Below are 121896 nucleotides of genomic sequence, written 5' to 3'. Positions count from 1 at the left end.
GTAATGATTTCAGATAACAGAGGCTGGAAAACCTTCGCATCATATTCTAAAAATATTATCGCACTAAATTACCTTGCAAAAGTATTAATAGCCTCAGAACTTTTTCACATTTTACATGTTGCAAAAGTCAATCGGATTACAAACAAATATGAAAACGTGTGATGTTCATTTTTGTCTGTTTTGACTCAGAGTGAGCCGAATATGAATTCCCTTTTAGTTTTTCCCTTCCATCCTCTTTAAAATGTCAATAAAACACACTGAAGTCTGTAATTGGAGAGTGACAAAATGTAAAAAAGTCAAAGGGTGTAAATACTTTTGCCCCGTACACTTTTCGAACACAGAATAAAACAGCCCAGACACATCCCAGCTGAGGATTTAGTCATTTATTTACAGCGTTATTCTTTGCCTTAATTCAGTACAGAATGACGTGAAGTCTTAGCATAAAAAGTGCGGTCAAAGCAGGCCGTCATTTTCAAACACGATGCATCAGAGAATCCTAATCATTTTATTTCCTTTGTCTTTTACAAATACAAAGCCACATACGCGTGTAAAGCATACCTTCCCCGTTCCCCCAATGGGCAAATTAATCCCCCCAGACACGCATAGAAAAGAAGCATGATCCTGCAGTTTTCTCTCACCACATTTACAAAATCTGTCTAAACGGAGTCGGGAAGGCAAGCTCTCATGGAATCTCGCAGAGATAGATCTATGGCTAAAACATAAAAAATAAAAATAATAATAAAAAATATATAGACATGGAATGTGGAGCATTTGTACAGTTATAATGCGTCAGACGATATGATAAAAGTAGATAACTTCTTTTGAAATCTCTATCTCATCAGTACAATTAAAGACACCTTAGGTCCGGCTTATTATTGCAATGGCTTCCACTTTAAAGTTCATGGGTTGTTGTCACATGTAGTCTCCTCGTCGATCTGCTGCAGCACGCCTGGATCACATGGATGTTGGCTGGCCAACTAAAAACAAAAAAGGAACATCAAAATTTAATTTAAAAGAAAAGTGAAAGTCGCGTGAGCCGGATCGATTTCTTACTTTTGACTCGCATGTAGCAGGTGTTACAGAAGAGTTGCTTGTTTCGTATTCTGACTTCGGCCCCGGCCTCCGAGCCGCCGAGGTCGGACTTGCAGTCGATGCACTGCGTGGGTTTAGAGAGAGAGAGGGGAGAGGTAAAAAGCCGCGGAGGCTGTGGTGAGGACAGACGGACGGAAGGCCGTATTCATTCAAACACAAATGATTAGAGTAGTCACAGCACATGCATCATGATAGAAAGTAACGACACAGGTGCAGGAGATCAGATCTGATTGAAGGTCAAAGTCCCCGGATAAGTAGAGAGCTAAAAAGTTTGAGCTGCTGGGAAGAAATCAGGACATCCTCCCCACCCGCAAGTTAGTAGAACTAGGAAAAACAAGTTCAGATCGACCGAGTTAGTCTGTGAAGATCAGCAAAGGCGTGCAGACGACACTCTCCGCCGTGGCGAAAGGAGAACCCGGCTCTCACCTTGAAACAGCCCAAATGATAACAGAGCCCGAGGGACTCGATGATCATGGCTGCTCCCTTTCCCAGCGGGGTGTCACAGAACGTGCAGGTTTTCCTGCCACTCACTGACCTGGGTTACAGAATCCACAGCTGTGATTTTAGAGCCGACGCACACATGCGACGAGGCATGTGTGACTGCATGCACACGCAAAACATACCGGTATACATTTACACGGAGGTCCTGCACAATTTTTTTCAGTAGGGCTGGACGATGCAGACCTAAAGTTTTATCACGACATTTTGTGGTAACAATAAAAGTGATTATAAGAACTATTTGTTACTCCTTATTTAGGTGATTTTATGGCTGTGACTGCATGACTGAACAATCACAGGCCAATAGTCACAAAAATAACTGTAACTTGTATTACTATAGTACCCACATTAAGTGCATTTAGTCACATTTTAAAATTGATTAGTATTTATTGTTACTAAAGAGTTCAAATAAAGAACTGGGGTTCAAATTTCAAATTTCTCCAGTATTTCAGAGAAAACAGCGATCCTCACAGTTTTGGGTGATTTTAAACACCATTAATTGGAGTTTATTGTGACAACAATGAGTCTAAATTCTTATCTTGGAAAAATTGCATCACAATAAATGATAAATATATGTGACCAAGACTGCCCTGTTGATTGTCTTTGTGCCTGGCTGTAGATCCAGAACCATCTTTTTAAAGAACTAGAGAAATTAATTCAGCTGTAAGATAATCTTTTACAGTGCTGGTCAGAAGTTCATTTTCACCTATTAGCATTTATGTTCAAGTATTAATTAGCTAGCTGTTGATAAGAGGTGAAGCTGGTGGATCTGGGGGTGAAACTCATTCTTCAACGTCACAGCCACTTTGTGGAATGGAACCGTACCTCAGCATAATGCTGCCACCAACATACTTCACTTTGTACAGGGTTCTTAAGATTAGAAAACCTCACTTCGACTCCTCCAAATATTCAACTTACCGTGGCCAAATAAGTCAAACCATAAAACTTTTCCCCAGAAGATACTTGGCTCCCCCATGCAGACCTGACTTCCCCGAGCAGACTTAACAAATAACCAGAAATACATCAAGGAGAAAGATCCAGAATGCCCTTAGCAACCACTCCTCACCTCATAGATACAAACATACAACCCAGTACAGCAGTAGTCAGATAGAAGCCGGTTCCTGGGGGCCTTAGGAACCCGGTGCGTTTGGTTTTTACCTGTTCCGTTGCTGATAGGCGTCAGGTGCGGGCTCTGGAGAGGTGACTGGTGACGGAGTGGAAGGGGAGAGGGACGGACGGGACCAAGGGGCCGAGTAAGTTCCTGCCCCACCGCGGAGGGAACCCGCAGAGAAGGAGGGGGGCAGGGTGGAGGAGACCGGCCGGCGGGGCCCCGACGCGCCGGTGTAAAAAGAAGAGCTGCCAGAGTAGCCAGAATACGGCCGAGAGTAGTTTGAGGCAAAAGAGCTGCTTCTGGGAGTCCAGGATGAACGCCGAGAGTCGTAGGAGGAGTCCAAGTTGTCAAGAGATTCCCCTCTGTAAAGCCAACCCACACCACACAACCCCTCCGTTAAAAGATGTTAGTTGAAGAAGTAAAAACCATCTGACTACCAACCGCTTTCCGTTCTTCTAACAAAATGCGCCGAATCAGTGTCGGTGTGGTAGCCAGATCGTTAGAGGTTTCCGCTTTAGGACCCAGGGCCGTTAGTAACAGTACAGAACCAACCGGTAACCGGGACATAAGAGGTGTCTACCTGCGCATAGGCGGCACGTCGCCGTCCCTGTTGACGGCCGTGTTGGCGGCGCGCTGGCGGATCCAGCTGCTGTCCGTCAGGAGCGGCGTCTTCTTCTTCATCTCATTCAGGATCTGCTGGCGCTCCAGCTCGGCCTGCGACAGCGGCTGCTGACTCTTCCCGTCAGGAGCTGTGCTTCCCACCGCTGCACCCAGAGAGGAGAGGTAAACAGTGTAATTATGCTTGGTGAAAAGAACATTTTTTTTATTAGACTACATATTTTTTTTAAATATGAGCTTGCTATCTAACATATTGCAGTAGTGCGCACCAAAGATGTTTGGCAAAAGTATTTGTACCCCTTGAAGGTTTGTATATTTTGTCATGTTACAACCATAAGCTTTGTCTCTCTTTCATAGAGACAAAGTGGTGCAAAACGGTGAGGTGGAAAGAAAATATTGCACCTCGTTTTTCATTTCTATTATTGCTGTGTAACGACATGCCAGAACTACCTTTCTGTGCAATGGCATTTTTTTTGGCCTGAATATCTCCACCAACTTTGTACAGATACTGATTTTCTTTGCTCAATCATCTTTAAGAAATAGATCAACTAAGCTAGATCAGATGGAGAGCATCTGTAAAAAAACCCCCCAAAAAACTCCCCCAAAAATGTTAAAGTGCTTCCAGTGATTTTCAATTTGAGAAAGGTCTTGTTGACTTTGACAGGGCCGTTCTCACACACAAATATGCTTTGAACTAGAGCGTTTTATGTGGATGTGGTTGTGAATTTGATCTGTTTTTGTCCTGGTAGCCTGAGAGACAAGTCCTCTGGCTGCCGTAGCAAGCCTACATAGAGCAGGACAGGGTTCACACACACACACACACACACACACAACAGCCCTACGTGGAGCCGTTCAGAAAACAACCTGATGAAGAAACAAATGAGCCAAACTGACCTCTCCTCTGAGGCTTGTCGTCATCATCCAGCTGGGGAGACGACTGGGATTTTGTCCTGTCAAACAAAAGGTTAATATTATAATTAGTGAGAAATGATTAACTTTAAATTACTTTAAACTTTAAATAGTCAATAAAAAAAGCTATGGGAGACTTACAATTCCTGTAAATAAATTCTCCTACTATTTTGACAATAAAACATGTCAAATGTTTGAACTTCATGTTTTGTTTTCTGAAGGCAGACACTTTATTAGCATTTTTATATATCCCAAACCTTCATTTAAACAATTTTTGAAAATTTGGAAAGTTGAAGTGGAAAGTAGCCAACTCCAGAGAAAAAAAGATTTAATTTTTTATTTCCCCTTTCAATTGAAGATCCAACACTTTTCAGCTGACTATAATTAAAAGGCGTCTAATTATAAACTTACACTTAGAACTTTATCTTTACATCATCATCATAGGGAAAAATGTCATACCGATTTTAGGCTTTTAATGGTCCACTTGGCCCGTTTTTTAAAGGTGGAATTAACAAATGACATTTGTTTTAGACAAAAATTAGGTGCACAAGTTTGAATTCAGGGTTTTCTTCTCCATTCACCACACGGTCAAAGTTGTAGTACAACATCCCCATTCATTTGTGGTTCAGAGTTCTACATAAAACTAGGTTTTTGAAGCCATTAACATGCTTCTAGATGGATATCTTTCCTCTCTTCCAGGCAAAGCTGGTAGAGTTTATTTCAACCAAACTTTCCAGTTCATAGAGGACTTGGGTCTTGATGGTTTGGATATTTCCTGAACATCTTAACTAGCTTGTGTCAAATAGTAAAGACCATGGAGCAACTGGACATAGAAACACATCAAACCAGGTTTTGGAATAGAAAATAAGGAAAGCGAAGTTATGGAAAACCCCAAATCTATTGGAAATGTATGACCTGTGATTCAAAGTAGGTGTCATTGAGGTCCAACATGCTATGGGAATTTTTTTATTTTTTTTATTTCAATATTATTTATTTCACATGATATCAAACTTTTTGGTTGTGTAATATACTCAGAGGCGTGCAGCATGTATATCTCTAAACAGGAGAGACACGTTTGAATTTTAAACAAGAACCGATCCTGAGCTCCCCACAAAAACATAAAACAACAAAAAAAGTTTAAGATCTCGACAATCAATGTGACATTTTCTGTGTCAACATTACTCGTTTTAGTTCCCCTCCGATTCAAATGTGCAGACTAATCTGTCCATTTTTGGACAATTTTCCTAAAGAGTTTTGACTGTTAAATACAATAACTGCTAAGAGATTGGATGGGCGAACAGAACAAAGGATGAAAAGATGGTCAGACATGTGGGTGGATTGGCTGATGGATGAATAAACAGATATATGGACGTATGCACAGATGTTTGGACGACTAAATGGACAGCAGAAAAGCTGCGTGGTATGGATGGATCCTGTAATACTTCACGAAAACATCAGTGTTAGTAGCCTACGGAGCAAACAGCCATGACATGAAGCATTGTAAAAGCTGCGAGGATGGGCTAATGGCAGCAGGAACACTGACCTGTCAGTAAAGGACAGTGGTGGGTGAGCACTGTCAAAGTCGTGGGAGGCAGAGGCCCTTTGGTGAGCAGCAGTGTGCAGACAGGTGGGATGATGGAAGCAGGGGGGGAGTAGAGTAAAGCACAGCAAATGCATTAGTTGCAGCTATGTTAATGCACAGGCAACAAAGCGCATCAAGTGACACGAGGACGTGTGTGTGTGTGTGTGTGTTAGGAGCAGCAGCACCACGGCACTGACCATCTCTGCTGCTCGAAGGCTTTCTGCCTGCGCTGCTGCTCCGCCGCCTCCTCCTGCTGCCTCCGCTTCTTCTCCCACTCCTCCTCTCTCTTCTGCTCCTCCTCCCTCTTTCTTAGCTCCTCCTCTCTCGTCCTTTGCATTCTCAGTTCCACCTCCCTTTTTTCCCTCTCCTCCTCCGCCTGCATTTCTCTTCTCTTCCTCTCCTCCTGGAGTCGCTGGAGCTCCCGCTCCTCCTCTTCCCTCCTCCTCCTCTCCTCCGCCTGCCGCTGGCGCTCCTGCTCCACCTTCCTCTGCCTCTCCTCCTCTTCCCACAGAGCGGGCTGTTGGAGAGAAGACGGGGGCGAGTGTGGGCTGACACCATGGCTGTTCACCTGGAGAAACATTAAAACGCACAACGGCCTTCAGCAGCCTCATTCCTCACCGACATCAGGAGGAGCCACTTGTCAAATAATCTCTGCCAATTCCCTAATATTAAACAACAATAAGAATATTTTTAAGAGTAAAAATATTAGCAATATTACGGGCATCCACATGACTAATCCTTGTTCTCACCTTACTTTTGGAACACCCTTTTATCGGAAATTGTTCCGCTTTCATAAAAGTCAAATACAAGATTGTGAGACCACGTAATGGCTTTATAATTACAGGATTTCTGCTCACTAAAGCTTTTTGGATACATTTAGACAAATTTGCACTGTGACTCATGACTAACTGCCACCCTTTCAGAACAATCCAGACAATATTTCAGGCAGCAGTCCATAACTCATGAGAACAGAAATAACTTTCATTACCTGGTGGCCCACGCTTGTGACAATCTCCTGCTGAGCCTTGAGCCACTCCTCCTGCAGCTTCTCCTGATCACGCTTGTATTTTTCCTGATGGGTAGAAAGCGTTTTTACCTTTTATTGTTTGGTTTTTGTCAAAGCAGCATGCAGAAATGCACCTTATCTTGCAAAAAAGCTTGAATCTCTTGAACTTTTACACATTTAAAAGACAATTACAACCAAAAAGTTAAATATATTTCATGCATATATTCATTCCTAGTCTTTGACCTCTTGAAAGTTACTCTGATCCGTTCCTTTGTCTTTTCTGTTTGTTCCCTAGTGCTCTGTAACAAACCTCTGAGCTGTCTTGTAATGGGATCATAACACCCACACGTGGACTCTACTCACTACTTTGGTGACTTCTGAAGGTAATTTCATTTAGAAGGATCAGAGTAAATAGGTTTGAATACATTTGCACCCCCAATTTTTCAGATTGTTATTTAGAAAATAAAACAACAACAAAAAAAATTATTTCCTTCTAATGTGTGGGTCTGTCACATTAAAACACACAGAGTTAGTGGTTGTAAAATGTGAAAACGTCACAGTGGTGTGAATACGTTTACAAGACAGCCTGCTAGGAGGTTTGTGGATATGGAGGTCATCCATATCTCATGTAATCGTTCAGAGAATCCTGATCTGAAGAACCTATGACCACCTTGGCAGGATGAGTCCCGGCTCATCTTGAAATCAGGTCGTTTCTCAAACAGGGATGAAGACTACTGAAACAAGAAACCCTCTGAGATTTATCAGGAAATCCTGTCTCAAAAAATGTGATTCTTCTCGCTTCATAGAGGCTCTAATTATCGTGGATGTGTAACACATTCTTCTGGGTTCTAGAATGCCTTCTTGTTTTCAACACAGACTATTAATAATTTAGGTTTAATTTTTGCTCTATGTTTCTTCATTAATTACAATGAGTACCTGAAACATTTTTAATTCTAACAAAGAAAAAAAGATAAAAGTTATGAACTTATTATTATATATATTTTTTCTCATATGGACATACTTGTGTCTTTAACAAAGTTGATGATGGTGATGATTTATTTCAGTTCATACTGTGATATAGTTATATTAATATGCTTCCTACAAACCTGTAGGAGGAGCTCTTGTTCCTTCTGCCATTTCTCTTGTCTCTTGCGCTCTTCTTCTGGGTTCCACGACCAGCGGCTGGAGGAAGTTGGAGTGATTGCAGGAACAGGGATCTGGAGGTCACCAGAAAAAAGAAAAAAACGTCACTATTCTATATGTTTAATAGTGATGGGTGTGTTCACTAGATTTTTTTCAGCTTGGAAAATTTAAATTCAAATGTCTCTAACAGAAAGTAGGTTCTTAAACCTTGACTTCTGCAAATCTGTCTCTATTTGAAGTCTTAAAGGACAGTTTAACTTTCCCATGTAATAGATATACTCCGATTTATTGGAGATTTAGCCTTTTTCCTGAAAGTCTAAATCTCCATGCTACAAAATAAGCCAATCTTAGCGGTGTAAAAAAGAAAAGAAAGAGTTTGATTTCCAAAAGCCGAAAGGTAACATGAATTTCATTCAGTTAGAGGGAAAAAGAATTTGGTTGACATGATGTTTTTTTTCTGCAGCAAAGGAAATCTGAAAATTAAAGCAATCAGACGTTACAGCAATGAGTGCAATCAGGAGCGGCAGCGACCCATTTTTAGTGTAGCTGCAGAGGGATTGCTAGGACCACACTGCACTGTAGGACGGCAGCTCCAGCTGTTGGCACTGACTTTTTAAGATGTACTTCCAAGTGTGATGGAAAAACATTCACATGCTTTGAACATTTTCACAACGTCTCGTGTTGCAATCAGAAAATTTGAAAGACTCTATGAACGATTTCTATTTTTAATAAGAAACCAACACAAAGTGGCGCATAATTGTAAAATGCAGTTTGAATACTGCAAATCCATATTTTGGTGTCTATGTGTCTACCGGCTTTTACCTTTTCAAACTGGCTCCATTCAAAAACATCGACACTAATTAAGCGACCCTGTCTCTTTGAGTTGAGTATCCTTGAGAATAGTGTGTCTACGCTTCATGGACACAGATCAACAGTGTCTGCTTCCACAGATGTTGTCATGGTAATCGAATAACACAACACAGATAAGAGAAGATTCCCCTCTGATGCACTGACGCTACTCACATCTGGCATCGCAGACTCCGATCCTCCTGGGAACGAAATAACACTGAGTCAGTACGAGAGGCATGTTCGGGCGGAGCGACGCAGCAGCACATGTACACAGACAAGTTAACCCTGAGGCCTGAGAATATGGCAATATGGCTCGTTATCACTCCAGATCAATTGAAAAGTGTTGACGTGTGTTTTAAAATTAAAATTCAAAGCAAAACAGTAATTCATGTTTTCACCAAGCCTCAGGGAACCGTCGGTCAATTTCCACTTATTAGGATTCATCTGGTCTCTTCGTGGCAGATCACAAACTTATTGACATTTGCGAGGAAAATCAATAAACGGATTGCAAAAACATGATCAAAGAAGCTTAAATCAGCGATATGCATGCAGCAGCAACAACAACAACAGGAGGAGCAGCAGACAGGCAGCGTGAAAGGCAGACAGATGCTTCGATACGTGCATGTCAGGAATACCTAAAACTCCATGAAGAGCGGAGCAATGCGCTAATCAGTGTAATACCACAAATGCAAGAGGATTCAAGGGGTGTGCTTTTGTGGTTGGTACGTTGGGATGCTGACATGCTGCAGATCTTTAGGAGCAGCGCGCACTGCTTCACAATGTAGCTTACGTATCAATTTGGATAAGAATGTTACTAAACTGCTCAGGTTTCAGCAGGATGTCAAAATCCCAAGTTGTACCGAGCAAGGGTGAGGACTTCACTGCACACAATGAACCCTGTTTACCACAGAGGAAGACCAGCGCACTGACACTGGGCCCTGAGCCACCTGAGGGAGGGAAGGGGCACAGCACAAGGGTTAAGCTTTGACACCAGACAAGAAAAAGGGGGAAAAAAAAAATAAAGAAAAGGAAACTTGGGAGCAGGGTCCCATTTTTATCAACAGAACGAAAGTCTGAGACGGACAGGGAGACATGCAGCTCCACCGACTTGGAATTCGGACAGATAAAAAGCGCAAAGAAATCGGCCATCAGAATACACAGAGGCCAGAGTCAGCACTAGGAACCACATTCACCCTTTTCAGTCGCTTCTTCGCTTTGATTTTTACCTTGTTCAAAAAACTCTGATCTCCGTTTTAAGTTTTTCAAAGATATTGGTTCTGATTCTATGTGAGAAACGGAAAACAGGGTTAGGTGAGACACAGCAGAAGAGAGAAATTAGTTTAACCTGAGAAGAGTGCACTTACAAACGCACAGATTTGTTGGTACCTTCTGTAAAGGGTAATTTCATACTGAATAATCTGGAAAATCTTCTGTTTGGGTGTGTTCATTTAATAGGGGAAAAACTGAACAAACTGCATTTAAAAAAAGTTGCAGATAACACAATTATTGGCAACTAAAAATGAATAAATTAAGACTGAAACATAAATGAGCACCTCATTCTCACTGTTAAATATAGAGGAGGATCTGTGATGCTGTGTACATATTTCTATTTCAAAGGATGAAAAACACCAGGAGCGCAAGAAGTTTGGTGTTTTTTGCTGAAAAAGTGAAGCTTTACCCCTAATGTGTCTTTCTAAAGAATAACAATCTGAATGACACGGCCAAATCTAACCTGACTCAATTATAATCCTTTTACCTTATCCATTAGGAAAGGACCCAAGACTCTAAAATGGTCTAGAAAAACATACTGGGTAAACAGGAATGGTCAAAGGTCTGTCAGGCACACAAACTAAAGGTAACATTTTCCCATCTTTTTGCAGAAGGACTTTGTGGAACCGCAAGAATAAGTGAACCTATTTAAAGGCTTTTTTACGTATCTTTACAAGGCTTACCAACAAATTTGTCCGTTCTATTTCCTACACACGGTCATAAATTACATCTCTGTTTAAGGTTTGCTTATTTTGCACATCTTTGCTATGGTCAGAAATAATCTCAGAGATCAGTTCCATAACCTTTCCAACTTTTAGCACCGCTCTTTACCTTTGTTCCTCATGGTCACTGGTTGGTCTTGGAAGTCCCCATTAACTCTGCTTGAAGCCACGTCCTGCAGGGAAAGGCATAAGGTCATCACTTAATGAAGGAAAATACCAGAAAAACACTGGAAATGCTAAGAAAGTTTCAGCTCAACTGATCCTAATAGGTGACCAGCCGGTTGGAAATTCAAAAATCATAATTCTTTTGATTCAATGAACGCACCATAGCTAAGTGTTAACAAATTGCTCATTGTTGGCTATTTTCAGAATCAGAGAGGACAGAAATGTAACAAGTTGAAAAGATTTTTTTTTACAACATATTGAGGCAAAATTTAGGTTACGAGAGAGACGGACAGAGCAAGAATTTCAACAGATAACAATAAGACTTAAAAGATCATCACAGTTGCTCTGTTTTAGCGTCTTAAGCTTTTGGCTTTCTGTAAAAAAATATGCTGGATGTGAAAACTGCCAATCTATGCACACAGAGACCGGATTTCATAGTTGGTAAAGCTAACTCTTATGCTAAAGAGATCTTAAAATGCAAACCGATCATTTTGTCTTTATTTATGTCTGTGGTCATGTGACATCTACCCTGACCATGACTGACCAATCAGCTGGAAGGCTAGAGAAAACGTTACGAATTTGGTTAATTATAGTTTTGACAATGAAATCGGTTGCGGCAAAAGCTAGCACTGGCCAAATTGCCAGATTGAAGACTGGCAGTAAAACTCCGATCATTGCATTCGTTGATAACACTGGAATAAAAACGGCTTAAATTCACGTCAACCGAGTAGATATCGCCACTTACCACCAGAGGAAGAGTGGGGGGCTGTTTAGCCAGCACCGATTCTGTGACGCTACCGGAAGTGAAATCCAGGCTGGAGTTGGCGGTCTTTGTCTCAGGGGGACCTAGAAGTGTCGGATGATCCGTACTGGTCAGATTGATGGTCTTATGGCTTTTAAAAGGCAGGGAAGGTTGATCTCTGTCCCAGTCTGCATGCAGTAAATGCAATGGCAAAAAAAAAAAAAAAAAAAGTAGACGGTGTGCTTGAAGATAAACACATGATCTGTGCATGTAAGTGTATGCGAGTCCGTGAATCTGTCAATGTGAACCCCGGACATCCGGAGGCAGAATGTACACACACATACACACCACCACTGTAAAGCAGGGGACCAAGAGGTGCCGTTATGGTGTTATTTTAGATAACAGCAGGGGGCGACAGAGAAACCACCTTCCCCAGCCGTGCAGCCCAAAGAAGTCACAAGCTCAAACTGATTTATTAATAGGCTTTTACTAAATAAATTGGCTTTGCTAAACTATTCAACAAATCATTTATGTTAGTTTCAGTGACTGTGTAGTTTAGTTTCTTTCTGAGGTCACACTAATATGAGTGAAAGACTGCAAAGACAAACAGTACAGGGTTAGCTCTCCAAAGGGAAATGTTTTATACGTACTAAAAAAAAGGGCAGCAAAGAGAACAATGATCAGGGAAAAAAGACGGAACATGAACATTTTTAACCAGCCAATTAAAAAAAAGGGAGGGAAAGAAAATAAAGCACAGAGGTGAGAACACACCCAGCCCTCCCTCAGCAGGTCCTTCGTCATTTAGCTGTCATGATATCATTCATGGGTGACTTCACAATAGTTTACGGACCAATTTAAAGTGTCAAAACTGTTTAGCGACGCCCAGAGCTTAAGCAGCATTGTCAGTCCAGGAGAGTAACCCTTGAACCTTTCCTTCGTGTTCAGCCTCTTTGCTCTCACAGCAATCAAACACACACACACACACAGCAGAGATGACTCACTGTGCTGGCCGTGACGGCGCACATCCATGACCAGGGTGCCCTTCTGCAGAGCCTCCTCCAAGCTGGACTTCCACTGCGCGTAACTCATTTGTGCCACCTGGAGCCCGTTCACCGTCAGCACTTCGTCCCTGACCTGCAACTGGCACATCTCGGCCGAGCTACCTGAAAGTTAAAGGGAGAACAGGCTTATTAGAAGAAGGAACATTTTCAGTATCGATATCAGAGCAGTCCCCAGCTTTTCCAGGGTTTCTGCTCATATTCAAACATCAGTAGACAAAAGAAGCATCTTCAACTATGACAACTGAACAGTAGAAGCAAAGCACACAGTTAAAATACCCAGTAGAAATGAGCAAACTCCACATTTTTGTTTGCGGTGGTCGAACATAGGGGGCTTTTACCAACACTCCGAAACAACCAGTTAGCAGGTACTGTAGATAGCGTCTTACACACGTGTCCATGGCAAGTGCTGCTATGGACACTTGTCCTTTCTACATGCAGATTTCTTTTTACAATCTTCTTCATAGTGTGTGGCGGCAACATAAACTCCTACCCAGTTTAAAACATTTGTCTGACTGTGGGGATGAGTAAGTTGAGTGACAGACTGAGTTATCAGGACCAAAATGGGATGTTCTCTTTCCCTGTTTGAGAAATGACTGAGAGAAATGTACCTGACGAAACCAGAACATTAATTTTGTTAAAAGCAAATATTTCCTAACACTGACATTTTTTTCCCCAACTGAACAGATACGTATTAGGTCTGTTACCTGATTTTCTTTTTTATCTTTTTTTTCCAAACAAACAGCAACAAACTCATGTACATCGCTAAAGGTGATTCTTTTAAACAGAAAAAATAGAAGAAGAAGAAAATGTAGGTGAAAACTTAAAAAAAGCTATGTGCATAAACCGAATTAAGTCTTGCATAAAGAATAATTTGGGGCAGGTTTCATGAATTGATGTGAGATGTCGGTATAGCTTAAAATACACGGCCTACTGTTCTTGTGATGATGGGGAGCTGCAGCAGAAAAGAGAGGCTCAGACCCAGCAGATCTGACCCAGATAGACGCTGCCCTACATAAGGTTCTGGCAATCACAACTGCAGTGGACTCGAAAACTTGCTAATGGCTAACAGGCAGAGCTTAAAGGTGAGATGAAACAGAACCGAAGCACCAGTGTTCAGTATTACCACATGTTACTGTGAATGACATGCAAACACTGCATGGGTGACTTTTCATGTTGAAGGTTCAGGTCCGAGCTCAGCTGTGTTTGATTACCTGGTTGGATGGACGTGACCCGAGCTCCCGTTGAGTCCCAGGCAGCCTGGAAGCCAAAGTCTCGGCTGCTGTTGGGTTTCTGGTTCAGGCTGATTCGCATCTCACAGAAATCCTCCTGGAAATCACACGACAGCAGGTGAGTAATATGAATATGCACTATCTTTCAGATTATGTCTATTTCTTTATTTTTTTATTTGGCCAGCAAAGCTTCTGAAATAATATTTTGTTGCTCCATCTTAGTCAGCAACCACTGTTGATTTTAGTTTAATTGAATTTTTATTATAAAACAAATAAACATATCTGATGTTGCCAGAAGAAGAAATCCCAGTACCTTGCTGGTTTCTTTGCTAGGAGCAGGACTGACTGAGACTTCACTCTCGACAGGAGACAGGAGAGAACTGATGCTCTGAGTCAAGGACAGGCCCTTCGCTGTGGCGTTCTCCTCTTCCTTTTCCTCCTCCTCTTCCTCGTCATTGCTGCTGTGTGCAGAACTGGACTGAGCCTCGTCCTCTGAGGTCATGTACTGGTGATACCGGCTCGGCACTGACGCCTTCTTAGAAACATCGACGTTGCCATTGACACCCTTGTGGGATTCGTCCATCTGTCGAGGATTAACATAAAGAGTCAGAGCGACCTTCCACAAATAAATGTAAAAAAAAAAAAATTGGACTGGTTATATTTCAAAACCTCCTGTGTAATTTTGTCCTATTACTTAATGTGATTTATCTTTTTAATCTAGTTTTATTCTATATTTGAACAGTATTTTTAAAACAATTTTAAAGTGTACAAAAAGTACTCAGATGGGCCTCCTTTGGCATGACGGCATGGAAGCAATAAGCAAATACGGTAGTGGCTGCATCATGCTGTGGGGATCCTTGCCTTCATCAGAGACAGCATCAATCAATGAACTTTTTATTGTATAGCACATTCCACTATACACTCCACTTCAAAGTGCTTTACGTCATAGAAACACAAAAATACAAAGTCACAGATTGATCTGTAACTCTAGCTGATCAAAGTTGAAGATAGCTAGAGCTACACAGATGGAAGTCCAGGCAGGAAAAGACTTGAGGCTGAGACGGACAATAACCTGAAAGCTATGGCCAGAGCAGCGATGGCCGAGGTGGGAAGGAATCACAGATTGCTCTAAAATCCGTCTTCACCTCATCTGCATTGTTGGGTCACGTCTCCCTCATCTTCCTAGCACACCCCGAGCACGTTTTGCTGTTTTATCATCGCTGCTGCTTGCACTTCTATTACCACAAGACTTTTTTCTTCCACTCAACTTTTCATTAATTACTCTCAGCATGACTATAAACATTCGTCTTTTTCCAAAACCTATTTTCACACGCAACAGAACATTTGTCAGAGAAACTCAATTTTGTGTTCTCATTATTTGTAAGCCAGAATCATCAAAATGAGCAGAACTAAGCCCTCTTTGTGTAATGAATCTGTGTAACAGGTAATCTACTCAGCACAGTACTCATTTATTGAGATGCACCTCTATGTGCCTGGTATACGGTTTGCTGTACTTACTGTGTGGGCTCTGGAAAGAGAGGAGATGCGGGACGGCTGGGTCCCAAAGGGCCTCGGAGCGACGACCGAGGTTAGCCGCGCGCTATCCGATCTCTGGTAGCTCCTGGGGAGAGAGGCGGAAACCCGAGACACGGTGGGAGGCTTGGGTTCCATCGAGCTCAACTGTGGTTGTCTGTCCAGAGAGCTGGAGGAGGGGGCCTCCACCACAGTCGGTGCTCCCAACAATGAGGGCCTTGGCTTGAGCTCCTTCTGGGTGGAGGCGAAGGAGGAGTGGGTGGGTACGTCCCTCGTAGTTTTCTCTGTGTATTTTATGGCCTCGCGTTCCTCCACTGGACTCTTCTGGTAGGATGCAGGTGCTGTAGACTGGTTGGTGGTGGTGTTGGTAGTGGTGGTGGTGTTGGTAGTGGTGGTGGTGGTGGGGGAGTTTTTGGCTGCAGGACCGTCCACGGGTTCCTGCGGAGTGGGAGGCGAAGGCGGTCTGCGAGTACGTGGGGAAGCAGTGGGGGGCTCCTTGACTTTCGGAGAGGGCTTGGAGGGTTCTGGGGAATACGAGGGAACGTCGATGGTGTAGCTTCTGGCTGGAAGTGATCGGGTCGGTGCGCGAATTGCGGGTTTCTCAAATACGTTGTCGTCGTCGTCCAAGTAGGAGAGAGACGACAGGCGGCTGCCGATGCTGTTCCTTTTTTTAGTGTCTCTGCAGGTGGAAGGGAGGAGGGAAAAGGTGAGGGTAGTGAGTGGGAAGGGGGGCAACATTAAAGATAAGGAGGTGGGCATGATGCAAAGAAATGAGGTATAATAAACTGATTCTTATTCACACACCGAAGACAATCATGCAGTTTCTCTTCAACAACATAGAAAAACATTTTCGCCTTTTATTACCTTAGCAAAGTATCCCCCCTCTGAGGGTAAAAAGAAGAACAAACTTATTAAGTACCACAGCCATCCTGATGCACTACACTTGGACCATCTCAGCTGCCTGATCAGGTGTGCTTATTTTTCTCCTTTTTGCTCACCTCTCCTCTTGGATCTCCTTGAAGGTCTTGGACCTGCCGTCGCTGCCGTACGTGGTCTGCTCTATCTTCTCCCGCTCCTCCTTCTTCTTCACTATATCAGAGTTCACGCTCCGGCGCCGGTTTTTCCATTTGCTCAGGTCCTGCGGAGAAAAGATATCCAAGTTCACCTAATGCGTTGCATCTTTAGCACATTAAAGCTTGGGTTTGGATTAAAGCGACAGGCTGTCGTGGACAGCTAGGGGTGTGATGGAGAAGTTGGGGAAGAAAGAAAAAAAAGAAACAGAGCTGCATTTGAAGGTGTTCTATTTGTGAGCCTGAAGCTCCTCCCGACTCACTTCCCCTGTGGTTTGGGGACTGTGTGACCTAAATGCTGCTTCAGGACTCCATTACTTCGCTGTGACATCAATTAGACAGCAGGCAGGTACAACAGTGAGTACCGAAGGACATCTATCATGTAATAGGCATTTTATTACTCATTAAGTAAGTGACAAAACAGGTACATAATTGCCGTTTGTCATCACTTTCAAGAAAACTTTGTTCTTTTGTCAAACTGAAGTAATTGTCTATGTCGCAACCTCCCCATCATTATTACATCATAACGATTTCATATTGAATCTGTTGTTGGAGTTGTTCTTGCCAGCATGGACATTTGCCGATGAGAACAGTCATTAGCCAGAGGGCAGCACCGCACCAACCAGTTCCTGTCTCTCTGACTTCAATCCAAACGGCTCTGATTTCAGCCGACAGCTGCGAGTCTAATCTCACAGATCATGTGCTCGTCTTTCACTTCAGCATTATCTCTGCCAGAAGCAAACATCTTTCTTCTCTGTCTTGATTATGCAGAAAACTTATGGGAAAGATGGCCGTAGGCATGTACTAGACAGTGCCCTTTTCAAATTCTGTCACATTATAATTACTAGCTTCAGCGTATTTTATTGAAGCTAGTAATTGGGGGAGTGGGATGAAAATGATTTAAAAGAAAAAAAAAATCTGAAGTTCACCGTACATCAGTTTTAAATCCCTTTCACTTGGATAACCCTAAGTAAAGTCCAGTGCAACCAGTTGCCCAGGGAACTCATATAATCAAATACAGCTAAAGTGAAACTACTTTCCATTGACGATTAAATTGTGCAAATTGGAAATATAAAAATAAATGGTTACACAGAAGCATGGTTGTAATGTGACAAAGAATGTGGAAAACTTTTGCAAGGCACAGATAATGTGCAAGATACTCATATCAAATATACTCACATCTTGCCACTTATCCTCACTCTCTTTAATCTGTTCGCGGTACTTCTGAAGCTCTTCGAAGCGATTCTGCCGGATGATTGAGGGGTCCACCTGGATGTCGCTTGTCGATTTGCTCCTGAGGGACAAAAAAAGTGGAGGAAATTGTTAAAAAAACGAGTCACCTCTTTTGCATTGCTAATGTCCAAAAAACCCCCCAAAAAACTTACTTCATAAGTTTCAATTAAAAATATTTTACGCATGCATCGTCTCTTACCATACAGCCATATCTGCAAATACTGGAAATCATGTTAGACTTTCATGTTAAGGAGTTAGTATGCACACCACGAAGACCAGCCAGGAAAAAATAAAACAGGTTATAAAAAAATTAGTGGGTTAATAAACTTTACGACTGTCATCCCCACCATCATGCAACAAAAGAAAAAGTCTCCAAAGGCTCACAGTTGACAAAAAAAAACTCCCTTCAAAGATGTCATACAAAGATTTCAGACCTCTAACCAGTCATAATGGTCACACTGCAGTTTTTTTTTATTATTTAATTTTAAGAAAGAGCTTTCTGCAGCCTCTCATCCCCACCCTGGACTTGCCCCGGTGTTTAATATAAACGTAAAAAGTTAGCAGCAAACAACAGTGAGAACAGCAGATCAAAAGGCAGGGTGCGACTGGAGAGAGGTCCGAGCAAATCCAAAACATGCCACATTTCTGGGCGCCCACGTCAACTCACCCATCAGAACTTTCTTGCGTTTGCTGCTGTCTGGGGGAACCAGAGAGAATCACACACAACAAAAGTCACATTTCTGTAGGTTGGTTTTTTTTTTTTCCCCCACAGTGAGACTGACAGTACTTGGGTCAAGAGCTCGAGGCCAGGTGGAGACTCTTATTAAAACTCATTTGTATTTAAACCAGACACAAACATGAATCCGCTCGCAAAAGTCTAAAATTTGCAGCTGCCTGCCCGCAGAAGGTAAAGAGTGAAATAGCTGACTTGACAGTATGAATTATATGGGCAGTTGCCCAGGGAAGCATTAAAAAAGGGAGGCATGGGAACACCGGGTAAAACATATTACTTATCTGTCAAGTCTGCTATGAAAGTTTTCTATTGCAATGGATTGCTTTTTCTGTATGTTAAATAGATGAACCCTCATTCTGCTGAGAAAACAAAACAAAAAAACAGGCTAACCAGTGTTGTTTGTGCAGCGCTCTATGGAATATTTAATCACAAGCTATAATCTCAGATAATTTCCTTCATTTTAAAAGGCTTTAGTGGAGTGGAGAAAGCTTCCTAAGCTCCATTCATACAAGAACCAAAATTGACTCTACTGTATGGAGCTTTTTACTTAATAGAGGTGTGTTTGGATTTCCCTCTAAGCAACACATCCTCTCAACAGACTCCATGATGCAAACGTAACTTCACGCATGGCTGCAAAGTAAATCCAGATGGGCTTGACTCAGCTTAAATGGTTGCATTGTGTGCCCAGCCTGTGGTGAAAACCTTTGAGTCCTGCTCACCAAAAGAGCGTGCATGTCGCATGTACTTTCAGAGCCGTGGGGAATTTCTCCACCCGCCAATAAATGTTGGCGCACATTAAACTGCCTGACGTGTTGCAGTCGGGGGTGCTGTATTTAGTGTCTGCCCTGTCTTGCTGCTGCAATGCGAGTTTCGCATGTTGGCGTGAAGATCTTTTCAGCTGAAGAGGCGGCACTGAACTCGGGTCAGATTCATGGTTTGGGGATAAATTCAACTGGCTCCAAAGCAAAGTCATGTAGTCGTTTCTTTTATTTTATTAAGCAGAAATATATAGATTTACAATTTACAGGCAAATTCAGACTTTCAAGAAAACAAACTAAAGATGAAAATATATGGGACCAGTTTGCTCATGAAATCCTTTCCGGTCAAGAAGTTTGGGGTTTTTGTTCACACCCACACGCAGGAGCAGTATGTTCATTGCACAACCGGGGAGTTCACGCTGAAGGAAAACAACATGCACCTCTGAACCGTAACCCTCTTCAAATAATAAAGTATTAATTCTAAAAATAAGAGGAAACAAAATTGAAACTACTCATGGACAAGGGAGACAAATATTTTAAAAAATATTCCATCATATCATTGCTTTGGTTTAAAACCCTTTTAACAAGATGCCATTACTCCACACTGCTGGTCAGCTGGCTGAAAGAGGACTGCGCTAACAAGATGCATCTGTCAGTGTAAATATTTTCAACCCCAAAAGCCACAAAGTCAGTCTCTCATGATATTCTAAAACTACAGGTAAGCTATGAGCAGCTTACTGTCAAAAACATATTATCAGCAAAAAAAGTGATAATTTTTGCCATTCCAAATATAATAAAGCTAGTAACACAAATACCTTTTCAATAATGTGATAAAGTCTTTAATATCCAATAATAAACTGCTATATTGCCATTAACAAAAAAAACCAAAACGTTTTCACCTCTTTGGTTCAGAATTAAAAACTCATTTTAAATGTAATCACTGCAGTGGATAGTCATATAATGCATAAAAAGCCCTGTGTTTCTTGGAACTACAACAATAAAGTAATAACTTAATCAACTGAATTATTGACAAAATGTTGTTATCCTGAAAGACCTAAACCTTTCTTACATTATTGGAAAAATACTGCATTATTCCCTATGAGCTGATTGCCAAACTAATTAAACAGCTGATATAAGTTAGATCCATTCCTGCTACTCTATAACGACAAACACGCATACAATTCTGGGCAATAAGCACAAATTACTATTAACTTGAAAAAAAAATTAGCTAAATGTAGTTGGTATACATTACTGTATTTTTGCTTAAGTCAGTGTGTCAAAAGAAAAATGCAAGAGCATATTATTGGATTATGACCAATATTAATTACTACAGCAATAACATGGTGGAATTTAACCAGTTAGATTATTTTGTGTCTTTTCGTTTCAACTTTCTTGTACAAATACCGTCAGACTGCATTTTCACTCAAAGTCACCAAACAGTGACAACGTGATATCAGCCCATGCCAAGAACTAAATACATTTTATACAGCAAATGTCATTATATCTCCTTCTATGTGGCTTGTAGCAACATGTTGTAAAGTGACCCAGTGAAATAAAAGAAGCAGCTTTTCATTTTAAACAAGAACACGACTGGATAAAAGTTCAACCTCCGACTGATTCCACATCCATCAAAACTCATGTATCATCTGACACAGGGGTAGTAAATGGTACACAGATCAGAAGTTTTACATCAATCTGCTTCTACACCTTCAGAGCCACTAGTCTCTCCAACAAAAGCTTCCTCTTGTATCTTAGCTGAGAGGCTTCTCTGATTGCCTGCCACCTCTGCAGGTCGCCTTCGCTACAGGAGGAAGGTACGGAGGGAGTCATGCGACCGGCCAACGGGCCTCTCGGCTGACTATAATCGGAACAATCTCGCAGCTTCCGAACCAGCATGTCATCCTTTTCTGGCTGGAGCTCATTCTCAGCTTTATCCTGCTCAGCTGCGGTCGCTTCCTGAGTCAGAGGGCAGGGGGCGCAGAGGAGTCTGGCTTTGAGATCAGCTGGCAGGGCCCAGGGCTCCGGGACGTGCATGGGGGCGTAGTTGTCTGGGGCCCCTGAAAGTGCTCGCTGCCTCTGAGTTTTCTCCCTGCGATAAACAACATCGTCCTGCTCAATGTCTGGAAAATCATCTTCCTCTGCGTCTCCGTGAAGGTGTTGCCGTGTGACTATATTGAGCTGCGGCTCAGACGAGTGGAGTCTGCGCTTGGCGGGGAGCCGAGTCTTGAACGCGGCCAAGTCCGCGTTGGACTGAAACGACAGGGTCCGCCTGGCGAACATGTCATCGTTCTCCAGGTCCGGGTCAATGCTTTCATAGTCAATGGGGTCCGGTGGCTCTCTGGGGTCTTCGCGCCCCAGAAGCGGCCACTTCTCACATTTGACCAGTCTGGGACCTGAGGTGGGGTCCACGGGGGCAAACATCAGAGGAGGGATCTCTAAAAGAGGGGGCTCTATCTTGGGGAGTTGTGGGGGAGGGTGTGCTTGGACATGAGGACTGCAGGGTGAGCAGAAGGAGAGAAAAGGATAGAAAGATGATGAGCGCATGCATGGGACCTGGATCGAGGTGCAGGAAAAGGTGGAAAGGGGACATTTGACTCAAACAGATGCTGATCAAAAGAGGTTTTTACTAGGAAATGTACACAACTGCGAAATAATACCAATGCAAGTTGATTGCAAAACTGGGTAGAAGCTATAATAAATTTAAAATACAACTATAACTCAGCCTACTTCCAAAAAAAGGGAAGCAAACTCCTTGTTAGAGCTTGTTAATGCAACCCCAGCAGCTCAACTATTAGTCGATTAGAAAGCAGCTTAAATCAATCCAGCCCCATATGGAGTAGTGTTCCTTTAAAATGCGATGCTTTAAAGCGAACTCGCATCGTCACAGTCGTGCAGCTGTATCGACCTTTTCCTGACAACAAGGGTGGTTTGAGCTGGGGTCTCGTGTTTGTGGGAGTGGGAGGGGGAGGTTGCAGAAGAAGGGGGAGCAGAAGAGAACCAAGGACCAATGCCGCCCTCTGAGTCGTCGGACGAAGAGCCGGACCTCTGACGGCTACAGCCGAGAAGAGCAGGAAGAGAGAGGGACAGAGGAGATTAGAACAGAGCAGAGGGCGTCCAATCACAGGATAAAAGTAGGACTCATAGGAGTCGGGAAGTTGTACTGCAAAGAAATGTGTTAAATAAATAAGAATTATTTTGTATTAGCATGCAGTTAGTAAGAGAAAACTAAGCAAGAAGAAAACAAACAGCAATATGACTTACACCTTGCTGAAGTCTTCATACCCCTTGAACTTTATCACTTTTTATCCCATCCCACACCATGATATTACCACCACCATCATTCACTGTGGAGATGGTGTTTTTATTGGTGTGTGCTACAGTTAGAAGGAGAGGAACACAGATGTTGCACTTCGGGGTCCTGCACCAATGCTACTCAATGGTATATGTGTCAAACTCAATGACTGCGGCCCATCAGGTCCACAGTCATTTGTGATATTATTTCATCAGTCAAATCAAAACAGTTTTTATCTGTTTTTACAGTCCATCACTCCCAGCTCTTTGAGGAGCTTCACGATCTTGATATGTCCCAAAGTTCGAAATGAGTTTGACACCCCTGCTGTGTACTGATTAGGTGGTTTAATTAGATTTTATTTAGGTGTGTCAGAGTAAAGTGGGCCAAACGTAAACCCAAGCACACACAAACTAAAAGTTTACGGTTGTATAGACAGAAGGTGGAAAAAGTTCAAGAAGTATGAATACTCTTGCAAAGCATTGGGTAAGCTGAGGTGTAGCTAACATGTTACTATTCCCTGTTGCATTTTGGTCCCCAGTAATGCCACACACACCGTCACCCCCTCACGCACCTGAAGCCTTGCATCTCCTTGTACCAGGGCCTCCTCTGAGAGCCCAGTTTGATCTTCTGTATATGAATGTCTTCTTCGGGCGTCCAGAACTTTGGTAAGAACTTGTTATAAGATACGCTGCTCGCCCGCTGAGGTTTGGTGCCTATCTTACGGGCATAGAGATCGTCCTGGACAGGATCGGCATAGCCCACCTCATCATCATCGTCCTCTTCAGAATCATCGCACATATACCTGAACAGGCTGTCAGAGCACACGCCCCGCCGGTGGTCCACCCTCACGTAGCTGCGGTCGAGGGACTGCGTTTTCCTGCTTCTGCTGCTCAAAGGAGACAGCCAACCACAAGTGCCAAATTAAAAAAATCACTCGTTGCAGGAACCAAGCTCACAAAAGTCACGCAAAAAAAAGCACAGCAGCCTCAAACCAAATGATGTAAGGATTAGGAAACCCAAGCAAGCTCAAGGCAAACTGAGAAACCAATTTTAGGCCCTATGCCAAAAAAAAAACAGCAAAAAAAAAAAAATCAAATTCCAACTCAAAGCCCAAAATCTTTTTTAGGAGGAACAAACATGGTTTTACTGCAGCTTGAATCTGTCAATCACTCAAAAAAATCCATCAAACTAAAGTGTTTGAAGCCGTGTTAGAGGCAGAATACGTTGGGTAAAGATGTTGCTCATGGCTGCAATAAACCATGCAAACTGAGAGGAAGAGGAGCACTGGGTTTTATCTCTCATCACACAGGCACATCCACACTGCATCTTCACGTTCTCTGACCTGTCGCAGGTCACGTTTGGCTGAGTGGGGGAAACAGTAACCTTAGGCCAGGGGCCGCCTTTACCCCAACCCCCTTGTCCCCTTGCTGAGGGGCTGACAGGCACGGCAAAGTTGGTGGGAGGAGCAGGGGAGGGACTGTGGAATCGTCTGCTTGCCAGATCGTCCAGGACGAGATCGGGGTCCGGTCGGTCTGGGTCCGAGTCACTTCCGCTCTCTGAGCCGTATTCCCAGCGGGGATGAGCTGATGGTAAGGCGCTCTGGGGGACATGGCTGCCGCCATAACCAGGAGCGGAAATCCTTTCATGACTAGGATCGCCATCCCACAGCATAAAAATTAAAAACACATGCAACCATGCTAACACTCTTGTGAACTTTTGGCAACTAAACAAGCCAAATATTTCACCAACATGAACTAAATAAGGAACAGCACCTTTAAGTGGATAAATAATGTACCTGGTGAGTGTGGCTTCATCTTCTGCAAAGCTGGAGCTGGCCCAGCTACGCCGGCTGTCCTCGTTGCGCTCAGCCCGTTTCTTCCTCAGCGGAGCCGGCACGTAGCCCGACTGCTTGTCTTTAGTGGGCAGGAACTGGTTAAACTGGGCGCTGGCTTTAGGCGTGATGACTAGTGACCTGCGGTAGCTGAGGCTGTTCTTGTTGTCAGCCATCCTGAAGATGGAGTCTGCCTCGGTGTCGCTGCAACAACCTGGACCGAGAACCAGGACGGGATCAAGAACCGGTGCGAGACAGAAGGAGGGAAAAGAGAAGGAGACAAACAAAGCCAGGATGTAGAAAAGAGTGAGGTTTGTGTGTGTGTTTTGGAGTGACTTTGGAGGAGTAACTGAGGGGTGCAGGGTGGGGAACAGAGGCCTTTTCATTTACAAGCTGCTGTGGACGGCTGTGGAATGTCTCACTGTCCCCAGTTACACAAAAGAACTGCTGGGTAGCACAAACGTCCATTACCAGAGAATCCGTGTCAAAGTTTATTACTTTGATATTCTACAATAAAAATTTAAAAAAACTTTCACAAGCCTACCACTAGATGGCAATAGACGTTTGTTTTCACAAATGGGAGCCAGCTTTCCAAGACAGTGGGTCTTCCCAGTTCACAAATATTTGAATGTTCAGACAGATGAAATGGATTTGAAATATTGTGGCAAACACACAAGATAAGAAGGTCTAGACCAGGGGTTCTTTTGCTTTTAAGAAAATAAATATTACCTCACGAAATAAGGGGAGTTCCAAGTTGTATGTAATCCAAACCTTTTAAAAACAGTACAAGAGCTGCAGCAAGCAAGAAAGAGAGAAACAACAAAAAAAGAGAGAGAAAGAGTAAGAAAGGAAGAGCGAAGCAAACAAACACAAATAAAGAAATAAAGAAGAAATGCCCTCTGAAGTGAGAATTGAAACAGTCAAAGACAGATTTTGGTAATAGGTAAACCAATTCAACCTAAAAATCCAACATGGCCGATAATTGTTCAAGCTGCTTCAGTTTTTACTTTTGGTAGCTTATTTCTTAATGAACAAACAAAACAAAATAAAAAACCTCTATGTCCCAAGATTTTTCTTTAGTGCTTGAATGGAAACATTGCAGAAGGATGCATTGCAGTTTATTGTGAACACTAAGGAAAGACAAGGCAGGGTAATTTTATTTATATAGCACAGTTTCAGCAACAAGGCAGTTCAAAGTTCTGCAGTAACTAGCCAATGAACGGTCAATGAGAACAACAGTTACTGGTTTCATCCAGAGGAACAAAAGACACAAGACAAGTAGACACCAGCACTTGTTTGTGGTTCATTTTCTTGGAGTTTTTATTTTTAAATATTCTCAACTGCACTTCCTCTGTGAGAACTGCTTTTTTGAAACAAATATCAAAGTGCACAAAGCACTGTGGTCACACCATATTTTTATTTTTTATTTTTCCCCCACCAGGGGGTCCTTTTTGTGGGCTTTAGTGTCCCTTTTATCATAGTAGGCTGACAGGAAAGGAGGAAGGAGAGGGGGAAGACATGCGACAAATGTCGTCGGGTCTGGGAATCGAACCCGCGACGGCTGCGTCGAAGACTGAAGGCCTCCAAACGTGGGGCGCGCTAACCTCTACGCCACCGGAGCACACCCCGTCACACCATATTTTCGTCTGTTTGGGGTGTATTCACTCTATGCTAGTACTATTTAACTTATAAATAGTTCACGGTCAGAGTACCACAAGTGGTATTTGGACCACAGTTTGGGAGGTATGGATCTAGAGACTCAGTGATTACCTCGACTATTTAGAGTGAAAGTCAGATTTAAAAAGCAAAATCCAGTCAATTTAGTGGACGAACGACACAAAGGTAAGGGAAAGTGGTTTAAATCATCTACTGTACCCTCACTGCTGCCTTTCAGAGTGGCGTCAGATGAGATGCTGTGGGGTCTCGAGCCCAGCGAGTCCAAACTGTCCAACGAGTCGTCCCTCCTGTGTCCTCCTCCTCCGCCTCCACCTCCTCTCAGAGAATAGATCTCCTCTCGCTCAGAGTACCAACTGTCTCCAAAACCACTGTCTCGAACGCTGGAGCCCTTCTGACTGTTTGATTCCTGCAGAGCCTTTCATACATACATAAACACACTGAGTCAGTCACACATTTGATGATAATAGGGTGCCAGTTATAATATTTAGCTTCTCTGTTACAGTCCATCGGGAACCCTGGTTCATCTGATTAAAATTTTGAACCATTCAAGAGGCTTCCAGTACAGACAATCTAAGTGTATTGTGGAGTTTAGTAGGTAGACGTTTCAAAGTTAGGTATTTGGCCTTTGGCTAACATCTGCAATCTCAAATCAAATCAACATCCAGACAACAAAAACTTGGTAACAATGTGGACTTCAAATAGGACTATGACACCAAACATACATCAAAATTGTTGTCGGAACAGATAAAGAGGACTAACGTTAAGTTTTGCCGTTGACCGAAAGGGTACTGAATGAGAACGAAGCCTCTGCTATCAACTCAAGTTCCAACTCAACTAAAATTGGCAGTTGTCCTCATGGACAAAGGGTTCGTGGCTAAAGAAGACAAAGCTTGATCTGTATGGACTCAATGACATAAACGACCGCAAATCGACATTTAAACTGGCTTGAACTACTAAAGCAGGCTAACACTAACCTTCTCTTCCCAAAGAGCTAACCTAAAGCCCCTGAAAACTAATGTACCCTGTTTAATAGCCCAGTCAGTGGCAGGAAACCATCTGCTTTAAATTAACTCTTCATTAAATAGAAAGAGTGGTAAAATATCAAGCTAAAAAAGGAAAAGAAGAAACATCAACACGAATTAAAAGCTTCAGAAGTACTTAAACCAAAAATGACTGTATGCAAACAGACAGATATAATGTGGGTGCTTAATACCTTTTTTATGCCTAAACACACAGTCAGTAACACATCTACATGACACTGGGCCACTTCTAATATTTAGCTCCTTTGTGTGTGTAAAGGGGCGGAGGTGTGCGAGATCTCCCAGGTAGATCTTAAAGTCTGGGTTGACTTGGTTACTGTAAACATACAATGAGTTATAATGGGTGACGGATGGGGAAATCTACATCGAAAAGCATCATTATTTCTTCCTCCCTGCCATCTCTGTCAAAACAAACTTCATCCCCACACCCTTAATGACTGTGTTTACTACAAGACGAGAACGTCACCGCACACAAACACATAAAAGCCTCTTTAAACACGAGGGCACCAAACAAGCCAAAACGTGTCAGACGATTTCAAGAGAAAGACGGTTTTCTGATCTGTAATCCTCCGAATCCTGCCAGACAATACAGGTCGACAAATTAAACCCAGGCAAACCTCGAGAGCCACTGAACTCGGATTAATGTGGCTAAATGTACAAAATGTGCCCTGACTAACTCCTATTACCAAAAATCCCTGGAGTGAACTGGATTACAGAGGGCTCAGCACACAAGCTATAAATCCACGCGAAACACAAGGTGCCAAGTTCAACACTGGCACAGGCAGAACGGGAGGGATGGAATGCCTCTCTCAGGAAAAGAAGTGGCTATTTTAACATGTGAACTATGCGTGCCGCGTTGTAAACACGACGAAAATAGCTGAGTCAAGGGATCAGGTCACTTATGACTTAACCCAATGCTGGTTTCACCGCCCACCAGAGCGCGGCCCCCTCGGGCCGTCTGTGGCCGTCCTCACGCATAGTCCACATACCAGGGAGGATACACAAATGTACTGAGCAGTGACTGTAAAAGAGGATTTCAATATACGCTGACAACAAAGCTTTAAACAGGTCATAGAGCCCAGAGGTATAATTACACCTTCAAAAAGGAATTCACCTTGTATAGTGCAGTGCCTAATAATCCCTCGAAGGCCTTGAAATTTAGGTAAGGTCCATCATAGAAACGATCACTCTGAGCTCTCCTACCCAGCCAGTAAATGGTGATTAAAACCTGGAGACAAAAAAAAAAAAAAAAAAAGACAGTAAATAAAAAATGGCAGAAAGCAAAATTTAATTGCCATCAGAGAATATACCGCTCTGGAAAAAAATTAAGAGACCACTTAAAACGATCAGTTTCTCCAATTTTACTTTTTACAGGTAAATGTTTGAGTAAGATGAACATTGTTCTTTTGCTCTACGAACTACTGACAACATGTCTCTGAAATTCCAAGTAAAAATTTTGTATTTATTTGTAGAGAATGGGAAATTGTCAAATACTTTCAGACTTCAAATGATGCAAAGAAAACCAGTTCATATTCATTTAGAAACAACAATACTAAAGTTTTAACTCGGGAGTGTTCAGAAATTAATATTTGGCGTTATGACCATGAGGTTTTCAATGGGATTCAGTGCAATGGTCTCTTATTTTTTTTCCATAGATGAATATTTATCAAGCAATTGCACCACTTTCACCCCCTAGTGGTGATTGATTTATGCTGTGCTAAGGTAGGTGATTGTTCTGGTCTGATTTCTAGGCTCATTTAGAAAACAGCACATCATAAAGCCATACAGCTAAGTATACAGTTTCTCCAACAAATAAGTACACATCAACAGCCTCCTACATTTAATGGGATTCTCAGTGACGTGTAAGATTAAACCCCAAGTGAGGTCTTCTGTGACATTTGAGGACAAATTCAAAATACACATAGACAAAATTGACATAGGGAGATTTTGCAACTTAGCTCAAAACATTTTGACAAACATCCATCAAAACAGATTCATGAAACACATCTTTATAGTGTTTCCACTATTGTCTCGTATCTGTGTTTATATAGGATGTGGGAAATCGTTGCAGTTGTTAAATATGCACATTTTTACTTTTTTAGATAATCAGACCTCCTGCTGAGCTGTCTTTTCGTATTAATATACTGCACTTTATTTAATTTTGCTTTGAATTTTCTTCTTGTTTTGGATTTTCTTTTGTATTGTGGAACACAAATGCATACCAGAGATTTTGGTAAACAATAAGCATTCATATCTTGTCCAATCATGCATAAAATTATTTCCAATTGTTTATTTATTTATTTTGGCAACTTGTAATTGCAGATGCAGAAAAAAAAAATCAGCTGGTGACCAAAAGTTTCAGCTTGACCGGGCCTGAACAGTAACTGCTTTGTCAGAAATAAAGGAATAAAATATTTTTTCCCTTCAGTAAACATTAAGCCCTTCCAGGTCATGCAGACAGTCTCTCTTCAGTGTGGGTGTTGTGACTGAAGAAAGAATTCTCAAAGTTAACCTTACCAAAGTTAGCTTGTTAGCATGAACAAAATACTCCAATGTTGATTGTTTTCATGCTTTTGAGCTTTAGGGATTTGTCTGTCATGCTGTTTGGCAGATTTGAAAAATATTAGCAGATTTTTTGAAGATTGAAATCAGCATCAACACTCTTTAGGGAGTATGCTTTTGTTTACAGTTGGTAAATGCTAACCAAGCTAATTGTTTATGACTTAAAAAGTCAGCTCTTTAATCATTTCATTTATTTGCCTTTCAAAATAGTAACAAAAACATTGTTGTTGTTGTTTTGTTTTTTTTGCAGTGATTCCTTACCACTGCTACAAACAAATAATCAATCATGCATTGAGTCAGGAAGTCTAGGAAAAATACTTTGAACACTGATAAACAGAGAATGAGAATCAGCTAAAACACTTATCTTCAGGTCAAAGCTTTACTGGAGGTCAAAAATCTGTTCAGTCCACATCTACCTTAACTTGTCCAAGAACAGTGGATAAAAATGGGTTTTTAAATATCTTCCTTTTGCCTTTTGTTCTTTCAACTATTTGAATGAATGAAACTGTTATTTTGAACATAAGAGCTAAAATTTTAGCTACCAAATAGAAAAGTAAGCAGGTGAACAAAAACATCCTAATGATGTGTTGTAATATTTAATGCAAAATGTGCTAAATGTAAAATAGAACTACAACTATGACTTATCCAAAAGAGAGCAGAAGAAATCAAATGCTTATTAGGCACATGCCCGTTTAATCTAATCTTATATAGACTATGTACCATAAGACACAGTGTTTACCATTTACTTACATTTCAATCTATCCCTTGTCAGGCATGTTATGGTTCTAGTATAAACCTTCTTTGTTGATTGTTCTAGTATGATTTGTGCGGTGAGGTAAAATGGGCAGCACCTTTGCATTACTAGAAATGCTTTTCTGTGTTTTACACAGCAGAAGAGGCAGTTGAACCTTATTGTTGTGGAAATGACAATTGCATTTAAAAACTGTATTCTATTGCAATTATTTGTATTTATGTAATTAACCGTGTAAGAGGAAGGATCATTGGCGTTAGTATTCGGTTTTACTTGGCACTCCATTTAATTAATAGACTCTGTCTCTATTGGTCAGCATTTTTCACAGAGTTATTTATTAACAAGCAGTGATTCTGTGTTCTCTATCATTTGTAAAACATATCAAATATAACAGAAGAAATGAACGAGGAGTGATATGCGTTAGAAACCATAATTTCATGTTGTCACTGACAGGACCGTACCTGAAATAAATCAAGCTCTACCTTTTATAATTACCTAATAATTCACAGACTGACAAGATGATTTATGAGAAGACAACTCACATTTTGCAGCCTCCTGTTTGTCTCTTGATGCCTGTGTGGGAAAAGAGCAGAAAGGAGAGATGTTTGTGTAAAACTGCAAATGACAATAAAAGAACAGAGGGCATCACTGTGAGCTTTATGTAAGCTGGGCAGTGAAAGAGCTGGAAGCAGAGAGCACAATCCTGCCTCCTGTCAGCCCTCCGTACAACAACACGCAGAGGCAGAGAGAAAAACAAACATCATTTCTGATATGGAAAAAAAAAATCAATAACATCAAAGCACACCAGAAACTGATCTTTTTTTTAAGCTTTCGAATATGTAGAACAAACAATAAGCTACTCGAAACATTTGTTTAACTTTAGAGAGGGATTCTTGATTGTCATTTTTATGGGAATAAAACTAAACATGGTAACATGATATAAAGCGCAGCCCTGCTGTGGGAGAATGAACTCTCTGAAGAATTAGCTGAGCTCTTTCTCTCTTTTCGTGGCTCAGAAGTCTGGCCTGACTGTCAGTAAATCACCTAAAAGGGAAAAATTTGAGTTCCTGTGGAGACGAAAACAAAACCCACAGTGTCATCCTGGAAGCCCTGTATAACTCTCACCTTTGTGCGTTTCATGTCTGCCTGTCACTTAAGGTGACAGATGGGTCGGTATTGCTGCTGATCACTGAAGAGTGATCAGCAGCAGCAACAGATGCAACAATGAGAAATGATTTACAGCCTTGCTTCCATCTCTGCTGCGACCAACACATTCCTGATTTAATGCAGTTGTGCTGATAATAGCTAATAAGCAGACTATGTGCCTTAGAGGCCATAATGACAAAGTAATGTAAAATTCAAATAACACCCTCAAGTATGTCGAGTGATAAATGCTTGCTATTATGATTCAACCCCTGCCAAAAAATAAATAAATACTTCCTGATTATTAATATTTTTGGAATCATCGCCGTAATGTTTACAGTAGGTGTTTCAACAACAGGCAGCTTCATATTCAACTTCTGAGCTGAAAAGGCTTCCTTTTATAACCTAATAACTAAGATTTAAAAAAATTCACATTTGTGAATATGACTTTCTCAGTTGTCTGCATCGTTGTTTCACAACCAAGAATTAGTTGTGACAAGTTTGAGTTTAAGAAAAACAACAGTCATTTTTTTAAATAAGTGCTGACAGGAATTTAAGACAAATAAATCCTCTGCTGCCCCACTAACACTGCTGAAGATCTTTAAAGTAGAAAGTACACAAAGTATTCGAAGGGACAGCCCCACCTTCAAAAATCTAACTATAAACGATCTGCACCTCATTGTAAAAATAAAAAATAAATAAATAAATAAATCAAGTTGGTAAACAGGTAAAATATGTTGGCAGGAAAGTGCTGAGAAAAAGCAGCAGAATTTAGGAAAAAATATTTTCACTAGAGTGTGTTTAGGTGTCGTGTTACAGCTAGTGGCACGAGAGTTATTTATCGTCAAACGGATAGAAAGGACAAAATTTAACACCAGCAAATTCTCAAAGCAAACAAGGTGCTGTAACCATGGGATAATAATCCCAAACACACCTTAATCTCACTCAACAACAGAGCAGAGGGCAACATGGGAGACAAAGATCACATAACTGAAAGTCTGTTTTCTGCACCCAAAGCAAAGTGAGATATGAATGCAAACACATTTACTATTATTATTATTATTATTATTATTATTATTATTATTATTATTATTATTATTATTATTATTATTATTATCATTATGTGTCATCAGTACGTTTAAATCTTTTGGAAACTGCAAGAAGGATTTCTGCTGAAACTAAGTGCAACTATTTACCATAGAATTATTGACAAAGCACAGCTATAAGTACAGACAAAAATATTTTTATATGAATGTGGGGACAATTTCACAAGTTTCTCACTAACCTAGTCCGATGGTGAACCCTGGTAGCACTCAACACACCGGCCAACAAATCTTCAACTTTGTTCCTACAATTAGCCAATAATAACTCAACATGTGCAGAGGCACTAATAAATATTTGGCATAGAGTAGATATCCAGAAGCCTTAAAAATGCCATTTGCTTATTTTTTTAAAAAGCAATAATTCATGTCAAAACTGCTACTTTTCTAGCTTCCTGCAGCAGCAAGCTGAGCAGCAGGGCAAACATCAGTTTGTCGTTAAGAAGCAGTGTTGTTTTTGTTTTATTTCTCCCTTCATAACACTACTACTGCCAACATCTGCGCCGGCGTGACAGCATTTTTCTTTGAGCGTTCTATTGTACTATAGTAAAGATTCTAATAAGTTTGTGAGCCCAAAGGTGAGCACGGCAGACATGCATTTAAAACTACCTGCTTAGGTGGTTAAACTATTTTGCTTTAACTCCACTATTAATATATGAAACTATGAGAAACTATATTAACTCATCTGCATTTGAGGATGAAGACTTTTCATGTAGAATGTATTTTTTGCCACCTGGCAAATGCAGTTAAGTATCACAGCAGCTGCCTGGACTAAATCCTGGGTCTGTGCCAGCAACACTTGGTGAGGTCGTCTCTCTAGCAAGTTGGCAGGTCGTTGGGAACTTTCTCTGTTGGCTGTAAAGTTCATTTTCTCCCTCCTCAAAACAGCTGTGTTGTGTCGGAAAGAGAAATATAGTCAAGTCGTTGAGTTTACAGCTGACTAAGCTGCTCCATGGAGCATGTAGCTCTTTGTTTGTATGACAAAAGTGGATGTTGTGTATTTACATGGATCTCTTTCCTCTTAAGTGAGTCAAACTGCTGTGATTACAGCACTGCAACCTTCAACCACTTATGGCATTTCACTGGATGGGCGACAGATCCCCTTTCCGACCAGCGTGCGTCATCTCACACGAGGAGTTTCCAACACGGTCATTTGCCACAAGTGAAAATTGAAGTGGAGGTCTTTTTTTTTTTTTTTCCAATTGGGCATTGCACAAATTTACAGGCAAAGAAAAATAAAACGGCAAAGAAAGAATAAAACAACGCTTTCTTGTGCTTTTTTTTATTTTAAACACAAAGTATTATACCTGGAAATAAAAATAGATTTAAGGTCATGCATTGGGAATAGCAGCAGCTGAGCAGAGCAGTAAACAAAAACATCTCTTTTTTTTTTTTAATCCTCGGTGCCTCAGGACTCGCACATAGATGTTAGAATCAGCTGAGTTCTCATATGATGAAGCAAAATCACTGGGAAAAATACCCATCAGGAGTCTGATACAAAAAACAGCACAGAGTGCACAACTCAAAAAAACATTTTCCATTTTATTAGGTACACTACATGCTTGGTTTGAACTTCAGCAAGTCATCTTCTCCATCCTTAGATGCCTAAACTCACTGAACAGCTTCCATGTAATTAGCTGAATCTTTATTTGTAATACCTAATAAAGTGGTGGGCTATTGGATGTTTTTCTTTTTTCAACAAATTTGTTCAAATTCATACATGTATAATGGATAAGCTTTAATGTTACTGGTAATATCTGTGACGTATTCATAATGACATGAAAAAAAGGTTTTACTGAGGACAGACACCAGAGAACATCAAAAACCAGACATAAAAAGCTGAATAATCAACATTTTGCAAGTCTTTTAAATCGTTTTCATGAGGAGTGAACGTGAGTTGTGCCAACACACAAATTAAACAAAAATGCAAAAAAGGAAGTAAAGAAACATGGGCTGCTATTCAAATTTTAGACAAATGACTTTCCTAACAGAGAGCAAAGGAAATTCTCTTTCCGATTTCCTATTTTCGCTTGTGCTGTAACACAAGTGAAAAGACATGTTAAGCTCTATAGTTGTGTGATGAGGAATATATGCAGGTGAAACCTTTTACATGGCATGAAACTGAGAGTAAACAGCAACATACCAGCAAACCTGCTCAGCTTCATCAACATCACAAAGACAAGCGAGCTACTTCCAAAAAAAAAAAAATAATAATAATAAAACCACATACCTTAGTAATGAAAATCTTTCACTCTTTCAACATCTGTCTCAACATACAAATAAGAAATGAATCAGATTTTTTTTTTTTCTTTCTCCACTTTATAAAACTCTGCTGGCATCCAAGTCAATCTCAGCAGCGCTAAAAACAAAGTTGCGCTCAGTTTAATTAGTGGAATCAGCTGTGGTTGCGACAGTGTTGGACATCATTGTGGCGTGCTTATCTGAGACACAGCAGCCTCTGTGGGCAAGGAGCAGGGTGAGGCTGGCATTTCCCTCTCCAGCCAGCTACGGAGCACAAACATAACCCTTGTGTTGGCCTGGTACAGCTGGGGTCACAACTGGCAGAGCAGCAAACTTTAAAGGTTGCTTGGTATTGCTCCTTGTTCAGTTTCACAATTGGACAAACAGTAATGGCCGTGCCTTTTACATGAAACCATGAAACTCAATGGTTTTGTGAAACATCGTCTTCTCACCATTAGCGCACAGTGAGCCACACCCTGAGTACCAACAAACTAGGCGTGACTCTCGCTCTTTCTATGCAGTCAAACTTAGCTACTAATTTTACACAGCTAAATCATGCCCACACAGGATTTGGTACAGTATATATCCACCTTAAATACATTCTGTGTGGTGAATTAAACTTTGTGAGGAAAAGCAAAGATGTTCTTTTGTGGTAGTGCAGACATTTGGTCTGCAGCCAAACAAAGCCATTACATAATGAAACCACATTGCATAGGCCCTCCTCTCCTCTGTTCTGTAAAATATGCCCTTGAAATTCCTGAATGGTAGCATAAACCTTGATGTACCTGTCCATCTTAAGTAGTTTTCTTTTCTTTTTTCTTTTTGGGAGAGCAGCAGTCACGTCTTGTCAATAATTTGCTCAATCAAACTGTGGAAAAAAACAAGACTTTGGACCTCTCTGCAGGGGGTTGATTTTCTAAGTCACTGGGGTCGATAAGCAGATGCCTGGGTTTCTTATTCAGTTAAAAATAACAGTCCAACTTATATCCAAACTATATATTCCACTAAATACACCTCTAATGACCTTGAATTGAATAGGGGACGTAAGGGACATACACAAACACGTATGAGTGAAATATTGACATTCTGGTCACTTACAGGCAGCAAAAAGAATTTCAAGTAACTTCTGACTAATTTATGCATTAATCGTACCCACAAAGAAGTTCATATGTTAGAGGTGAGAAATGGGCTTTGGTTGCATATTACCTTGATTCTTAAGGTTTTTTTTGTTTTTGTTTTTTCTCTGATTGTGAGCTTATAGCTAGTAGCTATAAGCTAGCAAGTTTGTAGCCTGATTTCTGCTGCCATTTCTTGGTAAATCAATACAGATATTCTTAATACTTTTGAAATACTTTATTAATATGAGAGTCCTTTTATTTTGTTTTCTGTTGAATAGAAACATTTCCACAGAGAGCACAGTGCTGGGGCTTGATAGCTAGTTGCTAGTGGTCAAGTCATCATAAAAACGCTTCCTTCCCTAGTTCTCATCACACTTCATAAACACAACTTTTAGTACAACATAGACGACATGTCTGACCAGCCAATGTATGTTTTTCTGAATGTTTTAAGACACGAGTAGACCGTTTTAAGTTTTGGTAAATCACCTACAGGATTAGCATACTTATCTGAGGTGTGAATTCAAAAAGTGTTATTTGTGGCTTAAAAAGCCAGGAGGCGAATATCACACTTAAGACTTCAAAATAAGTGTGTTGGGATATTTATAAGTAATGACCTCTGGTTTAATCACTTTGGTTATTTGAAAAAATTATAAACCCCCTTTTGTTTTATTTTTTATAGTTTGTTTCCACCTAAAAATATTGATTTTGCAGTGACCTTCTTCTCACCTTCCTATTTCTTTAGTCATCATTTTGCAAGAGTAGATATTTGTTAATGTGGCAACTCTGTCTTTGCACTCTTTGGTGTGGACAGTATAGAGTGGATAGATTTCAGACTCTCTTTAATGAAAACAAACACTTTTTTATTGTGGCATGACAAAGAGAAAAGCAAAAATTGACAGGCTGGGGGAACAAAATCAAGTTTAAACCAGCTATACAATTCTGATCAATGAGAACCTTTAATAACGTTATGCTGGTTGATCTCTTAGATCATCTTTATGATGTTGATGAATTGTAAGGTTTTAATATCGGCGATGAGACAAGGTCCCAGTAGCTGATGCTGTAAGCCAACCAAGAGTTCCTCAGCTGCTACAGATTTACGTATAAGTTAGAATAAAGTGCACATCTTTCTTTTTAGCACTTTCTGGTTGGCTGGTGGATTTTATATCCTCCAGTACTGAGTTAAGACATACTGGAGTAAGAAAGGGAGAGAAGATTTGAGGCAAAGCTACAGGCCAGGTCTCAACCCTCCCAGCTGAGACAATGTTTCCCAGCATTACGTAGGTATAGTCCCCCCTACATCCTGCTCCTTCTTTATTTCTCCCGGGTTTCAGTCTCATTTGTGCAGCCTATGAAGCATAATTCCCAAAATACATCTGCGAGTCAACAGGCAGTGGGTGGTGTCGAATTCCACCAAATATCTTTAAATTCAATGACTCATCTGGATTGCTGCAGTTTCCTGCGGAAATGATGAAAAGTAGCAATGCTGGTTTAGTGAATCACAGTCTCCAATGATGCATCAGATCCAGTCTGGTCACAATTTTAAACAAAGGTGTTACATTTGCTCGGCATTTTCATGACAATCTTTAATTGGTCCGAGTCTTCAAGCACAGCCACCCTTTCTTATCAGGGCATTGCTCAATCACAAGAATTTGTTTAGCTGCAATAAAATTTTGATACTGACTGAGCTGTCGAGTGATAAAGGTCTTTATCAGGACAAACGTTGCACAACACAAAGCAATGCAGCATAGCAGGAAGGTGAATACTACAGCATCTTCACAGCTCAAAGGTCAGGGAAGATATTCAATCTGCGTTTATGGCTGTCGTAACAAGAGTGTTGCATGAACTGAACTGTGTTCTCAGCACACGTTGTGTCCAGTCAATATCTGACTCCAGCTTTGCGTCACACCACAATGACATGGAAGACCAATCACCGAGAAATCAATGAGGATTGTTTTTCACTGAAACAACTCAAATTTAAAGCAATTGCATGTTTGGGAATAAACAAATTAACTAAATTAACAAAGTAACTAGTTAGTTGTTTGGGCAACAAAAAGCCAAAGATTAGAAATAAGCTTGTCCAAAGCTTTGTAGCCCTGTTTTTATCTGATTGTTAGCTGTCTAAATGATTGCATCTGTAACAATATCTGATGTAATTAAAAATGATAACAGTACAAGATGTGACTGGAATAAAAAGCTTTTCAGCTCAGTGAAGTGTGTAAGTGAGCATCTTTTAGCAGGAGTAATCTGTTCAAATGATATCAGAGGAGGCAGAAATAGATACAGAAGTATAACACTAAATGTTATTTTCTACATATGTCTGTGGTTCCTTCATCACATAAATAATAGTAAGGCTAAATGTATTATATTAAAATTATCCCAGTTTATTGATTTAGGCTTTAAACTTCAATTTACTATTTATTATAGTACATTAATGATCTTCATTCTTTGGCGAATACAAATTCTGGCTGATGTCTATAGACAATAAAGATTATCTTAAAAAGAAAGAGAAAAAGTGAAATATCCTGATGACACAGTGAGAGCAAAAAGAATAAAGAGAATCTTTCATCTTTAACCAAACAGAATAACAACAGTAGAAACAAAATCCAACAGCGCTAAGCAAAGCACCTGTCAGCCGGGGTTTAAGGGAGTGGAGGCTGGACAAACACCAGGATTCAGACAGCTGATAGAGACAACTTTCTCTCTCTCTCTCTAATTTGCCTAGACTCTGATAAGCTGCACAGCAATAAAGCCGTTGGATGCACGTCTGCAGCCTTGTTTGGCATTTTCGACTCATGTTACCTCTTTGTGCGCCGCGTCCCTTTGACTGCAGCAACGTAATTATACCTTTAGTCTCATCTATTCTCAAAAGAGTGAAAGAAAAAAGCGCTAACAAAAAGCACAAACGGGTTCAGGTTAATTTACTAAACGTGATGCTTTCCAGCAGCAACAATGTCCACAATCCTGCATGAAAGAGCAGCTAAAACCCAACCCGACTTTAAATGCCATATGCAAACAAACACAGGTGTGCTCTGAGCGACTGTACGCCAGAATAGAACGTACCAATAATCTATTAAAAGCTCGTCCACTGTGAGTGCTGACACCATTCCAATAAATCCAGCTTGTCAAAGTGATCCCCCCCCCCATCGAACTAAGAATAGATCAAGGGGGAACTCACTCAACAGAAGCAGAAGAACTTTGAGGCTGCTTATGTTTTGTCTCTATCCGCATTCGCCTACTGATATATTGGTTTGCTTCATCTGGCTGCCATTAAAAGGAAGAGAATTTTCTGCTGTCATATCGAGAGTGCTTTATAGCCAATATCCTGAGAAAATCTTATGCAACACTCAGCGCATCAAAGGGTTATCGTTACATTTACAGCCCTGATTCAGACATTTAGTGAGCTCCATATGAACACAGAGTGTAATCTGCTGTGGGCCAAGGGTGTGTCTCAATAAAACGGAAGACAGATTTGCTTATTTGGAGTCCATACTCCAGTCCATGAACAGTACATCTTATATGACAGTGCATATGTTACACGCCCAAACGCAGACTGCGCATGCTTTATTGTTTTATTAGGATGACACTTTGGAAGGAATCAAAGCAAAGAAAACGCTCCAGGAAGTGGAGCTACTTTCTCAAGGTGATAATGCCTGAAGTGAAATTGAACAGTGCAAATATGCGACCAAGTTAGGTGTGACTTATCTGACAGAAAGTACACTGGTGCCAACCGAAGGGAAACTAACTAACTTTGAATAAATCCCTCATTCAAAGGGATTCATTCCTTTGAACGCTGTTTTGAACAGCGTTGAGGACCCAGGACAAGTGTTTTTGTTGTTGCTTGCACAGCAAAATACTGTATAAACAGTCCATCTCAGCAGACAAACTGAAAGTTAGAGCAAAACTGAACTGGTTGGTCGACGTGCCTCTCTGACAGGTGGGTAACTGAAAACAAAACGATGCCTGAAACGGAAAGTTAACAGGCCCAGTGTATAACTCAAGCAACATGTTGTCTGATCAAACTGTTAAGTTAAATTGTGATATCACTCACATCAGTACACCTCTGTGTACGTCGTCCTGCCTATTAAAAGCCATTTCGTTTGAAAGAAGCACAAGCAAGCTGAAATTAGCACAGACCTTTTTCTAAATACAGCTGGAATTGCGCTTCATGGCACTTCAAAGCAAAAGGTAGTGAGTATGGTGAAAGACCATAAAGTAAAGTTTAGCCTAAAGGCTGAGGTGAGTGGGTGTAAAGCAGCGTTCACAAGATCAAAACTTACTTTACTGTCACTCTGGTGGACAAGTCTTGCAGATCCCCGGGGTGAAAGAGCTGCGCCTCCTTTAGTCCAAGCTTCCCACAAGCCTTGAGGAAGACGTTAAGGTTGTCCTGGACAGAGAACAAAGCAGGGATGATTGCTGTCCCCCGTGCTCAGATGCAGAAAATAATCACTCAAAAAACGGTGGGGGAAAGAAAAAAACAAAACAAAACACAACAACTCCCTGACAGGGAGCTGCCTACAACTGATTGCTTCCAAAGTTCAGGTCACCACAGGGAACAGAGGCTTGCAGGGAGGAGCGTGCGAGTGCAGCAAATAAGAAGTGACCCGGAGCAGAACATACACTCACACAGAGAGAGGCAGATGAAAGAGGAGGCGGGGGTTGCCTGACAGGAGCTGAGTGACAGAGGCAAAGCCACCTGTGGGATGGATTAGGGTGGGGACCAAACCAAAGCAGGAAGAATGACATCAGAGGCATGTACAAGTCCCACCCAACCTGCCATGCAAGTGCAAAAGTGACGCACGCAGCAGCACATGGGCCTTCTGCTGCTGCTTCTTCTCACACCCAGAAACTGCACCCTGTCCTCGCTGCCAAGCCTTTTTTTTAATCAAAACATACCTGAGTAGTATTTTGTAGACATTCAGTTGCTACGAAACATGAGGTTGGGTGACAGAGGCGGACAACTATTTCCCCATGGCTATTCATGACAATGTGGGAGTGGAAGAGACGGTTTGTCTTCCGACACCGTGTCAGTCACATTGCATAAAGGTTATGTCTGAGTGCAGGAGCTGCACAGATGTGAGTCAGAGGACGTCTTGTGCTAAAAATGTGCACACGTCTCATGAGTTTAAAATAAACCATTCAGTACAAAAGCACCATTGCTTTTCTGGATTCTGATTTTTTTCGTTTTTTTGCTTCGAAAGGGTTTTGATGTGATCACAACACCGGCTGGGATAATTAAGGGCTGGATGGCTCTATATTTATGTGACAAACATGCTTATTAGTAATTGGTCAAAGAAGCATCTAACCTCCCAACACTTGCATCTTAATTAATACCTAGGAAACAAGCTGAAGAGTTTACTGAGGGGCGATGGATCAGTCGGGGGTGGGAAGGAACTGTCGCCCTGAACGCATCATGGCACCGTTAAAATGTTCTCACCTCTTTTTTTTTATTTAATAACAAAAACTATTAAAACATTTGCAATATTTATAAGGCTTTAAGTTGTTAGAGCAAAAGCTGGGTGATTTTCTCAGGCTCTTACCAAACCCACCGTTTGTTGTCATTACATGCCTCTCCTGTGTATATTTCACTGACCCTAAGTTTATGACACATCACGAGAACAGCCTGTATGTCAACCACAAATAACAAAGAAGGCATGACAGTGAGCTACCCATTTGGAAAGTTTAACTCCATTAACTCTCTTTAAAATGTTTACACACCTTTCAACACCTTCAGTATTGAAAGCATGAGATAAATGTCTCAGCAGACAGACATAATTAACCTTGACTGAACTAAAACTACACGACAGCTAAATTACAAGGAAAGGGCCGGAGAAGCACAGCTTTAAACCATTTATGGTTCCAAAAGCACTTCAACTATCTAACGCAGCATTTAGGTGATTACACTGCTAAACTGGATTATATTAGTTCTATGTGTCAATAAAATGACCCCATAAGTCCCTTATATCTTAACTGAATGTATTGACAATTATAAAATCTAAATATAAACACAAATATGGAAATGGAAGCAAAAAATAAAGAAAACTTAATATTAACTAAATGTTAGATAAAAAAAGGATGTCAAAAATGTCTACTGTTTACTTTTTTATATCTTAAATAAATACAGATACAAATTTAAACAGCTATAAAAAGCAACTTAATAAATCTATCTGTTCAGCAATGAAAAGAAAATATTATTATATTATTTTTTATATTCAATCTAATATTTAATCACACCTCTACAAATTACTGTAGAACAAGTACAGCTGATGTATTTTTTATTTATACTTAAAATTAATTCATGTTGAGTAACGTCTGATTAGCAATGTGTGATTTCCTGCTTCACCATGGTATAAACAGGAAATGACAGCGGCTCTTTCTCTTAGACACTGTTGAAATTTGAAAAGCACGGCATTTAAGTATGACAGTATGTTTGTCGTACCGTCAAACATATGACAAACATATGTTTGACAGTATTCGGAGCTAATTACCTTAGCTCTGAAAAATAGCTAAGGTAATTTGCCTAAACTTGCCAATTGCTACAATCTGACTGACAATTAAAAGGCTCAGGTATGGTGGAGGACCAGAGATGTTGGGGCCTGATTCTTTTTCAAAGGCAAGCGGTATCATCAGCACCTCAAAACATTAAAAACTTGGTGGCCTCTGTAACTCAGCTCCACCTTCAGAAATCCAGCACAAACACACACGGTACTGAAAACACAACAAGGAAAATGTAACGACAGGTGGATGTTTACAACTGTGTTGCACACCCTCCATCTTTACAGACAATGCAAGTATGTGGAATATGAGGGAACCAGTCAGTGTGGTTTCGAAAGCAAAATGTTTTTTTCTTTTTTTTCTGTTCTTCCTTGATTACAGGATCTTAACTGCTTCCCTTTGTCCTTATGGACTTGCAAACAATCTGTGGTGTTTATTGACAATGGGTTGCAGCTCTTCCTGTTCCTTGTAATTCAGCCATTGTGTTGAAATGCAGCGTTGGATGACTCCTATTTAAAAAGTCAAGCGGTACCAAAATCAAAAGCAGCATCTAGACTTAAGAAAACTTGTTTTCAGATCAAATTATGCGTCTGTCATTTTTCTGGCATATGAAAAGGGGATTTGTTTGAAAAATTAAAGAAGCCTTCAAGTCAACATAATTATTCATGAATAATTATATATAAAAAGACCATACATATTAAAGCTGCAAACCATCAGATCTGTCAAACTCTTTTTACATCACATGGTCCGGTTTTCCGACTGTCTTTCTGTTTTGTCGAAAACTGTCAGTAGATAAAATAAAAACCCACCCTCTCAAAAACCAATATGCCTCCTGTGATGCCACAAAAGGAAGCAGGCATCTTATTGGAATTACATTTGAGTACATTCATAAATATGTATCCTTTGTGTTTTGTTTCCCATTTCTTTTTCACATGTTTTTAATAAAATTCTATCGCTCGACAATAGTGGGAGTTCAAGTTATATGGAAGGGTGATGTCCTTGTTAGCGTTTACCTTAGCTTTCTACGGCGACATCTATCAAGGCTCAGAGGTCACTGGAGTCAAATCGTGGTTCAAACATGTAAAGTTGAACCCAGTGCGACTGAAGTGCAACAGAATTTACGTCAAAATTGTCTCTCATCCGCCAGACTGTTTACCAACACTTTTTGTTCAGCTGGTTACTTGTGCACCAATGTAATTGACACAAGCACACAAAAAGAAGATGGAACTTATTTTTTATTTATTGTGCATTTAAAGAAACCTTTGTAACAGTGGCAGTTCATATTTCATTACCTATCCATGTGGTCTAGCCAGTGTACTGCTGAAAAAGGGTAATCTCACGGACACTCGAAAAACCCTGATTCAAGCACTTCACAACAAGGAATAAAAAGATTTGCCTCACAGGATCTCTGACTTGGCATTTTATCCCTAAATGTGCACCTTGATCTCGCTTGGTTCGTTCACCGGCTTAAGAACAAGGATTACTCTGAGATTACTCTCACACGACCTTGGAAGCAAACATAGCATGAAAAACTATGCTCAAAATATCAGGCTACACATTTCCAAATCTTGGGAAAAGAAACTAACAGGAGATGGAATACTTGACATGCTGCCACTCCTCAAACAGGGCTTTATTGAGCCAGACAGTTCCAGCAGTCCTATTCAGTCATAACATGCACCCATAGAAGATAAACACAGTAAGAAAGCATGGTCAAATGCCTGTCATTGCACAGATGATTACACACACATCTACATGTGTAAAGACACCCTGGGGCCGATCGAAACTGCCTGTTTGTCTCCTCCTTCTGGTACCTCAACTCACCAAGGGGTTGGTGTATGCAGAGGACATCCAGTACCATACCAATTACTGTGTATTTTGGGTGGGCAGAACCAGGCCCAAAGCTGGGGCTGAGATGGTCCAAACCCACAGCCTGCAGAGTACTCAGGAACAGAAATGTGCTGACAGGAAAAGAAAAATCACTTGGACACGAGTAAAACCAAGGAATAGACCCAGGTTGGGAGCCAGCATTGCTAAATATTCCCATCCCTCCTTTGGGATTTTGCTCCGCCAGAGTTTTAAGCTGGTATCAATTTGAACCATTTAAAATCCTTCAGACAGCAAAAGTAAAAGAACATATGATGATGATGGCAAATGTTCACATTTAAGTGGCAATGAGGCGCAGTTACAAATGGCTCTTCTTTGTCAGATTGGTTTTAAGTAGCAGCCAATCTGACAAAGTAGGAAATAAAAAGCCAAAAACATTCAATATAGTGGGGGACATGATGTGGAATCAAAGTGTAGAAGAAGAGGAGAAGGTGGTGGAGGATGAAGAGGATCAAGAAGGAAAGGAAAAGGAAAGTTTTTTGATTTATCCTTTCATTTTCCTTACCCTTCTTATTCTTCTTAGTCTTTCTCTGCCTTTGTCTTCTCCTGTGCAGACTATAAATGGATTTAAACTGAAAATCTGACCAAGTTGATCAATCAGAAGAGCTACTGCCCCCAGCTGACAAATCCACCCACTAAATGCAGAGGGAGAACACAATTTTCTAGTGGGAACTGTACAAATGGTTTGACATTTCTTGTCTTTTCCACTTTTGATTGGGTATTTTTGCCACATAACACAATGAGGACATTACATCCACTCTGCAAAGAGATGAATTGATCCGAATTTAACACTAACAGATGTCATGTAGGCTAAACATGTATTAAAGCTAAGCTGCTCTGTTTTATCCTTCTGAACTTTTAAATTCTGTTTTGACACATGTTGGACTTGGAAATGTTGCCAGCCTTTTGTAAATCGCCCAAATTGTTAAGGTTCTACATTATTTTCGGTGGTAGCACTTAAACTTTAGCCTAGCTCCACTTTAGCCATGTATGTTTGGAGCACTCTTCTTAATTTTGTTGAGCAAACATTATCATTACCAGCTGGTGGCTCATAAGTATAAGTATTCTGGCTTCAAATAAATGACATTTTGCAGATGTAGTTCTAGTTTTATGAATGAAGGAAAAATGCTTGTTTTGGAAAATAGCCCATTAAATCACAATAATGAAGATTGGGAGTAAGTGATCGGTGTTTCTCTACTTAAAACACAACCTAACACTTTATGCCAGGGGTCTAAAACTCCAGTTCTCAATGGCCGCTGTCCTGCAGTTTTTAGATGTGCCACAGGTAGTAAACACTGGAATGAAATGGTTTAATCACCTCCTCCTTGTGTAGATCAGTTCTCCAGAGCCTTAATGACCTAATTATTCTTTTCAGGTGGTGCAGCAGAGACACATCTAAAAGTTGCAGGACTGCGGCCCTCGAGGACTGGAGTTTGAGACCCCTGCTTTATGCCATCCTCACACTCACTGCTATTTTTAAAGACTGGAGATAGGAAGACCACTTCCTATCTCCAGTAAAGTCTCAACAACTCTCAGAGTGAGAGTTACCGGCAGTAATGTTTGTTGGGAGAGCATCCAGCCTCGCTCCATGTGGCCCGCAGTAACTGATAGCCTCAGGCCAGCCAGAAGCCTTTGGAAGGGGGAATTTATGATCAAGTGGTTTCAGGTTTGCGTCCAAGTCTCGGAAATACCACACAAATGCTGCGATGGGGCCGTACCCATTACCTCAGCAGGTGCCCAGCCTTTACGTCAACACAGCGAATGGCAAAAAAAAAGTTGATTTTGTCACAAAACACATATGACACTTTATGATTTACAGTCTGTTTTTTTAACTGATGACGTTCGTTGTCTCATGAACATGCCGAGACACACACACACACACACACACACAGACACACTGCTCGGGAGAGGGATGTCCATAATTCCTCTAGACAGCTGGACTCAATTACTCCCACTAGAGAGGGCTTTCTCAGGGATGAGTATTAGGTAGGTTTTCAAGCCTCTACTTCCCGAGAACTTGTTTGCAGGCACTCCCAAAACATCCATCTGCAGAGAGTCATGGTGGCCCAAAAACCCTAACTGGAAGATGAGCAATATGCCACATCTTCCAGTAAAGATTTAGAACTGGAAGATGTGGCATCTTAAAGAGTTAAAAAGACACACTGCTCCATCACTCAAAAAACCCAGTTTTCAAGAAAAAGATAAAACCTGACTGGACTACATTGGAGATGCACTTGATTAAATGGTAAACAGACTAAGCTCTAGCACTTTTGAATGTCTACTGACCAATTAAAACACCTTTACACTGGAGTAACATGTAGCTATCCACACTCACAAGTCCACGCACACTTATACATTATTTTTGCAGCATGAATATCAATTTGGGATTTAGTGCCTTGCGAAGATGAGGCGAATAAAAAAGATTTAATCGAACCCATAGGCCCAACCAGTCCTGAAAATTGGCCAACCTGGTGAAAACTCAAAAACTGCCCAACTACTATAGCTGCAGTTGTTTATTTCTGCCAGAGGAAATTAATTCCAACCCACCATGGAAATGTTTTGTCTAACCAAGATGGAATAACAGCCAGGACTTAGACTGTTGCAGCTACTATTTTTTTGGATTGTCTTATCCTTTTCATCTTTTCATCTCTGTCTGTCATTAAAGTGTCTGGATGTTGCCAAAATAAAGGGGACTCATCATTACCAATTTTCAGAATCAGTACCAGGCTTCCTTTATTACAAATCCTACTTTACAATAATTGTCCGACATCATTATAACACATTAGTTGAGTAAAGGATTTGCATCCTTTGAAGCAGCTCCTCATTCACCAAACTTACTGGACAACTATGAGGAAGCACATATCCAATTATCTTGATCTGTCAAACTTCATACTCCCTTTGCTTTAACTCACAACACCGAACATCAGGAGCGTTACAAACATGAAGAAATATGTGAGAAAATGGTGTGGTGTAAGCTTAGAAATGCTTTCACTGATGGCTATTTTGACATAATTTGAGAACACAATCCCAGACTAAACAAGAACAGAAGACAACTTACCAGTCCAGCAATAGGTGTAGGGAGCCTGTTGACCCTTTTGATGGTGCCAGGCTTGATCTTGTTTATCAGACTGTAAACAGAGGAAAGAGACGCAGAACATCAGGGGAAATGAGAAGGTAAGTGAAAGCACCCGCTCATTGTCGAAGCTGCCCCAGCTACGAAGGAATGAGCAGGACTTGATGCACAGTCCTGGTGGTGTTGTGTGTTTACGACCTGGTTTAATGGTGGCCACCTGGCTTCAGTTTAGTAAATCACTGGTGCCGCACCATGGTGTAAACAAAAATGGGCCCTTGTGCTTCCAAAAACATGCCCTCTACAGCAGAAGAAACCTCAAAACAAACTTGAATAACCACATTTAAAGTCGGAAAACAGCTACGGTTTTAGGTAGAGGATAATGGACTTGGACCATTTAAGCTACTTTAAAAGAAAGTTATAGAGTAAGAGTCAATATAAAAAAAAGATATATAAAAAAACCAATTGCATGCAATGACAACCTTTGTAGTAAGGCTGTTTAAGATGGTTTTTTACTCTGCTCCACAAAAAACTAAGCACAGCTAATATATTTCACAGTCTCATCTGTACTTTTATATGTTTCCAGCACAATTTACTTCAGTTATTATCCATCTTCTGCATATATGAGATCAAGTTGCACATCTCAGATCAAGAGGGGAAAGTCAAACATACATTAGTCTTTATTATCCAGCTAAGATATTTATGAGATATGCACTGAGAAATGGGCTGTTAATTGAAATAGGATGACAATTAGCTTGATGCTCCTGGATGATCAAGAAGTGACTTCCTGATCAGAAACCTGTGAGTCTGAATGTTTTCTGACAAAAGAACCCACCATGTATAAGAATAGCCAGGACTCCAAGTTAACTATTTTTGCTAACAATGAGATGCTTAGTAATGAGGCCAAAGAAACACCAGAGACACAAAAGAAGCTATTCAAAAGAATTGGTATTTTCCACCACATTTTGGGACATGTCCGTGATTAATGTGAGTCCAAGAGAGAACGCCTTTTAGCAGATAATAAGAAGGCTGAACAGAAAATAGCAACACTCCTCAGAAGTCATTCACTTGGGATGAGTTTCCAGAAAGTGAAACCCCATTTCTTCTAGTTGAGAACCGTGAGTGAAGACCAAAGGGAGCCGACTCGCTTTCTGAGTCGATTTACCCATGACTATTCCCGATAGTTGAAACATTTTTGTACATTATCTTATTTTAACCAAGTGTAACCACCAAACCTAGTTTATCTTAATCCAATTAGAATAATCAAGTATTGGTGTTTGATCATTACTTTGGAGATAAATCAATCATTCGATGTCTTCAGGATAACACAGCAGGTGGAACTGTAAAGCACAAAGAATTTGGTTAAAAAAACGCATATGTCTAAGTTTGTCTTATCTACATTTTTAGGCATGTACCAATGTATTTTAATTCAAGACAAATGTTAGCTCTCAAGTCTTCTATTAAAACGGTCCAAGTAAAAATATATTTATTAGTTATTAGTTATTTTTTCCCCAAAAATGCTAATCATACAGTCATTGCACAGTAAATATTTTGCACGGCTTCCACAACGACTAATTATAGTGAAACAACTGCATAAATGAACTTAAAAAGTAAGTTGTGGGAATATTTTTGAAAACATGCAACTAAAGAAGCCATTGTTTTAAAGAAACTGAACTCCATATAAGATGAAGCCATTTTCTGGCTGTAGGCGGATGGGATAGGCTGACAATAGACTTGCAGAAAGAGTGTGGAGTTGGGATGGGGGCCGGGGGGGCTGCACTTGGGTTCATGCTGGTCATTTAACAGCAAAACAATGGATTTTCATGAGATAAGACACACATACTTAAGGTTGAGTAGGATACAATCATGTGTGAGAGCAACACTGGACATTCCTTTCTGAGCAAGAAACTGGGATATCTGCAACACAATGGGAGCAGGAGGGCTGGGTTTGTAGGTGAAGGTGATTTAATCTGCCTTCCTCTTCCTCGTGCTGAGAAAACACGGACAGCTTGATGACTGAAAAGAAAAAGAAACGAAAAAAAAAAACTGCAGACGGTGTTGTTCGTCAGAGTCAGGCCCCAATCAGCAGAGCGAGGCGGTTCTTCTTCTTCTTCTTCTTTGAGTGGCTGCCGATAAAGGTTTGGACGACTCTGCACGGGCTGCTGCTAATTATCAGCCTCATGCTGATATGTGCAAATCCCATCGCAGTGTCCGTTAAGCAATTTGCACATATGCATGCTGCTTCATTATGCTCTGCCTTACAAATGTCCTGACTGACAGGAGTTATTGAGTTAACGCGAAAAAAAAGCAAATGTCGCAAAGACGGGACTCCTAAAGCTGACTTGTTGGCTCATCTCCGATCCATTCGGGGAAATTAGAAAGCAGCACGCTTTGAACCTTCCTGTGGTCAAAACTGAAACTTTTTCATCCACTGCACAGCTTCTCATTACAGCGAGGACGGCATGCAGCCCAATCCACAGATCCATAACATCTGTCCAACAGACAACACAACTGAAAGACATCGCTCTCCTATCCAGCAAGGCATGAGAGAAAGTCTGATCGTGATACCATCAAATAACTACAAATAACTGCCTCCATTGTTCCGTCTTGACAACCCTGGCTCCGATTATGCAAGCTAACAAACAAACAGTGGCCTGGCAGGGGGTCTGCCTGGGAAATATCAGCAACACTTACGTTGGGAGAGCAGACGTGGAGGAGAACGGAGGGATTCCTTATGAATGAGTGGCCTAATAGAGGTGCCTGGGAAAAGAGGAGTACTTACTCACACAGCAGAACTCCATTCTCCAGGGCTGATCGGAAGTCGCCGTTCCCAAATTTTTTCTTGGTTGCTGCCTGGGGAGAGAGAAACAAAAAAAAAAAAAGAAAAAAGAAGAAGCAAGAATACAAGAACAGTGAGCAAAAACAGCCAGCAACGGTTGGGTAAGGAAAGGAGGAGGTGGTGAGGGTCTGGGGGGCAGAGTGTGATGAGGGGTGGGGAGCGTTGGAGAATAAAGGTAGGATGTTGAGAACAGTAGCAGAGGAAGTCAGAGGTATTTCCTTCTGAGTTGCTGCACTGTCTCTGAGGGCCAACGTTAAGTAAGGTCCTCCAGGTATTCCTCAGGGAGCTGGGAGGGGGGCAGGGGGGGGGGTCCTGAGTGGGTGATTTCCTCTCACTTTAATGCTGGAAGCTGCTGGGAAATGTGCGGGCTGTGTTAAAACTGTACTGGAGTCAGTCTGCAGAAGCCACAAGGCTGGAAGACTGAAGGAACACAGCGGCTGTGTTACAGCCTCATGCTTTTCCCATGATCTCAAACCGCCGCTGCAGAAACACCAGGAACCATTATGTAAGCAAACACGGACACTGCATGCATGCATGCATGCCTGACGTGCAGCCTTAAACACAAGCACATATGAAGTGGAGCAACTGAAACAAACATGCAGGACTTCTACAGCGATTTGTGCTTTTACTACATTTCCTGTGCAGCTTCTCTTTCATGCAGCAGTTTTATGTGGGGGAAAAAAAAGCACAATTATTTTTTTATGTTTTGCAAAAAAGTGCATGATGTTAGCCACTCCCTGGTTTCTGCAGTGCTTTGTTGGAATGCTCCCTGGTCTAATAAAGTCTAAATCTGGATCTCTTAAATACAAAGAGGTTAAAAAAACTATATTTACTCATAAGTCCTGCATAATACTTTCAATACAACACTGTGCTTCTAAAACAATGTTTGAATTTGCAAATAGATTGATAAATGAAAATGATAGTATTAATATCTGCATAAATAACATCCATAAATAGGTTCTTAACTTTCAAAAGTAGGGTGCATCGATAAATTGGGCGAGATTTTCTTAATTTTGGGAGATCTGGGATCGGCCGACACTTACAATTAAAATCTGTCTTATGTGCCTCTGCAGAGTTCTGAAAATCAACCACTCTCCCTCCTGACTTACTCTGGCAAACATCAGGTCATATCTACATGTTTGTGGATAAAATCTGGAGGAAAAAAAACAAAAAAAAAAAAAACGATATCGGCTAAAATCGGAATCAACAGGTAAGGTTTTTTTTTTTTCAAAGATCATTGATTGACCAGAAAACTTCAATTGACGCACCCCTAATCGAAACATTAAAGTTTCATAACACTCATCTGAAGTGGTGGAATTTTAATTCACAGAAATAATATGGACCAATATTCAATCTTTTTTGTAACAATTTTTACAATGTTTGCTTTTGTAGAAGAGTAAGTGTTATAATGTCTTTCATTAGTGTCCTGTGTACCATGACAGACAGACGGATTGACGGACAGAGTTCAGTGAGGTCTGATTCTAAAACGTAGCTTCTAACTGCTTGTTGACTCCTCCATGCTCATAATGTGGCTTGACATGCGTTTTACAGCTAAATTCAATCTTCCATACTACCTGTGATGTTCATGTTGCTGCAAAACTACACATATAACCAGGGAAGTCAAGTGGATTCAGCGGTGTCCCGCAATGCTGTGAAGTTGCAACAATAAAGTGTGGGGTAGGGTAAGGAGGCTTTCCTTCTCTTCAAAACAACGCTGGCAGAGGAACTCAGTTTAACAATCCTGTTATTGACAGAGCTAATGCTTCTAATTTGAATTGAAGAACTTCTTGCCCTTCTTGTTACAAATCATTTCTTAGTCTTGTTTGCACTCTTCAGTCCCGTGAATGCTTAGTTGAAGAAACTATATGTGTTCACTTCATTCCGCCTTTTCCGTGCAAAGACTTTCCCGCCTGATGTGGGCCTGTGATTACCTCCCAAGGTGAGTCAGGGGTGTAACACAGGTGTGCTGACGTCTACCCCCTTTCATCCTATCGGTTAATTAGAAATAGAAAGGTTTTGATTTGTGATTTCTGTTTCTGTTTTAAACCAGAATTGCCAGGTGTAAAAACCTGTTGTAAGAAAGCTCATAAAGGATCAAAGCAAAATTACTTAAATCAGTAAATAAATGTGTTTAATTTGAGCCAAAGGAAAGTAGGTTTCAAGCATATTCTTAAGGGGTGTTCTATATTACACTGTAAAAATAAGCAGGCTTGTTGGCATTTACAATTAAAGATTATGCCCATGTTTTAAAGCAAGCTTGAGAGAAACTCTTGCAAAGTTAAGTACAGGACATAACTATGGACAAGACAGGAAAAAGCGAAACAGTGAGAGGCGTTTAACACATGACTATTATTTTCACATTATTGTGACACATTATTTTCAAACAATTTGCGCTACACCTCAGAACACGCCCTGGGTAACCAGAGATGGCCACGGCTTTAAATGCTTATCATTCCAGGAGAATTAGCCCATGCCAAGATACATGAACAAGAATAATAAAGTTCTCACACACTTCCACCGCCTACTTCTGTGTCTTTGCACAATGGAATCGAGCTACATGGTAAGAAATACTTCAGCTCAGTCTGCTTCTTTCTGTATCATTCACAAAATTACTATCCGAACTAAACCCCAGGACAAGGGAAAAAAAGACAAACAGGAAGATGGGAGAGGCACGGAGAGCAGCCATTATTTTATAAGGAGTGAAAACAACCTTATGCAACTTGCAGCAGTCAGCCAGGCTGTGCATTTAGCATATGAAATCCTGACCCCTACTGTTCCACGGATGCGCGGGCAAGTTGCTGGGATTCACTTGCATGCAAATAAACAATAGAGAAGGAAACAGCTCAGTGTGAACAATTATATCTTTTATCCTCTTTCCACAGGATGTTACTTTGATGTTGCTCTCCCCTCACATTTTCTAATCAAAAGTGACATCGGCTAATCTGATTGAAAGAGGGCAATTAGGGTATTAGGTGTGGGAACCACACTGGCACAAAGCTGGATGGGCTGTGACAGAATACCAGTCTGCTCCACTGTTATTAGAGACATTATCAACCATCAAGATCAACAGGTCTGATCTGGAACGGCAGACGGGCGCTCTGGTTTTATCCAAGACGAAACATAGGAGCAGAGTCAACAACTGAGTTACGATGCAGAAAGCTCCAGCTATGGTTCCGGTTCACCATGGGTAAAGACAGATGTCCGAGCAAAACAATTGTGCCTTGCAAAAAGTCTTTTCCCACATTTTATTTGGTTTTAATGTGCCAGACCAACACCAAGTGTTTCACAGTAGTGAAGGGGAAAAATCCTTCCCTCTGTCAGTCCTGTGTCAAAAAACACACAGTAGCTTTGGGGGAACTGTAAAAGAAACCCACCATTGCTCAGGTGGCCAAATTTCTCAACAGGAAAACAATTAGTTATGTGCTTCAGAAATCTGCTGGACAAAAAGCCTAGAGAAATTCAGTTCAATTGTGACACAAACCATTTATGGGAAACAGTGATTAGATAGATGAAGGCATTTGTCTCTTTGGTGAGACCGAAGTTGGATTCTTTGCTTGGGGGGTCCAAAAATCCGGTCATCAAAGGGCTTTGAGAGGATGATCTGCTCAAAATACTTTAATCAAATAATTAGGCATAAGCAGGAATATCTAAAACTTGAATGCAGGCTAAGTGGGTAATCCAGCCACTTTATTCTACTGCTTCGAACCAGTTGCATCTAAAAGTTACAGGTCAATAATCAGAAACTTATCCATATGTTGGAATGACTTGGTAAGTTTCTGTCAACCCTCCATCACGATATGACTGAGCTAGAGCTATTTTGCTCTATTAATTATGGTCAAAACCTACTTCTATAGACAGGCAACGCTGGTACACACGCACCCCAAAAGACTTGCAGAGTTGTACATGCAGGGAAAAGGTTGAGTCTTGCTTTTTAAGGTATTTTGAAAACGCCTTCTTTCCCGTCCGCTTTACATTGATAAGCTATTCTTGTACGGATTTTACATAATAAATTGACACAGAGTTCATTGTTGTAACATGACAACATGGAAAAAAGTTCAAGGCATATGAATACTTCTGCAAGGAACAGTAATTATTACAGCAACAAACCAAACGGTGGTGCCAGATAGTGCATGAAGAGTCTGAGGAGTCCATGTTTATTCACACAAGACACCAAGGCCAATCTGGTTACTGATGTAGCACTCAACCACTAATTGTTCCTGACATTCTTTGTGTCTCGAGCATAGAAATATGGGTCAACAGAGGGGACATTTTTCCACATGGGTTTGAATTGAAAACAAAAATTCAGCTGTGGAATCCATTAATATCACCACTGCTACAATGGAGCTACAACTGTTTTTACACCAAAGTGAGTGGCTTCCTGTGCAAGGTCTTGTTTTCACGCTGATGATTCTGAGTGCAATTACTAATTACTTCATGTCAAAACTGTCAAAAGGGAACATTCAGGGTGACAAAAGGTCAGTCTAGATTCAAAGTTTCTGTGGGTGTAAACAATGTAGCAACATCAGCTCCAGAGAGTAAGAGTTGTTTCCTCTCCAAGTTATTAATAATTTCATTCCCTCACACAGTAAAAAAAAACATCCACCGAGACAGATCAACTTGGAGATCTTACTGTTGTGATTGATACTACTCTGTTCCAAATGCAGAGCCATTCAAAACATATTTTGTGATTTATTCAGGAAAATGTCCAGGAAACATTGCTTCAGAGGAGCTGTAAATTTCCTTTCCATTCAGTTTTCATGGGTAGTGACAGAAAGATTCGAGCGGGACGCCATTAAATCTGGTAGTACCTTTGTTTTCCCAATTCTAGGAATAGCAGCCAATAAAAATAAGTCCTTGTAACATTAAGAAGCAGAACGCTGGTGCTTGGGTAAGTCTCTCGTTTCCTGCATAATATGGACAGGAAGGAAATTATATTTTCATTCAGATTTACACAACTCAGAATTCTAAATCCACCAGCTTGTATTGCTCTTGAAAACCTACTCTATTCTTGACTATTTAGAGCATTTTTGAGAGTAAAACAAACTAAAACTTTGCCTGAAGATCTGCTGTTTCTGACAGCTGCGAAGGGATTCGTAGGTCATGAGATTTTTAGTAAATTCTGCAAATACTATCTACAGTTTTTTTGGGTTAATATTCTTTGATTTGAGTTTATTTTAATAATAATGTATTGCTATACAGGCCCACTCTATACTGTCAATGTTTCTCATGGAATGTTTTGATCATTACCTTAAGCAGGAAATCAGATATTTTTTCTCAGCCAGCTCAGCTGCAGGGTTCCCACCCACTGAGAACAACAGAAGACAATAGATGGATCCACTGAAGGAGGGAAATCAATTTTCCCTTCATTTGTGAAGTATTTCTTTTGACACTGGCTGCAGGACAAAGACAAGTGCATCAGACGAATTAATGAGTAGAAAATATATATTTTTTCTAATCAATTTCAAAATTAATTTACAGATACATTGTAAAATGTCAAGGTATAAAATCCTTTTTAATGACACTTATGAGAGTGTAGGGTGGTTCTGTAGTAGAACAGTTCTGCTCCACAACATTGTTTATTAAGGTTTTCTAATATTCATAAAATAAGTTTCCAATTCTTTTAAAGATCTTGCAGTACTCGGTATGATTTTTGTTTTATAATTTTATTTTTATAAAGCTTACTATGCATTAAAACTTGGGGTGTCTATATCTGAAAACATACACATAGGCTATTAATATATTTTAAGCATTAGAATAACTCACTGCTAAATGTAGAAATTGAATGAAAAGTACTCTTATCGGTGTAGTGAACAATCTGATCCAATAAACTGATAAAACCCTCATGCCAGACCACGTGTTTTGCATTTTCAATGTTGTGAATTGTGCTCCTGCTTTCACTTCAAAAGAATTTTAAAATGTTTTATATCTTAAAATATTTACATCACAAAAACAGAAAATTTGGTCAGAAATTTGCACGTGTGTTCTTTTGCATGTTAGATTTTTAAGATGGCTTACATTTTCTATAAATTTGCTGAGAAATCAGTGGTTGTTTGGGACAATCCGGTTTTCATCTTGATTGGTCCTGACCACTGATGGGAAAAAAAAAATCAAAAATCTAATCTTTAATGTTCAGAGAAGTGTACCTTATCAGCTAGCAGGTTGTGCTGATGAATAAGACTCAAACATTAGTTTTAGTATGTATATGGAGTGATATACAAGAAGGTCCTGGGTTCGATTCCCGGCCCGGGGTCTTTCTGCCTGGAGTTTGCATGTTCTCCCTGTGCATGCATGGGTTCTCTCCAGGTTCTCCGGCTTCCTCCCACAGTCCAAAAACATGACTGTCAGGTTAATTGGTCTCTCTAAATTCTCCCTAGGTGTGCGTGTGTGTGTGCATGTGTGTGTGTGTGAATGGTTGTGTGTCCTGTATGTCTCTGTGTTGCCCTGCGACAGACTGGCGACCTGTCCAGGGTGAACCCCGCCTCTTGCCCGGAACATAGCTGGAGATAGACACCAGCAACCCTCCCGACCCCATTAGGGACAAAGGTGAACAGAGGATGGATGGAGTATGGCAATCTTAGTGAGTGTACTATAACAAAATCCCTGAAAAAAATAAACAACAAACAGAAATAGAGAACACCTATCTCAATGAAAGGAAACTATTATTACCACTAATTATCATTACAATCAGCCATATGCTTGCTCTTCTGACCCATAAGTTGCACAAACACCACCAATTGTTCAGGGTCGTCATAACAGTTACACTCGAAGGGTTTTCTATTCAATTAACAAGAGCTACCATTATTCCAACAGGCCCTGTGGTCGAAGGATCCCGTGCCCTGCGCTGACGATCGACTGCCTCTGAGGGGCCACGTTCACAGCCATGGCAGCAAATCCTGGAATGTGTCCATGTGACAGGCTCCGGACCGTTTAGTCTCATTTTTTTCACCCCACCACCAACCTCGCAGTGCATACATGCCTCAGTTTAAAGCTCTGTGAAGCCAAGCAGCTTGTTAATCATTCAGAGGCACAATCCAACAGCAACAAAAACTTTCTCTTTGAGGGGGGAAAACAGCTCCTCTAGTGCCAGAGTATGGTTTGTTGTTGCTCTTTTATTTCCACTGTGCCGGCCCTCTCTCACATTCTTTTCATCCAGCAGCTCCATGGCCTTTACCTTCACCTTCTTGTACTGCAGCCTTCAGCTGAGCGCTGTGGCCCCCACCCCGGTCCCACCGGCAAAGCCACTACAATGGGCCAGTGTGTAAATGGGAGAGACGCTGATGTCACATTGAAAGCATTCAGATTCACCCCTTCATGAAATTAGAACAATATTTGTTTAATTACAGTCATGCAGCAGCTTCTTGTCGGTGCCGCCATGCTGGGAGGAGAATTTGCAAAATGAGGGGGGAAGAAAAATGGCTCCCTAATTAGATGAGAAGAAAGAGTATAGCAAGAAGTTGGGTGGAAACTTTATGTAATGTGACATTTTAGATTTATTAGCATTTTAGAGGATATATGACAAATTGTATGTTTTGACTATTGAGGTATTCCAAGGATTTAAACAGTAAACATTTCTTTCTATCATACCATTTGTATGGTTTAGATACCATTTTTAGCCAAAGAAAGTGTTGGAGTGAATGGTCTTTTCCTAATCATAAGGAACAAAGTCCACTTTCTACACACTGCTGCTCAGCTGCCCTAGCACATTCTGTCTGTTTCACAAAATAGTCCCAGTTGCAATAAACATCTGACTCTTACTAAGGGAACACCACTTCAAAAACACACTTGACAAGCTAAGAGAAGCAGAAAAAAATTGACTGCAAGCTTTGCTGGATCAAATAATTCGACTAATCAACTAATAACATGACATCTACTAAACCTTAGCTGTTCTTTATTTTGGTTATTTTCAGTGATCCTACAGCGCCGATTTCCTGAATTGATCATAAACAATTTGCATGGCATGATGTGCAACTGCTTTAAGAAGTTTTCTTTTTCACACACGAAAAAGGTGTGAGATCCAAACAAACCAAGAATATATTAAATTATTTGTTGACATCTCAGCGACTGGGACAAGCTGCACTTTTTCTTAATGCTTCTGTATCTTTTTCTGCTTGAAACTGGAACCTTGAAGCCCCAGGAGCTTAAAAACAGAGGAGCAGATGAGCAGGTTTTGACAAGATCTAAAGAAAGACAAGGCCTGCAATGGTGAATGAGTTCAACACAATGTAACCTTTTAACTAAGAAGATAAGACATCCGTTCACAGAGAAAGTACTTTTGTTTCCCTGAAGCAAGATCTAACTGGTTAAATTGTACACCAGTTGAGAAGGAACAGCATAAACCTGTAGATATGTGAAGACTTCTGTACTTTTAACATTAAATCTCACTAATAGACAATGAAACACTATACAAGAAGCCAGTTTCCACCATACGTGTGCCTCTGGTTAAATGCCAACCCAACGTTAGGTGAAATGCACGCTACAATGCTACTGGCTGCTTTAATAACAGTCATCAGGCCTTCTGCATTGTTGGGTCTGGTGTCACTTATCGTCCTCGTGACAATACCCTGAAGATTTTCTATGGGATTTAGGTCAGGAGAATTTGTTGGCCAGTCAGGAGCAGTCACCATTGTCAATAAAGCAGATATTGGTCGTTTTGGAAGCCTGGCCAGTGAAAAGTGCCATCGCTTTATGGCGATGACAAACTTCATCATCACCATAAAGCTTGTCAGTAGACAAACAACTGGAGATTGCCTGGCTGTCCAAACCATCACTGAAAGTGGAAGCTTCACCCTGAACCTCATGCAACTTGGGTATGGTGCCTCTCCACTCTAGAACCTTGACTTCCACATGAAATGCATACTGTACTTTCATCTGAGAGAGAACTTTTAGACTGTCGAGCACCAGTCCAGTCCTTTTACTCTCCAGCCAGGGTAAGACACGTCTACTATTGTCTCTGATTATACAGTGGCTTAACGCAACAAATGCAACAGTTGTTTCCCAAAGTTCTTCATTTGTGTATGGAGGCTCTTGAAGTCCTGACTCCACAGCTGCGCCTCTTTATTTTTTTAAACCACACTTTTTATCTTCCACTAGCATGTTTGGATACAGGGCTCTTAACAGGCAGCTTCTTCAACCCCTTTTGGGGCTCACCATCATTGTCAAATAGTTCATGTTAAACTATTGGCTTTCTTCAGAATTGTATGTCAAAATAATATGTCATTTCTGTGTTAAAGAACACAATCTTGTGCAATGACTTTTGTGGTTGTCGTTAACTACAAGCCTAAATCGTCAAAAACATTTTTTTAAAAAGCAGTAAATGCATGAAATACATCATAATGAATATAGATTACGTTGACTTTTTGAGTAGAATTACTGAAACAAATGAGTTTTCCAGAATAGTATCACTAATACATTGGAGCATAGAAGCGTCTAGTGTTAGAATACCCTCAGTAAAACAATTCTCAGGTAGCTTTGACTTACCTCGATCCATCTTTGCGCCTCCAAGTATGCTTCCTCACTGCTGACGGAGGACTGCTCACGCCACTCCATCATTTAGACTTGTCACTCCAGGTTATGAGATGCAAGCACAACTATCGCCTTTAAAAGTCTTCCCGTGGATAGCCAGAAACACAGGTGACCTCACAAGAGGTGTGACCTCGTGATCACACCTCTTATTCAGCAAAAAAAAAGAAAAGAAAAAAAAAAAGAAAAGTTCTCTATTGTTCTTTTGCAACAGGGTGGATGCAAGGTGGAACAGGAGGTTAGTACATTCCGTCTGCATCACCCTGCCGCTGCAGGAGCTTTACCTGTCCTTTCATCCGACACACCTGTGGCTCGCTTCTTTTCTTCAAAGCTCCGATCAAAAGAGTCCTCAAAGTCTTCCTGAGCTCGACTTCGTCAGCACACAGTGTTTAGGACATTTACAGCTGCAGACCTGCAGCAGGGAGGGGGCAGCTGAGAAGCAAGGTCCGGGGAGTTTCTACCCGTGCCCCTGCGGCTTCCAGGTGAACAAGAAAGCCCGATTTCACCCCAAGAAAAACTATCAGGGGAGGGGGGCTTCGACCCAAACACGCAAAAGATCAGACGAGCGGAAGTTTCCTCTTCCTCAAGCGCGGAGGAAGAAGAACATAGACTTCTCGGGCAAAAATCGTTGAAAAGAAAATTGTACAAGCTGTAGACTGATGGGTCTTGAAGAAAATACCAAAAAAAAAAAAAAGTTTGAACACCTGGGAAAACTGACAGCCATCGGATCTCTCCATCGAGATCCAAGCAAAGTGCGCTTTTACAGCGCCACTCAGTGGAGGAAAGTGAGTATTACAGGATCTGAAGACTAATCCATGGTTTTCAAAGAACATACAGCTCTGTCATTTTCACCATAGGTACACTTCAACTGTGAGGCAGAATAAAAATAATAATGTTCATTCTTTCGCATGAAGTAAGTGTTTCATACAATAGAAAACAATGTGGTGACAAAACGTTTACTCCTAATTAGACAGGTCAGACGTTTCCTGTAGTTCTTAACCAGATTTGCACACAATTTTGGCTCACTCCTCCATACAGATCTTCTGCAGATCTTTTGAGATTCGGGGCTGTTGCTGGGAAACACAGAGTTTCACCTCAATCCAACAACATTTTAATAGGTCCAGGTGTGGAGACTGGGTAGGCAACACACTAACCCTGTTCCCTTTACAGAAAACAACGATCCAAAGCATGATGGAGCCATTCCCATGCTTCACGGTTGGAATGGTGTTCTTGGGGTTGTACTAATTCTCCTTCCTCCAAACATGGCAGAAGAAGACTGTAATAAAAACAGGTTTTATTTTGACCTCATCTGACCATATGACAACACTTCCTCCTCTACAGATACTGCTGTATTCACAGAACATAATCTTATAACCTTGTATGCCCATTTATACCAAAGTGAGCCAATTCTTCTCTTGGACTTTTGTCAGTTATGTCACATGCTGGAGGCGTAGTCAATGTTCCTTTATCTTTAAGCTTGCCTACTTTCAATATCTCTAGGATCATCAACATTTAGTCTTTGTTGTTGGTTTGCATCATTTTGTCAATGCATTAATTTTTCCTTAAACCTTTCAGATAATTCTCATGACTTAGCCATATTTCTAAAGCAAGCATCTTGATTGGCAGCATCAGGTATGTCTGCGACTACACCCTGATTTGTAAATGTAAGCTCCTATTCAAATGTAAGAAATCTATTCAGAGGGTTGAATCATTTTATGGGCATATAGTAATATTAAGAGCTAAAAATAAAACCTGCCTCTTGCAGGTTTTATTTTTACAACCACAACATTTTTAGAGTTTTTATGTTAAACCTAATTTAATGTGGGAGCTAATTTTAGTAGAAACTATATGTAAACTTGACGATAAACAAAATAATAAAGGCACAGTCCAAGGACACACAAAAAAGTGCTTATTAAATTTGCTCTTTATTTGACAAACTCATAATTAAACAAAAATGTAGGCACCTTTCACTCGCAAGTTCAGACTAGATGTTTGTTATCCCCCCGAAAGTCATCTTTGATAAAGAGGTTCATAACGCATTAATTCCTGAAACATCATCATCCTTTAAGTGTTTTGAGAGAATGAAATTAAAGCATCTTAAAATGTGTCTGCACAGATCATCTCCATGATGTGATTGAAGTAATTGTCAAAAATGAACCCAAACACAATAAAATAAACAGTGAATAAGTGCAGTTAAATGTTCACCCAAAAAAGAGCATCAAACATACAGATTAAGCAAAACTATAATCCAAGCCAGCGATGCAGATTTCTGATCCCTGGTATGTCTTTAGTTTAAGATTTGCTAGTTATAACATTGTGAGAAAAAAAAAACAACAACAACTGTGTTTTATAATATATTCAGCACTTCAGAATGTTTGGCAGTAATGTTTTCTTTGTTTTCTGGGGTCGAATAAAAAACAAAAGAAAAAAAGAGCTTTCTCAGAACGAGTCTTTGGACAGAGCGATGATGGTGAAACGGACTTCCTGAGGGTCGCGAGCCATGAAAACCTTACAAACTTCTACAGCGTCCTGGAACACACAAGTAGATTCATTTACTGCCACAGATTTAAGGGAAACTCTCACTATCCAGCATCATTAAAAAAATAACTAAAAGTAATAATAAAAACTAAAAGTGAACTTTGTATGCAATTGTGTTTAGCAATATCTTACCTCAAGGAGCGTATCTTCTGTAGTTTTTCCATGGACAACAGGGAAAGGCTTCCGTCCATCTAAGTATGAAATTAATTGCTGCTTTAAACCTTTTAAGTATCACCATAGCTGCAGATATGTATATACATTTCAGGAAGTGGATATTCTCTTATTTCTTCAGTTGTTTCAGTGAACACCAGTCTTACTTGAATACCCTGTATGCCCTGTATGCTTGCCTTTGCTGTAGCAGTGAACCAATTGCAGTTTTGTAGGTGATCTTTAACAATTCCACTAAATATAGCAACAAAGTTGCTGAGCTATAAACAGTACGGTGACTATTGTTAACCGTGCATCTGCAGACGTGACCTGGTGGGCGGGTCTGTCTGTCTGCCAGCCCCCTCTCACAACATAACAGAAAGGAACAGTGGCTGAATTTCAGATCCTTTTCAGTGGTAAAGAAGATTGTTTTGGGAGATCAGCCGATGTCCCAAAATGAAGGAAAATCGGAGCCGATTTATCGGTGCACCCCTCATTTTGATCGGCTGTTTGTGAAATGTCATTTTTTTTTTTTCCCTACAGAACAAGGAGGTTAAGGATTATTGGATAAAAGCTCTTAGGGACTCTCGTCTACTTTAAAGTTAAGAACTGAAGCATCAGTTTTACTCTATCAAACGTTGGCTCCAGGATTTGGGGAATTCTTTTGCCCAACTAAACAAATGAACTCAAATTAACAGTCAGATATTTCTAAATTTTTCACCGAGAGACTGTCAGCTTGAAGGAAAAACGATTTTACTGTAAGTTTGTTAATACAACATGCAAGTACCTGTGTAGGGTACTTGCTGTATTTATGGATTTGGGGGGTGAACTCACCTAGTTCGTATAACTGTCCTCCGACGTTCACAAAAGCTACAAAATGCAGATTGACTTTTTCATCTAAACTCGGGGCCTATGTCAGACAAGAAATGAATTCGTTGAGGTTCATTTGTGTATATGCATGTCAAATTCAGTGCAAATTACTCTTACAAATGAACTTAAAGTTATTCCAAACCTCAGTTTGTCCCTCCTGTGCGCTAGATTCATGTGTGACACGTATGCTCTGGAGGAAACAATTGAACAAAAAAAAAAAAACAACTACTTCAGTCATTTGACTTTTCTCCTTTTCAGTCCCTTCAGGTTTGTTTCCAAAATTAATGTCCATCCATGCTCTCTTCAGCGTCGTCCTACCTCGTCTTTTTCCAGAAACGTGGCCCTTTCCTCTGGGGTCATTTTTGCTGTTTGGTCAAGGAACTTCTTAAGGGGAGAGTCGGCCTCTGTAAAGAAGAAGCAAAATATAAACGGGACAGCAATACTCGCTTTTAAATACACGACTAGATTTAAACTATACTGATTATTACTATGGTCTGGGCTCCTAAACATTTATGGAAAAGTTCCAGATTTTTACAGATGCAACTCTCCGAAGTTAGGTTAAATGAATAAAAGCAAGAGAGAAAAAAATACTAAAGACAATGACCAAAAAAAATACAAAAAAACAGAAACAGTTAGAAAGGAGGGGAGGAAAAAAGAGGAGGTAAGGGTTTGTGGAAGGGAGGATGGAAAAAGTAGAAGGAAGGAAGGACAGGAATTGAACAAATAGTAGGCACAAAGAACAGAGGACAAAAGATCCAAGTATGTATCTGTATGAAGAATGGATGAATGGAAGCACATAAGTACAGAAGGAAGGAAGAGAAGAGCGAAGCACAAAATAAAAAAGATAAAGACATTTCTTTAATAATTTTCTCTTATTGTTTGATTACATCAGGGCAACATGAAGATTATGCGAAACTGTTTTTAATGTTCAGCTTTTTGTATTGAATCAGCTCTCAGTTTAAACTGTTTGGGTTTCTGATTACCGTACAATGGAAATATTCTTTTTTTTTTCCCCCCCAAAGGAACATTTTTATATTCACACAAATGGTGTTAAATACTGAAATGCTTACTATTACCATTACATATTTTTTTTTACAAAATGTTTATTACTGTGCAAATCTTATTTTTAAACCACAAAGGTTTCTTTCACCTTACAGCTATGCACCACTTCATGTTCTAAACTCTAAACTCTCAGCTAAATACACTAAGGTTTGCCGTTGTAGTGCAACAAAATGTGAGCAGATCCAATTTGCTTGCTTTTTGGTCAGTTTTACTTTCCACTCCAATGTGATTCACATGTAGCTAAAACTCACCAAACTGCAGGTGTGCCTGGTTGTTAGCCACTGCGTGAATTAATCCGATCGTTCCACAGGCGTTCCCAATAGTTTGCTTGATAAAGTAAACGTCAGGGGAGACTCCGTGCCCCTGGCCTTTCAGTCTCTCCTCCTCTTCTTGCTTAAACGCCTCATACTGGACACAAGAAAAAAGCAGCAGAAAGACAAGAAATATATAAACAATCATCCATATTTCTGATAAACATTCATTAATGGCACATAAGCTATAGACACCTAAAAATCAAGAGCGTCTATGCGTTTGCTAACTGGATAAATATGTCATACCTTCTCTGTTACAGGGAAGAGGAGCAGCACTGCACACACTGGTCTTGGTACCAAGTTCAGAAGCTCTGGATCCAACCCGTAAACGTCCCCAAACTGCCAAGATGGCTTCATGCCCAAACAGCTGACAAACTAGATACAGAGTAAATTAGCATTCACAATAAGATACACTGACATAATCTGGTTGAAAATACAAAACCCACTGCCCGGTCCCCCCAAAAAATATATATTTCTGGGCTTGTAGACATGTATTAAGGTTGTGAAACCAGAAATGCTTTTTACAGTTAATTTATTTAAACATGTTTTCCTAAGTTTGGACATGCACTGCAGTATTATTTTAACAGCATTACCAGCGATTTTATTTTTTTATTTATTTTTATTGTTTTATGACAATAATACTGTAAATGAGGCATCATTGTGGCGTGGGCCTTGCACATTTCAACACTATTTACAACTCTTTATTTTAAGCACTATCGACAAATGGAACCAAAAAGAGCTTACCTTGGTCATGACCTGAAAAAATAATAAAAGAGAGAAAGAGAAAATGGTAAATAAATATAATTTATTAGCAGATCCTCTACACCGGGCTCAGCTTTTGTTCTTATAGCTAGCCACCATAGTAGCTAGTGCTGACATGCTTTAGAATGAATGGCTTGAATAAAACCTTGTAACTGTGAAAATACCCGATGGGGTACGTACTTCTGGATTGGACTCCAGAGGCAGCCAGCGTGGAGAGTCCATTTTAGGAGTAGTTTGATCGTATGTTGCTGCTAAATGTGAGCTGGGTCTGATTTAGAAAGACCTATTTGACAGCTGTTATTCGCTTCCGTGTCTAATCAGTGCACATTGACCTGGAGGATAGTCACGGGGGTGGTTCGATTGTTTTAGCTCACAACAAACACATTATTTAAGAAGATTCCGAATTTTATGTTCATTATATCAATATTTTTGGATTTCTATTGATATTTAATGGCTACTATTCGAGTAAAATTAAAGATATTTCCGTTTAACACCCCCTTTCTGAACCTTACGGTGGGTCATTCCAGAATTTGGGCGTTGCTCGTTTGTAGAGATGCCTCGGTTTTATGTCTTAATTTTCACAAATTATTCAAGTTAATTAGTCACGATTGTTTTTAACATTTTACATGAAAAAATAATTTAGATAGTTTATTGGACGTCTTCTCGTGTGTGGCTCATACCCATTCGCTACCAGACGGGGGCGCTAAGGATTAGCTCAAGTGTCATGTAGAAACTTTGAGTAGTATAGGCAGCATCGTACGTCAACGCTGCCGCCATATTGAACGTGGCAGCTTTAAAACTTTAAAGACCAATCGCGGCCTTCACCCCGTCTGCATTGTTGTGTCTTGCGTCTCTCCTCTTCCTCTGCTCAAAACGCTATAAGTTTTATATGATGTTTATGTCAGAAGAGTTTGTTGGCCAGTCAGAGCTTCTTGTTGAATGAGACAGTTGCAGGAAACATACAGGTTATGTCAATGCCTGCTGGCTCTTGAAGTGCTGGCTTCAGACACAGCCTCCACAAATTCTTGAGTGAGATTTGCTTCTTGGTTCCCTGAAGTCTTTCTTTAGCACTAAGTCTTGTTTTTCAATGACTGCTTGTTGAGCAGCTGTACCAGGCCCCCATCCCAGATCTGTGGATCTATGACATTTTTTGTATTCTAAACCTTTTTTTGTTAGTCTTATGTAATTCTCTGATAAATTTAATATTTTATTTTCAATAGCTGTAAGTCATAATAAAAAGAGTTAACAGAAAACTGTCTGAGTTTCACTTTTTGAATTGAGTAAAATTCAAAATTATTTTCCAATTTACTGAGCTGCCCCATGGTTGAAGTGAAGCCAACTACCCGGACATGCCAAGTTTATATTTGTTTTCGTCGAGAAGCAGAGTAAAACCAATTTCAGTGAAGTATTGCGGATTTTCCTGTGTCGTAATACTCCCGTGCAGTAGATGGCGCTGTGCAGTTTTTAATGCAGTTAAACATACAAGAAGAATTATTGGGGAAGCAGCAGTGTGCATTTTACTATGTTTTCAGTACCTCTCTGAAAACAAACACATAAAGGTTTAGACTTTAAAAAGCTTCTTAATTTAAATAGTCTGTTCTACTGTGAAACAACGATGCCAGCGGCAGAGGAATCACACGGTGAGTTCTAAACGGCTCTAAAAGGGTCAAATACTTTACTGAGATAAATAGAAACAGTGACAGACTTGTAGGATCCCGGTTGTAACGTTTCAGAATCTACATTTACTCTAAGCGTTTCCTTGTTTTATTCTTTTGCATTATTTTACTATAGCGCCTGTCAACAACAAATGTCTTGTCAAAGTACTCTACGAGACAAGAAGTTAGGAAACGTGTCCAATTATATAGAAATTTATAAACAAATTAATCCTTTATAAGCCAGTCATATAGACAGATTCAGTTGTAGTGCAGTCAAATGCAATTTGGCTTATGATGTTAAGTGGGTAAGTGTTACTTCTAAGGAAGCCACCAGATTGCATCAAGTCCTGCTGTAAACTGGATCCTTAGGCACTTTTTTTAGTAGCAGGTTGTTACTAAAACAACTTGCTACTATTGTTTCAATGTTTTGGTGGTTCTTATCAAATTTGTTTCAATTTGATAAGAACCATCTATGAAAACAAAACAAGATGATCCAATTTGAAATGCAATGAAAGTTCTCTGGAATCGCGCTGCTCATGGTGGCAGTATGCTCGAGTGCTTCTTGATACATTAGTTCTGATTTGTCCTATTTGTGGACTTTTGTTCATATCCTCTGGTCATTTGAAGTACAATTTGTACAACATGCAGTCATGGTTAAGCACAAGAACAAGACACATAAAAAAAGCTGCCAAATGTAAAAAAGTGATCAATTTAAAAGATTGCAAGAATTTCTGTCACTTGAAGCAATGGGAAAAGATGGTAAATTATGTCATAATTAATGCAGTGGTCCTTATGTGGAGCTGTTCTTTTGTAATTTCAGGCATCAACAGAGCTGTAGACAAAATCTGCAGCTTGCCTCCATATGTGTTAACTGAAACTGTAAGTAATACAACAAAGTAAATTTCTGGGTGTGAAGGGAAACTGCATACTTGTAATTTCTTGGGGTACGTACTACTGGTGTCAATGAAGTTGACACCAGTAGATGTCAACTTCATTGACATCTACTGGTACACATGCAACTTCTCAAATGCGGTGAGTAAAAGCGAGGTGACTCTAACATGTCTGGTGTGATTTGCTGTATAATGCGTCTGCCTTGATAACAGTAGGATGTAAACAGAGTTGAGTAATGTCTATTCTTTTTTATGTCAGCCGCTCTCTGCACAAACCACTCAGGATGTGGTCTGGGAACGGTTAAACTGCAAATCTTTTAATCTTCACAGTCTCAGCACATTCTGACATATCTTCAAGGCCAAACCAGTGGAGTAGATTCAGCTGAAATTGAGCTTGTGAGTCAAGATTTCTTTTTTTTTTTTTCTCCAAACAACCTTTGAACTGTCTTCCCCAGTTGTTTCTTGATTTTCTTTAAATGTTTATCATCTGGACAGAGACTTCAGAGGGCCGGGGTAACAATTAATCAAGAAGCTGTCCAGGGTATTACCAGATTTCTTCTGTTGACATTCAGGTAGTATTATTCATGTTGTTTCTTTTTCCTCACTGGATGCAGAGTGCTAATTTTGTCTTTATTTAGCAAATCAAAATGTCAAATCATACACAGAGGAGCACATCAGTCTGCTATCAGATGAAACATCAGGTGTTTATATCTCCAGGTCAGCTGGAAAGAACAACTTCTCTGCAGACGAACTTGTGTCCAAGCTGGAGGAAGGCAGCAGCAAATGGTCCAAAGCGTCTCTTCAGATCTTGCACACGTTGTGGAGTGAACATGGTGCCTCGGTCCGTGCTCAGCAGGAAGTACAGTCCATGCTGAGCATCGGTCAGGTACGCACAAACTTAAGAGCATTTCCATCTAAAGAACTGCTTACATTTGGTCACATTCCAAAAACTAACTCCTTTCAGAAGTCTGTCTTATTGTGATTCTATGTACTGAATATGTATAAATTATGCATTTCAAATCACAGACCCATTCAGTAATTTAGAATATTATTGCACAGCCCATTTGTTTTAGGAACTTTATCATAAATCAAACATATTATATAGATTAGTTACACAGCGATGGGTGTTTGAGATAATATTTTGGTAAACTACATTTGGTTCTTCTCACGTTTTGTCAAAAAAAAAAAATACATTTTTCTTCTCTCTACTCTTTCATAAACATCACGTTTGTGAGTGTGTATCTAACAGTTGTGTCCACAAATTGTTCCACCCAAGCTATAGATCTTTCCAGCTCCCTCAGGTATGCCAAGAGTCTCTTGGCTGCTTCTCTGATTATTCTGTACCTTCCCTGCCCTGTCAGTGAAGTTGGACAACCACATATCACGTCCTCCATTTTCAGAATCACGCACTTCTTTGTCTATCGTGTAAAACTCCAAATAAAACAGACAGAACTTTGTGGTTTAATGTGACAATTTGAGATCAAGCTTAAGCTTAAAAGGGTATGAATAGGTATCCAAGTGTGTCCTGATAATCAGTATAGATTTAATTTGTGTGTAGCTTGTGGACATCCAGTGGAAGCTGGGGATGGCGGTGAGTTCAGACACATGCCGGTCTCTAAACTCCCCGTACGTGTCTCTGCTGCTGAAGATCGTCGAGCCCTCTGGACAGATCTGCCAGAGGGCTTTCGAGATGACCATTCCCCAGTTCCAGGTTGGTGTTAGTCGACATTGACTTTGATCTATATTAATTCTAACTGAATTATTCAGACACTGATTTTCTTCTTTTTTTGCTTTTGCCTCTTAAGAATTTTCACAAGCAGTTCAAGGAGATGGCAGCGATTATGGAGACTGTATGATGGCGAGAAAGCCAAAGTGTGCAGTTAGTACCAGTTTACATAACAGTGAAAGAAGGAACAGCTTGACATCGTTGTTTTGTTTTTCTTGCCAGGTATCTTAAAATGTCAACGTGACTTACTGTAAATGTCGGTGCTTCTTGTCTCTCTCTGCAGGTTGTATAAGCTCTTGCGTGATGAATTTGAAGCCCTTTAAGATAAGAACAGCTGAAAAAGGCAGCTTTTAGGGTTGCATAATTTATCCTATTGCTTCTTCTGCAAAACACTGGGTGGTTTGCTTAGTTTTGCAACATCTGTTATGTGTCCATAATATGACTGGTTTATGACTAATATATTCTTATTTGTGCACTCCGGCCATAAATATCAATTTTTGTTACGTCATTTTTGATACCTTCATTGAAATTCTCTGTGTAACCCGTTATGCACTTTACAAATAAAGTGGTTGTTCCATTTATTATTTATTTATTTTAATATATATATGTACACACATTGAGTGGTCCTTGTTAAATGTGGGTACCACATAGTATTTTAAAAATCTAATATTTGTAGTTTTTAAAATAATTTGTTGCGTGCCCAAACATTCAGAACAGAGAAGTTGCCCTGAATCACTGCATTGGGGAAGTTGGTATGTTTAATTTAATGTTTGGACTTGTGAAATATTGTGATCCACAAAAATGAGTAAGAAATTACAAAAAACATTTTAACAAAGCAGACGGAAAATAATGACTCGGTATATTAAATTTGAATCAGAAACCTGCAGGTTTGTCAATTTTAGACGGACTTTTCTTTTTTTAAATATTCCAATATTAAAGCAAAACAAAAGAGCTAATTTGGGGAGAAATAACTTAGAAGCTTTCGTATTGGGATTTCAGATTTTCTATTTCTCTACTTTGCTTTATAATATAAGACTTTTAAAGGTCTTTAAAAGTCGGAAAAAGTCCAAGCGTATTCAGTGTCGACGTCATCACTCCACAAGTCACGTCATCACTCCACAAGTCACGTGACGTAAGTCGCCATTTTGGATATCCATTGGATACCTTTTTCTGTTGTTTAACAACACGCGCGGAGAGATAAAGAACAAGTCTTAGGAAGACGAAATGGCTTGTTGTGTCGCTGTCGGTTGCTCTAATCGATCAGACAGAAAAGACTTGTCATTTTACCGCTTTCCTAAAGACCCAGAGAGGAGGACTTTGTGGGTGCAAGCAGTGTGCCGCCGAAACTGGAATCCCACCGACTACTCCAGAATATGCAGTAAACATTTCATCTCGGGTAGATATACCAGTCTATGTGTATATTATTATTGTATTGCTGGATTTATTTAGTTAACTTGCTGACTTATAATTTCCTCTATTCATTGCTTTCACTAACCGCCTGGGTTACTGGTGTTGTGTCGAGTCTGGTTCCACCGTCTAGTTACCTCCTCACCAGCTCTGCACCGCTCTCACTCCATGGCGCCTCTGCACCGCGTTTTATGCTCAGGGGCGGTAGCCTCACGTTGTACACTGTGTACACTATGGTATTTATAGGAATATTTTAACAAATGTGCTTGCCATCAAATGTCAATACAATATTGTACAGTACTTCTTGAATTATTGATCAGTTTTACGTTCAAAACCCACACTTAATATCTTCCGTTTCACATTTTAAAATGTTATGTTTAAAATATTATTATACTAATAATATAACAACACACTTCTGCAGCAGCATCCTTAAGTATTCAAGTTAATTATTAATAATGTAAGAGTTTGCAAATAAAGTCATATTTGTCTTTTGATGTGCCTTCATTAATATTAGTCCATTTGTGTTGGGATCAGAGGTATGGGATGAGACTATTTTATATCAATTTTATATTTGATCTAAAATATTTTGATATTTTAGATATGGAGGCCATATCTTGCCTCCAAGAAATGGCCAATATATAAAGACTATTTTGTCTTAATATCAAAATAGTCTATATATGCACCAAAGAGATAAGTAATTTCTCAGCCAAATCAAAAAGTAGGTCAAGCTGTAGATTTCACTTTCAGATTGAAGCATTCACCAACCCAAGTTGAGGGACTCAACTGTCAGACAGCGTCATGTAGCACAATATTAGGTCATATTTAATCATCGCTGTTGTATGAATTGACTTTGTTTAGCACTAACTCTTTGATGACGCTAAATATGTCAGTGACACTTACAGCAGACAATAAAACATGTTCAATAAAATAATGGGAGCACGATGCATTTGGTTATCAAATTGTGTATGCTGCAGAGACAAATATGTGGGAATGTGATGCAGGGGCTTTACTTTCTTATAGCACTTTATCTTTCTGTGCCATCAAAATGAAACACAGAAACGGGAATGGTATGACAGGAGTATAACTGTTTCATCTGACAGCTCAAAGAGATGCAGACAGAGAAAAACCGAGAATTTTAGGGAAGAAAATACCAAGAAAAAACAATTGTAAGTTGTAAAGGAATACTCTCCCAAACTTTGCAATGTAACTTTCCCAAACTGTTGATTTTGCTTCCAATTGGGGTTAAGATAAAGACCTTGTTAAATTTTTAAGCAATCATTTCATTTTTTACTATTTACATCATTTAACATAGCGACTCACATAGACCTGTGGTGTTTTTATAATTTATTAAAACACATGCCTCCAAGAAATGGCCAAGAATCTTATGTTATGGCAATCCGAAAAAAAAACCTTTGCTGAGATGTTTAAAAAACTTAAGCATTTTGGAGTTTGCTCAGTATGGATAATTCAGCGTATAGATTTGCTTGAATGCGGTTCGACACAACAAATGAAAAATTGGGATCTAGTAGATTCTTAAGGTTTGTGGCACGCAAACCTCAATCCTGATTAGTGGTATTTTAACTGAATGAGTAGATTAGACGATACTTTTGATTGTGTCCACAAATCCTTAATTTCTGCCATCACTTGCAGGACAAAAAAGCAACAACCCTCTGTCTCCGGATTACGTACCCTCTCTTTTTGCGCATACCCCAACCGCTGAAAGGAGAGTCAAGAAAAGAGAAGCAGTGGACAGCGAGGAACCTACGAAGAAGAGTCGCACCAAATCTAATCAGGTATGGGAAATGCGTCAAATATAAAAGTTTGCTTTAAAATCGTCGTCATTAGTTATAAAAATGTCTAAATGCTGGCGTTGCATTTCAGACTGAAATAATAAGTGCTGCAACTGCACTGCTGGATCTCTCTGGGACTGGACCAAACAGTGGGACAGCGGATGACAATGATCAGGGGGAAGAGGTTGACCTGTACGAAGAAGAGGTCTGTCAAGCAGATCTGCCTGGGGAAGAAGAAACGGGTGTGGAAGCTCAGACTGACCTGAGCGGTGCAGATATCGACACTTTGTCATCCGCAGTTCAAAAGTTGACTTCAGAAAAACAACTGCTGACTGATCAGCTAAAGATCATGGACCTCTCTGAGGAATCGTTTAAAGATAATGATGAAAAAACGAAGGTTTACACAGGTTTACCGACATTTGTCTCATTAATGACCGTCATGGATTTGATCATGCCTTGTTTACGGAAACCAAACTCGGCCTTATCGCCTTTTCACAAATGCTTATTGACATTAATGAAGCTCAGACTTAATGTCAGTATGCTATATCTGTCATATGTTTTCAGAGTTCACTACAGCACAGTTGCAAAAACATTTTCTGACGTGATCACCTTTTTAAATATCAAATTAGTTCCTTCTACTGTATTTTGGCCAGAAAGAGATCAGATAAGAAGTACAATGCCCCAGCTTTTTAAAGCTACATATCCTGATTGTGTGTCAATACTGGACTGTTTTGAGGTATTAACTGAAGGACCTTCATACCTTGAAACCAAAACCATAAAGAGTTCAAATTATAAAAGTCATAATACAATGAAGTATTTAATTTCAGTAACGCCACAAGGTTTAATTAATTTTATATCCAAAGGATGGGCTGGCCGTACATCCGATCGGCTGGTAACGGAGAGCTGTGGCTACCTGAACAATCTTGCTCCAGGAGATGCTGTCCTCGCAAACAAAGGGTTTAACATTGAAGATATTGTTGCACTACGTGGTGCCAGGTTGATAGTTCCTGTCATCACAAAAGGTGTCAAACAGCTGCCGCATGGGGAAATCACAGAAGGTAAAAAACTTTTATCAGTTAGAATAAATATGGACCGAGCTCTGGGCAACCTAAAGCAAAAATACCCAATTTTACAGAGCACCTTTCCTATCAAGTTCTTACTCACGGATCAAGCGGTAAAGATGTCAACGCTTGATAAAATTATGAGAGTCACTTGTGGTCTCTGCAATATATGTGACTCTGTGATGCCATGTAATTAGATTGACCCCATTGACTCCTCCACTTTGTAGATTTTCCGAGCTGGAACTTGGCAAAAGATACTTTAGGTATGCCACATCTCAATGATCCCTGCTTCACAGTGATGTGAACATACCTGTCAAGTTTTGGGCTTGAGAAAACAGGAAATGTCGCCGTCCGTGACTAATTATGTAGACTGACGTAATAACTTATTATTATTTACGGGAAAATAATAATAAGGGAGCATGGCAGGAAAGGGAGATTAAAACTTTAGTTTCTCGGCCAAAACAGGAGACTTGACAGGTGTGGATGTGAACATATTCATACACCTTGAATTTTTCACATTTGAATCAAGCTGGAACCACAAATATTAATTTATGTCACTTTTTTTTAAATTTCTTTTTCTTTCCTCTGTACTGAGGCGACAATGGATCAGGAGGTAGGAGTTTGGTTGCAACCGATGGGATGCAGGTTCAAATCCCTGCTCCATTTGTCACGTCCATCTTCTCTAGCTACAACGAAGCTCGCCACCATCAGTGAGTGGCTGAATGTTGGGCAAAGCGTTTTGTGGTCTTCTGGATTAGATAAAGTGCTGTACAATTATGCGTCATTTACCATTCGGTCTTTGGAGCTTCCACTGTGCTCAGGTCACAGCCAATAGGGATGGGATATCTTAAGCACCTGGTCGTTGTGGAAACAGATCTCCTGCTCATGCTGTTCTTCACAACATGGAATAATAACATCATAATTTTTCTCCCTTGTTTTCTGCTTTACCCTCTTTCTCACCTTTCCAGGTTTATTTAGGTCTATTCCTGATTGAGGCTCATATTTTTAAAACTTGTGCCTGTTTTATCCTGCGCCTTGTTGTTAATGAACAGAGCACAGTTCCATCTGTTTTTCTTTTCAGGGTTGCTTACAGTAAATGCCTCATTCTGCTTGAAAGCAAACATAGTTGCTGTTTTTATCAGCTGGATCATCCACATTTGCCAAACTTGGACAATTTGCTCCTCACTTAGGAATCAGAGTCAGCTTTATTGGCCAGGATTGTGTGCAGACACAAGTAATTTGAATTTTGTGAAGGATATATTCTATTCCACTGAGGCCTGAACAATTTTAGCGATATAAAACATTATGTCTGTTTACTTGGAATTATTTTACTTTCTTTGACTTTATTAATGTAGGTTTGGAGCTTGGGTACTGTATTAAAAACGTAGAATTTTCCCATTTTTTGTCATGTATGCGAATAAATTGTATTTTTAACATTCTTTTGTTTTCTTTTTTAACTGTTGCAGGCCTATTCCTCTATCAGTCAATCATCTTAATTGAGCACTGCTTCTGTAAATATAATTCTTATTTGTATTTGATCTCGGATTCATTACTTTGAGAAGTTAAACTTTTTGTTATCTTAGCTGAAATTAAAAAGTTTTTTATTTTTTATTTTACCTATTGCTCAGTGTTGGGTTCTATATTTAAATCATATTTAGGTCTCGGAGCCGTATTTAATCAGAGTAGTAAGGTCTCCCAAACAATTGGACATTCAAAGCTCAGTTGTGACAGCGTTTGAATGCAGGCCCCTAATCTATGCAGCTACATCAGCGCTTGATCATTTTTAATTGAGTGATGTAAAGCAAGAGTTCCTCTCTGAACTTTGCTCTAGTTTAGCTTTGACTGTTCAAAGCTAGGCAGTCAGTAGTATTTTTTTCTTTATTTTACAGATAAAAGTTAGATTTTTTTATGCGACTATGTGTGCTGGATATTATTGCCAGCTCAGAAATGTGTAGACTTGAGCGGACTGCCTCTTCTGTTTTAATAAATTAGTATTTTTAAGCTATACTCCCATCTGGCAATGTTATTTTAAATTTTTATTAAGAGGGAACCTCAATGTTTCATCTGGACGTCAATAAAATGCAAGCCAAAATTTTTTTGTTCTGTGAGTGCTTGATGAGTGACAGCCAAGATACATAGCAAAGCTCTGTGTGGGGGGTGTCTAGTGTGCAGGGCCCTACTAGCTGACTGCTGAGGTTATATATGGCACAGGGATAGGTGGAGTTCTAGGAATTATGTAGTCTGGCAGATGGGAACTTCCTGCTACGTAAAGCAGCTATGTAATACTATGATTCAGCAGGGGAAGCTTGTAAACAGTAAACCTATTTGCAGTTTACAAGCTCATACTCAATACTCATAGGCCTTAAACACGGCTTTCATTAAAAACTGTCCTCAGGAATTACAACCAACGGGAGCCCAGAGGAGGCTGCGAACATTCCTCATATTGCCATGGGAAACACTTTCCATTTAACAGCTTCTGTTTTGTTGGGGGGAAAAGGCGGAGCTCTGTGCTGTCATTTGTCACTATGGCAAGAGGTTTTATAATTTAACACCAAAATACATCAACTTTCTAAAATGTTAAAAAAGAGAGACAGGTAATGTATATTTTCTAAGTTTATGTGTTTTGTAGCTTTCAGCTACAAGACTTTTGAATTGTGACAATCATTGGTACTATATGATTTTATTTTTGAAATCTAAAACTTCATTTAAATATTGTATTTAAATAGAAATGTCATTAAGGACATCCTGTCGTAAGCAACTAAACAGCATTTTCAGACTATTTTCATGTATTCGGAACGATAACAAGAAGCAGTTTATTTCAGAATACAAAAGGTCAATACAAATGTACTGGCTGCCACATCAGAATAGGTTGGACTCATCGACCACAAGGAGAAGACCAAAATGCTTAAGATCAACTCTAATAACAACCAATGGAGGAGGCACAGTCTTTCATCTAGCTGGACAGTATCATGGACCAGCAAGGTGGAACCGATGCAGATGTCAAGGGAAAAGCTGGCAAATCAAGAGCGACATTCAACCAGCATACAAACATCTGGGCATTGTTATGGATTCTGTGTTTTTTTCTATCTCTTATCTGCTTACACGCATAATCATGTTTATGTGTGACTGCCGCCAGTCGTACGTAAACAGACTGAAAGTGATTAGACTAGCCTTTAGGGAGAGTACAGGTTGCAGAGAATAATAAAAGCTAAACTCGCGCTACAATCTTTGCCTCACTTGGTTGCATTCCTAAGATGTGCTAAGTGACGCCCAGTGCTGGACGGTGAATGTCACTCTGTATCTGTTCCATTTGTATGACTAACATGGCTTGTAACATTTGATCATTTTTTGGCACTAAAGCCTGTTATATATATATATATATATATATATATATGTGTATATATATATATATATATGTGTATATATATATAAAACCAAATCTCATTATTTCTCAAGGTAATTTACACTGAGGGGTTCTGGTCGGGACCTGGAGCTGGTAAACAAACCTGGGTGGTGCACAGTGACAAAAATGAATGAACTCCAAGAGCAACCAAAGAGCTGACTGTTCATTTCCAAAGTGAAACCTGGAGGACCAAATAAAACCTCAAATAGAACAACCTCGACACGTCAGAAATTACAAATTGAACAGGTACTGGTAAATATGGAGGGCATTGTACAACGGGGTGTTATGACCATACTAATAAAAAATTTAATTACCAGACTAAACTTCGTGTTACGACAATTAAATTGTACAAGAATAAAGTTGAAGTAATATGAGAATAAAGTTATATTTTGTGAATATATAATATCACAATATTAAAGTCAATATCATGGGAATAAAGCCACAATACTGTGAGATTACAAATTAAATAATGCAAAAAGATATAATAGCATGAGAAAAAAGTTTTAACTTTACAAAAAATAAAGCAGTTATGACTATTCCCGTACAACATTATTCTTGTAATATTATGACATTATTTTATTTTACATTTTCTTAGTGTGGCCCTAATTTGACCTTAACAAAAGTTAGTTTGGTGTTCTTTTGAATATATGTTACAACGGTCTGCCATACACCCACCCGCTTCCCCAGCACATGGGATGTCTGGGAGGTGCTTCACAGCCGCTCCGCCTCCGAGACGTTTGGGAAGAAAGGATCACAATCAAGGGACTGTTCTTGAAGACGATTTACCAGCATCAATATATTGATCGTGTGCACGGAACTGATACAACCTCACAAGTCCACGCGCTGTAGGATTTCAGGATCTGGATGGTGTAAATGCTCCGCGATCTGTGCACCCTGGAGGGACGTTCAGCGCGTCAGAAAATCAAGTTCTACCAAACGCCTTGTGTTTACACAGGAACCATCCAAAGCCACGTTTTAGCAGGCAACCTTGAACGAAGTGCAGCACACAGTGCAGAAAACTTTTAGCTGTTTATCCCAACAGAGGAGCGGAGCAGTGAATCAGACTGCACGTATGCGATTACTTTAAACCCCTTGAGGGGAGAAACAAAAAGAAAAAGAAAAACAGTGCATCGGATACACTTTTGACATTTGGATAACATGGAGAATTGCAGCTGATCGAGCACATGTTGTGCATGTAGCAGAGCCCCGTTGTTGCCACAAGAGCATACATTGTGGAACATGGAAATTGCTACAAAGTAAACCCAACGTCGTTTGGACTGGGGTTGCAGGGAATGGTCCAAAAGGGAGAATTTAGAAAGTGTTTTTAGTTACCCGTCGCTGTCTCGCTAGTTCTGTTCGGAAGAGTCTGCTGGGTCGACATGGAGAGCCAGGAGGAGAAGGAGAGCAGGACGGACAAGCGCTTCGCCCTGACTTACGTCGGCTGGTGCTCGCTGGACAGGCGCACCACTCTGCCCATGCTGCCGTGGCTGGTGGCCGAGATCCGCAGGAGGAGCGAGAGGGGCGACTGCGGCCCCGTCATGCAGCCCAGAGAAGTTCAGCTGCTGCTCAACTCCCCCTTCGTCCGCTGCGTCCCCTCCAACAGCAGCAATTCGTCGGTCTTCATCTTCGAGCACAAAGCTCAGCTGATCTCGCGCTTCATCCACAACAGCAATGACCTCACTTGTTTTTCCTATCTGCTGCGGGGCCAGCCGGACAACCCGGAGTCCGAGATGTCCTGTCACGTCTTCAAGGCCTGCGACCCGAACCAGGTAGGCGTGCTGAAGTTTAGGCACACAAGCCAGTGGCGATCCTTGCACGAATGACGCCCTGGGCGAGCCACTCCATGTGCAAACCCCATTTTCATCCTTTGGTGGTTAAATAGACCCGATTTTAATGTTAATATGTAGAACTGATTTAGACATGAGTCAATGTTGTGTTCAAGTACTACATAAATATTTAATCTATGTGTGCCATGCAAAATGTATGAGTTAGTTCATTCTTGTAATCAGGGTTGGCGGTTGAATTATCACCCCTAGTAGCGTTCAAGACAACTGGTGAAATCTGGGAGGTGATATTTCAGATGTTTAATTGACTGAGCTTAAAAACAACCACAGATCAATCACAAAGAAAAGTTTATAGTCATAGCATCAGATTGTAATTATGTTAGTACCACAAACATTTACATTTCTAACTAATTATAATATTTTATTGTATCTATGCTAAAATGCCAGATCACATTCAATGTAGTCTTTATTCTCAAAGATGTTTTAGATTTGTGTTAAAATTTAGATTTTTACGGAAGGCTTCCCAATGGTTTGTGGAGGAAGGGGCTAAGTGGTTGCTTAGCTTGCTTATGCCTTGGTCCAGATCTGCCTGTAGTTTAATTTTTCCCATGTCCCTCCTTCAGAAACATAATCTTCATCAAACAACAAAAAAAGTCTCCAGAAATTCTGAAAAGTACAAATGAAAATTATAATCATATCAATGTTTGGAAAAAGTCTTATTTATTTATTAGTATTTACAAGTAAATACTGATAAATAACTGTAATTATGATCAAATGTTGTACTTTACTGGTGGATGGAAACAGCACATGATAGTCTAAAGTGTTGTACAGGCCATAGACTGATGAATAGATGTACGCTGTTAATCTATCCATCAGATGTTGAAACGACACTAAAGTGCATAAAGTGTTGTTTATGTTTCCAAAAAGAAATATGTCAATTGTTACAGTAATTATTTTCTGAAAAAAATCTATCATAATTCATAATTTTCCAAACATAAGACTGGGATTACCATGGGGCGACAGACTTTGCCTTTTAATCTTACACAAACACAGTATTATTTTTGACATTTAGTCCAAACATGTTTATCTTACTATTAAGTATTTAGGCCACTGGTTGGAGGGAATAATATTTGGCAGTTAATCCATTCACAGTCCTTTTTCTGTTTAAGAATCTCCTTAAAGTCCAAATAAAATAACATATGTGCATACACAAACTTCTTTAAAGAATTTGCTTAGATTGCCTTTTTACACAAACAATTCTTGCAGTATTTTGTCATTCCCCATACATTTCATAGGTGCTTTTAGATAGCAATAGATATTTCTATTTTTTTTTTTCAGATTCCAACCTAATGACCTTTCTACTCTTTTTGCTGACAAATCCTCATTGCAACCCTTCACAGTCCTGAGATGCAAAGTTTTCCAGCATCAATATGCTTCTGGGTTATTGATGTCAATTGATAGTAACTGGGAAGCATGGTATCAATAATTGACATTGATCGAGCAATAAAATGCATTCGTCCGAGAAAAGTGTGGGCACGGTGATGCATATAAAACTGTTTTGTTAGACGCAAGCATTTCAGACATTACAGCTCTCACTTCTCATTTTGGGATGACTTCATGTGATGCAAAACTCACTTGTAGGTCAGCTGTCTTTTTAAGCTTAACTGTATTTTGGGTGTTCAGTGCCACAATAAGCACTAAGGATAAGCACTAGCTTAAGAATTGATACCCCTTGATTTTTGCCACATTTTGTATTTTAATGAAATGTTACGTGGTAGACCAACTAAAAGTAGTGCATAATAAGAAGGTGGAAGAAAAATGTCAGTTTTCAAAGCAGTTTGTATATACAGTGAATGACCATTTTAAATGTCTTGACTGGATTTAGATCTGCACTTTGACTTTGTTTGAACTTTTGGGTCAATCTGACACATAAATAAGCTTCGCTCTAAACCATTCCAGTGTAGCTTTTGCTGTGTACTTAGGATTTTTGAAAAAAAATATTTAGGTGAACTTCTATCAAGAAATCTCTGCAACCTCTGATTTGTTTTCTTCAAGGAAACAAATTAGCAGCTAGCTCCTTCCATCTTCCCATCAACTCTAACCAGATTTTTTTTGTCCCCACCACCATATTTCACCGGAGGTGTGTGATGTTTGTTTCAGTGGTTTACAGCCAAAAAGTTTCATTTAGGTGTCATCTGACCAAAGAGGCTTCTTCCACGTATTTGCTTGCCTTCTAGATGACTTACGGCAATGTTTGCCGGCAAGCTGGATTTTTATGTCTTTCTTTGATTAAGGAATTGCTTTTCTCTTGACACTCTTTCTTAAATGTCATGTTTGTGGGATGGAGAGCTAGTACTTGTCCTGGCAACAAATTCTCCCACCTGAGCTGTACATCTCTGTCACTCCTCCAGAGTTACCTTGAATCTCTTAGTCGTTTCGTATTTATTTGCATTTATGCTGAAACTAAATTATACCCAGTTGCTAATTATTTGAGCAGAACTTTTTAGTGGGTTAAATAGAATGCAAATTTTTACATTATTTCAGATTTTCCTTATAACTCACAGTTATGTGACAGTCTGGTGTTTAGTCCCAATGAAACACACTGAGGCTCTCTGCATGTGTTATTTGTATCACTTTTCTTACAGTAACTCTTTGTTGTCAGTTTGTGTTTTCCAAATTGGAGCTGTCACAATCGATGTAGATGTGACATTTCTCCTGAAATCTGAACAGTCACCATATTGAGTCAGCACATTTAGATGCTGATCAGCATGCCAGTCTTGAGTAATAAACTGAAATGTTGAAAACATTACAAAAACCAGGAACGTGGGAGTTGGTGTTTGAAAACCAATGTGCTATCTTGCTTTCTTATCGGTGCTGAAGGGCCGTACCGGGTGGTTCAGTCCTTGAGCTTAGGAGTTCACCCCAGCAGCTCTGGTGCATGTTGGGATTTTTGCTTGGCTGTAAATTTGCTATGAAAAGAAGGGTAAAAAATATATATATCACAAGCTTAATGAGCAATTTGCGAGTTTGTTTTTGCACATCTAAACATCAAGGATGTTCACATACGATTCCTTCCCAGCCTGCCACCCAATCTGAAGCTTCACACTGTCTCGTGTTTTTCTTGTTTCCCCAGTGACCCGGGAAACATTCACAAATAATGTTCACAAACGGATATGCTTGGGTTTTGCGCTTATGTCAAGTCCGCCTGTGTTGTATCATGTTTCCAGTGGTATTTGGAGGGCTTGAGCACAGAGTCTCTTTTGCGCTCTAAAATAAGAGTAGAAGTTGTTAGCAGCCTCTCAGCTGAAGTCTGCAGTTGGAGAGACATCGTGAACATGCTTCAGTCACTGTTATTACGCAACAAAAACTGGGCTGGGCACATGCAACATATAAGAGGTGGACTACGTGTGATGGTCGGGTTTTTCTACCCATATGCCATCGTCATGCACAATGCCCTGCTGTGACTATTGTTACTGATTTGATTATCTGCCAGGTGTATCCTCTGTTTATTCAGAACCAGCATCTTGTGCTTTTGGAAAGCTTCTGTTTGTCTCGGCGCAAAAGTTCAAAGAAACAATAAAATATTGCTGCAGACTTTTAGCTGACAGAGTGGTAGCTGCTTCCAAATCTATTCTTAGCTGAGGACATGGTGGGAACTCATTGTTTAAAGCCAGAGTCAGGAGTCCTTGCATGCATTAAATTGAAGGGAAAGGTTAAATAAAATAGGGAGAGGCTTCCCGCATGACTTGTGGCAAACAGCAAATCTGATTTTGCATGCATAAAGAAAAAGTTAAACATTTGGAAATGCTGTGAAAGCAGGTTCTGTCTCTATACTTGGTTGGTCACGTGTCAAATCAGGTTTGACTTGAATTTCAACTTTAGCTCTCATGTATAAAGTAAGAGTTTATATCCAATCATAAAATATATTTGAGGTGTGTTTCTTTAAGAGTTTTGTCAGATTAACATCATAGTCAGAGTTAGACATTCCACTGTGTTTAACCTTTCACCTCCTCAGAATCTCAAAGATTTAGTGTGGAGCTCGAAGCCACAGTTACAAATCTAACTTTGACCCTGTAATAGCTCCATTATAAAGCCAACAATAGAGAACTTGAGCCTGCCCATCACATAAACCACAAGCTCCTCTGCGTTTTATGTTGTGATCTGAAGTGGAATTGGACCACTGGAATCTGTATTCTCCTTTGATAGCCAGAGAAAACGGAGGTGAATCTGAACTGTACCACGTGCCGTTGCGCTTACAAAACATTGTGGAGTGAGAAAACTACCAATGTTGTTGGTTAAAGGAGTGTACTGCATTGGCGAGTCGTATTTCACTGTTAATTACAGATTGAACTCCTTTGCTTCCTTTAAACCTTTGCAGCAAGTTATTATAGCGAGCCATGCTGCCTCTGTTTGAGAAGTGAAGATTCAAAAGCTTATCATCTTACGTTGGTTTATGTCGCTTTTCAGGTGTTTTAGTCATTAATGGGCATAGCAGCAAATCTGTTGTGAAGTCAAATTAGAAAAGGCATTTTAAAAGGGGTTAATTGCCCTTTTACAAGTTGACATTGCAAGTTGTAATGTCAATTTCTAACTTGACATTGCAAGTTTTTGTGCTGTCAAAACTTGGACTTCAATCACAAACACGGCTAAACATAATTACAGTTTAGCAGAGAACCGACAAATGGAGAAATATAATGTCTCCCTATTAATTTTGTTGAACTCTCACCGTTTTCTGCTTTTTATTCGCTGATATTTAAGAATGACAATTCATCCAGATTTTTATTTCTCCTGTAGTTTATCTAACTGATTGGATTCTTTGGGATTTATGGATAAAATTATTTGAGTATCATCAGCATAAAGAGCTATATCCCATACTGTGTGCTGCGATGAGTGGAAGCATATAGTAAAGAGAACTGAACATGGACAAACTGGGATCTGTCCGACAAATATTACTAAAACAAGCCCAAAGCTGTTGCCTTGATCCTTACAGCATGTTTGAGTCTTCGTAGGAGAATTCTGTGATCGATTGTATCAAATCCAGCAGTGAGATCTAACAAGACCAGAGCAGACGCATGTCCATCCTCTGCAGCCATGAAAATATTATTAGTAGCTTTCACAAGTGCTGCTTCAGTACTACGATGAACTCTGAAACCCGATTGAAGCGCTTCACGCAGGTCATTGTGGGGTTCATCGCTGAACTTTATTTCAGGTAAATCAGATTAATTGTAACAGAGCAAAACTGAATGCTGAAACGGAATCAAAAATGCTTGACGTTTTAGCAGTTTTGTGACATTAAAAACCAAAATTTTCACAATAGTGAAACTTTTATTAATAGACCAAAGTAGGTAAAATGGACCAGCTCTCAATTACTGTTCTTTTTTTATTGACACAATAACTGACGCACACACAATGATTAATTTGGCCATTAGACACTTAAATTAGTCCAGTACAGTAGTCTTTTATTCATTTTTAAATCACTGTCAATCAGAACAAGTAGTTCCTATGTCTAATTTTCTTACCTGCATTTAGTTGTGCATTTTGTTCCCGTAACTATTTCCATTTTTCAGAGTAATTTTGAGATGATACCTCATACAGTATGAAGAAATTTAGTATTGACAATAGAAAATGAAGGCGATAGCCATCTGTCGCAATATTTAACTCCCAATATTTATACAGCTACATTAGTTGATGACAAAAAAAATAAAAAAACCCGTTTTGTTTCACAGCCATCTTTGTGGATCATGTTGTAATCTTCCACCTCGTGCTAAGGTGACATAAGGGCCTTTCTGTGTTATGTTGGGACATGAATGTTGTTAAATTCGGCTGCACCGTTTGTTTTCTTAGGTAACCTTTGACATTTCACACAGAGTCTTCAGTCTTGTGGGTTCAGGAAAGAGGAGTTAAAAAATAATCTGACCAGCTGTCATTCAACATAAACAATGACGCTGCACATTACCTAGTTTAATTATTTATTAAAAATACCAAACTAAAACTGGGAGTGTTTAGAATACTATTTAGATGCTGCAATAACCCCCTCCGCCCCAAAAAATAAAAAAATAAATAAAGCAGTTCAACTGAGTTATGTTGTCACCAGACAATTTGGAAAGTGCAAATCATCTTTAAAATGTAATCATTGCTGCTCTTCTGGATAAACCATAACATTTCTGGAAGTATTTACCTTGAAGACATTTGGTCATCACTATCAGCACTACTTATTGAAAACAAGACGTGCTATGTGAACACGGACACCTTATACCAATTGTGAAACAAGGAGCTGAAGACCTGAGGATCTGGGTTTGTTTTGCAGCCATAGTACCAGAGGTCTTTGCCGGGATTGAATCAACCATGAACTCCTCTGTAGATTGAATTATTTGGGAGTCAGATGTGAGTACATGCCCTCAAGCACAGCAGCAAGTCCACAACAGAAAACATATTAAACCCCACTCAGCAGTTTTTCATTGAACAGACATGGAGAGCTCTATGTTGCCTCCTGCTTGAAAAAAATGTGAAACTGTGGCTGAAAGTGAGAGGTAAATTGACCTTCGCATAAAGATGTCCATTGATGACTAACTGTGGTGTTGAAAGCTTGTTGCGGTTAATGAAATGAGTTAACCAACCTTGACTTTTAACTTGGTAAATATAACATTTAGACAGGGTCCGTGGACTCAAAACGTAACATATTTTCAGTGGTAAAGATGAGAGCTGTCTGACAAAATACTGTAAAAATAAATAAATAAAAAAAATCTCCTTTGAAGAAAATGTTGGGGCTCCTTCACTAGCTAAACCAACAATGAGAAATATGGGGAACAAACAAAGTCTTGGAAAATGTTATTATTTCAGCTCATGGTTAATAAAAATTCTGAATGCATTGGTTCTGCAATTAGACTTGGTGTTTATTAAATAAAGCATGGCATGATGTAGTGTTTCATGTTTTCAGCTCAGTTGTAAAATATACAAAAAATCTTTTTTTTTTTTTTTTTTTTAAATTTAAAGTTAGCTTTTATTGTTTGTTTTGAACTGTTCATTGAATATCTGTTCTTGAGATAGAGAAGCAGTAGAATAGGAAACAGTTTAGTCTTTTTTTGTGACATGAAGGTTGCAGCCTTGGTTCCCTTTTAATATACACAACACCTTAAAAACATATAAGTTTCTTAATTATTCTGGATCTTAAATACAGTTGATAATAGATACCTTTTCTTTTACTTCTTTTATTCCCAGTTTTAACAAGGACTGGGAATCAATCCTTCTTAAAAGTCCAGTTTTAACAAGGACTTTTGAAACATTTAGGAGATAGAGAATCCAAGTGTCTATTTTTTTCCTGCTTATTGTTTATCAACCCAGTGGTAACCTATATTTTTATAAGAAATACAACTTGGCTTGCCTGCAGAAACAATGGATCAGTGTAAATGATCTATCTGACTGTGGGGAGGTCATAGTATTTCACCACGCAATCCATCCGCTCATGTAATGTTTGCTTTTCTCCTGGACTATAAAAGCTGGGCTTCACTGCTGGCGTTTATGTTGACAGTCCTTGCTCACACCCAACATTGCTGTTATGGTTCCACAGATCCAGGCAGAAATGGGTGAAAGTTAAATCAGCTTGACAATGAGTTATTATAAGAGTTATATTTCAACCGATTTTAAATGGAAAAAGCCAATTCTGTCCTGGTCCGTCTCCTTCTACCTGGAACAAGCTGCTTTACAGCCTCTATTTTGGGTAGGTTATAAATAATTGATAAGCCCAAATGGTGCTATGGCGTCATTTTACTCATGCATAGTAAAGCAGGTTTTTAAAATCTTAAAATGGTCCAGTCATGTTCCCCTCGGGGTTTGCGGAGACAGTGCTGCTTTGATTGAGCGAGTCCGTGGACTCGCAGAGGTGTCTGCTGTCCAGTCTGTCAGACCAAAAGTTTCCATCTTCATTTCATCTCAGCTTTTTTTTCCCACCGTTGATGACTTGTGTCAGGAAATTGGCTTCTTCAGCCTCACAAGATGTCAAAGAATTATTACAAAGAAGATTTGCAATCCGCTAGCAAGATAATTACAGACTTCTTTTGAGAAGATCACTTAGCAAGCATGTCCGACCACCCCTAATTTTCTTTCTAGTTTCAACACCTTGTCACCAGCTTCAATCAATCAATCAATCAAACTTTATTTGTATAGCACATTTCAGCAGCGAGGCATTTCAAAGTGCTTTACATCAAATCAAACACAAAAACACAATGCAACATAGAATCAACATCAAAAACACAACATCAAGTCAGATTCCATCAATAAACTTGCAGTTGATTACGTTTCAAATACAACTCTAAACAAGTGGGTTTTTAGTTGAGATTTAAAGGAAGTCAGTGTTTCAGCTGTTTTGCAGTTTTCTGGAAGTTTGTTCCAGGTTTGTGGTGCATAGATGCTTCTCCTCGTTTGGTTCTGGTTCTGGGGATGCAGAGCAGAACCAGAACCAGAAGACCTGAGAGGTCTGGAAGGTTGATACAGCTTGTCACAGATCAGCTTTTGAAAGTTTTTTTTTTAACCCTTGCAGCCGGATGTAAGGCACAAACTCCCTTTCCCTTCCTTGCAGGAAAATTACAAGAAATCTTGTCGGGATTTCTCGATGCCCTAACAGGAAATCGGTCAAGTGTTTTGCAGGATGTTTTTGTTTCAATTCCAGCCATCCTCTTCCCGTTTTCCTTCCATTTCAATTTGATGCCTCTTCTTCTACTAGTCTCACCTCTAATGTGTTGTAATACATTTATAGAGTGCATGAATCCACTGTCTTAGCTCTCAATATTGTATATTAATTTTGTATTTGCTCAGTTTTCTCTTTATCTTGTATAGATATAAAGCAAAAATAATTGTCTCTTAAGTTTCCAGATATCCCTTATGAATTTATCTTACAAAATTTATGTCTATTGGTTGTTTTCTCCCGTATGAATGTTACCAGGCTGCACTGAGTGTATTGATAGCACAGACTCTTCCTCCACTGCTGCACTAACAGGCTCACCTTCAGATCTCTGGTTTCTTCCAGCCCTCTGTTTTGTCTTCAGTCCAGTAACGTATTGATTTTTCCATGACTCCTTGCCTATTTCTTTTGGAGTTCAGTCTGTTTGTTTGAGCCTTGTTTTCCACCAAGGCCTTGGTGTTTTTTCTTTCTTTTCTTTTTTTTTTTTGCATCAAGTTATTTATTGTGCAACATAAAGTCGGATCATGTTTGCTATGCAAAATAATGCATGAAGTCAGGAAATGTCTTCTAAACGTAGTTTTAGTGATTCACATTGACTTTGGTTTGTGTTTTACACAGTGGAGAAAATATTTGAATATAATTTCACTATTTTTCATGCAAGTGATCATCCAATGAAAGCATTTTTTTAGGCTTTGTTTAACTTAATTTTTAAACCTTTTTGCGTTGGAAAGACATTTATGTCTCTTGAATTTGTTGTGTTTCAACCATAATTTTTATTCATATTTTCTTGTGATTTTATGGACTTTAATTACATTTTTAAGGTCTCCTCAGTCATCATCTGCTGTCATTCCACTGTATCATAGGTCCCAGAGGTAATCAGTAGCATTCGTCAAGTGTCCAAATTGGCTCTGAAGGAAGACGCCAAACCCAAACAGGAAGCCGACGAGGCGTTCTACAACTCTCAGAAGTTTGAAGTGCTTTACTGTGGCAAGGTAGTTCCCTGAAAACACAGACACACATTTTCATGTTTCATGAACTTCAGGTGAAAGTTGTCTATCGTTCCGATTTAAAAATCCAGGTTACTGTGGGCCACAAGAAAGCTTCGTCGACCCTCATTGATGACTGCGTGGAAAAATTTCGCCAACACGAGACTGAACGTAAGCGCCTGAGACTTCTCAACGGTCAGCGAGGGTCTACAGAAACCATCCCAGTGGATTTGCTCATTGCTGGAGATGGAGACCCGCTTTACACTGCCCTCAGCAGAACTACAGAGGAACCGGAAGCTCCAGGACTAGAAGACCTGATCACAGGTGAAGGGGGGGAAAAAAATTAAGAGTTCAGTTCTGACAGCCTCTGGTCTGCAAATCACAGGTTTAAGAGAGAACTCAAAATTGTTTTGAAGTGGGATTTTATAGGGTAGTTGTGAGATGGCAGTAACTTAACTGCAGCACGAAGTCAGTCAGACTTCTGAGGGAGACGCTCAGATTAGAGCCATTGTATTTTCAATCAAAGACGCCATAAGGTCTAGCGCTCATGTGGACATATTTATTTTATATTTCTGCCAGGAAATACATTTATCTCAAACAATTTCTCTGATTAATTATACTGAACATTTTCCATGTGGTTTATTACTGATATCTGGTCATGTGAGTCATCATAATTAACATCCATAGGCCGATGTGATGCTGGTGCTTTGTGTTTGTAGTTTTGAGCTGAAATGTAGTTATGTAAACTAATAAATGTTTGCGTCAGTAAAATTCAAACCGTGCAGGTGAAGCTCACATTTGACAATGAACTCTTGTGGGGAATTTTTTGATGTGGAGTGGCATTATCTTTTTCAGTTGTGGCTTTTACTGTTTGGGAGGAGAACTGCAGTGAATTAGGACCAAAATAAGTACAGGAAGAGATTTTAGGACCATCAGCTTAGTCAGTTTGTTTTCTTCTGAACATGTATAAATAATCAGCAAGAATTACCTTATTGTGTAGCGTGTGGAGTAATCTCACGTTTTCAGGATCCACAGTGTTTGCTGCCAGTATGTTTAGATGATCTTACTCTCAATTTGTGCTGCAGAGGTCACTGGTAAATTAACCAGATAGTTACACAATTCTGTAGACAGGAGCTGGTTCAAAAACACTCGACTCATTTTCACTTTTAAAAAAGCAGAAGATGGGGCTGATAAAGAGAATTTAATAAAATACTCAAGTTGAAAATGCAGTGCTTACACAGTCTGAGTTACGTTCGCATAAAAAAAAAAAAAATTTACTGAGCACTTATCGTCAAATCAAGGCCAGGCGTTCCCATGCTAAAACAAATACTCCAACAGAAAAGAAACATGTTTAAACACAGTAAAACCTGTCTGATTGATTGCAAATCAAGCCATTCTTTGCAACAAGAAACACCCAAGAGTGATATCTAAAGGCTAAAGAAAAACCTCCTCTTTATCCAAGCAATAAGTCAAGTGAAGTTTTTTTTTTTTTTTTTTTCTGGTCCAGGTAAATGTCTGCCCAGCAGTGCCAGTCAGAGCAGTCTGCGAGGATCCTTCCCCGAGTGCATCCTGGAGGACTCTGGGTTTGAGGAACCTCAGGAGTTTCGCACGCGCTGCAGCAGCCTGGCTGGAAGCCTGCAGAGGAAGCCGGGGGAGGGAGTCATCATGGGCCCCACGCGTCGCAGACACGCCAGTGCGCCAAACAACGTCCAGCCGTCCGATTCCGACAAGAACCGCACTATGCTGTTCCAGGTAAAGGATGCAAAAAAAAATGCATCTTTGCAAAAAAAAAAAAAAAAAAAAATATATATATATATATATATATATATATATATATATATATATATATATATGCCTGGCTGTGTCTCGTCATCGAATCTCTCTGCATTCAGGCTGCCAAATCATTTCCACGCTCGCGCGCCAGGCAGGTGTTATGTACAGACTTGCTCTGTTCTCAGCAACATTTCTGCTCCTGCTGGAGTTGGAGGCTGTAACTCCCGTCTGAAACCGCTGCTCCTGTGTAAACTCAAAGCCTCTTTATTGAAAACACGTGGGGCTGCAGAGCAAGCCAGCTGCCATTCCTCAAACACCGTGCCCATTTCCTCATGAGGCTAATTTTAAAAACTAGAGCACAACGCTCAATATGATACTCCACACAGCGGCCAATTATTGGAAAAACCGTTGGCCGGCTGTGTCGTTGGCCTTGATTCGGAGTCGGCGCCGGTGTGTTTCTGCCCATCAACAAGCAGTTTAGTATCATGTGATATTTTGATTTGGAGATCTTTTTCTGTGTCCTTTAAACCATAATCAGCCAAAAGAAAAAATTATTTATATCCCTTGAAGGTTGTTTTACATGAGTTTTTACGCGATAGACTGGCACAAAGGTTTGCATAGCAGTGAAGTGGAAGGAAAACGCTACATGGGTTTTAACATTTTTAGAAATAAAAGTTATGAAACAGTGGTGTGCAGTGTCATTCTTTATCTCCGATATGCTTAAATACAATCCTGTGCAACCAATTGTTTTCAGGAATCACCTCATTAATAATTACAGTTTCAATTGTCACCAGTTGTTGCTATTTTGTTTAGATAAAAATCTGAACAATGACCTTAATGTTTTTTGCTGAATTTGACTGTTTTTTACATTGACAGTCGAACCTGCATGTTTGATGCTAAACAATAACATTGAATTCTTAATCTTTTTTTTTTTTTTTTCCAAAAGGCATCTTGAGATTTTTTTTGTAGGTTTTGCTTTACAGTTTGTATAGAGTTTCTGTAAACTTTAATGGCCAATGTGGTATTCTTCTTTTGCCTTTTGACAACTTCCAGGACTTTACTTCATTTGCAATAACAGTACTATTTCTAAAAGAAAGTACTTGAAAATATTATTTGCACTTTAATCATGTTAAAATCAATTCCTTTTTGGAAGGCCATGATCAGCAATTTCAACTTTTTTTTTTGTGTTATAGGAAAAGCTTTAAAAAATTGGCAACTTTGACTGCAACATTTTGTAAAAGCCAATAATTTTAGGTTCCAGCTGTCACAAAGAATATTGCAACATTCTGGAGGGACTGGCTATTGGCAGATTAAAGCAAAATTGTACTTCAGATTGCATGCAGAATGACGTGCGTGTGGCGGCAAAATAATGTTGCATGTCACTCTGAAGGTGCCACCCCCTACTTGAAATATGGGCATGACAGCATTATGATGTGTAGATTCTTTAGCAGGTTGCTAAATACAGAACAACCCCAGAAGAAAACCTGTTGGAGGCTGCAATAGGTTAGAAAGACTGAGGGAAAGCTTCCCCTTCTAGTGAGATCACAACTGTAAACATGCAGCCAGGGTTGCCATGGAAGGATTCACATCAAAGTATATTCATGTGATGGGATTAATAGGAAAGCTTTTCATTCAACCTGGTTGAACTTGAGCTGTTTTACAAAGACAAATGATTCTAGATGTGCAGAGCTGGCAGATATAAGCCAAGAGACTTGGAGAGAAAAGTATGAGCTCACTGGGCCATAAGGCAAAAATAGTTGTTGCAATGTTTTCCGTCCAGTGAACTTCCACGCCAGACTTTTTTGTTGGGCAATCGAAACCACAATAAAACACACTGGAGCTAGGACTTGAATCTGAGTGTTCTGGGCCGTGAATACCTTTAAGTGCTTTAAATGAATCTGTATTTCTATGTTTTGCACAGGTTGGACGTTTTGAAGTGAACCTTATTAGTCCAGACAGTAAAACAGTGGTGCTGGAAAAGAACTTCAAAGATATCTCATCCTGCTGTCAGGTTGGTTCATTTTTTTGTCTCTCATTATTTACACAGGAAAGCCTAAATTATTATTAGTTTTTTTACTGCAGCTCCAGGTTTTGTACAGAGTAACTTAATGCAGTACGATGATCCAGGCCACAGATCAACATGGATTTTTGTTTGTCATTTAAACTGACAATGAATTCACTTTTTATCTGTGAAATACTGTGGAAATGTGGCCCCTTTTTTCATATGTAATGCTTTTTGAATGCAGCGAAAGAGGCTGTTATTATGAGCTAATGGACTGCCTTGTGGTTTTGGTAATTTACTGAGAAAATGGGACATGGGTGAACCATTATGCGTCACTCTGTACTGCAGTTGAGTGATCATTAGCCGATTGAGAACATACATTTCAAAGTATTTATTTTTTTTCTTAAATGATTTTTCTTATTCGCTTCTGTCTTCAACAGGGCGTCAAGCAGACCGATCATTTTGGATTCATCTGCAGGGACCAGTCGGAGTCTGGTCCCAGTCAGTACATGTGCTACGTCTTCCAGTGCGCCAGTGAGTCGTTGGTGAGTTGCACGGGGTGATGTCGGTGAAAATTAACCCGAAGCGCAATGGGTGAAGAGCTTGTGTTTCTGTTTATGTGTCAGGTTGACGAGGTAATGCTGACCCTGAAGCAGGCCTTCTCCACCGCCGCAGCCTTACAGAGCAGCAAGACCCCGGTGCAGCTCTGCGAAGCGTGCCCCATGCACGACCTGCACAAGCTCTGCGAGAGGATTGAGGGTGAGCCCCTGTGATCCGAGCAGCACACCCCGTCACCCATCTGCGTCCCCGACTCATACTGGTGATCTGTACGATAATGAGTCTGTTTCTTAGAGCGCCTTTTTCTCTCCGCAGGTCTTTATCCACCCCGAGCGAAGCTAGCAATCCAAAAATACCTCTCCCTGTTGACCGATAATGAGCAGGCAGAGATTTTCGAGCGAGTTCAAGTAAGCGCACTCTCTCCTGTTGCCATAAGTGACACATTAACGGTTTTGGGTGAGAGCTGTTCAGGTTTTCACAGCTTCCTCTTAGTAGCTTCAAAGCACACCGTCTTCTGGTTGTCTTCTCTTAAGATGTATGTGTGGGTATGTGTGTTTCTCCAGAGACTGAAGCCTGGGTCTGACCAAGAGGAGAATGAGTTGGCGATTATGTACCTAAGGCAGCTCTGCGAAAGCAAGCAGAAATCTCATCTTCATATCGGAGAAACCCCTCAGGTATACGCTTCATGCTGAAGAGGATCTGAAAACTGTTATGGGAGTGTTTTTTAAACCAGTGAACTTTACCCTCATTTATGCTTGTTGGCAATTTCTAACATTTTGTGTTCAAGCTTACTGATGATTCGAAGCAGGGTCAGTCTTCATTAGGTGGACTGAGTACTTGAATGGTTTTCAATGAGTCCAATAAGCTGTGATGTTTGAAAAGAATTGTATTATTTAGCGTTTATATCATATATGTTTTTCCTTTTTTCTAAATTAAAACACAGAAAAGAAAGGACTTGTATTTAAAGGGGGTGTAAAATGTCCCATGGCAGACGCATCATTTTTGTGCTTTACTTTTTCTTGTATTCAAAAATGTGAAATCCACAGATGTATAATGACTGGTACACAAAAACCTTTATAAGGGCTGTTTATCTCTGAGATCAAGGACTTAAAACTACAGACTAGTATTTTTAAAGAAATCTCTCACTGATTATTCTAACGCAGCAATAACACATTATAAGTCTTTTAGGAAACACTATAAAATCCACTCAATGGTGTAACTTTGATCTATTTTTAATGTTTTCTTTTTAGATTCAGGCCATCAGTTTTTTTTTTTTTTACCAACAGAAGATAAAAGGAGAGACAGAGTGATTTTACAGGTTTCACACTTTAAAAGTGTATTAAAAGCATTTCAGAGTCAGAGGAAGCTTTGAGTATTCACAGATGCTTAACAAGTAAACCTGAGAAATGTGTCCCAAAGAATCATTAACCTCACGCATAACGGTGACACAAGGCTTGTCAAAAATCCATCAATGATCCATTGGGATTGATTTCCTTTTCACCACAGAACTGTACTTTTAAAATAAAGAATTTGTTCCTCTTTCCTCAACCGATTCCTGAAAAAATGACGCAGATAATTTTAACATCAGTTTTAAAATTAACAGAAAATATGAGCTTTTGACGAGTTAAGACTAAAATAGAAGGCTGCAAATAATCTATCCATTTTGTCTAGCCAAATCTTCCTGTTAGATGGGAAAAAAACACACTGCCTCTCTACATGGCATCTTTTTTCCAAGTTTATTTCCTGGTATTATTTTAGTTTTATCTGGTAAATGCAGTGGAAACAGATAGGAATAATATGGGCTTCACAAAACTACTTCTGGTTCCTAGAAAAAGGGCCCTGCAGTGGAAACTCAAAAAGAGTGAGATGGGCAGATTCACAGATAGTCGTGAATAACTCACGACTATCTGTGTTTTCTACAGCTGATGTTTAGAGTTTTTTGGGGGTTTTTTAACCAAGGGGAAAAGTTCAGGGTAAATCCACTCATAGCTATTCTACACAGCTGACTGGCAGCTTCCAGCAACAGATCAGGGAGGAGAAAACTGCTTTTTACATCACAGGCTTAGAGAATGCCCTGCTCTGTCTGTCAGGTATTATTAAGAGAAACCCAGAAACCTATTACCAACCATTGAATCACACACCTTTTAATGTTACTGTTGACAAGTATCCTAACCCTCCACTATCATTAAGTGCTCATCATCGGGTGAGTGTATGAGTGGCTAAAATAAAAATAGCTTTGAAACTTGCAGACATTCCCTTATGTTTGGGGAAAGTTTCTGTTAAAACAAACAGTTTCTGAATCTAACATTCAGTTAAATTCGGTTTGTAAAGTTCTTAAACTTTAGACCACAAGTGTCAAACTCCAGTCCTCAAGGGCCGGTGTCCTGCACGTTTTAGATGTGCCACAGGTACAAAACACTGGAATGAAATGGCTTCATTACCTCCTCCTTGTGTAGATCAGTTATCCAGAGCCTTGCTAATGACCTAATTATTCTATTCAGGTGTGATGTAGCAGAGGCACATCTAAAAGTTGCAGGACACCGGCTCTTGAGGACTGGAGTTTGACACCCCTGCTTTAGACATTCTGGTGTAAAACACTAGAAAAAAAATGGAGTGGATCTTAAATTTAGCAACTAACATTTGCTTCTTATCTGATGGTTTTCTAGCCTAAAATGGCCACCGCTCCCACGTCATCTAATGATGATTTTCTTGATGTTCTGCAGAATGCAGCAAGCAGCACAGCTGCAGGAGACAGCTCAGCCACCGGCAGTCGATTCAAACTTGATATTCTCAAGAATAAAGCCCGCACATCCCTCACCAGCTCTCTGGAAAACATCTTTGCAAGGGTATGAATAAGGAGAAATTTTTAATTTTAGTTCAGTCCTTCCCCTTGTTAAATATTTTAAATATCTTCTCTCCAAGTTTTTGCTCTGCTTCCGTTTCTTCAATTTCTCTGCACCTGATTGGATGTAGCCACCTTTTTTTTTTTGGGTCCCCCACCCGGCTCAGTCTTTGCTGTTTCTGTGTTGTGCTCATCCAAAGGGATTTGGATTGACCCATATCTGCCAGTGAGACATCACAATAATTCCTTAGTGAAGGGATCCAGGCACTCAGAGAGTCTCTGCTGCCATCTGTTATTATCTCTTAGACCTTAGCATTCAGTGCGTTTGTCGAGCTATCAGCTCTGAAACATCGGCCCTCTTTGTATCTTCCCATTTCAGAAAAAGAAAACAGTTATTTCATATAAACCCTAATTGTTTATTTTATCAAACACTTGTATCTTTTCGCACCGTGTTTCACGTTGTCTCTTGATATCTGTCACCAGGGTGCCAGCAGAATGCGGGGCCGCTTGGGAAGCATGGGAAGCATTAGCAGTTTCGAAAGAGTAAGTGTCCTTGAGAGAGAAACATGAGAATTCCCAGAGCGTCTATCAGGGGATTCTGGGTATTCCCACTTCTTTTTTTTTTCTTCTTTTTTTTTAAACCCACCGGCTCATTAAACCCTTTTATACCCCAGCTTTGCCATGAGCATCAGAACAGGTTGATGGATTTGCTTTCTCTCCGGGGCTCTTCAAACTTGAAGACGTGACTTTGCGCCGCGTTGTTTCCAGATGCTTTTAAGATCACAGGGCGCTGGCCAAGAGGCCGAGCTGTACGGCTGACCGGGAATGTGTTCAGCGAGCCGCTTGTAACAAGCGGTTGAATTTTGTTGCTGTTGTGCAGAATGTGAAGTATGAAACAAAGTCCCGTTTGCCCGTCAGTGTGAAGTTAAGAGGATTTTGTCCGTATAGCACACACCCACTGCAGCTTTTACGACTCGCATTGAGGTTGTAAAAAAGCATTCATCATGATTCGATCAAACCACAGATACAGGATCCTCACTGCTGACCTAATTAATAATTAATTTAATCTCAGAATAAGCATTTAAAGTTATTTAAATGATCAGATCCATATAAGGAGAGAATATAATTGAGTGAGTCAGTTTTTTCTTGAATTCATGACATAAATTTGAAATCCGTTTTAGTTGCACATAATGTTAAATTATGTGCAAGTGTTGAAGTAGTTCAAAGCTGGCAGGTTGTTCTAATAAATATGTCTTTATTTGTACATGTAGGCCTTTGGTCACACTACTCCAGATCAGTTTTAAACGTTTCCTTAATTTCTAGAAAAACCTGGAGGGTCTACATCAAGAGTGTCCATTTACGGCCCTCAGAGCGATTTTTAGGGGACCCATCCGAGAACGGGTTAATTAGAATCAGAATAGTCGCGGTGCTGAACAACGCCGTCGATGCGTTTAGGTTTCCTCCTGGTGGAGTTTGTTCATCAGCGGGAGAACGTTTCTCTGAAATCTGCAGAAAAATTCTCGGCAATATCTCCAGAAGCTCAGCAGAGCCTCCACTCCAGATCTGCCAATATGACCCAGTTTGCCGCCGCCTTCAAACTCTTCATATCATATTTAGTAAAACTGGAGCTGGCGGGTTGACGAAATTCACACTCCATTCACTCTTTTATCGTTGCCGCATATCTTCTGCCTTCTCAGAATCTGTGAGCCGCTGCAGATTTATTTAATTTTTTTTTGCCTTGCATACTTCAGTCAGATTTACAGTTCCTCAGAAAAATCCTTCATTACCCAGTAAAAGACAAAAGAGATGCTTTCCCAAGCAATGTGTGGGTCAGATAAACCTGTTTGCATCGTGAATAGATTCATGAGGCGCTTTGCGGAGTGCCTCATCAGGATGGGACGTACAAGCGAGCAGGAAACAACGCTCAGGATGTCCAGTTGTACTTCAGCTGAGATCCGTCTGTCGCATTGTCTGCTCAGCCTCATCATGACACAACGAGACACGGAAGTGAGGCTCTGTTTACAGCCTTATTAAAGGGCAGTTTATTGTGCAGTTCTGCTCTGCACTGAAATGGAAGTGGTTTGTGTTCAAAGATAGGAACCGGCGGCACAAATGTCACTGCATGTCCAGCGTGCTGACAGGAGTCAAGAGGGAGGTCTCTGTCGGCAGGACAGGAGCAGATTGGAGGGTTTTTGTCCTGACTTGCTACCACTGAGGTCCTCCCCACCAATCGTGTGCGATGCTCCGAGTCATAGGACATCATCCATTAGAATACAATAGATGTGGGAGTTGTACCAGCAGGCATGAGGCACAGAGTTCAATAGTGGCGAGTAGAGAAGTTAAGCGTGGAGTCAGTTTAATCGTGAGGAAGTAGGTGAGTGCAGATTTCATTTCCAACTTTCTATTACTGTGGGTTTTTGTCGCTATGTATATTTTGGTACATCTGTAACCTAAGTAAATGCGCAAAAAAACTGGCACCAACATCTTGCATTTTGTCCTAACCAGCAGGATGAGGAGTCTCCTGGTCACTCCCCGCCAGGTTCGCCTCCCGCCTTCCCGGACGACGAGCTGGAATCCGGGCCGCAGTTCCGTCGGCGTGCACACACCTTCAGCCACCCGCCGGTGAGGAAGCGCATCTCCTTCGAGAGCCAGCCGGCCAACCAGACCAAACAGGCTCCGCTCCGCAGGCAGCACTCCATCAACCCAGAGCTGCTGCAGACCAGGTAAAATACCTGAAACAATTGGTCATTTTTTGCATTATTTTTTTTGACTGTTGATAAAGGAAAATGCATTCTTCTTCTTATTATTATTATTTTTTAGTTTTGTTTTGTTTTGTTTTACAGATTTAGTAATTAATCTTTTGCACATTTTGCAGTTTTCTTTTGACATGAGCTGTTGTGATTAGCTTTGCGATTTAGTTTATTTTTTTATTTTTTTAAACAGTTAATCTCCGTAATCACTTTAAAACTAACAAAATATTCCGCTGACCTTTTGATTCCTGCACACACAATGTAATCTATTTGTAGCACTTTGATCGGTCTAAAATCTGCTCTCCTCGTCCCCCTGCTGTCCTCTGAAACAATAGCATCACAGGTTTCCTGTCAGTGTTTTGGACCCACATGCATTTCTCACTGTTTTCCTTTCCTTTATGTAATGTTTGTTCTTTATTTTTTATTTTCTATTTTACTTGTGGCCGTTTCACGCTGGGCCCGCCCAGTCACGTGTCCCGAACACGCAGCATTTCAGAGGGGGAGTCCTCCTTCAGCCTCCCCTCCACCTTCTCCGCTCCCACTTTCCTGAAAAGCTTTTACCAGGGTTCGCTGGGCTCCCTGACGGACAGTGGGAGCTTCAAGAGGTGAGCGGGGGGGTTTGGACCACCCTCCTTTGCATAAACAAACAGCTGATGATGAAGAATATGACTTCTGTGGGATGGGAACAGCTGACCTGTTGCTGGGATGGCAGTAGCCATAATCCGTGTTGGCTGAATCTTTGTAACTCGCAGCTCTGCTATCCAGTCTCTTTTCAACTGGATAGTAGAGCTTATTATTCTTGTTTCCTGGATTTCAAGACTTTTCTTTTTTTTTTGTTAACCCACCTCTCGGCTCTGCAGATGGACCGGCCTTCTTCCCGTTTAGAGTGGGATATTGATACATCCTCCTTCTGTTTCATTTGCATGAAACTAAAGCTTTTTGCACGACAAACCCCTGCGTGTTTCACTGAGATGAACAAACGTCATTAACTACATTTCATTCTTCTGACGTGACAGTACTTTGCAAAAATACCACTAAAGCTTTTTTTTTTTTTTTAACAGGCCAAAACAAAGTGTATTTTATTGTGATATTTTTTGTTTTTTGATAGACCAACACAAGTCATCAAATTTTTGTAGTAATGGAAGGAAATCAATAACTTGTTTTTGACCCTTTTTTGTTAGTAAAAAGGGTGGAAACTGAGATACGGCGTTAATTTGTGTTCATTCCCTGTGACCAATACTTTCTTTGCAAATATGGCTGTAAGTTATTTTGGATTGTCTCTACCAGCTTTATCTGACAGGAATCTGTCAGGGAAAGTCACTGATGAATGAGAGTCAGTTGGTGATAAGGTTCTATAAATCTGTAAATTAAGAAAAAGACTAATTTTCAGGGAGGGCAGCGCCCCCTACGGACCAGCTGCCACTGCATCCCCACAACATAACAGCTACACAGTGCATCACCACGGAGATGGTGATTGCATTTTACTTCTTAGTTCCAAAGTTCAGTTTTTGTTCTTATCCATCTAGATCACCTGCTTCTTTCCATTTACTATGCCTTTGGACTTTACATAGGCTTCATTCAGCAATGACTTTCTTCCAGAAAGCTCAGATTAGAGGATTACATGACTAATACTTGTCCTGTCACCAGATGGGCCTGTGAGTTTAAGCGGACGTCCATGTCCATTTTAGGTTTGCAGTTCTGTATTCTCTAAAAGGTTGCTTTCTGATGTGTTCAAAGCTTGAGTTATTGTTTTAAAACCCAATCCTGCATTTAACTCTTCCACCACTTTCTCCCTGAGTTGTTGGCTGCGTCTTCATGATGCTGAATATTCCTTAAAATTATCTACAACCTGTTGTATTTATGCTAACTTTAAATCACATAGTGACAGGTGAATTCCACTTATTAATCAGTTGAATTCTTAAAGCAGACGGGTGCGCTAGATTTTATTTAGGGGTTTCAGAGTAAATCACACTTTTCTCGTTTTTATTTGTAGAATATATTTCTACATGTACCACTTTCCTTCCACTTCTCAACAGTGTAGCACTTTGTTGTTCGTCAGTACCATGAAACACATTGAAGTTTTTGGTTTTAATAAAACAGGATGCAAAGTTTTTTGTTTTTTGTTTTTTGCAAGATGCTGCACAATTCAAAACCTAACAAACTTTGCAATTTTCTTCTTCTTTTTTTTTTTTTTTCTCACTTTGGAAGGTTGTCGTCGGTAACCTTCAGCAAATCAATGACCGTGTTTGGTTCGTCAATGAAAGCAGGATAGACCTCGGTGTGTCTGAGAAGCGGGTTCTGTCTCCTCGGATGTCCTGATGGCAGAAAGTAAAGGTTAACATTTCCATTATAAATGAGATGCGGCGCAGCAGACCGCTGTGCTGGGAGGTGTCGTTTGCTCTCCGAGCAGCCAGACTCCACGGTGGCATCCAAAGAATCAAGACGACGTTTTATTCTTGAACTGCGTTGCTCCCAGATTATGGCTCAGATATTTTAGCCTTGGTTTTTGAATGTGCTAAATATAAATTGTACGCTCTGAAGTTTTCTTTCTGATTGAATTTTTCAGACCCTTTTGGCACCCAAAGCTTTTCTGACGACGCCCTGCTGGAGTTAACAGCAGAGAAACGTTAGGGAAAATGTGTCAGGGGAGGAATTTTAAGGAGTGACTGGGGCATGCATGGAGTAGCAGTCGGAGCCGGATTGTTTGTGTCAGTGACATTAGTGTTGAACCAAGGTCACTTCCTGTTTCCCATTGCTCACATGTTCAGGCAGGTTTTTGTGTTCTGACAATGCTTACTGATTGCTCAAGCGTTTTGTGACTATCAGACAAGAGGTGGAAATAATTATTTCTCTTTGTTAATTTTCTTTTTAATTTTTGGAAATCAATTAGCTGTTTAAGATCTAACCTTTCCCATTAAAGGCTTTAGTTGTTTTGAATGTTTGTCGCTCTTTGAATGCGTCCTTCGGGGAAAATTATTTACAGTGTATCAGGTTAAATAAAGAAACAATAGATTTGATATTTAACATATTTAAATGTGTTTGCACAGAGTAAATATTGTGCAAATAAATTCCTCCATGTCAATAAAAGGTTCAGTATGGCATTCTGGGAAAACTGTGCGCTTAGTCCGAACACCTGACCAAGTGCACACTTTGCAGGACATTTCCCTATGCTCTTTGCTATGCCACAGACCTCTCCCGCCCATGGTCTTATAGTAATGGATACATAAAAGTTTTTATGTATCCTAGTAACCAGGATTGTGAAAGTTTGCGTTTACCCACTTCTGTCAGACTGTCTGCATTGTATTTCTACAGCTGGGATGTCTGCGGACAGAGTGTGAACGTAAAGTTTTTAACCACCGGTCTCTTCCCCTTCGCTGACAATCAACTTCTTTTTCAGAAAGAACAGAATTGCATGCCATGGCCGATGTCTCTTCCGTTTACTGCTGCTTTATTAACACGGACACTGGGGAATTGGTGTGTGGCTGCTGCTGCTTTTTCGGAGGCCTCAGCTTCGCCACTTATGAACTGAGCTGTCCAGAAAGCTGGATGAGTTTTCCTGTTGTGCCTGTGTTTGGTTTGTGTCTGCCATTATTAGAGGGGTTGAAGAGAGTTGGTGTAACATGACACCTGACTCGTGTATCAGGTGTCTCTGACACATCTGTCCTTTCTCGTAGCAATGGAGAAGGCAGGAAAAGGACGCTGTCAAGCTGCAGCAATGACTCTCTGAGCGGAGGTCTCCCTCTGACCCCACGCAGGGTCTCCTGGAGACAGAAGATCTTCCTGCGGGTCGCCTCGCCCATGAACAGGCCATCTGCATCTATGCAGGACACAGGTGTGTTAACGTAATCCTTTAAGCTGTTCTACAAGCAATCATGTGCATCATGTAATCGGTGTCCTCTTCTTTGATGAAAGTTACCAATGTACTGACAGGAAAATGTTGTATCATGAGTATTGTGTGCAAATATTGTCAATGTAATGACAGAGTTATTAAGTTAAGGTACTTTGATAATATCCATATACTTTGGCTGATATTCCAAAAATACAGTATTATTACTAGAGTTATTGAAACATTTATTGTCATTGTTATATCGGTTCTCTGAGTAGTGCTTGGAAAATGTTTTCTGCAATACAAAAGTTATTGTAGAAAACACAAAACAAAATGTTTTCAGGGAATATTTTGTTTTGTGTCTCGGTGAGATTCCCTTTTGTAAATCAATATGAAATGGAATATAAATAAATGCGACAACTTCTAAATTTGATAAATCTGCACATGAGATTTTAAAGACTGCAATAGTAATGCCATTTAAATAAACTAACCACAGCAGACGTCTCTGCAAAAGATTACACATTAAGGCAGTAAATACCTACCGGTACAAGGAGTTAATATTTTTTTCCCTTTCAGTTTCAATAGCCACATGTAGACCTGGTAGCTGTCTGACCTGTAACCAAACAGACTCTGTTTGGCAACATGAACAAGACCATAATGTCCCAAAAAGAAACATACCTTGCCCTAAACTAAAGAAACTGAAACATTGATAAGAAACAAAGTCACTGGAAGGGTTACAAAACCATCTTCCGGACTAATAAACCACAATGAGAGTCAAAGCCATTATTTTTTATCAGTGAGAGTAGGCAGAAATTAAAGAAATCTCCTTCCGATTTTAATTTGGTACCTTGTCTATGTGTTTCTGACTCTGGATATCCCTCGGGTTCAGAAAAACATTCTTTACTTCAAAATGCAAAATTTTTTCTGTCAGTTTTGGAATAAGTTAAATACTTTTGTCAGTATTTTTTTTTTGTGTGTGTGAAGGCAGGTGCTTTTAAGAGCAGAGAACCACTCCAGACAACAAATCCTAAATTAAAAGCAGCTGTGTGGAGCTACACTCACTATCCTCTAAAATCCTCTGTGGACTCAACACTGCTAGTAAATCCTACTTATTGTTATATGGAAAAGCAAAGTGAATTTTAATCACGCGTTCATGTTCATAACTCCCTTTTTGCAGACGGCTCTGATGCCACGGAGCTGCTGCCTCTGTCTCCTCGTGCCTCGGACCCGGGTCTGGACCCTCTGAGGCGCCTTTTATCCCCGGCATCTGATCAGCCGGCCGATAAGAAGCCCAAGAAGACAGGAGCCGATTACAGAGCTCTCTGGAAAACTGCCATCCGCCAGCAGATCCTCCTGCTGCGCATGGAAAAGGAGAATCAGAGGCTGGAAGGTGAGCGTAAATCCCTTCTCCACCGCACCGAAAAGTGGCATTTTAACCCTGGAGCGCATTCTTTTGCTGGTCACATGAAGGACACATGGTGCTTATGATGTCCTCATACTTGCTGAAACAGGTATTACATTTTTGTGTGTGTGTGTTTTTTTTCCCCCTCACTAGTAGTTCTCTCCTTGTTGTTCAACTTGTAAAAAAAGTTAACATGCTGTGTAAAAGGTTTCATTGCACCAGCACAGCTTAAAGAGCATAAATCATCATTCTTTAATAACTTTTGGACTATGTTTAGGTTTTAGCTTATTGTACTATAACTTATACTTACATGAAAAAAGCTTGGAAAAAAGATGATGTTATGTTTTTATGTTTGAAATCCAAACCTGGATATCAGTGCTTAGCACAACAACATCCTTAGAGGAAAAGTGTCAACAAACTCTCCAGCTTGAATGTGAGATCAAGAACTAAAGATTTTCAATAGACGTACAGCAGGGGTCTCAAACTCCAGGCCTCGAGGGCCGCAGTCCTGCAGTTTTTAGATGTGCCACAGGTAGAAAACGCTGGAATGAAATGGCTTAATTACCTCCACCTGGTGTAGATCAGTTCTCCAGAGCCTTAATTATTCTATTCAGGTTTGGTGCAGCAGAGGCACATCTAAAAGTTGCAGGACTGCGGCCCTCGAGGACTGGAGTTTAAGACCCCTGATGTACTGTATTCAATAAATGTAGATATTGTTGAAAAGTTACTTTATTCAAACTCCGTCTTCTGTGTGAATCCCATTATATACACAGACTTTAACGCACTTTAATCCAACACCAACACATCTCTTCTTGTTTGTCTGATATTTTGACGTCAATGCTGGTCTGAGGACCTTACAGTGCAAAACTGTTTTCTATAGAAGGTAAGCATTATAACAGAAGAACTTTGGGATCAGGGAAGAGGTTTTGCATGATACTAGTGGCTAGCTGCAGGAGTCGTTCAATTCATCTTTCCTTTTTTTCCTGCATGTTACGGGGTTGGCGGTGGAGGTGATCAACTTTTTTTATCCTTTCTTTTCCTTCATCACTGCGAACAAGTCTTTAGAATACTCCAGTTTCTATTTGGTGTTATTGTGGATTTTGTGTCTTGTGTTTCCATCGTACCTAAAGGCTTGACGGTCTGCATCCTCTCCTGGTCGTTTTTGCCTGTCCTTTTAATGCCCTCTTTAGCGGAGCGATGTTCAGTTTGTTCCCTTATTTGTTTTTCGTCCTCCTGATTCAACTGAAGCGAGTCGAGATGAGCTGCACATCCGCAAAACGAAGCTCAACTACCAGGAAGTGTGTACCTGCTCCAAGGAAGCTCAGGCGCTCTGGGAGAGAAAACTAACAGCTCCAGGCAGAACCACTAACCCGCAGGACAAGGAGGACATATACAGAGCCGTCTGCCAGGGTGAGAGGGAAGTGCATGGGTGTGTGAGCGTGGATTGAAATGCACTTTACAAGGCTAAAGTTATTAAACGTTACCTTACTTACACTTGGTTTATTTGTTGGTTTTTCTGCAGGAGTTCCAAAGAGCAGACGCGGGGAGGTCTGGCTACTCCTTTCCCATCAGCATCGGCTGCAGCACAGACTGCCCCAGCGCCAGCAAGCTCCAGACACCCCCTACTACGACCTGCTGAAGCAGCTCACCGCACAGCAGCACGCCATTCTGGTGGACTTAGGTGGGCACGCTCACCGTTACGCGACCTCTGCTTAACCACACGGCCCCACTGGGACGAAACACAACAAAAGGGGAAATATTCTCGTCAATGTTTTCTGACGACAATGCTTTCGTCAGAAAACAAATTCTATAAGAAACAGAAATAAGGCTCTCTGTGTGTCTTGTGTAGAAATGTATTGTGACTGATTTTCCTTGCGATGAGTTGTGCAAACATTTCTTTGCCAGGGTGAAAGAGATGTGAGGAAGTCGGACGACGGTTGAGTGTAGCTTTCAGCAGCACCTAAAAACAAATGGAAGTTGATGCTTCTCTTTTTGCTACAATTGTAGGAAGAAAGACTTTTTTTTTTCTACACATGGAGTGGAGATTTAGTCAATATCTTGGATTTAAAACACAAATACAAATCTGCAGCTGAGCTAAACTGTGTAGTATTTAATTTAGTAACTAAATAATTATTTTAAGTAATTAAATAACAATTTAGTAGTTATTTAGTTTCCCCTGTGGGATTAATAAATAATTTTATAATTTGAGTTCCAAGTGAATTTGAATGCCCCTCGCGTTTCTTAAGCTGAATACTTAGAGTTGCAGTAGCAGAAATGACTATTTTCTCAAAGTCTATGGAGTACTCCAACACATGGTTTAAATTAGAAATTAATTTCTTTCCAACTTAACTCACAGTCCAGATGGTTCCAGGATTTGTCTGGAATTTATGAAGTGCTTGTCTAAAATTTGCATGTCTACTTTCTGTTTTAATTTGTCGATAATACAGCTTATTTAAACGTTAAACAGCGAATAGTTTATTAAGATCTCACATGAAGCATTGTTTTTATAGCAAAAGTTTGTAGTTGTAAATCCAACTCCCTTCTCAGGCCGGACCTTCCCCACCCACCAGTACTTCTCAGCCCAGCTTGGAGCAGGTCAACTTTCCCTCTACAATTTGCTGAAGGCTTACTCTCTGATGGACACAGAGGTAATCCTCTAGCCCTTTTTGCAGAAACATTCAAAGTAAAGAATCTCCTCCACGCCATTATAAATTGTCCTTTTCTTATTTATTCGCCACAGGTTGGCTACTGCCAGGGCATCAGCTTTGTGGCCGGAGTGCTGCTGCTCCACATGAGGGAAGAGCAAGCTTTCGACATGTTGAAATTCCTGATGTACGACCTGGGCATCAGGCGGCAGTACCGACCCGACATGGTTTCACTGCAGGTCAGCGCGCATACGGATCGGCTGCTTTGACATGCCACTCGAACAAAAGCGAACTCGATGAGTGCACAGAAATATTTTTCACATCAAAACTGGTGAAGACTTTTGCACTTAAGCATTTTTTATTTTTATTTTTATATTCTCTTGTAGCATTGTCTGCATGCTTAGGATTTTTATTTTAATATTATTAAAACAAAACATCTTGAAAACCATTATGCACTACTTTGCTTTAGTCTTTTTCACGTAATAAATACAATCAATCAAAGTTTGTGTTTGTACCGTTACGAAATTAGTGGTAATTTTTAATGAGGTTAATTTTTAGGTTTATAATTAATTGATCACAATTTGATTGAAGACCATATATTGACAAATTAAGCAACATCTTTAATTCAAAAACCCTATTTGCAGCTACGTTATTGAATAAATGGACGTCGGAGCTGAACATCAAAGATATTTGTTGCTTTTCATCTGTTATTTGTATTATTTAACGATCAGCAACCAACGCACTGTTCTATTCATTCAGCAGTTGCTGTGGCAACACGTCAAGCCTAAAATGCCATTTTGATGGCATTTTAGGCTTGAGTAGCTTCAGCTACAGGCCGACTCCTTTATGCACAACGTAAACACAACAGCCTCTTCCAGAGTCCTATCAGGTTACTTATTGAGGCAAAAATTAACCCCCGGCGGTCCAAGACAAGCGGCTTCGTCGTCTTTTGCTTTGTTTGCGGATGTCGCTTGTGCGTCACATTTAGGGGAAAATCAGAAACCAAATAGAAAGGTTCCGGCCGGAACTTTTATATGTAAAACTAAAAAAAAATTGTAAAATTTTTTTACGCGTTAAAATCTATGTAATTAATTAATCAAAATTAACTCATTAAAGTTCTGGCCCTAAACAAAATAAATAGAAAAAAAATGCTCCAGTGGCATGAGTACTTTTACAAAACACTGCAGGGACAGTTTTGTCAGACTGCTGAGCGCCTGACGAGTCCTTATGGATGAACAGCTGGGATCTGAACATCGCCGAAGGGTTCAGGTTCTGACCTGTGTTGACCTTCCTGCTTCCTGTTTGGCCACATTTTGTCACAAATACTCGATAAAGGCTGCTGATGATATCGATTACAAAAAAAAAAAAAAGTGTAATGTTTCATAGTATCATTGAACAAAATATTTTTCCCTCAGTAACAAATAGTGCTGTTTGCATTAATTAATAATAATGGGACAGAACCATTTCAGTCTTTATGAGACTGAGAGAAAGTGACTCTTTGTGTAAACAAATAAACATTTAACTATTCTTCATTTGCTCCTGCGTTCCCTAAGTGGAAAAGGAAAGGCACAATGTGGTTTGCATTATAATCAGTACTGTTATCCAGTAAATGCACATGGCTTCAATTTATTTCCTAAGAATAAAGCGCATTTAGAGCAACGTAACAACAGCCCAGAACCCAAGTGTGCACACCAGCCGTCCAGACCCGCTCCATCGTTTAAATATTTTAGGCATTATGCCACGGATAAAACACTGAAACATTTTACTGTAAGAACTGCAGCGCCCGATCCTCTCTATCACCAAAAGTGGAGAAGACAAGATGAAGAAGACACCATTCAGTTTTTGGTAACACTTTATTTGACAGGTTGTTTGTTTTAAAAGTGTTACTGATTAAACTTTAGCTTTAATAACATAAAGCTACATAATTTTTAAAGTTTAATTAGTGATATATTTATAAAAAAAAAAAGTCAGATCATGATTTCTTGGTTAATGACAAGTTGTCATAAGAAAGACATTTTGAATAATGTCAACTTTCTATTAAACATGTCATGACACTTTTATGACAACAGTCATAAATATTCATGAAGACTTACTCATATTCATGATGGTGTCATGACAGTCTTATTCACAACCCGTCAAATAAAGTTTTCTTATGTAATGCCGTCAGAAGCTTGAGAATGTGCAGGAATTCTTCCTGGGTTGATGTTATTTTAGTTTTGCCAAACATTTGTCGACTTTGTGGCATTAGTATCATTTTAAAATACTTTCTTACAATTTTATGCCTTTTGTCTTTATTGTCTTTTTTAAAATTGCTTTTGACAGGAGTGACAAGTGCAGATTCCATTTTTGTGAATGTGTTTTGAATGCACAGACACACACACACAAAAAAACCCCACATTTACTACCTGTTTAAAACCATGCACAGTGTACTCCTCCATTCATTTTATAGCGGTCATCTGCCTGCCACCTTTTATTGGTTTGATTTGCAACGTGTCTCCACCTCTCCGTCAGACCACACCTGCTCTGTTAGCTCCAGTTAAACATCAGCTGACCTCACCATAGTTGAAGCATCGACGGTTGGGGGGTGGTGGTGGTGGGGTAATGTTTAATCTCCTCCAGGTAACCGTTCAGCCGAGCAGAAGCCTGCTGTTTCCCTCCCTGCAGCGGTTTTGGTCTTTAAAGACGTTCCCTGGCATATTTGTGCTGTTTGCTGTGCGCTTCAGGAGGAGGTTCAGGTATCGGTTGTCTTCTTTGTTACTTTGAGGAAATTGTAAAAGCAGAGAGTCTAATTTTAGCCCTAGCTAACTTCTGCTTCTCCGCTCTTCGCTCTTTGCTGTCTCATACTGTAAAAAGAGTTATTGCAGCTCATCAGACACACAGCCTTGTCTGAGCAAGTCCTTAAAGCAACACTGCTTTCACTTTACCAGCGCTGTGGTTGAGTGGGGGAGAAAAAAAAAAAAAACCCTTCATTGATTCTTAGATTTCTTTTGGAAACCTTGTCTCTTCCAGATCCAGTTCTACCAGTTTTTTCTGACCTGAGGTTGCCTTTTTGTCTCTGTTGTACTCCAGATTCATATGTACCAGCTCTCCAGGCTCCTGCACGACTACCACCGGGACCTTTACAATCACCTGGAGGAGCACGAGATCGGGCCCAGCCTCTACGCCGCGCCTTGGTTCCTCACCCTCTTCGCCTCACAGTTCCCCCTTGGCTTCGTGTCCCGCATCTTTGGTAAAGCCAGACCATTGGATTCTCTGATTGCAGCCAAATGCCTCAGCAGAATTATGTCTGCTTCACCTCCAGTGTTGGCGATCACATTAACGCTTTTCTGATGCTTCTTCTCTGTTTTTTTTGTGGTTAGATTTAGTGTTTGTGCAGGGCACTGAGGTGATCTTTAAAGTGGCCCTCTGTCTGCTGAGCAGCCATGAGAGGGAGATAGTGGAATGCGACAGCTTTGAGAGCATCGTGGACTACCTGAAAACTACACTCCCCACGCTCACACAAACACAGATGGAGCAGACCATTACCAAGGTAACGTCAGGGATTTAATGCAATGCATTGATGCAAAGTAATACTACAATTTTCTCGTTACTGAGCATCTGTTTTGGTTTTGCCAACTTGTGAAGACAAACACAGAACACAAATATAAAAAAAAATAAATAAAGTATACATGCAATTACATGTATTTTATGCATAACCTTGTAAAAGTTTTTACGCCCCTTGTACAAGCTTTAGTGTAATTTTATTGGGAATTTTATTTTGGTGGATCAAGACTGGGAATATTTTTTTTCTTACTAACTGAAATCATTCCCAGCGCAAGATTCTGTCACCACAACACGTTACTTTTGGATCCAGGCCAGAAAGTTCAGTTTTGGTTTCATCTGACTGGAGCACATCTGCTGTGTCTCTATATGGATCAGTTTACATTTTTAATAGGACCTGTCATCGCTTTCCGAGAGTATCTTGAAAAGTCTTGGCCGTATAAAGAACAAAACTCCAACATAGCTTAACAATTGGAGATGTTCTTATTTTGGTTTTCATACAAACTGCATTCTTTAACTTTAGCATGATACCCATCAGTAGTTTTATTGTGATTCACTGACTGAATCAAAAAGAGCAATGTTGTATGTTTTTGGACTTTAGACATCTTTAAATTCAACAGGTGTGCCCCCCAAAAATCTAATGTTTAACAAACAAAGTAAGGCTATTGCAATGCACATTTTATCTCCAGGCTTTATATGTCTGAAACATTGGTACAAACAAAAAGCGTAGAAAAATGTTCACTTTTACATTAAGGATAAACAACCTCACTGGAGCTTATTCTGGATCACTAGGTTATGGAGATGGACATCTCCAAGCAGCTGCATGCATATGAAGTCGAGTACCACGTCCTGCAGGATGAGATGTTGGACGCCGGGCCGCCACCCGACGACGCGGAGCGCCTCGACAAATTAGAGAAGGCGAACGTGCAGCTGAAGAAACAGAACATGGATCTGCTGGAAAAACTTCAAGTAAGGAAGATACAGTGCAGTGTCACATGTTTAAATGGTAAACCAGAATACTGTTGAGAGGATATATTCTTGTGCAAAGAGTCACAGTGTGTTGAAACAATGCCAGTTTGTGCAATCTAGAAGAAGCTGTGTAATTGCAAAATGTCATTGCCTCGGATTGCCTGTAGATGGCACTAATACATCACTGGAAAACACAGCGGTAATGAGAGACTGTTGAAGACACAAAAGGCCTGAGAGCTGTTATGTTCTCCACGTACTTCAATCATTTCAGTGAAGTGTGAATCTGTGGAGGAGGACTGATAAAGTCGCACCTGATGAGCTTCATATTAACAGAGGTTTAAAAGTTCTTCAGACTCTCATCTCTGATTTAACGAGAGAAAATCACTAGAGGGTCAATGTTTCGGAAGCTGAAACGCGACTCCTGCAAAACTCAACAAGTTATTTCAAGACTGTGGGTGAAATGTACATTTGCATTGCAGCGATTACTGACATTATCCTCCCAGGCTGCGGTGCAAAATTGCACGCTTTGTGTTGTAGTCATCAAGACCTTCAGATTTAAGTGTCCGTTTTGCAACAGCGTCAGCTGAGGTGCATTCTCTCTGTCCTGCAGGCTGCAAGACAGAAGATTCAGACTCTGGAGACGAGCGTGGAGAACTTCCTCTCTCGGGAGAGCAAAATGAAGCACATGATTCGCTCCCTGGAGCAAGAGAGGACAGCCTACCAGAGGACCCTTGAGCGCATGCGCTCCAGCCTTCCCCCCGACGCCCTGACAGATGTGGAGATGACCCAGATCAAAACAGGACCCAACGGGAAAGCCAAAACCGCAGCCAAGAAGCCCTGATGGCAACAGGAGGGAGTAGGTGGGGATGGAGGGACGCGGCGGAGGGGGGAGTGGAGGCGGGTTGGCTGCGTTTGGGCAGATGCAGCGACTCAAATCCACAAACTGTCAAGTGACGACTGCTCAGTGGTGGGAAGCCGACGAGTTCCACTTCACTTCTGTGATGAAGTGTGGTTGCGTTTTGTAAATGTTTGAAGTCATGAGACAGACAGACTGCATGGGGAAACATCTTGGTTGTGTTTGATGAGCAGATAAAAAAGAGCGGTGGGAGGATGGTTTCAGGGTTTCCATAGCGGAGGAAAGCCAGTGTTTCTCTCATCTGATTCACGACCGGTTAGGAGGTAGCATCAATGGCCGCACCGACCTGCAATGGTCGGATGTTTGGCTCTATTCATGGGGGAATTTCCTTGTTCGCACTGCCTGGATGTGAGTAACTCCACAGAAGCTGCCTGTTGAGACATCATTTATTTCAGACCTTGTGAGGTCTATTTACAGCCATTACCAGTGTCTAATCGGGGGAGCATTTTGTTGTTCTTTTACACTTTTGTCTCCAATGAAAGCTTCGCTTTATTACATTTTAATCTCTCTGAGCTTTTATGAATGTAACGTCTCCTCGTAGGTCGTTCTAATCGCGTTCATTCTCTTGCCGCGGAGGTCGGTGTTACTCTTCAGCAGAACTGGAGTGCCGCAACGCTAGAGATCGTTCAGAGTGCCGTTTTCTCAGGAAACGTCTCTTCCAGATCTCAGGCAGGAAGTGAGGTCGCCTGCCTCCTCGGCTTCCTGTAAGACGCCGGCCGCGCCAGTCGTCTTTCTTTTAGCACCGCCTTCAGACTCCGAGGCAGAGCTCGCGCTCCCCGGGAGGCGCAGACTAAACAGGCTGAGGTGGAGACGGGATCTGAATGTACACGCTGCTGCACTTAAAAAACAAAAGAAAAAGCTCTGCGAGGCACTACCGCTTTAGCTTCTGCAGCGCCTCTCAGAAGTATTCATAGCTGTCGAACTGTTTCACATTGTCTTAGTGACAACTACAATGTATTTTTTCATGGTTTAATTTGACATATCAATGCAGTTTGCATATAATTGTGATTTAGAAGGAAATTGAAGCATTCACCCATCCAACTCTCCTCCCTTGTCCTGGGAGGGCTGCAGGGTGGAGTGTTGGGCGTTTGGTACTGGTGGTATTGGGAGAGAGTGACACACAGGACAGACAATTGACATTTGACCTAACAGTCACGATTTTGGACTGAGAGGAAGCTGGAGGACCTGGATAGAATCCACCTATGCACAAAGAGAACATACAAACATACAGAGAGCAAAACCCCTCCAAACTGGAAACCATCTTGCAGAAAGTCAAATGTGCCATTTGACAGAAAAAAAGTGTGGCTGCAAAAACACAAAATCTTGCCAAGTATTGTAGTCTGGTCTAGTTTCTAGTGCAAATGTCTTAGTCCACTTGATATAAGACACAATTAACTTACGAGCAACTTTACAGCAATATATAGGAGCTTGTTTTAAGACAATAATTCCCCAATATTGACAAAAACGTATTAATTACACAAGCAGATTATTTCACTTATAATAAGACATTTTTCTAACGTTATAAGTCAAATAATATGTCACTGGAACAAATATTGAGGAATTATTGACTTAAAATAAACTTCTATATCTCGCTAAAAAAATGTTGTAAGATAGTTTTATCACATTTCAAGGGTACTGAGATACTTGCACTAGAAATTAGACCAAAAATACTTTGTGAGATTTTGTGTTTTTGCAGTGTGGACTTTGTTTACTCTGATACCACTAAATAAATTGTGGTACAGCCAATTCCCTTCAGAATCACATAATTAACTATCTGTAGTTTATCAAATATGTAGCACATTTTCTAGATTTTTATAAATAAGCAATTTTAACATTCACTTCCAAATTACCCTCTACGCTGGGTTGGTCTGTGATCTAAAATCTGTATGATAAATTGAATAAATTGTAGTTGTAACATGACGGAGCACAGAAATGTTTGCTGGGGATGAATACTTTTGAAAGGCACTTTATTGTGCTCAAGATTTCAATTAGATACGGTGTTGTCTGTGCACAATGTCCAAAACTGGAGAGTTTAGTTTAGCAGAGAAATAAGAAAGAAGCTAAAATGAGCCTGAGGGGACTTGAGTTGCCCTCTCAACGATAATGAGTCTTGGATTTTATATGCCCCATCTACACACACACACACACACATGCACACTGCAGTGAAGTGGTTGACTGTATGGACAGACTGTTCATATGCTTTAAAAGCTCTGTCCCTGGCTCCCTCTTTGATTTTGTTTTCTCCCACCTCCAGGTCTGAATCATCACTTTTTATTCAAGTGAAAACTCGTCCTCGTCCTTAAAAGGTGTGTGTGTGTGTGTGTGTGTGTGGGGTGGGGGGGACTCTTTACAATTAAATTAGGGTGACTTCTATCGTGAAACAAGAGGGTGTTCATCAGTCGTCCTGCCCTTGGAGACAAGTAACATATTTGTGTTGGTTTGAGTGTAAAGTTTTTATTCTGTTACTTCGGTCCCAGAAGATGTATGGTAATGGCAGCCAGTGCAATATGTTTGTTTATCAATCATACGCACGTCTTTACATGCGAGTGATATCAGCTAATTCGCATAAAGTGTTTTTAGCTGTCATGTAAATAAGGCCGTAAGTTCCCGGCTAAAACTAATGACTCATTTGTTGGTTGAGTTGTTATTGAAAAATGAGCTGCATGGATTTACCCCGCAAAACATATCAAATGGCTCTTTTTTTTTTTTTTTTAAAGAAAAACCAACAACTTTTAATGGATGCATGCAGTAGAGAGGAAACTAAGCCTTTGTCTGTAGTTTGTACTACTGCAATATTTATGCATCTTAGATGTAAGACCATTGAACCAAAGATGTGCTTTATTTCCTGAAAATACATGAACGAATTCATTCAAAAGGCAGTGTTTTATATATTTTACAGATTCTTTCAACAAATCTCTCACCTCTTTTTTTTTTTTTTTTTTTTTTTTTTTGCCTAGATGTCATTTTCAACAGTGACTTGACGAAATACCAAATATTGCTCACAAATACTTGAGTAAGCGATAAAAAAACAAGGTCAGGTCTTTTTATCATCAATACACATTTTTTAAAATTTTATTCAGCTACACAATGCTCTATCTGCAGGGTTCCTGTGCGTTTCATGTCAAAATCCCAGGTTTTAATATGGAAATGAAAAAAAACGGGATGGATGGATGGACAATAAGGTAAATGAATGGATAGTTGGACAATCGGAAAAGCAAGAGGTCAAAGTTATGGAAGATTGACCTGAACAAATGGAAAATTGAACAGTGGGTGGATGGGTTTATGAAAATACATTTCAGACTTTTTCGGACTGCAATGCAACCCTGTGTGTGATCTCTGGAGGTGAGGTGTCAGCCTAAGAATCTCACTGTTGGGGTCAGCATCTCGACTGATAACTAGTGCGTGTATCACTGTGCTCAAGCTGTCAACATGAGGGCTACACTGAAGCAAAAAAACAAAACAAAACAAAAAACTGTCCTAAATACATCAATAAACCTCACCTTGCCTTGTTTTCTGTCTCCGTATGTCCCATTGTATTTCCTTCCTATCAGGAGCTCAAATAAAAAAAATTCTGTTCCTTTAGCACTCCAAGTTTACCTTGCTTAAAAGACCAGCATGAGCCGACATCCACAAAGAGCACATATAAAGGTATTTTTTTTTTATTAGGAGTTGTTCTTTTCTCAGCAACTTGGGCAAATAAAACCATATTTCCACCTTGAGCTGAAAGTCTGAAAAAAAGATTTTTCTTTAAATCTCAGTAGAAGTCAAAGATTTAGCCTTGTGCACTTTTAAGATTGGATCAAATGGTTGACTTCTCTTCCCGACCATGTGTGACTCACTGCTCTGTACGAAGCAATGAGTTTCACGTGTTTTAAGTGTTGGTTTGTGAGAAAGTGCTGTCACAGAGCGCTGCGAAAAAGTATTTTCCCCTCGCTTGAATATGTCAGACAAACCTAATTTGTCACTGTGGAAAAAAAGGTAAGCTGACTGAATACAGATTGTTGTTTTCAAAGGATGCTTTGATTGTTAAGGGGAATAACGCAATGTGAGCCAACAGAACCAGATGAAAGTAATCACAAACCTGTTGTCTGCTTCCGTTCCATTATTTGTGGTAACTGACGGCGAGTCTTTGTCTTCGCCGTGTAAGAATTTTGGGCCACTCTTCTCTGCAGAAATGTTTTAATTCAGCCACGTTTGGAGCTTGAAATGACAGCTTGAAGTCTCGCGAGGTTAAGACTCCACTAAGCACTTGGAATGCCTTGTAACAATCTTCAGGAACAGCAAAGTTGACGAATCATTGTTTCAAGTGTTGCTGGAGTTTTCACTTCACCAGTTTGTTCCTCTCCATGTCCAATTGTGAGGCAGATTTCACCAGTTTTGATAGAAATTTGTAAATATATTGTAATTTGTCAAAGGGAATACCTATCTAATGTGGATTTAAATTGCTTTATTGTTTGGTGCCTCCTTTCTTTTGCTGCTCCATTGTTTTCTAAAAAGGCTGATTGTTCAACATTTCAGAAACCACTGATGATTCTCCTAACTCCTCCTTACACCAGGCAGGATGTGGTTAGTTGATCTTGTTTCGTAAAACATTTTCCAACGCTGCTTCTCAGTGAAATAGAATATCCTTGAAATGTTCTTTTCTTTCAGTAAATAAAATAAAAAGAATAAAAGACAAAACTGTTTTTTTTTTGTTTTTTGTTTTTTAAATAAAAACATCTAATTAGATAAAATAAATTATTTTGTTGTTCTTTTTTTCACCTAGGCCTACTGGGGAGTATTTTCTGTTGATTCAAATTTAGGCTTTTCCTTAAAGTTACCAGAAATAATAACAGAAAAGATCAGTATCTATATATAGCTTTCACTTTTTGGAATTACTGAATACTTAAACTTTACAAAGACATCCTAATTTATTGGGAAACACTGTGTGCAACTTATCTCAATTATGTGCTTCCCACGCCTGCAAACATTTATCACCTTATCCCGGACAGGCCTTATTCCATTTTAAAAGAATCTCTACTATTTAGCTTTTTTTTTTTGTTTTTTTTTGCCATGCATCATTTCTATGTGTTTTCTTGCCAACAAATCTCACTCTTGTTGTCTTTTGAGAAAAAGTGAGCAATAGCTTTATACAACTGCTGAAAGTCAAGACCTTGTTTATAGATTGGTTGCTTTTTATTGTCAGCATATTCCTCACACCCTGCTGTTTTAAGATGGACGTTCTATTTTTATTCCCCCCGCTATTAAACATATAATTTAAGCATAAAATATCTTCAGGAGTACATCCAATCTTTGCCAAGAGGGCTTTTTTTTTAAATCTCGAAGTACTTAGTTACTAGCACCATATTGTACAAACCCATAATTTTTTTTCCCTTTCAGGTTTGCTGTATCCATAAAAACAAACAGTGTTTTAGCACCAACTAAGCAACTCCTGACTATTTATTTAGATAGAAACTTGCATTTTCCAGCACAATGTGCAGTGTGTCCTTGGCGAACCTGAAGAGACAGACTAGTTGCAGACGGACGGAGAAGCGTCAAGTTCTAAAAACTTTCATACTGGTGGAACATTGTGGGAGGTGTCAGGGAAAGGTTTTGAGTTTTTCTGGCTCTTTGGGGGGACTCCAACTAAAAAAAATAAAATAAAAAAGAGCTGGCAAGTTTTAAATTCCCTTTTATCCATTTGTTTAATGTGTGGTTTATAAATAGTAAAAATAATTTTAAAAAAAAAAGTGAGAGAAAACCCATCATGTGTCTAAACTGGCCAAGGAGGGGCTTTGAAAGATAGCAGCCATGAGCTCAGTCATCATTTTCCCAGGAGGGCCTTACCCAGAAAGGACTGTTGGAGTGTCGCTCTGATCAGCCTCTGCCAAGCCTGGAGCTCGTCACACATAAGACACACAAATGACCGCCAACCAGAAGCCTATCGCACGCTAAACAAAAGGGGCCGCATTCCTTGTGTATTCCCACACGAGGACACATCCTGGAGCAGGGCAGCAGTGGGATGCAGGGTCTCCATGGGGGAACTGGCCCAGAACAACACTTCCTCTGCCGAAGGCTTATCAGCTCTGCTTATGTTTTTTTTTTTTTCTTTTTTCGTTATCTTCATTCTTCAACCCATCCCTGCCTCCCACTGCGCTCCCACTCTCCTCCGTCCATCCCACCAGCTTTGGTATTGATCACTTTCCTATGCAGCTTTGAGAGGAAGATGCTTTGACACTTTTGATGGTGAACACACGTCCACAAACGATCTTCTGATTAGGGCTTTGTTTCATAATCATGTACAGGACACAAATACGTTGTCAAGTTTGCTTGTTTTAGCCAGCTAACACAATTAGCATGTGTCAAGGTCTTTCTGCAAAGAACCCGAGACAAAGTCAGCTCTTATGTAACGGTGTGGAGAATACAGAGCAAGGTTTATTCTATTTATGAAGAAAAATGCTCTTAGTTAAACCAGAAGTTGAGAAAGCTCTGACCATGATGCTACCTCCACACTAAATAGCTTATGCTCAAGTATTTTGTTTTTGTGCACAAATGTCTGGTACTTCATTGAACTCCAGTGTGTTTCTTTTTTGTAGGCGATACCTTAGCAGTCGGTGCTGTGAAACTCACTCATGGTATAATAAATCTCAGGTTAATGGTGCGATTTGTACTTGGAGGTAAAAAAAAAAAATAATAATAATAATAATTCAGAGTTACAAGATGGAAAATTAAACACAAATTCCACCACAGTCAGAAGCCTGCATTCAATATGGCTGCCATTTTAGATAATGGTAGCAAGAGTTGCACAAATAAACTGTTAATTTGCTTTTCTGATGGTTTGTATCACCAGTTGAATATAATACTGTATAGCCTCTGTGTGTGTGTGTTTATTCCGTCACTGTTTCAGTACATAAATTAGGGAGAAATATGTTGTTACCAACTTGTATTGTTTGCAAAATCCTTGCTAGGCGACGTCATGAACATGTGCTTCACCCTTGGCCCAGAGAGTGTGAAAGTGAACAACAACAAAAAGACAGTCAGTTGTGTGTTCGTTACACACAATGATTATTTGAAAAGGTAGGCTTTCAATTTTTATTTATTTTTTTCTTACATTACATGGAAAACAAAACTGAAAACCTGTGATGACAGATTACATGTAGGAGTCTATTTCTGCGTTTTCACTGCAGCAATAACTTGTTCATTTTCATAATTTATTTAATTAACCCAATCAGTCAGCCATACTCTGTAGCAGCAGTACGGATTAAATAACATCTATCTGCGGTGGTCAATATTATTGCTGATACGGCAACTGACAAGTGCCCTTATAGGCAGAGTTGGTTGGGAGCTACCCGCATAAAATATATTGGTCTTCATTAAAAAGGAAGTGAAAATATCTGCTCAGGTCATTTTCAGGTCAAGCCTTTTTTTCGGTGTTGAGTGATGTCTAAAGTATGAATGTGAACTACAGCTAAAAACACTCTGGTCACTTTATTAGATACACCAGTTCCAGCTCCTTGTTAACACAAATAACGAATCCCTGCCTCAGTGCATTTAGACTTGCTGATCTTCAGACCAAGCATCAGAATGTGACAAAATAGGACTTAAGTGACTTTGAATGCCAGCCAGTAGAGTCAAGTAGCATTCCACCTGGTCATGTCAGTTTCCCAAGCTGCACTTTCCTCCAAATATTTTTGAAATGCGCTACAAAAACTTCTGCAAATAGGCGGAGTTTCTGTGAGTAATTTGAAGTTCTTTGCCTCAGAAAAATCAACGAATAGCTGAATCCATCCTCAGATAGGCAGGGGTCCACCATATGTTTACAATTTCTTCTCATTTTTTGTGTGAGAAGAAACAAAAAAATGCCAACAGTAATGTGAACATGCAATACACTCATAGCCCAGTCACCCACCACAACAATTCCCAAATCCTAGTAGTTTTCTAATTAATACCAAGTAGACCCTCTTCAGATGTGCTGCAATTCCCAAATTGGACTTACAAACCAAACCTTAAAAGATGAGTATATAAATACAGCAGGGGAGGCGTCGTAATAGTGGAAACAGATTATCCGATTCCAAACTAACTGGAAACTGAAAACACCTTCGATAAAGATAAAGCTAAAAATGTGCCAAACTCTGAGCTTTTGAACCCATTTAAGAACGAGAGTCGGATCTATTGGAGAACGAGCCGTATCTGGTTTATAACGACACACACTGAATCAAGCTCCGGTGCTCAACATTGAACTGTTTTCAGCTCTTTGTATGATGTGACTGTGTTTATGTGTGAGTCTGAGGTAGGTTACCATATGAGCTAGTTTCAGTAAAGGAGTTATGGGTCGGAGGAGGGAGAGGCGAAAGAGGAGGGGGAGGAGGTTAGGAAGGGTCCTCCTGCCTTATATGGGAATTTATACCGCTGCGCTTGTGGAGCAGTCTACATGCTGGAGTGAATTCAGTTGAAAACACATGGCCACAGTCGTCAGTGCAGAGTATTACAGGTCGTGGATTATCCCAGCAGCTGTTCAGCTGCAACGTTCCAACATAGTTCTCCACGATTCAAGTCAATAATGTGGAAGAAGCTCAAATATTACGCCACTACATGTCAGAGGGCCTGGCTGAGAGGTGCCAGGCTTGTAGACACAAGCGATCAGGAGTTGGTGTGACTGATGGAGACTGGGGGTGAGATTTGAAGGTAGTTAGTGAGTGAAACAGCTGCCGGGATGGAGGAGAGCCTCAGGTGAGCTCAGTCTAGCCTAGAGAGAGAAGCAGGCTTCCCTGAGGACAGGAACACACACACACACACACACACACACACACACACACACACACCCACACAGACATGCAGACTGTGCCATACAGTTCAGCTGTGCCTTGACTTCCCCCCCCCCAAATCTTTCGTTCTCCAATGCAACCGGCTGCTCCATCTCTTCCAGAGCTCTTTCATTGTCTACTCCTCTTCTGAAGCTGTGAAATAAACACTTGGCTGTAACAGCCTGAATTCCAATCAGCCATACACGCAGCGAGGGTACCGCTGCTCTTAGACACGCAGCACTTTCCCTCTGACATGTTTTAGTTAGCACAGTGACAGATTTGCTTCCTACAAAGTGTTTCTCTCTGTCTGTACCTGTCACGGATGGAGCTGCCAGAGGGGCTGATGGTGCACGACCACAGCCGGGAATGACAGAGGGAAAAGGGCAATAATGAAGCCACCGAAGAAACGGGGCACTAAACCAACACGCGCGCTCTTCCGATTGCCAATCCAGTCCAGTCCTTTGGTTTCCTCCACAGAGAGGAGGTGTGGGCCCACAAATACTGCCTGGAGAGTCTTGTGATTAATGAGATGTCTGTCATGTCTAAGCCTTCCTTGTCTCTTTCCTGACAAGAGCCACTCTTCCCCTTTCCACCTTTTTCCCCTCAGCGGTCTGACAACACACACTCTCAACAAAACCCCCGGGGACATTTGCAGAACATGCTGGGGAATAACGCCTGGCTTACCTAATGAAAAGCTTTGTACATCTGTGGAGCCTCTGGAGGTCTGAAGAACACACTTTGTATCCTCTGACTCAAGGGAATCACAGATTTACATGTTTGTACAGTCCATCAGGATGCAACTCAATCTCTAAAAGGAAAGCTATCCCCCCTCTGCTCCCCTTTTCCCCATACAGTGCCTTGCAAATGTTTTTTTTTCTCTTTTAGAAAGTTTTCATATTGGGGCATGCTACAGCCACTAACTATAATGTGTTACATTAA

At 40.2% G+C, this 121896-nt stretch overlaps 5 protein-coding genes across 24 annotated transcripts; 2 read left to right on the top strand and 3 right to left on the bottom strand.

Moving 5' to 3' along the window:
- Positions 1-368: 368 nt before the first annotated feature.
- On the bottom strand, positions 369-60671 carry lmo7a (LIM domain 7a). 12 transcript variants are annotated; one of them, XM_044132629.1, is made up of 29 exons: positions 59841-60663; positions 50307-50377; positions 47513-47582; positions 40356-40462; positions 31019-31049; positions 28278-28391; positions 26322-26538; positions 24411-24660; positions 18500-18529; positions 17779-17893; positions 16528-16667; positions 15515-16208; positions 14310-14579; positions 13979-14093; positions 12708-12869; positions 11710-11894; positions 10909-10972; positions 9714-9755; positions 8983-9008; positions 7923-8033; positions 6799-6882; positions 6008-6378; positions 5772-5828; positions 4214-4269; positions 3282-3465; positions 2749-3063; positions 1519-1627; positions 1054-1156; positions 369-977 (listed from the first exon to the last, which is right to left on the bottom strand). In XM_044132629.1, the coding sequence occupies exons 1-29, from the start codon at positions 59910-59912 to the stop codon at positions 955-957; spliced, it is 4188 nt and encodes a 1395-aa protein (XP_043988564.1). In that variant the 5' UTR covers positions 59913-60663; the 3' UTR covers positions 369-954. The 12 variants fall into 12 exon arrangements, with proteins under 12 accessions (XP_043988564.1, XP_043988563.1, XP_043988569.1 ...); XM_044132628.1 differs by lacking the exon at positions 9714-9755 and adding an exon at positions 10035-10091 and having other exon boundaries at positions 59841-60662; XM_044132634.1 differs by lacking the exon at positions 9714-9755 and adding an exon at positions 10035-10091 and having other exon boundaries at positions 11710-11810; positions 59841-60662.
- LOC122840333 (LIM domain only protein 7-like) lies at positions 18539-23802 on the bottom strand. The gene is made up of 3 exons (XM_044132641.1): positions 23187-23802; positions 22229-22375; positions 18539-21817 (listed from the first exon to the last, which is right to left on the bottom strand). Exons 1-3 carry the CDS (start codon positions 23411-23413, stop codon positions 21025-21027), a joined length of 1167 nt encoding a protein of 388 aa, XP_043988576.1. The 5' UTR covers positions 23414-23802; the 3' UTR covers positions 18539-21024.
- Positions 60672-61788: 1117 nt separating the features above from the next.
- On the bottom strand, positions 61789-65907 carry uchl3 (ubiquitin carboxyl-terminal esterase L3 (ubiquitin thiolesterase)). The gene is made up of 9 exons (XM_044132627.1): positions 65753-65907; positions 65555-65566; positions 65057-65185; positions 64751-64907; positions 63756-63841; positions 63580-63627; positions 63402-63477; positions 62553-62611; positions 61789-62411 (listed from the first exon to the last, which is right to left on the bottom strand). The coding sequence occupies exons 1-9, from the start codon at positions 65792-65794 to the stop codon at positions 62322-62324; spliced, it is 699 nt and encodes a 232-aa protein (XP_043988562.1). The 5' UTR covers positions 65795-65907; the 3' UTR covers positions 61789-62321.
- Positions 65908-66038: 131 nt separating this feature from the next.
- commd6 (COMM domain containing 6) lies at positions 66039-76187 on the top strand. Of its 3 annotated transcripts, XR_006372213.1 has the most exons (9): positions 66039-67212; positions 68048-68106; positions 68448-68513; positions 68613-68689; positions 68835-69003; positions 69676-69828; positions 69923-71239; positions 72901-73043; positions 73132-75540. XR_006372213.1 is itself a non-coding variant. In XM_044132626.1 (7 exons), exons 1-7 carry the CDS (start codon positions 67188-67190, stop codon positions 69971-69973), a joined length of 600 nt encoding a protein of 199 aa, XP_043988561.1. In that variant the 5' UTR covers positions 66039-67187; the 3' UTR covers positions 69974-71240. The 3 variants fall into 3 exon arrangements, 2 of the variants coding, with proteins under 2 accessions (XP_043988561.1, XP_043988559.1); XM_044132626.1 differs by lacking the exons at positions 72901-73043; positions 73132-75540 and having other exon boundaries at positions 69923-71240; XM_044132624.1 differs by lacking the exons at positions 66039-67212; positions 68048-68106; positions 68448-68513; ... (1 more) ...; positions 68835-69003; positions 69676-69828 and having other exon boundaries at positions 69978-71239; positions 73132-76187.
- Positions 76188-76686: 499 nt separating this feature from the next.
- On the top strand, positions 76687-114876 carry tbc1d4 (TBC1 domain family, member 4). Of its 7 annotated transcripts, none has more exons than XM_044132619.1 (23): positions 76687-79273; positions 88829-88957; positions 89044-89275; positions 90459-90703; positions 92646-92735; positions 93167-93271; positions 93353-93485; positions 93600-93691; positions 93848-93958; positions 96008-96130; positions 96610-96669; positions 98635-98849; positions 99344-99481; positions 102551-102708; positions 103880-104092; positions 105350-105514; positions 105627-105785; positions 106652-106752; positions 106845-106988; positions 109819-109978; positions 110109-110278; positions 111082-111258; positions 111869-114876. In XM_044132619.1, exons 1-23 carry the CDS (start codon positions 78884-78886, stop codon positions 112097-112099), a joined length of 3741 nt encoding a protein of 1246 aa, XP_043988554.1. In that variant the 5' UTR covers positions 76687-78883; the 3' UTR covers positions 112100-114876. The 7 variants fall into 7 exon arrangements, with proteins under 7 accessions (XP_043988554.1, XP_043988552.1, XP_043988553.1 ...); XM_044132617.1 differs by having other exon boundaries at positions 76688-79273; positions 98632-98849; XM_044132618.1 differs by having other exon boundaries at positions 76691-79273; positions 98632-98849; positions 105353-105514.
- The last annotated feature ends 7020 nt before the right edge of the window (positions 114877-121896 follow it).

This window comes from Gambusia affinis, linkage group LG11, assembly GCF_019740435.1.
Source record: "Gambusia affinis linkage group LG11, SWU_Gaff_1.0, whole genome shotgun sequence".
NCBI classification, from domain to species: Eukaryota; Metazoa; Chordata; class Actinopteri; order Cyprinodontiformes; family Poeciliidae; genus Gambusia; species Gambusia affinis.
Note: the sequence above shows the minus strand (reverse complement) of the source record. Positions and strands in the feature narration are given on the sequence as shown.

What these genes read in the sequence shown, in the direction of transcription:
- lmo7a (XM_044132628.1), bottom strand. Translation starts at nt 59,912, where the DNA reads ATGATGGAGTGGCGTGAGCAGTCCTCCGTCAGCAGTGAGGAAGCATAC. An exon ending in TCCACCAGAGTGACAGTAAA is followed by an intron (nt 31,050 to 40,355) that starts GTAAGTTTTGAT and finishes TTTCCCACACAG; the next exon opens with GCATCAAGAGACAAACAGGA. An exon ending in CCACTGTCCTTTACTGACAG is followed by an intron (nt 4,270 to 5,771) that starts GTCAGTGTTCCT and finishes TTTGTTTGACAG; the next exon opens with GACAAAATCCCAGTCGTCTC.
- LOC122840333 (XM_044132641.1), bottom strand. Translation starts at nt 23,413, where the DNA reads ATGTGCGATGATTCTGAAGAGGACGATGATGATGAGGTGGGCTATGCC. An exon ending in AAGGAGATGCAAGGCTTCAG is followed by an intron (nt 22,376 to 23,186) that starts GTGCGTGAGGGG and finishes TCTCGGCTGTAG; the next exon opens with CCGTCAGAGGTCCGGCTCTT. An exon ending in ACCCTTGTTGTCAGGAAAAG is followed by an intron (nt 21,818 to 22,228) that starts GTCGATACAGCT and finishes CTCACCCTGCAG; the next exon opens with TCCTCATGTCCAAGCACACC.
- uchl3 (XM_044132627.1), bottom strand. Translation starts at nt 65,794, where the DNA reads ATGGACTCTCCACGCTGGCTGCCTCTGGAGTCCAATCCAGAA. An exon ending in CCAGGCACACCTGCAGTTTG is followed by an intron (nt 63,842 to 64,750) that starts GTGAGTTTTAGC and finishes TCTTCTTTACAG; the next exon opens with AGGCCGACTCTCCCCTTAAG. An exon ending in CAGAAGATACGCTCCTTGAG is followed by an intron (nt 62,412 to 62,552) that starts GTAAGATATTGC and finishes TGTGTGTTCCAG; the next exon opens with GACGCTGTAGAAGTTTGTAA.
- commd6 (XM_044132624.1), top strand. Translation starts at nt 71,068, where the DNA reads ATGGCTTGTTGTGTCGCTGTCGGTTGCTCTAATCGATCAGACAGAAAA. An exon ending in CAGTAAACATTTCATCTCGG is followed by an intron (nt 71,240 to 72,900) that starts GTAGATATACCA and finishes CATCACTTGCAG; the next exon opens with GACAAAAAAGCAACAACCCT. An exon ending in GTCGCACCAAATCTAATCAG is followed by an intron (nt 73,044 to 73,131) that starts GTATGGGAAATG and finishes GTTGCATTTCAG; the next exon opens with ACTGAAATAATAAGTGCTGC.
- tbc1d4 (XM_044132617.1), top strand. Translation starts at nt 78,884, where the DNA reads ATGGAGAGCCAGGAGGAGAAGGAGAGCAGGACGGACAAGCGCTTCGCC. An exon ending in AGTGCGCCAGTGAGTCGTTG is followed by an intron (nt 93,272 to 93,352) that starts GTGAGTTGCACG and finishes TTTATGTGTCAG; the next exon opens with GTTGACGAGGTAATGCTGAC. An exon ending in ATCTGCTGGAAAAACTTCAA is followed by an intron (nt 111,259 to 111,868) that starts GTAAGGAAGATA and finishes TCTGTCCTGCAG; the next exon opens with GCTGCAAGACAGAAGATTCA.